Here is a 144,179-nt window from a genome sequence, read left to right on the forward strand (position 1 = left end):
CCAAAGAAATAATGACAGCGTGAGGCCTTGACTCATACACAGCATGTCGCCTCCACAAGTATGGCTGGCCTAATAGTACATCACAAACATCCGGAGGTGTAACATCACACAATACCTCATCTGTGAAGGGCTTGATGCTGTAGGGAAGGCGGCACTGCTGGTGAACTTTGAGATCTCGTCCTTCGTGAAGCCACCCGATACTATACGGTTGTGGGTGTGGCATAGTTGGTAGGCCCAACCGCTTCACGACCTCTGTTGAAATGAGGTTCTTTTGGCTGCCACTATTGACAATGAATTGCAGCGGCGAACCCTTCACCCACATCTGTGAGTGGAAAAGACGTTCCCCCTCCTCTGGCTCTTCGGGCTCATTCTTCTGGATCTTGGCAGTGGTAATAGTGGCACTAGGATCCGCATCAATGATTTGCTTCCCTTTGCCATCCCCCTTGTCGGGTTCTGGCTCAGAGTCAGAACATGCATCTGATTCGGAAGCCTTCAACTCGGCCACCAACGACTGCTTGGTCCGACACTCACTTGTGTTATGAGTGGGACTCTTGTGGAACTCACACCACTTTCCTGTGTCCTTCTTCGGCTTTGTGGTGTTGTTCTTTTCTTGCAGCTTAGAGGGGTTGTCTTGGGTCACCCTGCCTTGGCTTTGTCCTTTGGGCTTCGGATTTGCAGATCCAAAGTCTCGCTTCTTCTGTTTGAACTTTTGCTCGATTTTGACAACGTATCGGTATGCTGTGCCGAGTGAGGAGATGTTCAAGAACTCCATATCTTCCTCGATGTATCTGTGTAGGCAGCCACGGTATTTGAGTACCAGATGCAGCTCAGAATCTTTGATACCCAACTGTGTGCGAAAGGTATGAAAAATATTTGTGAACTCTGGTACATCTTGGTCTCATCCCTGCCGCAGTGTGGTCCATTTGATGTATTTGTCCTCATAGCTTTTGACAGGGTAGTACTGCTCCTTGATGGCATCCCGGAAGTCATTCCAAGTGGGGGCGGCTGAAAATAGTGAGCCTGTACTTTCATCCTTCTGCTCGCAGTATGTTTCCCACCAGTCCTTGACGTGGGGGGCTGCTTTGAGAAGAGCGAAAACAATCTTTTCCCGACTTGAAAATTCATGAACAGAAAAATACCCATCTAGCAGATTTAACCATTTATCTACGACATCTGCGTCTATTTGACCCTCGAAGATGGGGATTTCAAAATTAACTTGTACCTTAAACAGTGTGGTGTTTCCAGAGTAGCTGCTGGAAGCCGATGCGTCGCCTCTGGGTAGCCGCTGAAGGATCTGCGCAAAGCTATCTATCATCGCGTTCCTTTGCCGCTCAAGGGCTGCTTCGAGCAAGATTCTAATAGGATCTCCTGCCCCCTTGTCTTTCTTCTCATCCACCATGGGAGGTCGTCGAGATTTGCGAGGCTGGTCTTGCAAAGGTTCGACCAATTCAAGCCCTAACTCCTTATATCCCGACCTCGTTGGGGACATGCAAAGAAAAACAGAGAAAAAGCAGACCGCTCTGATACCACTGATCCGGATTTAAGCAGGAACGCAATAGATTACAGAGATAACCATAAATATAGAGATACTATAACCATAAAAACAGAGATGCAGCGGAAATAATACTTCATTTCATTAATGGAGAATACTGAAATATGCTTACAAATAGAAATAACCCAGCTAGGGCGATGGCAGCTTATCTCTGAGAAGAGATGTGTCGGCTACATACCTCTGAACTGTTTCGAACTGTGTTTACAATGAGGCTCAAAGGCCTATTTATTATTGAGAAACAATGGAAAACCTTTAACATTCCAAAACCTAACCCTAGAAGATGAAACGCCAAACTATGGGCCCCGTTTGGGTAAATTGGTACATCAACTTCCCGAGGTCATAACTTTGGCATACGATCTCCGTTTGACGCGCATGATAGCCTGTTGGAAAGATCTCTCCGAGGAATACGATAGAAAAGATGATTTTTTATCTAAAAAATTGCGGGGGTAGATTTCCCAAAAAACGTCGTTTACGGCCTCAAAACGGCTCCGGAAGTTTAGGACCCGAAAAACTGCTAAAAATAGTAAACTCCGCTATAATTAAGGAAACTGAAAAATTGAAAGAGATAGTTGTGGGGGTCCAAATGGGATAGGTGGGTGGCCACGAACATACACCTGGATCAACATAAGAGGTTGAATCCAATCATAGTAGCCTCTTATCACATGTTTGCCCCGGTTGGTCGGTTAATTGGGTAGATGTGGGAGGAGGGTGTTACAATGAACTACTTAAAATTATCATGAAATTTTAATGGGAGGGTGGTAAGTAGAGCCATAAACAATTTTATCTCATCATATGGGTTGTGGTAAAATCCCCAAAATCTCATTGTGGAATGGGGATTCGAGATCACTCCCTTATGAGTATTGCATTAGGCGCCAAGTTGTTGTGCATATACATTTCAAATCATTCTTCCTAGTGGAAAGAAGTTATGTAGTGCAAATGATTTCAACAAAGTTGTGATTTCAGCATCAAATCTGCCCTAGCTCCAAAAGGAGGCTTGTCCATTTGGAAGCTCTTCTATTCATCTATGGATCTAATTAAAGTGCATCTTTCCAGATATCTAGGGAATGGGAAGTCAACAAATCTATGGTTAGATTGAATCCTTAATAAGAAGTCTTTTGAAAGTCATGAAGAGCTAATCCCCTTGAGATATTCGTTGATCTCTAAAAGAAAATCCATGCTATTAGATATTTAAAAATGGGATAACTCTATCTCATGGATTTGTTATAACATAGGTTCTATTCCACACCATCTCTCAGCTTGAATTAGCTCGTTGATGTTATTGTTGGCTGTCTATGCCCCTAGGAATTAGTCCTTTATTTCTCTCTAGGTATGGTGGAAATTGGAATTAAAAGTTTTAGAAGGCTACTTTGCTTTATTGTTTCAAGAAGGACTTACACCAAAGTATCATGTTTGGTCACGTGTTTGGACTACCTACTATCCATTGAAAACTAACTCCTATTGGTTGTTAACGCGTGGTAAAATCTTGACAGCAGAGAATCTTTGGAAAAGAGGAACGATTGGTCCTTCACATTGTCCTTTATACATGAGAGAGGAAGAAAGAATTTCTCATTTATTTCTTCGTGTTTCCTTTGTTCATGAAGTTTGGGATTTCTCCCTTTCTCCTCTCTTCTTTAGAATTTAATGACCTAACCAACCTGCCTCCCTCTTCTCTTCTTGGGAAGGTTGCTACCTTGGAAAATTCAAAAGGAAAAATCTCTTTCAAGCAAATTTGGTCGATGCTCCCAAACTTTCTCTATTGGAAGGTTTGGATAGCTCAGAATGACAACATTTTCAATGAGAAGAGGTATCACCCTCACTTTGTAGCCTTAAGAGCTTTATTGATATGTGTTGAATATTGGAATAATTTTTCCCTCCCTAAAGATATGGGAAATGTAGATTCCCAAGAAAATGAATGGCTTTCTAACCCCCTTCTTAGTTTTCCAAGGAGTAAGAAAACTCACTCAAGACTAGATCAAGATGAAATGAAGAAATTGAGGAAATATTAGACATCATTTTTGCTATTTTTGATGGTGCTTCAAAGCATAATCCGAGGGTGGCAGAAGCGGGTGGAGTTATTCTCAACCAAAAAATTGAAATTGAGTATAATTGGGGGTTAGAAAATTGCACAAATAATGCTACAAAGGCATATAGATTACTTCAAGGGATGTTTCTAGCCAAAAAAGAAAACATCAAAGATTTAGTGGTGTTGGGAGATTCACAACTGTTTATTCATCACCTTGTTCATGGATCTGTTGATGATGTTGGATGTTGCCAACATTGTAAAGAGATCTCCCTGATGTGAAGTCCCAATTATACCTCACACCATTTTGGGTAGGAGTCCCATTCGGTCATAAGTCTAGCCACCATTGGAAATGTTTCAAAGGTGTGCCTTGGTTACGATTACACATAAGAGAATGCAACACATATTTGGGGCAACAAGTAGGTGGGCTTTGTGAGACACCTAATGTAAGGTGCACGAGGGAACATCCATGACTGATAAAAGGAAAATGATCCTTTGATTAGAAAAGTAGTAGTACTATCCTAAAGGGGGACTTGAGAAGGAAGAGAAAGACTTGTTGGTGACCTACAAATTAGTCCACATAATAACCAATAATCATTAAAGCATAACAACACCTATTCAGACACAACCATAACTAAGCAATGAATTAGTTCATTCACTTGGTATGTAATTAAAGCAACATATATCATAAACATAGCAAGAATAGTCCTACTTTATCTACGATACATGTATGAATAAGTGTCTGCTCATAGAGATTCTGATTAAGAGTGAAAGATCCCAAGTACACTGTTACATGAATGAAACACTATATCTAGTAGTGGAATGTGAAGCCACAACTTGCTTCTCCAAAGAATGATCTATCTCCTATGCACTATAAGAGAAACCAAGGCAAGAATCCAATAATCCAAGCCCTTCACTTGAATTATGATGAGCTATTTATAACAAATAACAATGACCTTTGAGCTTCCTCATGAATCTTTAACTCCTATGACTTATCATATTCTATACATGACTTATTACATTCCATGTGTGTTTATTCACATTCCGCATGTGTGTCTTGGACTTCATTACATATACTTTATTACAAAAGACAAATTACATATAAGACAATGGCTATATAAGACCAAATTGATAATGGGACAAAGTCTCATCAAATTGAAAAATCATTTGCTTCCTCATGGAGCTCATTTGTAATGTATGTGTGCCATGATATGAACTCCATTGAGATGGCTTTGACTCAAATTGGAAATTCCTCCACATAACACATATTCACCTCTAGTGCCTCCGTCAATATAGACTTGGAGCTTGACTGTACATTATTCCATAGCCATGAAAGTTTTATATGAGCCTTGACTGGTGTGATGGCATATTAAAGAATAATGTCTTTGGTGACCTCCAAGCATTCTTGTTTTGTTGCATTCTTGATCTGTTCAATGTATTTCTTGATCTCTGGGAAGATGATTTCTTTTCCTCTAATCACTTCAAGTGTTCCTATTGAAGGCATCCCATGTTTTTGTGCTAGAGACTTGAAACCATTATGTAGTCGATTATAAGTAGAAATAGTACTAATCGATTGTTCTCTAAGACACTATTGACAATGCTAGACCCACCAACATGTAAGGGGAGCTCCCCGATAAGAAGTCCCAACTAGACCTCAGATCGTTTAGAGTAGGAGTCCCAAGATATCCTTGTCAGAAGCAAGTGTGTGACCTTGCAGCAAGTCAAGGGAGATGCATGGGGAGGTTCTAACACACGATGGGGGAAAATAAGTGTATCCATTAGAAGCCTGAAATAGTACGCAACTTGAAAGGAACACACGAGATGAATGACATCACAAACTAGAAAGCAGAATAGTCGATAATCCAAAGTGATGAGTTAAACCAACAATACGCTTCAATAAGATTCACACATTCACATACGGAATAGTCCATACATCAATGTGTAAGTAAAACTACATACATTGCTAAAGTAACCATAATAGTCGAACTACAATAACAACATATTCATGAAATGTGTTGGCTCTATTATATTATATAAAGTGAAAGTTCCATCCATACGTACAACCATGACAACCACTAGCCCGAATAGTGGAACATTATAGTCAACACTGCCTGATCCTCCAAAGAAATGTGCTCACTTTGCACTTTGGAGAAGCCAAAGCTCGTCACAATACTCTCCAAACCCTCTCTAATAAATGCCTGTCAAAAGCTTAGCTCCAAAAAGCCTATTCTATGAGTTATGATGTTCTATTTATAACAAAGGGTGGGGTGACCCTTGGCATTCCCCTTTGTGACTCTTGGACTACCCTAATGACTCTTTACATCACATATGGTTGTTTGTATTCCACTAATGACACTTGGAATTTCACTTTACATCATGTTTACAAAAATGATACATTTTCCACATATACCCATGTGGGACAAAATTGGCTTGAGCCAGCCAGACAAGACAACACTAAGACTCAGATAGCGATAGAAACACCAGTTCATCAACCTTATCTTTGTGATCCTCGGTGAGGAACTGATGCCATGCTTGATAATGCGCAATGGTGTCTGTGTACTCTTTGATGAAGTCCTTTTGGAAACTAACTCTTGCCTCCATTTCTTTCGGGTATATTGATTTGGAACCTCAGTCCAACTCATCTTCTAACATCTGCAAATTAGTCCTGAGCAAGGCCGGACCGTTGAAGTACATTCACATGTTATCTGCACTGACTTGCAAATCTGCGCTGGTGGCCGTGAGCATCAACTGATCAAAGTACACTTTGAGCTCTAGTTTGACTTGGTTCTTCTCTTTGGCCTTGGTGAGCGTACCAATCGACATGGTGCCATACTTCCTCACCATGACATCCAAACTCCTGTACAACCATGCATACGAAGCCTAAATACTATTGATGAGCAATGGGAGTTCCTCATAGTTCTAGATCTGACTCTGTATATGTTCTTTGTCCAACTGCACCTGTGGCTTCATCATTTTGTGTAATTGTAGTGAGGCTTCCTTGTACCTCATTGTCTATGTATGTACATAATTGATTGCGGCATGTATGTCTATTAGTGTTAGTGCTATCTTGGTGTAGCACTACTCATGACCATGTAGGTGGACAAATTCCTTATGCATGATGATGAACTTGTCATAAAGTATCCACATGACTATCTCAAGAGCCAATACTTCAACAAATATGGCCATCTTCATCTATGCTTTGGCATATCTTGTTGATTGCTCCTCTCTCTTCTTGGCTGTTTGCAACTCCTCGGCCATGTGCTTGTTTTCTGCTATCAAGAACATAACACTCGACTTGGTGGCTTCAAAATAACCCTCTGTAGCTTCGGCCAAGGCGTCTAGATGTCTTCGTAAATATGACACAATCACGCATTCCTCCAAGTGTGCAGGTGATGCACGCTCTACGTGCTTGTACAACTCTATGATTTGAATCATCAAATGCTATGGTGTACATCTTTGTTCCTGGATGGTCCTCAAGGAGAATGGTATCCCCTTATTCACTCGACACTTTCTCTGCTGTCGGAGTTGGTGAAGCCTATGGAGTGACCTCAGTTTCTTTTGGCATGAGGTTAGTATCTTGATCCTGTTTTGGCTGCTCCATTTCCATGTCCATCTGTACTACTATCTGTTCATTCTACAGAGAAAGTTCCTATTCCTAGGGCTGCTCATCCCGTTCCTCATCTGCTGTGGGTTCAGAGTCTTCAACCTGTATTAGTGTGATTTGCACTATCAATGTGCCTTACACTTCCTCATGTTCCTGTTCCTGTTCATGCTCGTGCTGTACTTCCTTCTCTCTTCTGTGTAACTCTTGTTCTTCCCTGAGCTTCTGCTAGACTTCCTGCAACAACTTCTTAGTATCTTCCAGCGTTTACTTCTCTTCTTTATTTGTGATATCCCCCTATCATGTTGTTGCCTTTTGACATCTATCTCCAAAGCTACCTTTTCCACAAGTGGGTCTTCCTTAAACTTGTAGCTTTGCTCCATCTCTGTGCATTCAAAAATCTTCCTCTTACCTTTGTTTTACACAGGTTTGTTGCTTGCTATTGTTGTTGTTGCTTCTCCCTATGGTGTTGCTGCCTTGAGTGCTGCTAGCCACTCCAATGCAATGTTGATCAGTTGATTGACCCTAGAGGGGTTGTAACAATATCTCCATGCGTCTTCCTGTGGCCAATGACATGCCCCGTGGATCCAAGGATAGTACACTCTCGCACACTGGTCCCTTCATAAACCATGTGGGTCATACCCGTTGAAACTCCTGGTGCCAAACATAGACTTCTTGAACTCTTCCACTTCGGCATCTGCTTCTTTCAAACTCTCGATTGCGTACAACCCGATTCACACAGGAAGCGTGGGCCATGGTGCCTTCTTATTCATATGCAATCCAGCTGACAACCTTGTCGAGATGTTGTATGCAACCCCCTACATGACCAAATTCTCCATGGAGAACCTCAACAAAACATGCAGAGCTTTCTCCGCACTGTACATCTTGATGAAGGTTACCTCGGGTGAGGTGTACCAATCTACAATGTTCAACAATGCCTTCGTTGCTGCCTGGGACATACAGGGTGGATCTTGTACAAAGGGGCGATGAAATGGTCACATATTCTAGCCATGAACCCTCAGTAGATGCAATATGAGATAAAATTGCAATATACTTTCACAACACTCTTTGAAGGTGTCCATGCCCAACCCATGCCATAAAACTGTTGACAAGCACATATTGCATCGAAAAAGTATGCAGACATGAAGAACTTTGCTTGCTGATCCTTGGGCAGACTCTGAGCATTAGATAGATGCACTTTCAACTAGAGAGCCAACATGGTTGACCAGTTGAATGGTTTTCGTTCACTTGCCAGCTGATCCAACATAGCAACCCAACTCTTCGGGAAGGTTTATGTACTCCCTTAGCCATACAAGTGGCATGCGAAGATGACCAAGAACTGAGATGCATTCCTAAGTGTCTTCGTCCTGTATATCTGGTTGTGTGTCATCCAGAACTTTGATGTCTCCTTTACCCAATGCTTCAATATATCTCTTGTGTTCATGCTGTCATTGGGAGTGTAAAACAGTGCATCCATCCTGCTCACTGGGAATGGAAAATGATATATTTCTTGATAATCCTCTGTCCTAAAGGAATCAAGCCTTGCTCCACTAACATTGCTCATTATCGTTGTCTTAGGATCAATTTTTGAGACAATCCAGTGGATCACATATGCACAAGGGAACATGGGAAACCTGCATGCAACCTTGTATAATCCTGACTTATGGATGTTCACATAGACCTGTCGATCCTACAGATCTTCCTCAAATCTGCTTGAGAAGATGGTGTTGATGTCTTTCCATGTGATCTTTATGTCCTTCTTGATGAACAAGTGTGTGTCTATGTACATGGGCAAGCTCATTGACCCCTGTTCAACTACATCCCCGGTACTGCTTTCAACTATGTCCTTTGATCCATCTCTCTTAGAGGCCATGATATCTGTACTACTGAGAAGCTTCTCAAAAACCCGTTGTACCTCGAGACAGAGAAGACACTCATGGCAAGACAATGTCAGCTAAAAACATCAACCAACTTTGAGAAACATTTTGGCAACACACTGGTGATTATTGGGCAAGATTGTGTCACACTGACTTTGGGAAGCCGGGAGACTATCAACTAGAATTGTGCATTGGGCAACCCCAACTACCAGTGAGGCTGACTGTTGGTTAGATCTGGGCAATGTGCAATCCAGAGAGGTAGACTGCTGACTGAAACTACACAATGCACAAATCAGTTAGGTCGGGTTGTTGGCCGGAACTGTGCATTGAGTAGTTCTAGTGGGAAGGACTAGGCACTACCTCCCAGGATTGTGCAGAGCACGCAGCCTTTGTGCAATTCTCGGAGGCAAGGTAGAGTCTTGACAGTCAGGAATGCACAAAAATTGTTGGGAGACATAGGATCTAGACCAAGACAGCCCGAATTAGCCTAATGGCAACCTGAAAAAATGAAAGAGTGAATGTGTGTGTGAAGCTAGTGTAGATATGAGTGAAATTAACATGCATGTAATTCACGCGAGTGCAAAAATCACTCAAACGACAAAACCAAGAAGCTCATGAAGCGAGTCACCGAAATGACGACTGTGAGTGCAGAAACAATATTATGCGTGCGACACTAAGGAAAGGTAATGCAAAACTTGAAACAACACTTCTATAAGATAAAATACATTGAAGTGCCATCGGTAATTCAGTAAAACCAAGGAAACAACACTCATACAAGCTGAAAACTAAAAAGTGACAGAAAAAGCGGCAAGAGGCATGAAAAGAGAAACTTACCTAGAAAAGTTTCACCGATTATGTCGAAGGTTCTTTGATGCCATGGGAATGCCAGAGCTCCAATATCAAATGTGAAGAATGAGCTCTAAGGTGTCGTTTAAGTATATTTGGAAAAATTAGGGTTTATGATGTGCATGCCACAAATCTAGGAAAAAGTGACACTTGGCGGGAAGTTTCTAAAAATGGTTTTGTATGTAACTCTTGTTGTTAAAAATAGATCCCTAAAATCAAGGGATGATTTTTCTCTTTTTTTCTTTTCTATTTTTCGAGAAAAGCTGCCCGACATGCAAGGAAGGATTGTGCAATTCTGGAGGGAACCAAACAACCTGCTGGCACATGTGACGGATAGTCAGTGAGGGAAATCTTCTACGTTGTTTCTAGACTGAGGGGCCTTGATTGACTGGCTAGCTCTATGAAATTTTCCATAGCAATGATTCTAGGCTGCTCTGCGCATTTATGGATGGTAGTGCAGCTAGGCTAGTTTCTACGCAATTCTCGATGGTAGTACAACTGGCTGAAACTGTGCAATTTTCTAGAGCATTGCCGGCTGGCCTGCTCTGCGCAATTTCCAGAGCTAGGTTGCCTAGCCTGCTCTGTACAATTTCTGAGTGCAGGGAAATTGTTGGGCTGCTCTATGCATTTCTAGAGGGGAAGACAAGTTTCCCTCCATATTTGCACATTTTTTCTCGACAGCTGGTTGACTAGGTGTGAACCAAGTGCTGGGTGTGCTTGTGGTTGACAGATGGGACAAGTGAGTTGAACACAAGCTGTGAAACGACATATGATCTCCAATAAACATAAGTACCTAATCAATTCAGGATAACTACGATGATTTCGAGGAGGGAGGCTCTGAAACGAAGTGAAGGAAATTTTTTGGAGGGTGGTTGTAGAAGCTACAACATTGGCGACACACTGGTAGAACTCCAGTTCTCTGTATGGACCTTGTTCATGAAAAGTGAGTCTAACTCCTCCGGAATTATTATTCGATTCTTCAGTTATCATGGCTTCAACATTAAGCTTGAGTGAAAGATATAGTCCCTTACAATTATCTTGATCGGTTAGCACACATTCCAAGACAAGTCAAGTCAGTCGTTTTGATTGGGGATGAGGGGTATATTGGTACACAAGTAATAAAGATGTCAGAGTCTTATTTTCATCTCTGGTGTTGCTCCGCTACCAGCAGGCCTGGACAGCACCCTGGCAGAGTCACGTAGGAACACAGGCATCACTTCGCTGCCAACAGGCCTAGAAAATACCCAGACGAAGTTACTTGCATCACCTCTCGGCACATGAATCCTTTCTCTTCTTTCACCTTATTTATTTTTATTCTCAAAGAACTGTGCATAAGCACTTATTTATTTTAGAGGCGGAAGAGGGATCCCGACTTATTGAGAGCAGAAGAGGTTGTCCCTTTAGAGAAGTATTTTATGTATACCTCTGACACTACTTGTTAAGGTTTCCCCCCTCACCTTACTCTACTTGACTGAGTTGACAAGGGTTAACCCAAAAGAACTGATTAGAGTAGGTGGTACTAGTTAAAGTGCAAGCGTTGTGTTTTCACCAAGACTCACTCTAAACAGAACATATTTTCCATCAGGGTATCATCGATTGAAGACAACAAGTTCTTTCATAAAGGGGGAGGACAAAAAATAACCAAGTGTTGATAGCAGTACAAGTCCTCTTGTACTTTACCTTGCTTGTCTCGAGAGCCACACATGGTTTCATGCGAAACTAAACCTATGGGTGAAAAACAAGCAAACGAATAGAAAGAAAAGGGCAGAAGTAAATGAAAGCGAAGAAAGAAAACAAAGTAAGAAAACAAGAAACACAAACAAAGAAAACAAAGCAAGCATTCAAACCAACCAAAACAAGAAAGCAAACACTATTCCTACTCCTAAGCTAAACAGTTCATGGCCCAACCCACGTGAAGTGATATTTCCAATGCAACCATCGACACATTGGTTGACCCATGTTGGTGAAGGTGTGGTTTACGAGAACGATAAATGTGTAAACCAACAAACATGAAAGATATAATAGGGAAGACCAACATGCTTTGAGTTTAAAAATATCCACAAAAAAGAAAAGGATAAAAGCTCAAGACAAGCATTCTACGGATGTATCATGGTCATGCTTCACATTGTGTGCAGACGAAAAACATGTACACTCTTTTGATCGTGAAAAATGAGAAAACATGAGAAAGAAAGACAACTTGCACTTAGAAAGAGTGCTATTTTTGTATGATTCCTCCAATGCATGAGCGATGGGATAATGTGGTTCAGGTGGAGGATGTGAATTCTATAAAGTAGATTGATTTTCAATGCAAATAGGTGAGTGATGAGGAGCCTTGGTTGTTTCAACAGATTTTTGATCTGGAGTGGAACCAACCTCAAGATAGCGGGGACCTGACATAACCATTAGCTTGGGTAGAAGTGCCTCGACAACTTGTGGGGTTTCCACTTCATCAAAAGGTAGATCATCAAAGACGAGTGGCTTATAAATATCGAAAACGAATGCATCAACATCATGATTGAATGAAGCAGAAAATAGATCACGACAACCATGATCAGAAAATTTGATATGTTCATCGACGTCCTCATGATTTGATGAATCATACGAAGAATGTTCACCCTCTGCATTTTCGAAAAAGGTGTATGAAATATTGAGTGGATTTCCGAACACATATGTGTCCTCTCCGCTATGTAATGAAAGACTAACATCTGGTGTATTCTGTGAATGAGCAGAAGTAGATGCATCTGGGAATGTATTTTCACATGGGAAATCAACATGGCAGAATCACCAAAGATGTCAGGAAAAAGAAGATGAGGTGCAGTCAGAAGGAGGTCATCCTTCACCGCAGGTTCTTATTTAGATTCCCACACATACTCATCATAAATGACAGCACAGGTTGGCTGCTCAACACCAACTCTGTCGACAACTTGATCCTCATGAACAACAAGTGTGGAGTACAGAATGAGAGAACACAACACAGTTGAGTCCAAAGGATCAATAGAATGCGGGGATGGAGGTTGAGGAAATAAGTCCACGTGACAATCAACAATCTTGTTAGCCAAATCTACATAGAGATCAAGAGAAGGTGGGGTGGGAAGATGTGACAGTTCAACAGATAGATGCGCACCTTCTCCCACCTCACATTGTAGGTCCATAGCTATTTGATGAGATGCGGACAGACAATCACTTGTGACAGTGACCATGTCCGCCTTGGGTCCAACAACTCTAACACCGAGGTATGCTAGGGTCGGTTTGAATGATTCTAAGATATGCGGATTCTCAGATATGTGAAGAAGATACTAAAATATTTCATTGAGAAATTCCCAATCAATTTCATCCTCTGGGAATTGAAATGCGAGATTACGAAAGTGATACCAGAATTGCACCACGGATTCATCAGGAGCTTTCCGTAATTGGAGAATTTTTTTATTAAGTGCTTGATAGTCAAAGTTATGGAAAGCATGACATAACTCTAAAACAAGGTGACCAAATGAGTGAATATATTTTTTGGGTAGTGTGTTAAGCCATTGCAATGGGTGCCCACGAAGCGTGAATGCGAACAACGTGTAGATCACATAATCCTCACGGGATTCAATGTTTTCACATAGATTCAAAATGCAAGACTATGCCTCTCCCAAGCTGTTCAACCTTCACCTTCATATGTGTTACGTGAAAAGAGATTCTAGAACTCATCTCCATGATAGTCTTAGGATGAAGAGTAACATAAGACATGATAGATGCGTGAATATTCAAAACAGATTTCGAGGGCTTAGCTTGTCATCTGGCCCTCCTTCTAGTGCCATAAATGTTGATGGTGTTGGACCCACCAACATGTAAGGGGATCTCCTCGGTAAGAAGTCCCAACTAGACTTCAGACCATTTGGAGTAGGAGTCCCAGCAGTGGGTAGTAAAGCTATGCCTTGACTGCGATAGCGCATAGGGGTAAGCAAGATATTGTTGTCGGAAGCAAGTGTGTTACCTTACAACGAGTGAAGAGAGATGCATGGGGAGGTTCGAACACATGAAGGGGGAAAAGAAGTGTATCCCTTAGAAGCCTGTAATAGTATGCAACCTGAAAGGAACACACGAACTGAATGACATCACAAATTGGAAAGCATAATAGTCGAAAATCCAAAGTGATGAGCTAAACCAAAAACAAGCTTCATTAACATTCATATAAACACATACGAAATAGTCCATACATCAGTGCGTAAGTAAAAATACATACATTTCTAAAGTAACCAGAATAGTCGAACTACAATAACAACATATGCATGAAACACGTTGGCTCTGTTATATTATATAAAGTGAAAGTTCCATCCATACATATAACCATGATAGTCACTAGCCCCAATAGTGGAATGTTACAGTCATCATCTCCTGCTCCTCCAAAGAGATGTGCTTGCTCTACACTGTGGAGAAGCTAAGGTTCGTCACAATAGTCTCCAAGCCCTCTCTAAGCAATGCCTAGCAAAATCTTGGCTCCCAAAAGCCTCTTCTATGAGTTATGAGGTTCTGTTTATAACAAAGGGTGGGGTGACCCTTGACATTCCCCTTTGTGACACTTGGAATACCCTCATGATTGTTTACATTACATATGGCTGTTTGTATTCCACTAATGACACTTGGAATTTCACTTTACATCATATTTACAAAAATGATACATTTTCCACATATACCCATGTGGGACAAAATTGGCTTGAGTTAGCCAGACAAGACAACACTAAGACTCAGATGGCTGTGGAAATACCATCTCATCAACCTTCTCTCTATGATCCTCGATGATGAACTGATGCCATGTTTGATAATGTGTAATGGTGTCTGTGTACTCTTTGATGAATTCCTTCTAGAAATGAACTCTCTCCTCCATTACTTTTGGGTATACTAATTTGGAACCTCGGTCTAACTCATCCTGTAACATGCGCAGCTTAGTCCCAAGCAAGGCCAGATTGGCGATGTACATCCACATGTTATCTGCGTTGACTTGCAAATCTGCGCTAGTGGCCATGAGCATCAACTGATCAAAGTACCCATCTAGTTCCAGTCTGGCTTGGTTCTTCTCTTTGGCCTTGGTGCGCATACCAATCGATAGGGTTCCATACTTTCTCACCACGACATCTAAACTCATGTATAATCGTGCATACGAAGCTTCAATACTAGTGATTAGTGGTGGGAGTTTCTCATAGTTCTAGATCTGACTCTGGATACGTGCTTTGTCCAACTATACCTGTGGCTTCATCATCTTGTGTAAGTGAAGTGGAGCTCCCTTGTACCTCATTGACCATGTATGTACATGATCGACTGCGGCATGTATGTCTACGAGTGTTCATGCTATCTTGGTGCAGTGCTGCTGATGACCATGTAGGTGGACAACTGCCTTGTGCACGGTGACGAACCTATCATACAGTCTCTGCATGAATGTCTCAAGAGATGATACTTCAACAAATATGGCCATCTTCATCTTTGCTTTGGTGGATCCTATTGATTGTTCCTGTCTCTTCTTGGATTCCTGCAACTCCTTAGCCATGCACTCATTTTCTGTTATCAAGAACTTAAGACTCGAGATGGTGGCTTCAACATAAGCCTTTGTAGCATCGGCCAAGGCAGTTGGATGTCCTTGTACATCTGACACAATCACCCGTTCCTCCAAGTGTGCTAGTGATGCATGCTCATTTAGGGTGCATGCTCTACATGCTTGTACAACTCTATGCTGCGACTCATCAAAGGTTATGTTTTACATCTCTGTTCCTAGATGGTCCTCAAGGAGAATGGTATCCCCTTATTCACTCGGGAGTTTCTATGCTATTGGAGATAATGAATCCTGTGGAGTGGCCTCGATTGCTTTTGGCATGAGATCAATATCCTCATCCTGCTTTGGCTACTCCATTTCCATGTCCATCTGTTCTACTATCTTCTTATACTGTAGAGTAAGTTCCTGTTCCTGCGGCTGCTCACCCTGTTCCTCATCTGCTATGGGTTCAAAGTGTTCAACATGTATTGGTGCAATTCGTGCTATCTATATGACTTGCAATTCCTCATGTTCTTTTTCATGCTCATGCTACACTTCCTTCTCTCTTTTGCGCAACTCTTGTTCTTCCTTGAGCTTCTATTGGACTTCCTACAACATCTTCTCAGTATCTTCTAGCCTTTTCTTCTCTCTCTTTCTTTGTGCTATAATCCTGTCACGTTGTTGCCTTTTCACATCTATCTCCAAGGCCACCTTTTCCACAAGTGGGTATTCCTTAAACTTGTAGCTTTTCTCCATCTCCGTGTCTTCGACACTCTTCCACTTCCCTTTGTTTTGCATAGGTTTTTTTCTTGTTGCTGTTGTTGTTGCTGCTACATGTGGTGTTGCTTATAGCCACTCCATTGCAATGCTGACCGGTTCATTGATCCCAGAGGAGTTGTAACAATATATCCATGGGTCTTCCTCTGGCCAATGAAATGCCCCATGGATCCAAGGATAGTACACTCTGGAATAGTGGTCCTTGCATAAACCATGTGGGTCGTACGGGTTTAAACTCCTGGTGTCGAACTTAAACTTCTTGAAGTCTTCCATTTCGACATCTGCTTCTTTCAAACTCCTAATCGTGTACAAACCAATTTGCATAGGAAGCTTGGACTATGGTTCCTTCTTGTTCCTGTGCAATCTAGCTAAAAACCTTGTCGAGATGTGGTATGCAACCTCCTACATGACTGACTTGTCAGTGGTGAACATAGGAAACACATGCAGATATTTCTCCGCGTTGTACATCCTGGTGAAGATTCCCTCGAGTGAGGCGTACCATTATGCAATGTTCAACAATGCCTCCATTGTTGCCTAAGACATTTAGGGTGGATCTTGTTCAAATATCATCATGTATAGAGGGGCGATAAAATGGTTACATATTCTAGCCATGACTCCTTGATAGTTGCATTCTGAGAGAAACTTGCAATATATGTTCACATCACTCTCTGAAGGTGTCCATGCCCAACCCATGCCAGGAAACCATTGACGAACACATATTTATTTGAGCAAGTATGCATACATGAAGAAATTTTCTTATTGATCCTGAGAAGGACTCCGAGCATTAGATAGATGCACTTTCAACTGGAGAGACAACATGTTGGACTAGTTGAATGGTTTTCCTTCACTTGCCAGCTGATCCAACATAGCAACCCAACTTTGTGGGAAGGTTTCTATACTCCCTTGGCCATACAAGTGGCATGCGAAGATGACCAAGAATTGATATGCATTCCCAAGTGTCTTCGTCTTGTATATCTAGTTGGGTGTTGTCCTAAACTTTGCTGGCCCTTTTACCCAACACTTCAAGATATCTCTTCTGTTCATGCTGCCGTTGGGAGTGTAAAATGGTGCATCCATCTTGCTCACTGGGAATGGAAAATGATATATTTCCTGATAATCCTCCATCCTAAAGGAATAAAGCCTTGCTCCATTGACACTTTTCATTATCATTGTCTCAGGATCAATGTGTGAGACAATCCAGTGGATCACATCTACGCAAGGGAACACGGGAAACCTACATGCAACCTTGTATATTCCTGACTTATGGATGTTCACATAGACCTGTTGATCCTCCAGATCTTACTCAAGGCTACTTAATAGGATGGTGTTGATTTATTTCCATGTGATCTTAATGTCCTTCTCGATGAACATGTGTGTTATAGACATTTTTGTGCCTTACAGCTCCAAGCACGAAATGTCCATAAACCAAGGGCTCCTAAGTCCCTAAAAGTGTTGTTCTAACCCCTAAAGGAACAAGGTCAACAAATTACAGCTTCTCCCAGAAGTTCTCCACCAGAAACTACTCAGAATAAGTCAAAACAGGATCATTTCAACTGCTCCACTGGCTAAGTGCGTTGCATAGCACCTAAACACACTAGCTAGGTGCGTTGCAACACACCTAAATGCACTATGAGGGTGCGTTGGGGGAGAAATGACAAATGGCAGTGCCATTCCGCGAGGTGGAGAGACAATGGAAGCTTCCAGAATCTTCTCCTATGACACTTGCCTCACTGAATTCAACCAAGGATGAGTAAGAGGCCTTCAGTCTCCAAGTGGAAGCAAGAACTGACAGAGAGAAGACACTAATCAAATCACAAGCCGACTCATCCTCCTTGCATACATCTATATATGGATCCCTCATCCCAGAGATCCAGAGGCTGGAATTTTGCACATTGTAAGGAATTGCTGTTGGTTTTGAGACAAACATCAGAGTATTGGGTGATTTATGCTTTGTTGGAGGTGAAGAGGGGCTTATTTGCTGGGAGGTTGATGCTGGGTCAGGAACCATCGGTTGTAACTCCTCCTGGATCTTCTTGTTTATCAATAAAAACTATTTGAGTTTTTCCTCCATGCTTTTGTATCATTGATTCTTGTTACATTTGTATGGTTAACTTAAATCTGATCCTAAGTTGTTTATGAATATAGATCCATGTCTTTGTATAGTGTTCTTCTTCTGTTATCTTACAGGTGCTTGGTGAAGCTGGGCAAGTAAGGGAGCAGGTAGCTGGAAGCTGTCAAAGAAGAGAGGGATTGGATCAAAGGATTAGCGCAAGACACAGGTTGGTTCTTTCTATTCCTCTCTGTCTATAGTTCATAAAGGAAATACAAAAGTAGTTTTTCTCTGTTTGTTTCTAAGGCAGCTGTCACACCTTAGTGGGATAGAGCAGTTCTAAATAGACACTTTTCCCGGTAAAAAAATGGCGACTTCGCTGGGGAGATTGTCTAATTAGTTTGTTTGTGTATCTCTTTGTTGTTTGTTTCATAAACTTATAAGTAGCATTCGAACTGCATTTGCCATAACAAATGCAAAGTAGACATCTGCTGCTTCAATCCATTCACTGGATTTGTTTATGATTTGAACAGCTGATTCACAAATGATCTGATTGCCCTTGTGATAGCTCTTAGACCCTCCTTAGATCTACCCCTGATTGTGCATTACTGATTGCTTTTACTCGGGCCAAAAACCAAAGACTGAACTGCAAACCATGACCCAGAACCTGGACAGATTCTCGTTTATGGCCCAACGCAGGTACTGTTAAGAGTTCCTGCATTTCAGCGCACTTCTCGAAAGGGCAACCTGCGCTGCAATCCAGTTTCTCTGTGTTACAGGTGCGCTGATCAGACTAGCCCTGTGCAGCTGAGGTTCTTGTGCTTCATTCTTTCCAGTTTTGTCTCTGAATTTTGTAGCCTGTGATCAGTATATGTCTGTTTAAAACCCCTTTTCCTTGCTGTTATTTCGCCTCCTTTGTACAAAAGAACTGTAGATGTTTTTGTGTGTTTGTTGAGTCGTTTACAGTTTTCCATTGCAAAAGTAGAATAGTCGTACTGTCGTCCTTTGATTTAGATCTGTCGCAAGTGTCGATTTCGATCATAGGAGAAAGTTTGATTACTGTTGATAGTCGATTATACTTTTACTATTGCCTTTGGTCTAAATTTGTGACTTTCTAGTGTCAAAAACGAGTATTTATTTCAAAATCGTAAAGTGTCGTAATCGTCTTTATCTTTTGATTTCGAAAAGAAGCTTGTTTATGTTTGTCGCTTGAAAGCAAATTCAGATTTGTACATCAACTTTCTTTTTAGCATCAATACTAAGAAAGTCGAAAACAAATACATGCATGTGCATTTGCATATTGACAGTCTGTTTGGCTTGATTTAGGAAAGTGCATTTACAGTGTGCTCTTTGCTCTTTGTGAAAAGATTGTGTCTATCTTTTCCTCTAGTAGCTAGGATTTTCATTGCACAAAAGAGATAAAAGTTTGTTTATCATCTTTAGATTGCATTTTAGGAATTACATCTACATCTCGTGGTGAACCCAAAAGGAAAACTTCATAAGAAAGATCAACTTAAAATAAATTCAATGAATCTAACAACGCTTTGGAACTTAACGCACAACATTTAGAGGTCTAGGCTAGAGACGCATTCCGGCGTCGTAAAGCCTGGTAACTGTTGTCCTCACTGATGGTTGGGTGATTCCTCCACTTTGAGACGATAAGTGCCAGTACGGACTTGTGCTCCCACGTACCGTCGAGTATATTTTGGGAGACCCCTATAGGCTTAAATCCTTTATCCGTAGGAAGCCATGTCTGCCGCCCTATCGATTGCAATGCACTGAACACAGCATTCGGGAAGATTGACTGCCGTACCGTAAAAAGTATTCTGCAGTTTTGCGATTGGTTTGGTACTCCCTCTACCTAGATCTCCAGAGCAGTCCCTTTCGTTCCTTTTGAGACTCCTTAACGGAAAAGGTCCATCTGAGCACTTGTCACTTCAGGCTCATTAAAAATCGAAGGAGACTAGAGTTATCTTTTGTTTTTTCTCGACTCTTAAAAACTGAAAAAGCAAGTTGTGTCAAAGCGTATAAAAATTTATTTTAAACGGAATATTCATTACCCTTTCCTACGTTGATCTTGGGTTGAGAAAATGGAGTCTACCAACCAAGGAATTCCCCTTGGAGGAAATCCTAGTCCCTTCTCCTCTTGGGGAGATGTTGGTGCGCCCCATATGGCCACATTGTCGCTTCAAGGGCTGACAATTGGTTTGCCAGTATGGCTCTTCTCAACCTCTGTCGTTCAGAACACCACTATTCCTGAGCAATCGAATCAACAATTAGACGAGTCCAGAGTTGCCCACCAACTTTCTACTTCCTCTAATTCTTCCTCTCCTCCTTCCTCTTCGCTTGATGGGGCTAGTAAAGCCAAAAGTCAAGTTCCTAAGGAGAAGAAGGAAAAGAAGAAGAAAGAGAAGAAGAAGAAGGAGCCAAAGGCGAATGGGGGAAAATGAGTGTCGTCTAACGAAAATCCACACACTGCACCGACCAGGTCTAAATCTCCATGTGTCATTTGCAAAGGAGACCACTTTCACAGAGATTGTCCTTGCATCCCTCGGATATTAAGGGACTGGTCTCCTAGATTGCACAACTCGGTGTCGTCAACCTCTGATGATCATGTTGAAAGCACACCGTCGACTAGTGAAAGTGAAGCCCCAGGACAAAAAGGAAAATATAGATTTCCTTGTAAACTGTGTGAAGGCGATCATGCCGTTCACCGTTGTCCCTTCTTAGACGAAGCTAAAAGAGTTTTGGATGATCGTCCGGTTTCACCGTTACGACTTCCTCCTGGATCTTCTTGTTTATCAATAAAAACTATTTGAGTTTTTCCTCCATGCTTTTGTATCATTGATGCTTGTTACATTTGTATGGTTAACTTAAATCTGATCCTAAGTTGTTTATGAATATAGATCCATGTCTTTGTATAGTGTTCTTCTTCTGTGATCTTACAGGTGCTTGGTGAAGCTGGGCAAGTAAGGGAGCAGGTAGCTGGAAGCTATCAAAGAAGAGAGGGATTGGATCAAAGGATTAGCGCAAGACACAGGTTGGTTCTTTCTACTCCTCTCTGTCTATAGTTCATAAAGGAAATACAAAATTAGTTTTTCTCTGTTTGTTTCTAAGGCAGCTGTCACACCTTAGTGGGATAGAGCAGTTCTAAATAGACACTTTTCCCGGTAACAATGTGTGTGTCTGTGTACATGGGAAAGCTCATTAACCCCTATTCAACTACGTCCTCGGTACTGCTTTCAACTGTGTCCTTTGATCCAACTCTCTTGGAGGCCATGGTATCTATACTATTGAGAAGTTGCTCAAAAACCTTTGGTACCTGGAGACAGAGAAGACACTCATGGTGAGAAAATGTTAGCTAAGAACATCAAACAACTTTGAGAAACATTTAGGAAACAAACTGGTGACTGTTGGGCAAGATTTCACAACACTGACTTCTGGAAGCTAGGAGACTGTCAACTGGAATTGCGTAGTCCTAGCTACCAGTGAGGCTGGTTGCTCATTAGATTTGTGCAATGCACAGTCCTGAGAGGTAGAATACTGACTGAAACTGTGTAATGCGGAGATTAGTTAGGCCAGGTTGCTAGCCGGAACTGTGCATTTCGCAGTTCTAGTGGGCAGGACTGGGCCTACCTGCAAGGATTTCTTAGAGCACAGCCTGGGATAGTGTGGGAAGCCTCTACATAATTCCTGGAGGCAAGGTAGAGCCTTGACTACTAGGAATGCACAGAAATGCCTGGGAGACACAGGATCCGAACCAAGAAAGCCCAGATCTACCCAATGTCAACCTGAAAACATGAAGGAGTGGATGTGTTCACAAAGATGGTGCAGATATGAGTGCAATAAACATGCATGTGATTCAGGAGAGTGCAGAAATCAGTCAAATGACAAAACCAAGAAGATGATGAAGTGAGTTACTGAAATGACGAGTGTGAGTGCAGAAACAGTGTTATGCGTGCGACACTAAGGAAAGGTAATGCAAAACTTGAAACAACATTTCTACAAGCTAAAATACATTGAAAGGCCATCAGTCATTCAATAAAACCAAGTAAAAAACACTCATACAAGTCGAAAACTAAAAAGCGACAGAAAAAGCGGCAAAAGGCATGAAAAGCAAAACTTACCTGGAAAAGATACACCGATTGTGTCGAAGGTTCCTAGATGTCTTGGGAATGCCACAACTCCAAGATTGAATGTGAATAATGAGCTCTGATGCGTCGTTTAAATAGATCTAGAAAAATTAGGGTTTATGACGCGCATGCCACAAATCTAGGAAAAATCAACAATTGGCGGGAAGTTTCTAAAAACGACTTTGCATGTAATGCCTACTACTAAAAATAGATCCCTAAAATCTAGGGATGATTTTTCACTTTTTGCTTTTTTCTTTTTCAGGAAAATTTGCCCGACATGCAAGGAAGGATTGCATAGTTTTGGAGGCAACAAGACAACCTTCTGGCACATGGGAGGGACAATGAGTGAGGGAAAGAATTTGTGTTGTTTATGGACTGAGGGGCCTTGGATGATTGGCCAACTCTGCGCAATTTTCTAGAGAAATGATGTTGGGCTGCTCTGTGCATTTTTGGAGAGCAGTGAAACTGGCTAGTTCTAAGCTATTCTGGAGAACAGTGCCGCTGGCCTGGGCTGTTTTGCACATTTATGGATGTTAGTGCAACTAGGCTAGTTTCCGTACAATTCTGGATGGCAGTACAGCTGGCTAAAACTGTACAATTTTCTAGAGCAGTGCTCGCTGACCTACTCTACACAATTTCCAGAGATAGGCTACCTGGCCTGCTCTGTGCAATTTCTCAGTGCAGGGAAGCTGCTAGGCTACTCTGCACATTTATGGAGGGGAGGACAAGTTTCCCTCCATATTTGTGCAGTGTTTCATGACAACCTTTGACTGGGTGTTAACCAAGTATTGGGAGTGCTTGTGGTTAACCGACAGGACAAGTGAGTTGAACACAAGTTGTGAAACGAAAGATGAACTGTAATAAACACAAGTGCCTGATCAGTGCAGGATAGCTACGATGATTTAATGGAGGGTGGTTGTAGCTGCTACAACATACACATATAGTTCTGATGGTGGAGTCTCAACTAAACTCTATCTATCTCTACAACAATCTTATCTTTTCTTTCCAAATGTTGCGGAGCATCTGGATACTTGGCAGCCCAATTCTGAAGATGGTAGAATGTTCTGTTTGCTACTTTCATGAGCTATACTACTTCTTGTGCTTTCTTCTGAATGCCAATGAGAGGAGCCTCCACCTGTTTTGGAAATATCATCTCATCATATAACCATGACATGGTGTCCTCCATTGGCCTTAGTTCCTTCTGCTTGGCTGACTTCCATTCTGCGATGTTGAAACGCTGTGAAGATAACCATTGATTCTCTATCGCAAGTGCAACATGTTATTTCCTCAATCTCACATTCTCACTCAACAAATATTCAAAGTTATCCTACGATGTTGTGGAAAAAGAAACATTTGCTGCCATGCTTTCCCTGGGATTACTTTTGTTATTGGTATTTATCACCTTTTTTGTAGACACCAAGACTATATATTTGAGGATCCCTCGAGAAGTATGCATGCCTCTGCTGCACAATCCTCTTCTTAAGTTGATCAAACGTGACATTGCATACATCCATGACTTTGTCTGTTGGTGGAGGTGTGATTCCCATTTCTTTGAATGGAAGATGACCACCAGTGAGAGGAGGTTCTTCTAGAGAACATGGTTCATCATCCATGGGTTGGATGGTATCCTCTTCCTCCAACTCTTCCTCTTCTATCTCATGAGTCAACTATTCTTATTCTAGTATTTGTGTTGCTTCTTTCTCTTGAGACTTCCTTTATTGTTCCTCTTCTGTTATTCTCCTTTCTTCCTCTTATTCTCATTGATTCTCAAGCAACTCATCTTCCTCTTCTCCTATTATTTTGTTTCTATCCTCTCTTGTTATGCTTGGATAACTCTCGTGTTCAAAGGACCAGATTTCCATTTCCCTCTACTCTCACCTATCGAATCATACATGGTCCTCTTTCTTAGAGCTACTTTCCTTACTTGAGGGGTTTTCTATTCTACCTCTTGCACCTGCACGTATTGAGATGGTGAATCTTGGGGTGAACTGGACTCCATTGCTGGATGTGTCTTTCTGACTAGATTGTACTAGTTCTTCACCTTATCATCTTCTGTTGTTGACATTGATGAATACCCCGAGTTGAAACTAATCCTTTCACAATGTTGCCTGCACACTCTCCTAGGATCGTATCCATGAAATTATTTAGTTATGAAGTGTAAGTTATATAGGTCTATTATTTCTGTCATCATCTTCTTGTGGCTCTTCAACTCATATAGTTTGATACTCAAAGGGAAAGTGGGCCAAGGGGATTTATTTCTCCTATGAAGAACTCCTGACAATCCCTTGTCCAAATAATTTCTACTTCCTACATGACCACCTTATTGGTCACATATTGCGGCATGAGATGAGGGGATATCTGACAACCAAAAAATCTGATGTATGTACCCTTAGGCACTATAAACCAATTCATTATATCCCGTAGTGACTCCACTTTATCGGTAATGAAAGGAGGATCGATCTCGAATATAATATTGAAAATAATTGCAAAGAAGTGCTCATGCAATCTATCATATCCACCTCTGAAGCTCGATTCTGAAAACACTCTGTAGTGAAGGTAAATTGGGAACTTATATCGAGGGTTCCAGTTCTATTACATTCTTGGTAACCCATATTGTGCACATATTCCATCCAGTAGAAATGAAAAATATAGAATTCTAGGGCCTCATTTTCCCTCAAGGATGATTTTGCCTACCCCACATGACGTTGCAACTCAAATGACAATACAGATTCCCAAATGAAGACTCTTCCATGGGTTACCACCATATTGAGCATATATATCCAATTTTCCTCAAACACCTCATCATTCTTGTGCCCATGCAACCGACAACACATGGAAATCATATACTGATATATGTCTATGGGGATCTTAGTTAGATAAACTACAAATGGGTTTATGGTGAATATTAGCAGGCTCTCGATAGCATGATTTGATAATGTCACTCTTGTCAGGGTCATCCCATCTAATGTAGAAGTCATCATTAGCATATTCTATGGGCCTAAGAGTCTTGAAGCACGTCTACATGTCTTCTCCATAATAAGTGGCAAGCTGACTGCCACTCTCACTGCAAAGCACAAGATGAGATTCATTCATATGTGTAATGATTCACTCAATCACTTCTACGTAAGGGATGAACAGGAATCTACATGCAATCCTGTGCATCTTGGACTTCTTAATGTTGATGTACACTTCCAATTCCTCCAAGGTTTTAGAAAAAAATTCTGCATGGATGTGTTGTATATTCCGCTCCATGTGACCTTAGTAGACTTATCAATGAAGCACTATGTCTTTGCAAAAATGGGAATGGTTGGCTTGGTAACTTTGACATGTTCTTCAGTGCTTTCTTCTGATACTTCTTTGGAGGCCACTTTAAGGGGAGGCATGGCTCCAACAAATGATGAAAGGGAGACAATACTTGTAGTTTGAACACTTGTTTATGGCAACACACTCATAAAGACATGATTAGATTTATGCAACCTAACTAAACATAAATATCTTGTAAATAATGTACAAAAAACCACCAAATATATATGATCTTGAAAATATATCAACAACAGTACAAAATCACATGCATGTATAAGAAAATAAGCATTCAAACTACAAGGCCACACTTTCAAAGCATGAAGGAAGGTCAAGGGTCATTCACGAGATTTTGCAGTGTGTTTGTGCACTCAAGAAAGGGAAGGAAACCATCAAGGGAACATTGGTGCAATACGAAAGGTTGAAGGGGTGAATTTTCAGGCCTTAAGGTATTCATAGTGAGCACATGTGCTCAAGGAGACAGAGAAGGCACATTGGCGCACTCCAAAGGGACGAAGGAACATGTCTTCAAGCCTTTGGCCCTTCCGGGTGTGCTCATGCACTGAAAGGAAAGGAGTGCACGTTGGTGCATTCCAAAGGGATGAAGGAAGATCATTCGAGTCTTCTAGGTGAGCTCATGTGCTCAAGGGAGGGTGCAATTCTTTGTGATGAAGGAGTGCACTCAAGAGGGAAACTTAGTCATTATGGGTGAAATTTTCAAGATTGGTTGGGCTTAGAGTTCCATAAGTGCACGCTTCCTAAGGAAAGCTCAAGAGCAAGTTTGACAATAAGATTTCATGGTAGGAATGAGAAGAAGAAGGATCTGCAAGCTTCTATGGATCCTGTCGCAATCATGGTGGAATATGAAAAGTTGAGGAATGTATAGAGTCTCTACAGGCGATAGGAAAGTAACACTTGCAAAACTAATATTGAACAAAAATGCCAGTAAATAAACTAAAAAACAAAGAAACGCCACTGAGAAAAGAAAGACCGACAGTGAAATCATGAAAGGCAATGAATAGATTTGACATGTAAAACTTACTTGTAATGTAGGTTGATGAAGAGTTTCTTGATCCATAGGTGTTCACATCACTTATATGAGAATGATTATGAAAATGAATGATTAACTGGGTTAATTTAAAAGAGTTTACATGCAAAAATGTTTCATGCATGATCACCACTTGTCGACAAGTGAAAGGATTAGTTAAGGGAAGTTAAGTGGGCTCCTATTTTCTAGGAGTGTGCCCACATGCAAAAAAGAGGCACATGCATGCAACTAGGAAGATCACATGTCTTCAACATGAAGGAGTGCACTCAAGGAGGGTGCACTTTCTCAACATGAAGGAGTGTGCTCAAGGAGGGTGCACTTGCTCAACATGAAGGAGTGTGCTCAAGGAGGGTGCACTTCTTCAACCTGAAGGAGTGCACTCAACTCAAGTGCATGTCTTCACCAACTTGAAGTGTGCTTTTGCTTTAAAGAGAAAATTTCTTTCTTTTATTTTCTTTTTATGATTTTGTGTTCTTTTTTGCGTGTGTACATGGCGTAAAGACTAGCTTCTAAGTCAAGACAAGTATGAGTTCACCTAACCATGGATTAGATAACCTAAGCACTTCTAAGGGTTAGGTGATGACACTTATGAAACATTGAATTAGGAGGATGCGACACTAGGATAAAACACACAAATAACAAATCAAATAACATGATGACACTAGGGGGCTTAAAATAATGATTCATGTAGGCTCCAAAATTGACTTTGGTAAATATTTTGGAGGGTTTTTGCCGTAGCGACAATGCTTGGTGACATAATGGGAACCCCAACTTCTTTGAAATGGTTTCATTTAGGTGAAAAGTCTCAATTCTACAGGAAGTATTGATTCAATTAGTGAGTTACCTTAGCTCTCCACTCTTACCCAGTTAAAAATATAGTTTTCCCAGTTCCATTACTCGGTGTAACACAACATAAAACAAGCCATATCATTATCATGTCGATTTAAGTAAGGGTAATATAGTACAACAAGTTAAAATAATAAGAGTATGAATTTTACATCTTTGGCATTGCTCTGCTACCGGTAGGCCTCGACAATACCCTGACAGGGTTGCTTCAGGAACACAAATGGTTCTTCACTGCCAGCGAGTGTAGACAGTACCCCGGTGAAGTCACTTGCTTCACCTCTCTGCGCATGAAGCCTTTCTCTTCTTTGGAGTCCAATAAAACTGAAAAACAAAGGGAAGGTGAAACACAAAACATGAACGAAATGCATCTAACTATATGCAACCTATCCTACCCTAAACTAAATAGTACATGGTCAAGTCATGTGAAATGGAACTTCCAATGCAGCCATAGAAGATGCTCCTGACCTTTGTGTGGAAGGATGTTATCGTGTGAAATCAAAATAAAACGCAGTGCGGTGAAAAGGAAAAACCACACAAACATACGCACCGACACAAAGAAACATGAAGTACAATCACAACGGTGTAGCACACTCGACTGTTCTATCAAATGAAAGGCTCCAAAACAATAGTTATCACTAGGTCTGTGGCCATACAAGACTCGATGAAGCACATGTAAGTATAGTCCATGCAACATGGGTCCAAACTAAAAATATTCTTCTAAGGAATCTGCAATAGGATCATGTAAGCAACCTTTAGGGAAAATTTGACCAAAAAAAGGGACAAATCCATGAAATTAATAGGCTGACCAAAATCCATGTTGTCATGTGAGTAATATTATTTGATGGATGTTGTAAAAGATTCATTAATACCCTTATCTTTTTCCATATCACAAATTAAATATTTTCTCTAGGTTGGATGTAGTGATGGAAGTTTGATAGTAAAACACTTTCTTCCTTGAGGGTTGAAGAATTTTATATGAAGAAAATGAGCATCCCTCGGGAGAGAGTTAACATCTCAGGTTATGACATTAGTGACAAAACTGGGAAAAAGAATTATATAATTTAGAGAAAATAAAATCATCAGTGTCATGGTTGTTCAAGGGTTCATTTTGATTAACGGGTAAAAGATCGACTGGTGAGATATGAAGATTCAAATATGGTGGATTGATAATATTAGATGACCCACCATCACGGGAAAATGTGAAATAAAAATTAATTCTTCATCAACACATTGATCTTCCAGTTTAGTGACTAGTTAGGATGAAAACACGAAATATCAAAAGGAGGGGGACATGGGACAAAAGGCATATCTGATATTTCCTCAGGATGCTGAAATTCTTCTTGATAGGGAGGACATAATGAATCAGGTTTAAAATATTTTCTTGACATCTAGACTAATAAATGAAACTTATAATTGAAGAACTGTTAGCCCACATCCTCATTAGGAAATTCATAACAAATTTGAAGGAAACGATTAGAAAAATGTTTAAGGGATTAATTTGATCCCATTCTAAGTTAATCAATTTCATTATTAACACATTGATACTCATATTTTTCAGAGGCACAATGAAGCTCATCAACCAATTTCTTAAAATATAAGATAAAAGTAGTGGGTATATAATAGCACCATTGCTTCGTAGGGACATCCAATGTAAGGGTAAACAACCATGTGAGGATTTATTCATAATAAACACCACTTGAAAAAACAAAATTGAACAAACTCAATTATTAATCAAGGACTGTTGTTGTAGGCTTGCCATTGAATTTAAAATGTGACAAGTTATGTAAAAATTTCATGGAGATTAAAAGATCTAAAGCTTCATAAAAGCACACCAGGATTATGATATGGGATGAAACCATTAAACGTAGGAGATTAAAACAGAATTCACAGGCTCAACTTGTCATCTAGCCCTCCTTCTAGAGCCAAAAAGGTTTATAGTACTGGATGTCACCAACATTATAAGATATCTCCCCAATGTGAAGTAATAATTAGACCTCACACTGTTTGGTGTAGGAGTCCCATCCGGTCATATGGCCCGGCTACTATTGGAAAGGTTCAAAGGTATGCTTTGGTTATGATTACGCACAAGAGAATGCAACACCTCTTTGGGGTAGAAATTATGTGAGCTTTGTGATACACCCAATGTAAGGTGCATGAGGGAACATCCATGACTGGTAAAAGGAAAAGGAACCTCCAGTTAAAAAAGTAGTAGAACTATCCTAAAGGGGACCCAGGAAATAAGCAAAAGACTTGTTGATTAAATAAAAATTAATCCACATAATAAGCAACAATCATTAAAGCATAATAACACTTATCCAACCACAACCATAGCTAAAAAAAGAATTAGGTCATTCAATTAGTATGTAATTAAAGCAACATATATCATAAACATAACAAGAATAGTCCTACTATATTTACGATACATGTATGAAGAAATGCCGACTCATAAAGCTTCTGATTAAGAGTGAAATATCCCAAGTACACTATTACATGAATGAAACACTATATCTAATAGTGGAACCCGAAGCCACAACTTGCTTCTCCAAAGAATGATCTATCTCCTATGCACTACAAGAGAAGCCAAGGAAAGACTCCAAGAATCCAAGCCCTTCACATGAGTTATGAGGAGCTATTTATAAAAAAATAATAATGAACTTTGAGCTTCCTCATGACTCTTCAACTCCTATAACTTTTCATATTCTATACATGACTTATTACATTCCATATGTGGCTATTCACATTCCACATGTGTCTCTTGGACTTCATTACATATCATTTATTACAAAAGACAAATTACATATGAGATGGTGGCTATATAAGACAAAATTGATAATGGGACAAAGTCTCATCAAATTGACAAATCATTTGCTTCCTCATGGAGCTCATTTGTAATGTATGTGTGCCATGCTTTGAACTCTATTGAGATGGCTTTGACCTGAACTAGAAAGTCCCCGGCATAATGCATGTTCACCTCCAATGCCTCCATCAATATAGACTTAGAGATTGATTGTACATTATTCCATAGCCATGAAAGTTTCATATGAGACTTGACTGGTGCGATGGCGTATTGAAGAATAATGTCTTTGGTGACCTCCAAGCCTTCCTGTTATGTTGCTTGTGTTGGCATTATGACACAGGTTTGGCACTATGGAATAGGTGTTATCCTTGATGGCAACTCACTCGGCAACTCACTCAGATGACAGTTCAGGCTCACAGACTCACAGAATAAAGGAAAAGGAGGTATACACAGGTTGCCTTTGACCAAGCTGCGTATACACGTGGATTCACACACCAAAAGGTGCGTATGCGTATACACACACTTTCATGCACAGAAAAGCGCGTACAGTTTTGAAAACTTGGTTTTGGTCCTTGGTATTTGGACCTATGGTATTGGTCCATAGTATCTTGTTCGAAGTGTTGAACCCAGGTATTTGGACCCATGTATTGATTTTAAGTGGGTTTGGACCATAGTATTGAGTAAGGCCTAAGACTATAAAAGGGGAAGGAGATCATTAGGCAAAGGCACTCAAGTATTGAATATGTAATGAAGAGCAAGATCTAGAATACTCGTGATTGGGTTATGGTGCATAGCTAGATTTGAATCAAGGAGGAACCTGAGTGCTATAAGAAGGATAAGTTCTATTGATGGGTCAAGATCTTAAGGTTTGAAGATAAGTATCTTTGTGTGATTTTGATCTTTTATATTTGGCGCATGTATTGATCTGTAAATCTGATGATCTGGGTATAACTGATGTCTGAATAGTTGAAAAGGGTAAATTATCTTTTACAGATCTGTACGCAGGTTCAATATAGAAAAGGCGCGTATACATGCTGTTTCTGTAATTCAAAACAACGTATACACAGATTTGCCTGAATATAGCAGCATATGCATGCATGTTATTCATATTAAAGTAGCGTACGTCTCATAAAATATATTTTAGCTACTTTTGTTTATTGCTGTAGTGTTCTGGGTTCATGATTGGTTTCTGGTTACTATTACTGTATTCTGGTTACAAAATTCAGAGAAGTGATTGTTTGATTCAGTTTTTGGTTGGTGAAAAGGAGATTGGTTGATGCAGAAATATTTGATGGATCCAGTCTGAAAATTTATGAAATGTGGTCCCTAGAAGAAAAGAGAAGGTTGTAGCCTTCTGTAGGTCAGCACCTACGTACTAGTACATCAGCTAGTACAAGAGCTAAGGGGGTTGTAGCTCCCTTCCAGGAGAAGCTGGAGAACGAGAGAAGGTTGTAGCCTTCTGCAAGTAGAAGCCTGTGTACTAGTATAAGACTGCATCAGTACAAAATATTGTAAAAAGAAGTTTCTTATTAAAAGAAGATAGAGATGAATTGCAGCAGGTGGTTTTCACCCACATTAGGTTTCCACCTTATATCATATGTTCATGTGTGTGATTTCCTATACTGTTTACTGCACTTGATTACTGTTTTATGGTTCTGATACACAGATTAAGATCAACTAACTAAATTATAAGTCTGTAATATATACGCGGTTTCCTCTAAACACTGTTGCTTATATACGCAGGTTGAATTAACAGAAGTAGCATATATCAATATGTTTATGGAAATGAAAAATGTTAAATTTCTAATACTGATTCACCCCCCCTCTCAGTATTATTTCCAACAATTGGTATCAGAGCAGGTCCTTCAAAAGAAGCTTGATCACTTGAAGGAAGATCTATCATGATGAGCAACTACGAAAAAGAGGCATCCATCAGGCCACCAATCTTTGATGGGAGCAGCTTCGTCTATTGGAAGGTAAGAACCACAACCTATCTTCAATCTCTTGGAACAAAAGTTTGGGATATCGTGGAAGGAGGATACACATTTCCATCAACAAATCCTACATATATGATAGGTAAAAAGTAGTATGAAACAAATGAAAAGGTGGTCAATACTCTATTGGGGAGCCTATCACAATCAGAATTCATCAAGGTTATGTAGTTCAAAACCGCCAAAGAAATATGGGACAAGATAATTCTAATCTATGAAGGAAACAATTAGGTAAAATGTGCAAAACTACAATCTCTCAGAATTGAATATGAAACTCTCAGAATGCACAATGATGAAAGTGTAGCTAATTATTTCTTACGTATAGATGAGATTGTTAATCGCATGAAAAACTTGGGTGAAGAGATAAAAGAAGTTACTTTAGTTGAAAAGGTTCTAAGATCCTTGTCTTCTAAGTTTAAATCAAAAGTTTTTGCCATAGAAGAAAAGCAGGATCTTCAGAGTATTACTATGTCACAGCTACACGGAATCCTAACTGCTTTTGAAATGAGAAAAGGGGGTCCATCAGATATGAGAGAAGCCACATTCAAAGCTTCAAGAAAAGGAGAATACAATGAGTCAGGACATATGTCAGAAGGAGAGGAAGAATCAAATTTTGTCAAGAACCTTGAACGGGGTTCTGGAAGGTTCAGAGGTAAGTTACCTTTCAAATGCTTTGCTTGTGGAAGAGTCGGTCACTATGCAGCCAAAAGTCCTCATAAAGATAAGCTTGATAAAGGTAAGGAACTCGTTAAATGGAATATCAAACAGAGCGTAAGTAAGAAGAGCTATTATACACATGAAGACAGGGATGGATTTTCAAATAGTGATGAAGATGAACATGGTAATGATTATAGACTTTTGATGGCTTTTGAAGATGATGATTTCTTAGATGCTATAGATGAAGATGGTCTCTCTGAAGAAATTTCTAAACTTAAAATCTGTTCAGAAGAAAAGAGTATGATTACAGATACTCTGACATTCCAACTTGCTGAAAGGGAAAAACACAATGAAAAGTTAGAATGTGAAATTGTGGGACTTAGAAAAGATATTGTGAAAACAAAATCTCTTAATCTTAGATTTTCTAAAGGATCTGAAACTTTAGATGAGATTATCAAAGTGCAGCAGTCTCCTCTAATAAAGACAGGTCTTGGATATAATGAAGAAGCATCTCAAGCACAGAAGCCATCCACCTCCAAAAGTTATCTTGATGCAGCAAGGAGAAGTGAATAGGTTGACAATCGTCAGCAAAGGCATAAAGTGGATCACTAGGTAAATCGGGGTCAATTTGCTTCAAGAATGAATGTCAATGGAAACTACAATCACCTGATTAGTAGATTTGATAATCGCAGGGATTTCTTTAATGGCCAATGTTTCTTATGTCATAACTTTGGACACAAAGATGCTCAATGTGTTGCCTACAAGACCATCATGACTAGAGAAGCACAAAATCAGAGGAGTGTGATTGGGATCATGAAGAGGACCTACAATAACTTTTCCGCTCTTGAAAATGAAATAGAATTCTCTATTTGTAACAACTTCGGTCATGAAGATTCTGAATGCAGGAGTAAGTTTTGGCAAACATCTCAGAAGGAGAAAGCTTCATTGGGTCCCAAAACATGGAGAAAGAAATAACCGCAAACAGAAAGATGTGGTAGAGACTTATATGTGGAAGGATAGGAAAATCAATGGTACATCGACAGTGGATGCTCGAAACATATGACAGGTGATAAAGAAAAACTTCAGCCATATAGTGCCTTAGAAAAGGAAAGGAAGGTCTCATTTGGAAATGACACCCCTGCAGTCATAAATGGTAAAGGGTATGTTCTCTTAAAAGAAAAGGTCAAAGCTGAGAATGTTATGTATGTTGATGGCTTAAAGCATAATCTATTGAGTGTTAGTCAAATGTGTGATTAGGGAAATGAGGTAGTATTTTGATCAAATGGATGTATTTTTCATGAGCTTGATAGAGGAGAAATAGTAATCAAAGGCATAAGAACTCCAAATAATTTATACATACTCAAGGGAGGACAACAAAAATGCTATCTAATAAAAAATGATGAACACTGGCTATGGCACAGAAGATTGGGGCATCTAAGCTTCCCTCAGATAAGGAAAGCATGTAAATATCAGGGTGTTCGCGATCTTCCTAACATCAGAATTCCTGATAATACAATATGCAAATCATGTTAGTTTGGTAAGCAAACCAGACCACATTTCCCTGAGAAGGAAGGATCAGCTAGTAAGCCACTTGAACTTGTCCATACTGATTTATGTGGTCCATTAAGAAAAAGGTCACCTCATGGAGAAGAATACTTTATATTGTTCATTGATGACTTTTCCATAATGTGTTGGATAGGACTTCTGAAGCATAAAGATGAAGCTTTCGAAAAGTTCAAAGCCTTCAAATCCTTGGTTGAAAATGAATCAGATCGCAAAATCAAATGCGTCAGGTCTGGTTGAGGAGGAGAATTTACCTCGGATGAATTTTTTGACTTTCGTGAAGAACATGGAATAAGAAGGGAATTCTTTGTTGAACAGAACGGTACAACGGATGGCTCATGCTATGCTTGATGAGTCCGGAACTCCTGCAACCTTCCGGGGTGAAGCTACATTTGCGGCCATTACTATTCTCAACAAAACAAATGTCCAGGTAAACAACACTCAAACTCCTCATGAACTTTGGTATGGTAAGACTCCTACTGTAAAATAATTCAAAGTATTTGGAAGCAAATGTTACATCCAAAGGACTGATGAAAAGCTTGGCAAGTTTGAACCTAGAGCAGATGAAGGCATTCTCCTTGGTTACTCTTCCCGAAGCAAAGGATATAAGTGTTATAATAAAAGACTTGGAAAAATTGTTGAAAGTATTGATGTCGTGGTTGATGAAGCAGGGAACAATCCAAAGCAGGTAAAATCTAAAGATTTTGAAGATGATGAGTACTATCCTTCAACATCAAATCAAACTAATGCTAAAGAAGAAACCTATGAGGCACCAAAAGAACAGATAAGGGTAGAAGAAAAGACTCCATCCAGGTACGTCTAGAAGAATCATCCAGAGACTCAAATTTTGGGGCACAAAGAGGCAGGTGTACAAAAAAGAAGAACTATTACAGAAGCTTCAAGCTATCTAGCATTTCTCTCCTCCATCGAACCACAAAATATAAGTGAAGCATGCAAAGATGAATGCTGGGTCAAGGCCATGAATGAAGAACTTAAGCAGATTGAAAAGAAAAACACTTGGGAATTGGTTCCTAGACCTAATCATAAGAATGTCATAGGGACCAAATGGATATTCAAAAACAAGCTGAATGAAAATGGAGATGTTATTAGAAACAAGGCCAGACTTGTTTGTAAGGGGTATGCTCAACAAGAAGGTATAGACTTTGAAGAAACTTTTGCACCGATTGCTAGACTTGAAGCCATAAGAATGTTCCTTTCTCTTTCTAGCTTTCAGAAGTTCAAAGTATATCAAATGGATGTGAAATCTACCTTTCTAAATGGAGACTTAGAAGAAGAAGTGTATATTGAGCAACCAGATGGATTCATCCTTGGAAATGATCCAAAAATTGTATGCAGACTCAGAAAGGCTCTCTATGGTCTTAAACAGGGTCGAAGGGCTTGGTATTATCGTCTGGAGAAATACCTCCATCAACAAGGTTTTTCAAAAGGATCAGTAGATAGCAATCTATATATAAAAATTGACAATGATAAATTGCTAATACTTGTTGTGTATGTTGATGATATCATCTTTGGTAGCAATGAAAAAGACATGAGTCAAAAATTTACTTTGGTGATGCAGAAAGGAATTGAAATTTCCCTGCTTGGTGAGCTCACATATTTTCTTGGTTTACAAGTCCAACAAAACAAAGACGGTATCTCTCTATCACAAACCAAGTACCTCAAGCAGATCTTGAAGAAATATGGCATGGAAGATTCGAAACTAGTATGTACCCCTATGGTAACAGGATGCAGCCTCAACACAGATGATGAATCAATAGCAGTACATCAACCAACCTATAGATCCATGATTGGTAGTCTGCTCTATCTAATAGGTACCCGACAAGACATCATGCATGTAGTGGGAATAGTTGGAAGATTTTTGGAAAATCCAAAGGAAGCACACCTTCAGGCAGTTAAAAGGATTTTCAAATATCTTCAAGGAACTCAAAACTATGGCTTATGGTATCCTAGAGATACAGATCTCACATTTCATGCATATACAGATGCAGATTGGGCAAGAAGCGTGGATGACAAAAAAAGCACTAGTGGTGGTGCATTCTTTATGGGTTCCAGATTAGTGTCTTGGTTCAGCAAGAAAAAAAGTTCAATTACATTATCTACAGCTGAAGCAGAATATGTGGCTGCTGCATCTTGCTGCACACAACTCCTTTGGATGATGCAAACATTGCAAGACATTCAAATCACTTGTACTCCACCCATCTCCATTCTATGTGATAATACAAGTGCAATCAACATTTCAAAGAATCCTGTCATGCATTCCAAGACCAAGCACATACCTATCAAATATCATTTTCTTCGGGAACAAGTGCTTGAACAAAAAGTCAAATTGGAGTATGTTCCCTCCAAGGAATAGGTTGCTGATATATTCACCAAACCACTGCCTAGAGAGACATTTGAATACCTCAGATAGAAGCTAGGAGTAGTTGATGCATCATCTTGTTGTTGACACTTATCTGTTTCAGAGAACAATGGTTGTATGCGAGTTTCATGAAGTGTATCCCCATACATACGCCGGTTTTTGTGGATATAGTCGCATATATGTTAGTTTGAAGAATATCAGTGGGCCAGACTCAGGATGAAAAGAGTCTGATATGGGTATGATCTTCTGGCACAGGTTCAGGGGGAGCATATACTTCTAATAGTGCATTGTTGGCATTACCTTAGAAGATATTAGTACAATTTCACAGTTATTTTTGATTCAGGTGGAATAGGTGCAGAGGAAGATCATGGTTGTTGGTATGGATGGTGAATGATAGATGCTGCTGATGATAGTTGCTGATGACTATCATACTCTTGTCTTAGATATTTGGTCTCCATGTCATGTATTTATTTTATTATCAAGGTCATGTAACGACCTATTTTGTTTCCCCACTATGCCTGGGATGGATGAGGTAATATTCTTATTTTATCATGTATAAAGTTTTGGTATATCCCCACATGGTTGGGTGGATGAGTCAATTTTGGTATATCCCCACTTGGTTGGGAGATGGATGTATGTATGAGTCTTTGGTGATAGGAAGGTCATTTATGATGTATAGAGTCATGTTATTTCTTGTAGAACATCTTTTTGCAGACCTTGCCTATAGTCAGGGGGAGCATGGACAACACATCAGAGTAGAGATTTCAGCATATACTCAGGGGGAGCATAACCCTTTTACCCTTGATGACAAAGGGAGAGAATGACTTGGGGTTGCCATCAAGTCCAAAGGGGGAGATTGTTGGCATTATGACATAGGTTTGGCACTATGGCACAGTTGTTGTCCTTGATGGCAACTCACTCGGCAACTCACTCAGATGACAGTTCAGGCTCACAGACTCACAGAATAAAGGAAATGGAGGTATACGTAGGTTCCGTTTGACCAAGCCGCGTATACACGCAGATTCACGGACCAAAAGGTGCATATGCATATACACGCACTTTCACGCACAGAAAAGGGCGTAAAATTTTGAAAACTTGGTTTTGGTCCTTGGTATTTGGACCTATGGTATTGGTCCACGGTATCTTGTTCGAAGTGTTGAACCCAGGTATTTGGACCCATGTATTGATTCTAAGTGGTTTTGGACCATAGTATTGAGTAAGGCCTAAGAATATAAAAGGGGAAGGAGATCATTAGGCAAAGGCACTCAAGTATTGAATATCTAATGAAGAGCAAGATCTAGAATACTGGTGATTGGGTTATGGTGCATAGCTGGATCTGAATCAAGGAGGAACCTGAGCGTTAGAAGAAGGATAAGTTCTATTGATGGGTCAAGATCTTAAGGCTTGAAGAGAAGTATCTTTGTGTGATTTTGATCTTTTATATTTGGCGCATGTCTTGATCTGTAAACCTGATGATCTGGGTATAACTGATGTCTGAATAGTTGAAAAGGGTACATTATCTTTTACAGATATGTACACAGGTTCAATATAGAAAAGGCACATATACATGCTGTTTTTGTAACTCAAAACAGCGTATACGTAGGTTTGCCTTAATATAGCAGCGTATGCACGCAGGTTCTTCATATTGAAGTAGCGTACGTCTCATAAAATATGTTTTAGCTACTTCTGTTTATTGCTACAGTGTTCTGGGTTCAGGATTGGTTTCTGGTTACTGTTACTGTATTCTAGTTACAACATTCAGAGAAGTGATTGTTTGATTCAATTTTTGGTTGGTGCAAAGGAGATTGGTTGATGCAGAAATATTTGATGGATCCAGTTTGAAAATTTATGAAACTTGGTCCCTGGAAGAAAAGAGAAGGTTGTAGCTTTCTGTAGGTCAGCACCTACGTACTAGTACATCAGCTAGTAGAAGAGCTAAGGGGGTTGTAGCTCCTTCCAGGAGAAGCTGGAGAATGAGAGAAGGTTGTAGCCTTCTGCAGGTAGAAGCCTCCGTACTGGTATAAGACTGCACCAATACATAAATATTGTAAAAATAAGTTTCTTATTAAAAGAAGATAGAGACGAATTGTAGCAGGTGGTTTTCACCCACATTGGGTTTCCACCTTATATCTTGTGTTCATGTGTGTGATTGCCTGTACTGTTTACTGCACTTGATTACTATTTTATGGTTCTGATACACAGATTAAGATCAGCTAACTAAATTATAAGTCTATAAGATATACGCGGTTTTCTCTAAACACAGTTGCGTATATACGTAGGTTGAATTAATAGAAGTAGCGTATATCAATATGTTTATGGAAATGAAAAATTGTTAAATTTCTAATACTGATTCACCCCCCCCGTCTTAGTATTATTTCCAACAGTTGGTATCAGAGCAGGTCCTTCAGAAGAAGCTTGATCACTTGAAGGAAGATCTATCATCATGAGCAACTACGAAAAAGAGGCATCCATCAGGCCACCAATATTTGATGGGAGCAACTTCGTCTATTGGAAGGTAAGAACCAATGCCTGTGTTCAATCTCTTGGAACAGAAGTTTGGGATATCGTAGAAGGAGGATACACATTTCCATCAGCAACTCCTACAGATACAGTAGGTAAAAAGCAGTATGAAACAAATGCAAAGGCGATCAATAATCTATTGGGGAGCCTATCACAATCAAAATTTGTCAAGGTTATGTAGCTCAAAACCACCAAAGAAATATGGGACAAGATAATTCTAATCTATGAAGGAGACGATTAGGTAAAATGTGCAAAACTACAATCTCTCAGAATTGAATATGAAACTCTCAGAATGCACAATGATGAAAGTGTAGCTAATTATTTCTTACGTATAGATGAGATTGTTAATCGCATGAAAAACTTGGGTGAAGAGATAAAAGAAGTTACTTTGGTTGAAAAGGTTCTAAGATCCTTGTCTTCTAAGTTTCAATCAAAAGTTTTTGCCATAGAAGAAAAGTAGGATCTTCAGAGTATTACTATGTCACAGCTACACGGAATCCTAACTGCTTTTGAAATGAGAAAAGGGGGTCCATCAGATATGAGAGAAGCCACATTCAAAGCTTCAGGAAAAGGAGAATACAATGAATCAGGACATATGTCAGAAGGAGAGGAAGAATCAAATTTTGTCAAGAACCTTGAACGGGGTTCTGGAAGGTTCAGAGGTAAGTTACCTTTCAAATGCTTTGCTTGTGGAAGAGTCGGTCACTATGCAGCCAAAAGTCCTCATAAAGATAAGCTTGATAAAGGTAAGGAACTCGTTAAATGGAATATCAAATAGAGCGTAAGTAATAAGAGCTATTATACACATGAAGAGAGGGATGGATTTTCAAATAGTGATGAAGATGAACATGGTAATGATTATAGACTTTTGATGGCTTTTGAAGATGATGATTTCTTAGATGCTATAGATGAAGATGGTCTCTATGAATAAATTTCTAAACTTAAAATCTATTTAGAAGAAAAGAGTATGACTATAGATACTCTGACATTCCAACTTGCTGAAAGGGAAAAACACAATGAAAAGTTAGAATGTGAAATTGTGGGACTTAGAAAAGATATTGTGAAAACAAAATCTCTTAATCTTAGATTTTCTAAAGGATCTGAAACTTTAGATGAGATTATCAAAGTGCAGCATTCTCCTCTAATAAAGACATGTCTTGGATATACTAAAGAAGCATCTCAAGCACATAAGCCATCCACCTTCAAAAGTTATCTTGATGCAACAAGAAGAAGTGAATAGGTTGACAATCGTCAGAAAAGGCATAAAGCAGATCAATAGGTAAATCGGGGTCAATTTTCTTCAAGAATGAATGTCAATGGAAACTACAATCACCTGATTAGTAGATTTGATAATCGCAGGGATTTCTTTAATGGCCAATGTTTCTTATGTCATAACTTTGGACACAAAGATGCTCAATTTGTTGCCTACAAGACCATCATGACTAGAGAAGCACAAAATCAAAGGAGTGTGATTGGGATCATGAAGAGGACCTACAATAACTTTTCCGCTCTTGAAAATGAAATAGAATGCTCTATTTGTAACAACTTCGGTCATGAAGATTCTGAATGTAGGAGTAAGTTTCGACAAACATCTCAGAAGGAGCAAGCTTCATTGCGTCCCAAAACATGGAGAAAGAAAGAACCACAAACAGAAAAATATATGGAAGGACAGGAAAATCAGTGGTACATCAACAGTGGATGCTCGAAACATATGATAGGTGATAAATAAAAACTTCAGTCATATAGTGCCTTAGAAAAGGAAAGGAAGGTCTCATTTGGAAATGACACCCCTGCAGTCATAAAAGGTAAAGGGTATGTTCTCTTAAAAGAAAAGGTCAAAACTGAGAATGTTATGTATGTTGATGGATTAAAGCATAAGCTATTGAGTGTTAGTCAAATGTGTGATCAGGGAAATGAGGTAGTATTTCGATCAAATGGATGTATTGTTCGTGAGCTTGATAGAGGAGAAACAGTAATCAAAGGCATAAGAACTCCAAATAATTTATACATACTCAAGGGAGGACATCAACAATGCTATCTAAGAAAAAATGATGAACACTGGCTATGGCACAGAAGATTGAGGCATCTAAGCTTCCCTCATATAAGGAAAGCATGCAAATATAAGGCTATTCGTGATCTTCCTAACATCAGAATTCCAGATAATACAATATGAAAATCATGTCAGTTTGGTAAGCAAATCAGAACACATTTCTCTGAGAAGGAAGGATCAGCTAGTAAGCCACTTGAACTTGTCCATACTGATTTATGTGGTCCATCAAGAAAAAAATCACCTCATGGAGAAGAATACTTTATATTGTTCATTGACAACTTTTCCATAATTTGTTGAATAGGACTTCTAAAGCATAAAGACGAAGCTTTCGAAAATTTCAAAGCCTTCAAAGCCTTGGTTGAAAATGAATCATATCGCAAAATCAAATGCCTCATGTCTGATCGAGAAGGGGAATTTTCCTCGGATGAATTTTTCGACTTTTGTGAAGAACATGGAATAAGAAGGGAATTCTCTACTGCAAGGAATCCATAGAAAAATGGAGTGGTAGAAAGGATGAATAGAACGGTTCAATAGATGGCTCATGCTATGCTTGATGACTCTGGAACTCCTGCAACCTTCTGGGGTGAAGCTGCATTTGCGGCCGCTACTATTCTCAACAAAACAAACGTCCGAGTAAACAACACTCAAACTCCTCATGAACTTTGGTATGGTAAGACTCCTACTGTAAAATACTTCAAAGTCTTTGGAAGCAAATGTTACATCAAAAGGACTGATGAAAAGCTTGGAAAGTTTGAACCTAGAGCAGATGAAGGCATTCTCCTTGGTTACTCTTCCCGAAGTAAAGGATATAAGTGTTACAATAAAAGACTTGGAAAAATTGTTGAAAGTATTGATGTGGTGGTTGATGAAGCAGGCAACAATCCAAAGCAGGTAAAATCCGAAGATTTTGAAGATGATGAGGACTATCCTTCAACATCAAATCAGACTAATGCTGAAGAAGAAACCTATGAGGCACCAGAAGAACAGATAAGGGTAGAAGAAAAGACTCCATCCAGGTACGTCCAGAAGAATCATCTAGAGACTCAAATTTTGGGGCAGAAAGAGGCAGGTGTACAAACAAGAAGAACTATTATAGAAGCTTCAAGCTATCTAGCATTGCTCTCCTCTGTCGAACCACGAAATATAAGTGAAGCATGCAAGGATGAATTCTGGGTCATGGCCATGAATGAAGAACTTGAGCAGATTGAAAAGAATAACATTTGGGAATTGGTTCCTAGACGTAATGATAAGAATGTCATAGGGACCAAATGGATATTCAAAAACAAGCTAAATGAAAATGGAGATGTTGTTAGAAACAAGGCTAGAATTTTTTGTAAAGGGTATGCTCAACAAGAAGGTATAAACTTTGAAGAAACTTTTGAATCGGTTGCTAGACTTGAAGCCATAAGAATGTTCCTTGCTCTTTCTAGCTTTCAGAAGTTCAAAGTATATCAAATGGATGTGAAATGTGCCTTTTTAAATGGAGACTCAGAAGAAGAAGTGTATATTGAGCAACCAGATGGATTCATCCTTGGAAATGATCCAAAACTTGTATGCAGACTCAGAAAGGCTCTCTATGGTCTTAAATAGGATCTAAGGGCTTGGTATTATCATATGGACAAATACCTCCATCAACAAGGTTTTTCAAAAGGATCAACAAATAGCAATCTATATATAAAAATTGACAATGATAAATTGCTAATACTTGTTGTGTATGTTGATGTTATCATCTTTGGTAGCAATGAAGAAGCCATGAGTCAAAACTTTGCTTTGGTGATGTAGAAAGAATTTGAAATGTCCCTGCTTGGTAAGCTCACATATTTTCTTGGTTTACAAGTCCAACAAAACAAAGACGGTATCTTTCTATCACAAACCAAGTACCTCAAGCAGATCTTGAAGAAATATGGCATGGATGATTCGAAACCAATATGTACCCCTATGGTAACAGGATGTAGCCTCAGCGCAAATGATGAATCAGCAACAGTACATCAACCAACCTATAGATCCATGATTGGTAGTCTGCTCTCTCTAACAGGTACCCGACCAGACATCATGCATGCAGTGGGAATAGTTGGAAGATTTCAGGCAAATCCAAAGGAAGCACACCTTCAAGCAGTTAAAAGGATTTTAAAATATCTTCAAGGAACTCAAAACTATGGCTTATGGTATCCTAGAGATACATATCTCACACTTCATGCATATACAGATGCAAATTGGGCAGGAAGCGTGGATGACATAAAATGCACTAGTGGTGGTGCATTCTTTATGGGTTCCAGATTAGTGTCTTGGTTTAGCAAGAAAGAAAGTTCAATTACATTATCTACAACTGAAGCAGAATATGTCGCTGCTGCATCTTGCTGCACACAACTCCTTTGGATGATGCAAACGTTGCAAGACATTCAAATCACTTGTACTCCACCCATCTCCATTCTATGTGATAATACAAGTGCAATCAGCATTTCAAAGAATCCTGTCATGCATTCCAAGACCAAGCACATACCTATCAAATATCATTTTCTTCGGGAACAAGTGCTTGAACAAAAAGTCAAATTGGAGTATGTTCCCTCCAAGGAATAGGTTGCTGATATATTCACCAAACCACTGGCCAGAGATACATTTGAATACCTCAGATAGAAGCTGGGAGTAGTTGATGCATCATCTTGTTGTTGAAACTTATCTGTTTCAGAGAACAGTGGTTGTACATGAGTTTCATGAAGTGTATCCGCATACATATGCCGGTTTCTATGGATACAGTCACGTATACGTTAGTTTGAAGAATATCAGTGGGCTAGACTCAGGATGAAAAGAGTCTGATATGGGTCTAATCATCTGGCATAGGTTCAGGGGGAGCATATACTTCTAATAGTGCATTGTTGGCATTACCTTAGAAGATCTTAGTAGAATTTCATAATTGTTTTTGATTTAGGTGGAACAGGTGCAGAGGGAGATCATGGTTGCTGGTCTGGATGGTGATTGACAGATGCTGCTGATGATAGTTGCTGATGACTATCATAGTCTTGTCTTAGATATTTGGTCTCCATGTCATGTATTTCTTTTATTATCAAGGTCATGTAACGACCTATTTTGTTTCCCCACTATGCCTGGGATGGATGATGTAATATTCTTGTTTTATCATGTATAAATTTTTGGTATATCCCCACGTGGTTGGGTGGATGAGTCAATTTTGGTATATCCCCACTTGGTTGGGAGATGGATGTATGTATGAGTCTTTGGTGATAGGAAGGTCATTTATGATGTATAGAGTCATGTTATTTCTTGTAGAACATCTTTTTGCAGACCTTACCTACAGTCAGGGGGAGCATGGACAGCACAGCAGAGTAGAGATTTCAGCATGTACTCAGGGGGAGCATAACCCTTTTTCCCTTGCTGACAAAGGGGGAGAATGACTTGGGGTTGCCATCAAGTCCAAAGGGGGAGATTGTTGGCATTATGACACAAGTTTGGCACTATGGAATAGGTGTTGTCCTTGATGGAAACTCACTTGAAAACTCACTCAGATGACAGTTCAGGCTCACAGACTCACAAAATAAAGGAAAAGGAGGTATACACAGGTTCCCTTTGACCAAGCTGCGTATACATGCGGATTCACAGACCAAAAGGTGCGTATGCATATACACGCACTTTCATGCATAGAAAAGTGTGTACAGTTTTGAAAACTTGGTTTTGGTCCTTGGTATTTGGACCTATGGTATTGGTCCATGGTATCGTGTCCGAAGTGTTGAACCCAGGTATTTGGACCCAAGTATTGATTCTAAGTCGTTTTGGACCATAGTATTGAGTAAGGCCTAAGACTATAAAAGGGGAAGGAGATCGTTAGGCAAAGGAACTCAAGTATTGAATATCTAATGAAGAGCAAGATCTAGAAAACTGGTGATTGGGTAATGGTGCATAGCTGGATCTGAATCAAGGAGGAACCTGAGCACTAGAAGAAGGATAAGTTTTATTGATGAGTCAAGATCTTAAGGCTTGAAGAGAAGTATCTTTGTGTGATTTTGATCTTTTATATTTGGTGCATGTCTTGATCTGTAAATCTGATGATCTGGGTATAACTGATGTCTGAATAGTTGAAAAGGGTAAATTATCTTTTACAGATCTGTACGCAGGTTCAGTATAGAAAAGGCGCGTATACACGCTGTTTCTGTAATTAACAACAATGTATACGTAGGTTTGACTTAATATAGCAGCGTATGCATGCAGGTTCTTCATATTGAAGTAGCGCACGTCTCATAAAATATGTTTTAGCTACTTCTGTTTATTGCTGCAGTGTTCTAGGTTCAGGATTGGTTTCTGGTTACTGTTATTGTATTCTGGTTACAACATTCAAAGAAGTGATTGTTTGATTCAGTTTTTGGTTGGTGCAAAGGAGATTGGTTGATGTAGAAATATTTGATGGATCTAGTCTGAAAATTTATGAAACGTAGTCCCTGGAAGAAAAGAGATGGTTGTAGCCTTCTATAGGTTAGCACCTACGTACTAGTAAATTAGCTAATACAAGAGCTAAGGGGGTTGTAACTCCCTTCCAGGAGAAGCTGGAGAATGAGAGAAGGTTGTAGCCTTCTGCAGGTAGAAGCTTGTATACTAGTATAAGACTGCACCAGTACATAAATATTTTAAAATGAAGTTTCTTACTAAAAGAAGATAGAGACGAATTGCAGCAGGTGGTTTTCACCCACATTGGGTTTCCATCTTATATCTTGTGTTCATGTGTGTGATTTCCTGTACTGTTTATTGCACTTGATTACTGTTTTATGGTTCTGATACACAGATTAAGATCAGCTAACTAAATTATAATTTTGTAAGATATATGCGGTTTTCTCTAAACATAGTTGCGTATATACGCAGGTTGAATTAACAGAAGTAGCGTATATCAATCTGTTTATGGAAATGAAAAATTGTTAAATTTCTAATACTGATTCACACCCCCCCCCCCTCTCAATATTATTTCCAACAACTTGCTTGATCTATTCAATGTATTTCTTGATCTCTTGGAAGATGATTTCTCTTCCTCTGATTATTCAAGTGTTCATATTGAAGGTATTTCATGTTTCTATGCTACAAACTTGAAACCATCATATAGTCAATTATAAGCAACAATAATTCTCTAAGACACATATAGTTCTAGTGGTGATGTCTCAACTGAACTCTATTTATATCTGTGACACTCCTCTCTTTTATTTCCAAATGTTTTGAAGCATTTGAATACTTGGAAGCCCACTCCTGAATATGGTTGACTACTTTGTTTTCTACTTTCATGTGTTTTACCACTTCTTGTGCTTTCTTCTGAATGCCAACGAGAGGATCCACCTACTATTGTAGAAGTATCATCTCATCATATAACCATGCGATGGTTTCCTCCATTGGCCCCAATTCCTCATGCGTGGCTGACTGCCATTCTGTGGTGTTGAAAATATTTGAAGATAATTGTTGATTCTCCGCTGCAAGATGTTCTGCCTATTGCTTCACAGCAACAAGTTCCTTCCTCAATATAGCATGCTCACTCAATAGATATTCAGAGTTGTCCTACCCTGTTGTGGAAAAAGAAACATTTGTCGCTATGATTTCCTTGGGATTACTTATGGTGTTGACATTTATCACCTTTTTTGTAGACACCGAGACTGGATTCTCAGGATTCTTTGGGAAGTATCTATGCCTATGTTGCATTATCCTCTTCTTACGTTGATCAAATGTGAAACTGCATACATCCATGACTCTATCTACCGATGGAGGTGTGGTTCCCATTTCTTCTAATGGAATATGACCACCTGTGAGAGGAGGTTCTTATAGAGAACCGTGTTCATCATCCATGGGTTGGATGGTATCCTCTTCCTCCAACTCTTCCTCTTCTATCTTCGGATTCAACTGTTCTTCTTCTACTCTCTATGTTGCTACTTCCTCATGGGACTACCTTTGTTGTTCCTCTTCTATTCTTCTCCTTTCTTCCTCTTATTCTCGTTTCTTCTCAAGCAACTCATCTTGCTTCCTCTTCTCTTGTTCTTCTGCTTCTATCATCTCCTGTTATGCTTGGATATCTACCTTGTTATAGGGACCAATTTTCCATTTCTTGCTACTCTTGACTGTCGAATCATACTTGATCCTCTCTCTTGGAGCTAATTTCCTTAACTAAGGGGTTTTCTATTCTACCTCCTACACCTACATGTATTGAAATGGTGGATCTTAAGGTGAACTATTTTCCATTACTAGATGTGTCTTTTTGACTGCATTGTATCGGTTCTTCACCTTATCATCTTCTGTTGTGGACATTGATGAATACCCTGAATTGGAACTAATCCTTTCACAATGTTGCTTGCACACTCTCTTAGGATCATATCCATGAAAGTCTTTAGTTGTGAAGTGATAGCAAGCCAACTCTTGTATTTCTACCACCTCCATCTCGTGGCTCTTCAATTCATATAGTTTGACCCCCAGAAGGGAAGGTGGGCTAAGGGGATTTATTTCTCTTGTGAAGAACTCCTAGTAATCCCTTGTCTAACTGATTTTCTACTTCCTACACGACCACTTTATTAGTCACATATCCTGACATGAGATTAGGGGATATATAACAATGAAAACATATGATGTATGTACCCTCAAGCGCTGCAAACCAATCCATGATATCCCGTAGTGAATCCTGCACTTGATCAGTCATGCAAGGAGGATTGATATCAAATATCATATTGAAAATAACAACAAATAAGTGCTGAACCAATATTTCATATGTGCCTTTGAAGCTTGATTCTGACAACACTCTACAGTGAAACTAAACCGAGAATTTGTCCCGAGGGGCCCATTCTAGTACATTCCTGGGGACGCATATTGTGCATAGATTCTATCCAGTAGAAATGCAAACATATAGAATTATGGGGCCAAATTTCCCCTCAAGGATGATTTTTCTTGCCCCACATGATGCTGCAACTCAAATGACAATATACCTGCGCAATTGAAGCCTCTTCCATGGGTTACACTACAAGAAAAAAGGACATTGGTGAGGGGCAAAAAATGACACCATAAGCTCCTTGGTGATGGTAAAAAGAGCCTTCTTCACCAAAAACTGAATGTCACCAAAGGTGGCGTTGCCAAAAGTATAGGTGTTGTAGTGACATTCAAAGTCCGTCACCAATAATGATTTATAGTTACGGATAGCAACCATCACCATTTCATATGAGCAATGGTGATGGACCATAGCCTCCGTCACCAAAAACTGAATGTCACCAAAGGTGGCATCGCCAAAAGTATAGGTGTTGTAGTGACATTCAAAGTCTATCACCAATAATGATTTATAATGAAGGATAATGATCGTCACCATTTCATGAGCAATGGTGACAGACCATAATCTTCATCACCAAAACCTGAACGTCACCAAAGGTGGCGTCACTAAAAGTATAGGTGTTATGGTGACATTCAAGGTCCATCATGAATATTGATTATAATGACGGATAGTAACCGTCACCATTTCACATGAACAACAACGATTTATTGTGATGGATCTTTCATGACCGTCACTATTGGTGCATATATATGGTGATGTTTGTTGACCGTCACTAAAAGCCACATTGCCAGAAGTATAGGTGTTGTGGTGGCATTCAAGTTCCGTCGCGAATAATGATTATAATGACGGACATCAACTGTCACCATTTTATATCAACAACAATGATTTATGGTTACGGACCTTTGAGGGTCATCACTATTGATGTGTATATATGGTGGTGTTCACTGACCGTCACCATTTCATATTTTGGTGAGGGTCAAAAAATGTCACCAAAACTCTTTGGTGATGGTCAAAAGAATCCGTCACCAAAAATTGATCGTCGCCATTCCTTATGGATGTCAGGGCACGATGGAATCGAACCACCAACCTCCTGCTTGTAAAGTAGGTGCTCTTCCATTGAGCTAGCACCCTTTAAAGAATTAGACTTTTAAAAATTAAACCTTGAAACTTCATAAATTGTAAATTCTACAACTTTCAATAAATTAAAGTCTCAGCAATATTTTACTAAACAAGCAAAGCAACATCGACACTGCAGGTCCCTACCTAATGGTTATGGAAATTATGAAAAGTGGGTGGAGGGAAAAATAATTATGTATAAGAGAATCAATATGTTCAGTTGAATATTTGATTAGAAGTGAAACTCTGAAGACACTTATAATCTATAAATTACCTATAACTAGCAAATGCACCAAATATTGCAAAGGAAATGTCATAAGTGGATAGCATGTGGAAGAAGAACATTGATGAAGACATATGCAATATGTTATAGATTGAGTGAAAGAAAAATCCCAATGTTGTTGTTGTTTGGTGTTTAGATATCTGAATGATATCTAAACTGTAGGAATTTACAGGGTAAGTTCCTCAGAAAGAATACCAAAAGGACACCGCTCACAACCAGATCTCAAATCAATACACCAGTATTTTTGACGTGGTTAAAACCCTCAGAGTGCAAGGAGGGAAACAGTCCACGGCCTGTCCCAACGTGGGTACAGACAATTTATTAATCAAAGAATGAAAATTTACATAAGCTTCTCTCATGCACGGATTACCCTAACAATGACCCTCCATGCGCTTTAAATAGAACTCATGGACCAATCGGGTGTCAAGCCACGGATCAAGTGTCGGTAATACCGAGGTGAGAGTGAACCGTCGGATCATTACATATCGTGACCGTCGGATTGTAAGTTACAATATGTACAACGGTAAAGAAACACACTTTACCTAACTCTATACCTAACTCTAAACTAGACCAAGTTGAACTTAACTATATCCTATGTGTCGGAATATCCTAACATCCCCCCTTAAGAACAACTTGGGATAGGATTGAAGGATTTACAAATATGACACAATAGGAGAAGGAAGGAGGCACTAGAGCCTATCCCCCCTTAGTGACAACTTCCTGAACTCCAAGCATATATCGAAGTTTAGTGAACTTCGCCTCTGTGAGAGCCTTTGTGAAGATGTCTGCAACCTGATCATCTGTTGGACAATATTGCACTTCAAGAACATGGTCATGAATGAGCTTTCTGATGAAGTGCATGTGTAGTTCGATGTGTTTGCTGCGCTGATGCTGGACTGGATCTTTGCATAGCTGAATGGCACTTTGATTATCACACCAAAGTGTGGTTGGATGCTGCTGCTCAAAGCCAAACTCTGATAGGATCTGACGAAGCCACAAGGCTTCCTTACTAGCTTCCACGGCACCACGATACTCTGCTTCTGCTGACGAAAGAGAAATGGCAGCCTGTTTCTTACAAGCCCATGTAATAGGTCCTGAACCAAGAGTGAAGACATAACCGGCAGTAGACTTCCGATCATCAGGGTCACCAGCCCAATCAGAATCAGTGAAACCAACTAACAGAGGAGCTGCTTTGGCACTGTAATGAATCCCAAACTGTACTGTACCTCGAACATAACGAAGTATTCTTTTGGCTGCTTTCCAATGACTTTCACGGGGGTTTTGCATAAAACGAGCAACAAGGCCAACAGCAAAGGAAAGATCAGGACGAGTATGGGTTAAGTACAAGAGTTTTCCTACAAGTTGACGGTATAAGGTAGCATCAACTTCAGGAGAAGTACAAGAGACTGAAAGTTTGACTCCAGACTGAAAGGGAGAAGGGGCTGGCTTACAGTCTTCCATGTGAAAATGACGAAGAATATCACAAGCATACTTGGACTGGGAAAGGGAAATACCCTCCTTGGATTGCAAGACTTGAAGACCGAGAAAATAGTGTAAGTGTCCTAAGTCTGTCATTTCAAATTTCTTTTTAAGGATAGACTTCACATGGTTTATAAGGTTGGGATCACTACCAGTAAGGATAAGATCATCAACATAAAGAACAAGGATGATAAGAGAGTCACCCACTTTCTTGGTGTAGACAGTATTGTCAGAATGACACCTAGAAAAGCCAGATTCTAAAAGAAAGCTATCCATTTTGGCATACCAAGCCCGAGGAGCCTGCTTGAGACCATAAAGGGATTTCTTAAGTCAACACACAAGGCTTGAGTCTGTTTGTATGAAGCCAATGGGTTGTTCCATATAGATTTCTTCCTGCAAGTCCCCATGCAAGAAGGCAGATTTAACATCCATTTGATGGACTTCCCATTTTAAAGAGGCAGCAAGGGAAAGAACAAGGCGGATAGAGTTCATTTTGGCAACAGGGGCGAAGGTTTCAGTGTAGTCAATTCCTTCAACCTGTGAAAAGCCCTTAGCAACAAGACGAGCTTTATGTTTATCAATTTTGCCATCTGGTCCATACTTGGTTCTGTAAACCCATTTACATCTTACAAGTTTTCGTCCCGTTGGTAGAGGAACAAGATCCCATGTATCATTTGTCATCAATGACTGATATTCTTCATTCATAGCTGCTTCCCAATGTGGATGGCCTGAAGCTTCTGCAAAAGTGTCAGGATCATGATTTACTGGAGCTTGAGCCAGTAAAGAAGAGGCTCTTTCAAACTGAGAACGTGTACGTCGCTGATCTGTAGGATCACCGGCAAGATCACCTGCTGCATCTCGAGTAGCACGGACCCATCTTGGAAGTTGAGGATCCTGAGAAGGTGGGGGAGGATTGTCATCCTCACTTTCATCATCTGAAGAAGAAATGTTTTCAAAAGTAGAAGAGATAGGAAGAGGTGGCACATCCGCCGGACTAGGCTCGCAGGCCGATTTATGTTCATCAAATTTTACATCTCTTCTAATGATAACATTTTTGGACTTAAATGGAATAAGTCTGTAACCTTTTACATCTTCAGAATATCCAACAAAAGTGCATTTCTCACTCTTAGGTTCTAAAGCTTTATGCTTTTCATCTGGAATATGGGCCCATGCTTCACTTCCAAACACACGAAAGTGACTTACATCTGGTTTAATGGAACTCCAAGCTTCTTTTGGAGTGATATTCTCTAGAACCTTAGTAGGAGTGCGATTGATTATATAATTTGCACAATTAATTGCTTCGGCCCAAAAACTAAGACTGAGTCCTTTAGATTGCAGCATACAATTAGCCATTTCCTTTAAGGTGCGATTTTTTCTTTCAGCTACACCATTTTGTTGTGGAGTGTATGGAACAGTATGTTGCATTTGAATTCCATTTTCAGTGCAAAAGTTGATGAATGTGTTTTTAACATATTCTCCACCATTATCAGTTCGTAGCTTAAGAATTTGATGTCCAGATTGTTTTTCAACAAAGGCTTTGAAGGCCAAAAAAGTGTTAAATACTTCACTCTTGAGTTTTAAGAAGTATACCCAAGTGCGTCTGGAGAAATCATCAATGAAGGTTAAGAAGTACTTGCAACCAGAGAATGAAGCAACAGGAAGAGGACCACATAAATCACTGTGCACAAGCTGTAAAGGGGCTGAGGCGTGCCAAGAGGCACGTTTGTCAAAACTGTCCCGATGATGTTTTCCGAGTACACATCCGGAACAAACACCATCTCTGCAAGATATCATAGGAAGGTCTGTCACCATATTTTCTTTACATAGATGCTGAAGGGAGCGATAGTTTAAGAGACCAAATCGCTCATGCCAAAGTTTGCTCACTTCATCATTATGAGCAACAAATGCTGAGGGAAGATTTGATGACCCAAAGTTGTGAAACTTATACAACCTTGTGGAATCATCAGCAAGACCAGTAGCTAGAATCTGTTTAGGATCTTTTAGATCCTTGATTACAACATCATGAGGTGAAAATTCAACAATTTTGCCTTCACCTGAATGAGTTATCTGATAGACAGATAGAAGGTTGGAGGATAAGGTTGGAATACATAATACATCATTAAACTGACCATTGTCTAGATGAACAGTTCCAGTCCCTACAACACTAAGAGATCTATCATCACCAACATATATATTTTTGGTGTTACAATCTTTTAAAGAAGAAAACATGGCTTGGTTTTTGGCCATGTGATAAGAGGCTCCAGAATCAATGAGCCACTCATGAGAATGAGAAGAAGAAGAAGATACATTTAAAGCATAACCAGACTGAGATGATTGACAACGACATGCAGAAAGTGCCATTCCGGAAGTTGAAGTTGAAGTAGGCTCCACATGGATGTTATGTTTCTTCATTGCGGCTTCCAAGGCTTCCATCTTCTTAAAGCATTTAGATTCTAAGTGGCCATCTCGATTACAAAAGTTACAATGTCTGTCAGTCCTCTTCCATTTGTTTTTATTGGTCTTGTCATTTTGCTGAAATGATCTTTCATCTTGAGGCTGAGTTGGTTTAGGACCATTCCTTTGAGGATAAGACTTCTTAGGATTCTTTGAATTTGGTTGCTGCTGGGCGGCTAACGCTTTCGAGGAAGAGTTTCCAAGATTAAGAAGACCAAGGTGTAAGAGTTTTTCTTGTTCTCTTATTAAGGAATCACAAAAGGAGTCAAAGGAAGGGGGTTTGTAGTCTTTGCCTTGACAAATGAAAGCTTCCCTTGTAGAATGGAAAGTGGAAACAAATACAGAGTAGGCTGGTCCCAACTTAGTAAGGATGGAATAAATAAGGTTACCATCTTCTTTCTTAACTTTAACACCTTCCAAGAGATATCTAAGGGTCTTGAATTTGGACAAGAAATCTTCAATGCAAGAAAAATTATTAGGATCCAAAGTAAGCAACTCATTCTCAAGTTGATGGGCTCTAATTTCATTTTTAATCCCAAAAACTTTAGCAAGTTTTTCTAATTCTTCATGAGGAGTTTCAATTTCTGCAATGTGGAATCTAAGATCAGGAGAAACAGACATTCCTATCAAACCACGTGCTTGATCTTGTCTATTTTCCCATTTTTCGGCCTTGTCTTCATCTTTGGGTTTCTTCTCTTGGTCTGTGGCTATTCTGAAGAGACCTTTACTTCTAAGTAAATCTCCCATGTAGGCTACCCATTGGAAGTAGTTAGTGCTGTCAATAATGACTTGGCATGGACTTTCCATTTTTTGAAAAAAACCTGAAGCTGAAGATGCTGAAAGTAAGTGGTCCAATGGATAGATCTCGAAAAAATAGGCGGTTTTAAAAAAAACGGCTCTGAAAAAGGCTTCCGGATGAAGAAGTTATGGCTTTTTGAAAAAAAATTGTTGACGTTGCCGGCAAAGTGCGCGAATGTGCGGGAATGAAAAAAAAATCCGCCCCCACAAAATGGAGACTTGAACCCAAGACCTCTACTCTCTTAAAAAGTCTTTGAACCAATTGATCTATACAAAATATTTGAGAGAGAGAGAGAGAGAGAGAGAGAGAGAGAGGGGGGGGGGGGGCCTCGATTTGCGTGCTTGCCTTGGGAAGGCTCTTTTCCCCTACAAAACACAAAACACAAAACCCAACACGAATATGCAAAGAAAAACGAACCTTACGGCTCAAAGTTAGCTTTAGCCAAAAAACTAGAATTTTAAAAAAAATCTCAAAGTTAGCTTTTAACCGAAAAACTAAATATTTTTCTCAATGTTTCTGATTTTCCAAGATCACACTAAGGTGCAGGGAAAAGAGCATACGCATGAGAAAAATCCTTTCTTTCTGTTTCTGATTTGCCCAGATCGCACAGAGTCGCAGGGCAAAGAGCATACGCAGAAATGAAAGGTATAGATCCGGGAAAAAAAAAGGCTAAATAAACCGAAACCGAAATAAGCAGAGAGAAAATGACAGTAAACTGCAAAAAAAACACTGTATACCTCCCGATCTGAAAAATGACGCAGCTAGGGCTACCGGAAACCTTTTCGCGTGAAACGAAAGGGGTTCCTCACTGAAACAGATGCTCCGAACGCAACAGAGCAGTCCTCTCGGCCCGAAAGCAGTCAGAAACAGCAGATCTAGGAAACGACAGCCGCATGCAGTTCTACCGACTTCAGATTTGGATCACCAACGGACGCGGCCCTCAAATAGCTCTGATACCATGTAGGAATTTACAGGGTAAGTTCCTCAGAAAGAATACCAAAAGGACACCGCTCACAACCAGATCTCAAATCAATACACCAGTATTTTTGACGTGGTTAAAACCCTCAGAGTGCAAGGAGGGAAACAGTCCACGGCCTGTCCCAACGTGGGTACAGACAATTTATTAATCAAAGAATGAAAATTTACATAAGCTTCTCTCATGCACGGATTACCCTAACAATGACCCTCCATGCGCTTTAAATAGAACTCATGGACCAATCGGGTGTCAAGCCACGGATCAAGTGTCGGTAATACCGAGGTGAGAGTGAACCGTCGGATCACTACATATCGTGACCGTCGGATTGTAAGTTACAATATGTACAACGGTAAAGAAACACACTTTACCTAACTCTATACCTAACTCTAAACTAGACCAAGTTGAACTTAACTATATCCTATGTGTCGGAATATCCTAACATAAACTTTTGTGCAAATGTAACACGGATCTCCGGAAACCATGAACGATATATATATATATATATATGTTGGTTTATGTATATGTTGGTATATACATAAACCAACATATATATATATATACCTTTTCCATAAACCAACATATATATATATAGAGAGTATATATATATATATATATATATATATATATATATATATATATATACCTTTTCCATAAACCAACATGCAATTTGGAATTTCACAAGTCCGCACTCCAAACATGACAGCAACCAACAAATAAAAGAAATTGACTTGGACAGAAAGCAATAGCTTCACCTTCATTCTTGAATTGCTTCTGTTTATTTGAATTTGACTCGTGACATTCTTTATCTGACAAGGAATCAAAATCATCACTAGTATTAAATTCATCCAACACGGACTTTGGATATCCCACTGACATTTTCATTTTTGTTGCCATGCCTGAAAACCATGGAGTTTTCTGTCGATAGTAGAATAAGATGTGTGCCTGCTGCTCAAGAGCACATTCGTTATTAACCATTTTTCCCTGATAGAAACCAAAGAGACAACACAATATCAACGTACACAAAATCCCCTACCGAAATATAATCATAACTTAGCAAAGAAGTCTAAAAGATGTTCTTAATTAATAAACTTTGTATTTGGAAATATTGTTTCTTTAGATTTAGAAAAGACTGTTGTACAAGGCTTCTGTCTATTTATCAAGGAAATTATATCATAGCATATTTCACAGAGTAGTAATCTACAATACCTAAAGTAAAAAGACAAATTTGCTCAAGAAAATAGATTTAGAAAAGAGCTTTGAAAACTATAAGTTTGTCATCAAAGCTTTAATTAATTTAACAACAAACTAGTTGGAGTTTGAAAATCAAAATCATTCATAGGAAACAAATAGGACAATGGCCAAAGTCGCTATTCATACAAATAAAGCTAGAGTCACTATTGCCATTGTAGATCACTGAAATTTGGGCAATGGTTTAACAAATAGAGCTTATTTGCTGGGAAGACTCATCAATACCATCATTTTTTTCCACGGTCTATTGTGTCTCTAGATCCAGATCAGATAGCTTGCCATTCTCAAGTTCTACCTTTCAAGTACTAATTTTTGGCTCACCCTTTAAAACACAATTCTACCACTCCATTTTATTTTGTTTTTTCAAGAGAATTGTCAAGACCTTCCCATCCTCTGTTTTACATCATCAAATACCTTCCATCAATGATATAAATAATAACAGATACACAACAAAGGCCAAAGATGTGCTTGTTGTATACCTATGTTCTAGGACTCATCTGACCTGCAAAGAGATCACCCTGAAAAAATAACATCCATGTGGAATTTAAAAAACTTTTTAAAATCAAGCTCTAAGTAAAGCAATCAAAATATGAACATCCTTTTAATTAATAAAATCTTTGACTTAAGATAAAAGTGGCCTAGAATTGAATGTTATATCAACCATGTCAAGTAACTAACATCGGGTGAGAAATACAAGCTATGCATATTGGATTAGTGAAATAATTGATCTAGTAAAGCTCAAAAACAAATGACTTACAGCTAAGAAACGCAAATAAATGACTTAGAACTAAGACATAAGGTTTCCCTTTCAACCTTGTCGTTAAATAACTCTTCTTTATGTCACTTACCATTAAACTTTTTCTGATACTAGGTGGAAGTGGTATTGTAACATTAACCTCTGATAGCCTGTCTCCACTACTAATTCTCAAGATCTGCTCCATTACTAGTGTTTGGGGCTAGATAAGATACATGCAAAAACCGTCAACATGAAAATGAAATCTAGATCCACAAATTGAAATAGACTGTAGGATACCTGATTCCTGCAACATGATTATCTTACCATGAACAATAAAAAAATAAATAAGAAATGTAATTTTTGTCACATTTTGACAATGAAATCTTTTGCATATTCTATGAACAATTGATGAAAAAAGTCAGCTAAAGCTTGTCAGCATCAGTGTTATAGTAAAACATAAAAGAACCACTCCAACACATATATAATCCTAAACATAAGTATCTATACATATAAGTATTTATTGAGGATATTGTATTTTGTGAAAATATGGAAATCAAATCTTTGAAATAACACAATTTATGGTACCACTGCTTTACGAAGTGCATTTAGTAATTTCTTCAAAGTTCAAAGTTCAAACAATTAACATTTAGCCTAAAAAAGCTCAGATTTGAAAGGAGATAACCCAAAGATGTAGAGTATATATCTCACATTTATATATCCTAATTTCCAGACATTGAAATGACACTTTTTATCATACTATTGTGAATTCAGCCCAAAATGCTAGAAAAAAATATTGATGGTCATTTTGCCAATATAGAAGTTTTATACATGCATTTATTGAAACAGTTAGCTTGCAATCTCAAACATATCTAAGGATGCACACAATACGTTGCATATTTAGAGTTGGTGTGTGAACTCGAGACAACGAAGTCCAACATTTAACAGTTTGCCTACAATATGCACTAGCCGAATAGGTGAACAATAGTATTGTAGGTGTTAGAGTCGGTCTAGTAGCCCTCCATCAGCGATCAAAGCTCTTTACATTTGCATAAGTAGGTGTCTCATCAGTGCCATCTTATTGCATTCCATTAGGCATGCCATAACCCTGATGGAGGAGATGGTGTCTTTATTCCCCTCTTGGCATTGCTGGATCAAGTTGTTTCAGTCATTAAACTTTTTCAAGGTTACTTGTCTTGTCTTGAGGTCAAAATTTCTAGGTCTAGGGTTTAGGTCAAATTTGTCTTCAAGGTCATGTCTCTGAAGGTCAATAAGTGCCCAACAAGCCAGAGGGATGATTTTCAAAGTGTTTCTTCGAAAGATTCTATCTTGTGCAGCTAATTTTCACCTTGGATTTAAAAACCATGTTTTTAAAGCCAAGGTCATTTCTCAAAATTTTGTAAAAATTGTAAAAATTCAAAATGATTCAAAGGACAGCATGTAACCCTGGCTCCCTTGCCAAGATCCCTCAGAGCCTATCCCTGCAAAAAATTATCAAAGAAAAGCATCAAATCAATCAGTTTCAGGACAAAAGGAAACCAAAAAGTCAAGTTTATAAAGTGTCATGGAAAAACATTATAAAGTGGGTTATGATATGAAATTAATTCAAACAAGGCTATAAAAGCCCTAATCTCCCTCTATCAAGCCTCATTATGCATCCAAGTGATAGAACAACTGATTGCAAGAGAGTTTGAGCGAAGTTTGTGAGTTGGGAAGGCGCGCGACCCGTTGAACCAGGCGCGCGACCCGTCAGAGGCGCGCGACCCGTCAGGAGCCCTCCGCCAGTGTTAAGTTATAACGCGCGTGACCCGTCAGTGGCGCGCAACCCGTTGGGTGAGGCGCGCGACCCGTCAGCGCCCTCCTTATCAAACTGCCTGCAAATTCATCCAAGGAACCACCAAAATTGCCAAATTTTGCAAGGTAGGCCCTCCATCATGAAAAATTATTGCTTGCTACAGTTCAAGAAAGTCATGATTGTATTTGTAAAAGTCTCCATTTGCAAGTGAAAAACTCCATTGTGCTTTGGTTTGAAGTTGTAAAAATTGCTAGGGTTTATGATGCTGTTTTGAGGTATCCCATTGTTATCAGTTTTTCCCATCTCCCATTTCATATTCCTTATCATTCTATGTAAATTTCCCTTCCAAATTTGTGAAGAGCCCTAAACCCTACCCCTCTTCCCTAAGAAAGAAAAATCAAGCCCTAACCCTACCTCTCATAATACCCATGTAAACAAATTTATATAATGATGCATATGCAATGATTTTGCAATGATTTTTCCCAAAAATCCCTGTTTTATATATTTATTCCCATTTCCCCTTTAAAGTATCCCTCCGCTAACATTTCCCTCGTGCTCCTTTTCCCCTTGAAACAAAATTTTAATCAGCAGTTTACAAAGCAGAAACAGCAGTACATTTCAGCCACTTTGCTCTTAAAACAATGTCAGAAACCGAAACCAATTATGAGCAAAGTGATGACCATGCATCAGCTTCAGAGTTTGAGATACATAGGAGGCCTCACAAAGGTGGAAGGGGTCTCGCCTTCTTCATCAGCACCACGAGTGTTATCTCCACACCAGGTGGAAGGCGCCTCGTCTCCGACAACAGCACAGGTATCAGAGAGGGGCAAACAGCCCAGGATTGATGAGGGTCCATCAGGTGTTCCAGATATAGAGCTTGTTGATCTTGATGTCAGTTCTCCTAGCCTAGAGTCAAAGGAGATCATTCAGCACCTTAGAGCTGAAAATGATGCATTGCAGAAGAGATTACAAGGGGCACAATGGACAATCTCATATCTAGAACAGCGCAACAAGCAGTTGGAGGATGAGGAAACTCTTGATGAGTTGTGGAGGATTCGTAGTGACCGCAACTTGAATCGAAGAAGACCCGGTGATTTAGTACCCGTTGAGCAAGAGTCTATGCTTATCCGGCTCAATGCTCATTTGGAGAGGTTGTTGGCTAAGGCCAACCAAGATAAGAAATTGCTGAGAAACATGAAGAATCATTATTGGGCACAGATGCACGTGTGCAAGGCAAAGATGAAGGTGCTTCAAAGGCGGTTGGTCAAAGCACAAAAACGAAGAAAAAGGTCCGACCCCCTCCACATCTTGGCTGAGGCTTCCTTGAAGGAGCATGGCACTAAATAGCTCAGCCCCAGCACAAATTCCAAGAAATTTTGAGCATTTTGGGTGATTTTTGGTTTTTAAGGCAAAAAACAGGTTTTTCCGCTTGACGGGTCTCACCCCCCGCGCGACCCTTTCACTTGGCAACTCTATTTTCAAAAAACTCAGCATTTCTGGATTTGGCATGAAAAGTTACACGTGCTCACCCATTTCCAAGATATTTTATGAAGTTTTGGGTCTCCTGAAAGTCAAAAAACAAGCAAAAAATGACTTTCTGCCACATTTTTGACACACAGAATGCAATCTTGGGAGATTGCAATTTTGGAGGGGAAAATGACAACCAAATTCAGAAATTCCAGTTGGGTTGGAAAGTAGACTCATATACCTTTCCAACAAGCCTACTCTTGCCTCATTTGGACACCTGAAAGTGCCCCAAAAGTGCTCTCAAAGGCGCGCGACCCGTCAGGATTTGGCGCGCAACCCGTCAGGCAAATTGCTCAGAATTTCAGCCTACAGCTCAGCAAAACGTAGTTTTGACTGTGTTTGACTTTTTGGAGTTGATTTTTATCCTTATTGTTGTAAATGATGTAAATTTATGACACTTTTACACTTATGTATCTCTTCTGGAAGATTCATTCATGAGATAGGTGAAAATTAAATGAATGAATTGGTTTCCTAGTTTATAGAGGCAAGTTGTTTTGACTGCCTAGTTTTCAGTGCTTAGTTTAGAATTGGTTGAAACAGCTCCTAGGATAGTGAGCTCGACCCCTAGAGGCAGGGAAAGATGTTAGATGATCTATATTATGTACTCTCTTGCTCATTTTCATGGTTGGACTCTTGAGGGAGAAGCTCTTATTGTATTATTCACTGTATCTTTGCAATTTTTGGCAAAGGAAGACCAGGGTTTTGCAGTCCTTTTTGGGATTCTTGTGTTCACATGTATTGATGGTGTGTTTCTCTATGTATTTGTAAGTGTGTTATGTGAATCATTTCCTTACTTTTCCTTCTGTAAATTAGGCAAATGAAGTGTTAAAGTAGAACTCATGACTGTCATGCTCTGCTTTTAAGTTTGCTTAATATCAATGTTTTCAACTGTTTAAGGAGAATTCAAAGTTATTGTTTGCTCTCCTTAACTCCTCATCTGTCATTCTTAATCATCCACCTCAATAAAAGGCATAAATACTGTTTCCTACCTCGCCCCAAAGAACCCCCTGCGAAAACTGTGTCCAATCCCCACACCTAAAATTCCCATTTCCCCAATTTTCCACCAAAAACCCTAAAATCCCAAATCAACCCTTTTGATCAGTTTACTAGCCTAAAATCAGTATTACCCTATTGGTTATCTCACCCATTGAAGATCTTTATCGAGATAGACCGGAGAGAGCCCTCTCCTGCCCCGTAGGGCTAGCTACGAGGCTAAGTGGTTTGATGTTGCCTTGAGGTTTACCTTTCTCAGCCTGAGGTGAAATTTCAAGCGCTAACATATTGGCGACCATACTGGGGAGAACAAATTGTTTGTTGATTGATGTGTTGGTTTCATAAGTCTTAGACGGAGCCTAAAGTTATGCCAGGTAGCCTTCGAAATGCTTTTGCTTTGCATTAGTGGAAGTAGATAAACGCTGCTTCAGTCAATCTCCGTGAGCTTGATCACGTTCCAGGTTTTCCGAATAAAATTCCAAAGGTAGATTGGTCAAGGAATCTGCCTATATTTAATGATGATGGTAAGAAGGATGCTGCTTTACATCTGGTTAGATTTCACATGCATATTCGCAAGTTGAAGGTTGATTTTCCTGAAGATTGCTTGATGAAGATATTCTTGGCCACTCTGGAAGGTAAAGCCCAAACATGGTATGAAAGTTTGCCACCTGCTTGTATTTACTGTTTAAAGGATTTTCATGCCTTGTTCATTGAAAGATATAAGGACTCTTATCCACCATTAAATTTAGTTCAAGACTGTTGCAAGCATGCTTATAGTTTTATTGAAAGCCTTGAGAAATATTATGAAGATGATAATTTTATGGATGTTGAGATCATGGAGGCTCTGTATGAAAATCCGTTTCAGCAGCACACAGAAATCTTAGAGGATACTTGTCAAGATCAGCAGGCTGAAGATTTCCATATGGTTGAAAATGAGGAAAGAGAAAATGTTGTTTCAAATCTGTCCATAGAAGAAGACAGCATGCAGGTAACGCAGGAAAGTAATGTTCCAATCTCAGAAAGTGATGATGATAATTCAGATCGGGAGATAAATTGTGATGAGGCAAAACATGTTGTTCCGGATCTCATAAAAGAGAGTTGTATTGTCGCGGCTGCCTCAAATGAAGAAAATGGAGTAGCAGACCTAAATGCTCTCATCTCACCAACACTAGATCTCCATGAGGAGGTAGTTCATTGCCTCTGTGAAAAACAAGACAAGATCTTCGTTCAAGTAAGTGAAAAGGTTTCTCTGGATGAATCTATGGTAGTTGATAGAAATGTTAGTGTTGGGTTTTACGAAACATTTGAAAATTCTTTTCTCATGATTGATGAATGTAATGAGAATCTGGCTATCATATCATATGAGGATGACTTACCATATATTCAAACTACAAAAGATCAGAGCATTCAGGATTCCATTTCAGATTCTTCCTCATATGTCTCATGTTTTGAAATGTTATTTCAAGAGGAGATCTGCTCATCTACCTGTTCAGAATTTTTTGAGGACTAGGAACATACTCTTTCTGAAGCACATGATGAAGGCAGATCAGAATTTGAAACAAAGGATACCTTGTTCTTTCAGCAGGAAGTGGCAATGTCAAGTCTTCATGTTTTTCATGATCCTCTAGCAGATTTGTTACAGTCAGCAGTGATAGTGTTTATTGCAGTGTTCAGTGATGAAGGAGATCATGGTCAACTATGTTTTTGGATGCTCAGTTATAGGTTTGTACTATTGACCAGAAGATTTGATAATAAGAATCAATCAAGAAGGCATCTGCTTCATTGGTTGCATTGGCATTTTGAAATAGTTTGATGGTATATTGTTTTGTAAGAAACACAGGTGGTTGTCATCATGATTTCAAATCTTGATGGACTGCTGCCCTTCAATAAGCTTTGTAAGTTCTTGTTTTAGTTAAGTCAGTCATGAGTCATTTGTGTTTGGTTTGTTGAGTGAGTTTTTCAAGTTATTTCAGTTTGCCATCGAGTCGGTTTGTGTCAAAGTTAGTTCAAATTCAGTCAATTGTCAAAGTCAATAAAGTTGTCCAAATTTGGGTCACATGTGTAAATAATGACTCCATTGCCCAATGATGATAAAGCACTGGTCTGCTCTCCCAGATGTCTAAGGTTCTTGGTACCTCCAAGGAGCTACCATCCCCATTGGTGCCAATGTTAGAGTCGGTCTAGTAGACCTCCATCAGCGATCAAAGCTCTTTGCATTTGCATAAGTAGGTGTCTCATCGGTGTCATCTTATTGCATTCCATTAGGCATGCCATAACCCTGATGGAGGAGATGGTGTCTTTATTCCCCTCTTGGCACTGCTGGATCAAGTTGTTTCAGTCATTAAACTTTTTCAAGGTTACTTGTCTTGTCTTGAGGTCAAAATTTCTAGGTCTAGGGTTTAGGTCAAATTTGTCTTCAAGGTCATGTCTCTGAAGGTCAATAAGTGCCTAGCAAGCCAGAGGGATGATTTTCAAAGTGTTTCTTCGAAAGATTCTATCTTGTGCAGCTAATTTTCACCTTGGATTTAGAAACCCTGTTTTTAAAGCCAAGGTCATTTCTCAAAATTTTGTAAAAATTGTAAAAATTCAAAATGATTCAAAGGATAGCATGTAACCCTGGCTCCCTTGCCAAGATCCCTCAGAGCCTATCCCTGCAAAAAATTATCAAAGAAAAGCATCAAATCAATCAGTTTCAGGACAAAAGGAAACTAAAAGGTCAAGTTTATAAAGTGTCATGGAAAAACATTATAAAGTGGGTTATGATATGAAATTAATTCAAACAAGGCTATAAAAGCCCTAATCTCCCTCTATCAAGCCTCATTATGCATCCAAGTGATAGAACAACTGATTGCAAGAGAGTTTGAGTGAAGTTTGTGAGTTGGGAAGGCGCGCGACCCGTTGAACCAGGCGCGCGACCCGTCAGAGGCGCGCGACCCATCAGGAGCCCTCCGCCAGTGTTAAGTTATAACGCGCACGACCCGTCAGTGGCGCGCGACCCGTTGGGTGAGGCGCGCGACCCGTCAGCGCCCTCCTTATCAAACTGCCTGCAAATTCATCCAAGGAACCACCAAAATTGCCAAATTTTGCAAGGTAGGCCCTCCATCATGAAAAATTATTGCTTGCTACAGTTCAAGAAAGTCATGATTGTATTTGTAAAAGTCTCCATTTGCAAGTGAAAAACTCCATTGTGCTTTGGTTTGAAGTTGTAAAAATTGCTAGGGTTTATGATGCTGTTTTGAGGTATCCCATTGTTATCAATTTTTCCCATCTCCCATTTCATATTCCTTATCATTCTATGTAAATTTCCCTTCCAAATTTGTGAAGAGCCCTAAACCCTACCCCTCTTCCCTAAGAAAGAAAAATCAAGCCCTAACCCTACCTCTCATAATACCCATGTAAACAAATTTATATAATGATGCATATGCAATGATTTTTCCCAAAAATCCCTGTTTTATATATTTATTCCCATTTTCCCTTTAAAGTATCCCTCCCCTAACATTTCCCTCGTGCTCCTTGTCCCCTTGAAACAAAATTTTAATCAGCAGTTTACAAAGCAGAAACAACAGTACATTTCAGCCACTTTGCTCTTAAAACAATGTCAGAAACCGAAACCAATTATGAGCAAAGTGATGACCATGCATCAACTTCAGAGTTTGAGATACATAGGAGGCCTCACAAAGGTGGAAGGGGTCTCGCCTTCTTCATCAGCACCACGAGTGTTATCTCCACACCAGGTGGAAGGGGCCTCGTCTCCGACAGCAGCACAGGTATCAGAGAGGGGCAAACAGCCCAGGATTGATGAGGGGCCATCAGGTGTTCCAGATATAGAGCTTGTTGATCTTGATGTCAGTTCTCCTAGCCTAGAGTCAAAGGAGATCATTCAGCACCTTAGAGCTGAAAATGATGCATTGCAGAAGAGATTACAAGGGGCACAATGGACAATCTCATATCTAGAACAACGCAACAAGCAGTTGGAGGATGAGCAAACTCTTGATGAGTTGTGGAGGATTCGTAGTGACCGCAACTTGAATCGAAGAAGACCCGGTGATTTAGTACCCGTTGAGTGAGAGTCTATGCTTATCCGGCTCAATGCTCATTTGGAGAGGCTGTTGGCTAAGGCCAACCAAGATAAGAAATTGCTGAGAAACATGAAGAATCATTATTGGGCATAGATGCACGTGTGCAAGGCAAAGATGAAGGTGCTTCAAAGGCGGTTGGTCAAAGCACAAAAACGGAGAAAAAGGTCCGACCCCCTCCACATCTTGGCTGAGGCTTCCTTGAAGGAGAATGGAACTAAATAGCTCAGCCCCAGCACGAATTCCAAGAAATTTTGAGCATTTTGGGTGATTTTTGGTTTTTAAGGCAAAAAACAGGTTTTTCCGCTTGACGGGTCTCACCCCCCGCGCGACCCTTTCACTTGGCAACTCTATTTTCAAAAAACTCAGCATTTCTGGATTTGGCATGAAAATTTACACATGCTCACCCATTGCCAAGAGATTTTATGAAGTTTTGGGCCTCCTGAAAGTCAAAAAACAAGCAAAAAATGACTTTCTGCCACATTTTTGACACACAGAAAGCAGTCTTGGGAGATTGCAATTTTGGAGGGGCAAATGACAACCCAATTCAGAAATTCCAGTTGGGTTGGAAAGTAGACTCACATAGCTTTCCAACAAGACTACTCTTGCCTCATTTGGACACCTGAAAGTGCCCAAAAAGTGCTCTCAAAGGCGCGCGACCCGTCAGGCAAATTGCTCAGAATTTCAGCCTACAGCTCAGCAAAACGCAGTTTTGACTGTGTTTGACTTTTTGGAGTTGATTTTTATCCTTCTTGTTGTAAATGATGTAAATTTATGACACTTTTACACTTATGTATCTCTTCTGGAAGATTCATTCATGAGATAGGTGAAAATTAAATGAATGAATTGGTTTCCTAGTTTATAGAGGCAAGTTATTTTGACTGCCTAGTTTTCAGTGCTTAGTTTAGAATTGGTTGAAACAGCTCCTAGGATAGTGAGCTCGACACCTAGAGGCAGGGAAAGATGTTAGATGATCTATATTATGTACTCTCTTGCTCATTTTCATGGTTGGACTCTTGAGGGAGAAGCTCTTATTGTATTATTCACTGTATCTCTACAATTTTTGGTAAAGGAAGACCAGGGTTTTGCAGTCCTTTTTGGGATTCTTGTGGTCACATGTATTGATGGTGTGTTTCTCTATGTATTTGTAAGTGTGTTATGTGAATCATTTCCTTACTTTTCCTTATGCAAATTAGGCAAATGAAGTGTTAAAGTAGAACTCATGACTGTCATGCTTTGCTTTTAAGTTTGCTTAATATCAATGTTTTCAACTGTTTAAGGAGAATTCAAAGTTATTGTTTGCTCTCCTTAACTCCTCATCTGTCATTCTTAATCATCCACCTCAATCAAAGGCATCAATACTGTTTCCTACCTCGCCCCAAAGAACCCCCTGCGAAAACTGTGTCCAATCCCCGCACCTAAAATTGCCATTTTCCCAATTTTCCACCAAAAACCCTAAAATCCCAAATCAACCCTTTTGATCAGTTTACTAGCCTAAAATCAGTATTACCCTATTGTTTATCTTGCCCATTGAAGATCTTTATCGAGATAGACCGGAGAGAGCCCTCTCCTGCCCCGTAGGGCTAGCTACGAGGCTAAGTGGTTTGATGTTGCCTTGAGGTTTACCTTTCTCAGCCTGAGGTGAAATTTCAAGCGCTAACAGTAGGTATGTGTTATGAATATATGTATTGCAGGCCAATAAGAGTATGGTTGGAACAGTCAAGTCCAACCCTTCCAAGTTTGCCTATAATTTTCATTAGTCTAATAGGTGAACAATAGAACTGTAGGTGTGCATTCTACATCACTTACCTAAATCCAACACATCCAACATAGAAATTTCAAAGAATATGTCCAGAACTGGTAGGTAATTTGCAAAATGATAGAGTTGGCTTGATTGTTTATGGAGAAGACTAGATTCTTACATTGTTCAATGTAAATTCATGACACTTTTCCAAGCTTAGATGGAACAAAAAGGAACCAAGCTAGAAGGTTATTTAAAGAATCCTTACTTAGCCACAGTAAAATGCTAGCCCTTTTTTGTCTAAAAGCATAAATGTAAAAACTTTAAGAAATTCAGTGAAGAGATTGTAGAAATGTTCTTATCAAACCACTAACATAAACAGAGCTACGAAATATTGCTTTATAAAAGAGAAATTCATTGTCAAATTAACAAGAAAGTGATATTTTAGCATAGTTAATGCACTAGTGTTGCTGTTACCATATTTGGCCCAAACAATAAACAGAAAAAAAAAAAAAACCCATTTTTCAATTTAGTAGGAGTATGCTGGCAAATAATCTCACAATAATACCCATCCATTTGACCCACTAAATCACTTTTACACCATTTTGAAGTCCTTCAACAAAGTACTTAAAAGTTGTGAACAACATCATAACAATACTTCTAGCTATAGAACAAGAATTTCAAGCTTGCCTCTATTTTATGATATGGATATTTGTCCTTCAAACAGAGTTATGTGGCACAGAACCACTCCTTAAGAAAAAATGTGGTCGTAAATGCATGTTAAACTCCCTTAGTACAAATATTCTCTTAGTATGGTATAGGATTCTCAGACTAGTGCCAGGTTTAAGGGTGCCAAAGACTTTAGATTTTAACTATGATATGGTGCACGCTTGGATTCAAGACAAAATATTCTTTTGGAGTTTGATGTTGGGAAACCTCCAAATCTGTTCCCAGGAAAACTCAAGTTAAATGAATTTTTTTTTTTTTTTAATTGTGATTCATATGAGGAATCCTGGGGGCGTCACTCATAGCTAGACCCTCTCTCTGATTAGCTGAGCTCCCTCCTGGATCAATATGGGCTCATAGATGTTCCCATGAATAAGAAGAATTCAACTTGGCATAACAGACAGGCTGGAGAAGCTACCCTTGGTAGAAGGCTTGACAGATATCTCATTCAAGAAGACCTTCTCCATACCCTCTCCATCTATAGGCAATGGGTGGGCTCGAGGGGTATTTCAGATCACTCTCCCATCTACTTGGAAGTGGCTGGCTCTTCTAGAAAACCCAGGGCACCTTTCAAATTTAACTCTACTTGGTTAAAGGACCCTGAATATATTAAGCTGGTTACGGATTTCTGGTAAGCCCAGCCCCCTTTCAGGGACCAGAGGAAGGCTGCAGGTTTCTGCAGCAACCTGAAACAGCTTAAGAGATTAACTATTGAATGGAAAAAAAGGAAAAAAGCTAGGGATGACCAATCCCTTGCGGACATCGAAGCCCAGTTGGCCTCCTTAACGAATGATAGTGGGCTTGGTTACTTATCCACCGAAGCTAAGCTACATCTGGTTGATTTGGAGACTCAGAGATCTAAGATCCTCCTTAACTGGGAAGAATCATGGAGACTTAGAAGCAGAGAAATCTGGCTCCAAGCGGGGGATGGTAACACAAAATTCTTTCATAAATTCGCAAATGGAAGAAAAGCCAACAATACAATCTAGCAGATGCCCTCGGACTAGGACTAGATAGCCAACACTCACTCTCAGCTTGCCCTTCTTGGTATCTCTCACTTCAAGCAACTTTTCAAAGCCCCCCATGCCACTTCTATTACTGAAATCATTAACATTGTTGGCCATTTCCCTGGGTTTGTGGAACCGGATGGGATGGAGGACCTTACAAAACCTGTCTCCATGGGGGAATTAGAAAGCACTCTCAAGTGGTTCAAGAAGGACAAAAGTTCGGGACCGGATGGTTGGCCTGTGGAATTCTTTATTGCTTTCTTTGATATCATTGGACTAGACCTACTTGGAGTGGTGGAAGAAATCCAAACTCTATGCCGCATATATGCCCCCATAAACTCCACATTTATTTCCCTCATTCCCAAGACAGACTCCCCTACCTCCTTCAATGACTTTTTCCCTATATCCCTCTGCAACTGTCTCTACAAAATTATTGCAAAGATTATAGCAAATTGCATCAAGTTGATCCTATCTGAACACATATCTTAGGAGCAATTCGCCTTCCTCCAAAATAGACATATTCATGAAGCCATTGGTTCTGCCCAAGAGGCCCTCCACTCCATTAAGCTGAAGAATCTAAAAGGGGTGGTGCTCAAAATCGATCTCTCAAAGGCCTTTGAGAAGGTCAGCTGGTTATATTTAAGGATGATACTCACCCACCTGGGTTTCCCTCCAGAGTTTATCAGATGGATTATGGGATGTATTACATCAGTTTCTTTTGCAATCCTTATAAATGGGTTAGCCTCCCATTCCTTTCAAGCGGAGTGGGGAATCAAGAAGGGTTGCCCCTTATCCCCCTACTATTCCTTCTGGTTATGGAAGGCCTGAGCAGACTGATTACAACTGAGAAGTGAGCTGGGAGACTCCGGGGCCTCAAGATCACTGATCAATGCCTTTTAACTCATCTACTTTTTGTTGATGATATACTCATATTCCTTAATGGGGGAATTCAGGACATCATCACTCTCACAGAGATATTAAAACTTTTCAGTGCTGCTACAGGAATGGAAATAAATAGGGCAAAATCCACTATATCCTTCTCTGATTGCACTCAACAAGAATCTCAACTAGCTCTTCAAAATTTCCACTACCAAATCTTGGCTCTGAAGGATGGTATGAAGTACTTGGGATTCAGGATTAAAGCAGATAGTTACAAGATAGCAGATTGGACCTGGCTGATCTCAAAGGTGGAAAAAAGATTAAATATCTGGAGTCATCGCTTACTATCCAAAGCCAGAAGACTAGTGCTCATAAAAGCAGTGCTAGAAGCAACCCCAGTCTTTTGGATGTCCTTGGCCTGGATCTCCCTAGGGATTTTGCATAAGATCCAACGAGTCTACAACCATTTCCCGTGGAAGGGATAGAAAGAAGGAAAGCCTTTTGCTTGTGTCAAATGGAGTCGGATTACGACTCCCAAAAAATGGGGTGGTTGGGGTCTAAAGTACCTCCCGACTTTCACACAAGCTCTGGCTGCAAAACTAGGCTGGCTCCTCCTAAAGCACAAGAGCCTTTGGTCGGAGGTGGTCATCCACAAATACATTTGGCCTAGCACAGCACTGGACTGGCTAAGACGACCCACATGGAACAGGAAAGGTATATCAGTTATCTGGAGGGCAGTAATCAACACCCTTCCCATCATTAAAAGGGGCCTTATCTGGAGGATTGGGAATGGTGAGTCAGTCCGGATCAGGATTGATCCTTGGATTGGCAGCGGAAATGCCTACCAACTCCCACAAGAACTAATCACACTTCTAAACCACAATGGTGTCCATTTCATCTCACAACTCGGAGACCCTCGTAACTCTACCATCTTCCAGCAAGCATGGCACACAGGAGAGGCATGGAACATCCCAGATCAATGGAAAAGACAGTGGAGATTTTTTCTGCAGACTTTAACAGAATCCCATGTGCGCCTAAGAGAAGAGGAGGATGAATTGATCTAGGGATATACTAAGAATGGGCACTACTCCTCCAAGCAAGGGTATGATATCATACATGCTGAGCACAAGCTAGACAGACTGATGAGCTGGTGGAGCCATCTTTGGAAGTTAAAAGCCCCTCCGCGCACAAAATTACTGATGTGGAACATCATAATGGATAAAACACCTACAAGAGCAAACCTCAGAAAATGGACTTTCCCAGGCCCGACTTGGTGTGTTTTATGCCATGCTAAGGAGGAATCAAATCACCATTTATTCCTCACTTGCCCCACTTCCCAACTACTCTGGTCTCAAATCCGACACACACTAAGTATCAAGCATTCCTGGAGTGGGGTCGATATCCCAAACGCTTGGGAAAGATGGTGGGAAGCTACAACTGAGCTGAGATCTAGGAATCTGCCGCTTCTGGTTAATTGGCACATATGGATGTGCCACAATAACATTATTTTTAGGGACTGGAATATAATCTAGTCTCTGATTCCACCAAAAATTTGTTCGAGCTATGGGGATATCCCAGAAGATGAACAAGTTTTTAGAACTCAGAACATCACACAGGAACTGATTGACAAAGCACACCCCTGGGCATACTTTGATGGGGCCGCACAAGTACAGGGATGTGGAGGAGGCATTATACTTTATCTATCAGACACACATTACTTTCACATTTGCATGGGGTTGGGAGAGGGTACAAATAATTTTGTAGAGCTGCTTACTCTCCGACATCTTTTACATTTTACAATCCTCAAACGGTGCAGACACATACAAATTTTTGGAGATTCCAAAATAGTCATAAACTGGTTCAACAACACAACAACTTGCCATGCATATACTCTCAGAACTATTTTGGATGATATTGTTTTTCTCAAAACACATTTTGATCACATCTCATGCACTCATATTTACAGGGAGCGTAATGAAGGTGCGGACAAGCTATCGAAAGAGGCAACACATCGTCCTTGAGGAGAATGGATGATCACAGAGCACACACCTGAGCAGACCTATCAGTTCTTCCACAGACCATATATGGATCAGGAACTTCGAAGGGCAGACAGACCCTAATATCAAAAGTCTTTATCTGTTTTTTCACAGTTTTTCTATTATGTAATTATCACTTTTTCACAAAAGAACAATGATCACCATTGGTGAATTTATGAATATGTAATTATTTATATATGTACAGCAAACACTAGCACACCCAACAGGGTCTTTTTGTAGAACTTACAGTTCATAACTCCACACAACTGACTACGGTCACAGTACTTCCATATGCCTATGGCATTTACAACATGTAATTTTCAACAAATTAATGGAAATTACGATATTTTCTCCCCGGGAAAAAAAAATAGTTGTGGTTCATATGGATGCACATTAATATATATGTTTTTTTTTCCTAAATTTGAATAATTTATGTATTTTTTGGTGGCCTTTTAGCATAGTTAATGCACTAGTGCTATTGCTACAATATTTGGCCCAAATAATAAACAAAAAAAACCCATTTTCAATTTAGTAGGAGCATGTTGGGAAAATAATCTCACAATAATACCCACCATTGAACATTTTGACCCACTAAATCACTTTTACATCCTTTTGAAGTCCTTCAAGAAAGTACTTAAAAGTTGTGAACAATGTCATAACATACTTCTAGCTATAGAACAAGCATTTCAAGCTTGCCTCTGTTTTATGATATCGATATTTTTCCTTCAAACGGAATGATGTGGCACATAACTACTTTCACCCTTAATAAAAAATGTGGTTGTAAATGCGTTGAACTCTCTTAGCACAAACATTCTCTTAGTATGGTCTAGGATTCTTAGACTAGTGTCAGGTTTAAGGTTGCCAAAGACTTTAGATTTTAACTATGATACGGTGCACGCTTGGCTTCAAGACAACATATTCTTTAGGAATTTCATGTTAGGAAACCTCCAAATCTATTTTCAGGAAACCTCTAGTTAAATGGAATATTTTTTGTGTAATGGTTGTTATTCATATGGATGCAAATTAATGTATATGTTTTTTTCCTAAATTTGAATAATTTATGTATTTTTTGGTCAACCAGTTTTTTTATCTAGTTCCGATTTGATTTGACAGCAAAAAGAACTCAGGAACTTGAGTGGATAGATTAATATCCTCCCCAAGCAAGTTCAATTGTCGCTTGTGATGTGATTGTTGTTCATGAGACAATTGTTGATCCGTACAACATCATGTATATATTCTTGGAATATTATCTAACTATGAATATGGAAGTGTTCAGCTATCTTTTTTAGGACATTGTGTTTATGAAAATATGGAAGTCAAATATTTGAAATAACACAATTTATGGCAGTGGTAAGTTGGAAGTCAAATCTGAAATTTCATATTTTTGGACAGTGGAGAACTCCATATGTGTGTAGGAACTGAAATTCTTGAACACAGTCACAACTCATCATATAATGTTGAAAGTTCTCCAAAACCCTAGATAGAGAAAACCAATAGAAACCTTAGCTCCACCAAAGATATTTCAAAAAGAAAATATTGATTGTTGGAGTATCTTTGGTGGAGCGAGGGTTTCTCTTGGTTTTCCCTATCTAGGCTTTTTGGAAGCATGGAGAATTATATGATAGGTTGTGATTGTGTTCATGGGTTTCATTTCTTCTTTATGTATATGAAGTTTTCGGGTGAATGCTCCAAGAAACACTAGCATCTTAAGACAAATCACAAAGTACAAAGAAGATTGAATGAGAGAGAGAGAGAGAGAGAGAGAGAGAGAGAGAGAAAGTAGCACTATTATTACATCTCTAACCCAAGTATAAAAAGGAATATGCATAAGTGCATGATCAACTATATTAACAACTCACTCCTTCCTCTATTTATATGAGAGGTAAAGGGGCTTTACAATAACAAGTGGACCTAGTCCACTACAAGCAAACTTGCAAGACAAAAGTAGGTCCACCCATGTGAAGCACTCTACTCTAAGTGACATGTGTGAGGCTCAAAGGTGAGAATGATTAATTAGCATGGCCTCCATGGCATGAGAACTACTCCCCAAGGTCCAACAATTCTCCAAAGGTCCAAAGCTCCAATGCATCTCCATGGCCATGTGTCTCATTAAGGACAATGCATATCCAAGGTCATGTGTCACCTTAAGGACTCCCACACCTACATATCCACTCCCTCAACCCAAGAATCCACATGTCAAGTGTAAACCTCCATGCAAGCAACCAAGCAACCCCATGCTATCTAAGGCTCAATAACCTCCTCTGAAATACCCAACTCTACTCCAAGCACATAAACTGCCTTCATGCATCAACAACATGAAGTCACCAAGCTCCATACTTATCCAACACTTCGAGGAAGAATGTCTTTCAAACATCCAAACAAGGTCTAGCAGAAAATAGTAAACCACCTCCAATGTCCAAGTCCATCATGGAAGAGCATGGTCCAACCATACACCATGCACCCCACATCTCACGAAGCACCCCCAAGGCCCAAACATGGTGTAAACATTTTCAAAGTAACCCGAAAAGCTAAAAATTATGTCCCTCTCATCATAAAATCCTTTGTAACTCCATGCATATTCAGTTACAACTTTCACTCATAAGTGTCACTAATCAAAGTTTGCAGCTCCTCTTTTCTACAAAAAGTGGGAAGACTAACTATAAAATTACCATTAGACATTGGAGTAGAGGATTTTTATGAAGGTGGTCTGAAAGAGACCATTTGGGGCAAGGGCAGTATCCATACTGCCTTGGTCCTCAGTTGGCATCCATACCTTGACGAAGTTGTTTGTGATGTGTGCTATTGCATGGATTTTGGAAGAGACTATTTGGGGTAGGCAACATCCATACTGTTGTTGATTTGACCTGAGTTGGCATCCATACCTTCTCAGAAGATGATTCTCACAATTTGAACTCCAAACACAAACATGCTAACATTACAGGTGGATTTTAGTTGACAGAAACAAGGCTCTAACCCAAAGTGCTCCCTCTCATGAGTTAAACAAGCCCTCAAAGACATCATGTGCTGCATTCATCTCCCAAAGGAGACTTAAAAGACTCATGTGTACCTTAGTGATTATTGGATTTGCTTGGCCCACGACCCCTTATCCACAATCTCCTAGCTTTTACAATGCCTCAAATCCACTATAAGGGACATATTTGAGAATAATATACTTAATTTGACTACCAAATGGTAATTTACCTATAATAGTTTTAACTTTTACTTAATAATGAATGAAGGGTGGCCTTTATTGAGTAACTTCAAGCTAAATTTATAAATGACATTTATTTGTATTCTTTTATGAGGAATGTTTCTTCTGTCTTTAACATAGTTAGTTATTTTTCTGTAATCAAAGGGCCATTATATAATGCTATAAAATTTACCTTTGTACATAGCTGCACCAAGTTTGAAGTTACCTAAGTGGGTTTTGTCAATATGGTGGTATGCTAGGTCAGCCTAAGTGGTGCACTACATATGACCCCCACCATGATTCAAGTCTCAGCAATGGCACACACTTATGTTTGTGCTCATGCTTGTGGGTGTGCAACCACACATACCATGGTTCAAGTCTCAGCAATGGCACACACTTATGTTTGTGCTCATGCTTGTGGGTGTGCCACCACACATATTAGCAGTCAGGGCCAAGTGCATGTACTAGGTGTCTTTTGCGGAAAAGATACCCTCCACACACAACCTACTAGCCAAACAAATCCAACATGAATTTCATTGGTTGTAGTCTCTCCCAAGTAGGGCAAGGTGTAGTCAACATATCATGATAACAGGAAGCCAATAAACAAAAAATATGGGTTCACTAAAATAAGTGTAAGTTTTATCTAATTATTCAACAGATTTTCCTTAATAGAGTGGAAAGTTAGAATGCTTGCAATGATTATGAACATGGCACAAAGTCTAGGCTATGTCACAAGGTTCACTGAACTTCAACTGTAAAGTTTAAAATTCAGTGAATTCTACCAAATTAAAAGGGCCAAGTGCATGTACCAGGTGTCTTTTGCAGAAAAGATACCCTCCACACATAGCCTACTAGCCAAACAAATCCAACTTTAATGTCATGGGTTGTAGTCTCTCCCAAGTAGGGCAAGGTGCAGTGGACATATCATGATAACAGGAACCCAATCAACAAAAAATGTGGGTTCACTAAAATAAGTCTAAGTTTTATCAAATTATTCAACAGATTTTCCTAATAGGGTGGCAAATTAGAATGCTTGCAATGATTATGAACATGGCACAAAGTCTAGGCTATGTCACAAGGTTCATTGAACTTCAACCATAAAGTTTAAAATTCAGTGAATTCAACCAAATTCAAAGGGCCAAGTGCATGTACCAGGTGTCTTTTGTGGAAAAGATACCCTCCACACATAGCCTACTAGCCAAACAAATCCAACTTGAATGTCATTGGTTGTAGTCTCTCCCAAGTAGGGAAAGGTGCAGTGGACATATCATGATAACAGGAAGCCAATCAACAAAAAATGTGGGTTCACTAAAATAAGTGTAAGTTTTATCTAATTATTCAACAGATTTTCCTAACAGGGTGGCAAGTTAGAATGCTTGCAATGATTATGAACATGGCACAAAGTCTAGGCTATGTCACAAGGTTCACTGAACTTCAACCATAAAGTTTAAAATTCAGTGAATTCAACCAAATTCAAAGGGCCAAGTGCATGTACTTGGTGTCTTTTGCGGAAAAGATACCCTCCACACACAACCTACTAGACAAAAAAATCCAACTTGAATGCCATTGGTTGTAGTCTCTCCCAAGTAGGGCAAGGTGCAGCCAACATACCATGATAAAAGGAAGCCAATCAACAAAAAATGTGGGTTCACTAAAATAAGTGTAAGCTTTATCTAATTATTCTACAAATTTTCCTAACAGAGTGGCAAGTTAGAATGCTTGCAATGATTATGAACATGGCACAAAGTCTAGGCTATGTCACAAGGTTCATTGAACTTCAACCAAGAAGTTTAGAATTCAATGAATTCAACCAAATTCAAACGTTTGTCCCGTATTCATAGAGATTCATCCCTATATTTGTGCATATTTTTAAAAACCAGAACTAGGTTTTGAACCAGCCTAGCTATCTAATCAAGTTTTGAACCAGAATCGGGTCTAATCAGATTCAATGAACCAGATTTGAAAAAAATTTAGACACTATATTATATTTAAAAAATTGGGAATTATATACTTAATAATTATGAACTATATAATTAAAAATTTGACACATATATATTTAAATTTAATGATGAATTTTATTGGAGATTTTTAATATGACATATTTATATTGAATTTTGTTATTGCTAAATTCAAACATAAACACAAAGCAGGTAACTTGGATTGTGCCACAACTTGCTGATACACTGATATTCACCCTTATCTAGAGAGAAAAGTTTGCTAATACGCTGATATTCACCCTTATCTAGAGAGCAAAGTTTTATAGACAATAATTTCATCCTTTTTGTGTTGATGGAGTAGATTTTTGGATTTGCAATAGCGTGACCTTTTTCTCTTTCCTATGGCATAGGTCTCATTTCAATTAAACCTTGCACCATTTTCTTTTTTCATTGCTTCATTTGCAAAACTGTGAGGGGTTGAGAGTGCTAACAACAGCCATTGAAAAAAACACAAATGCTAAAATCTCCAATGCAAACCACGTGGCACAATCTTCCTTTTTAATTGATTCATTTGAAAAACTATGAGGGGTTGAGAGCACTAACAACAATAGGAATTGAATCTCCGGTGCAAACCCCATGACACCATTTTCTTTTTTCATTGATTCTTTTCGCTAATTTTGAGGGGTCGAGAGCACTAACAACAGTAGGCATTTGAAGAGTAGTAGCACATTGACATTAGCTTTTCAAGGGTAGTGGAATAGTTACAATGAAACAATGAGCATCTGAAAAATGGATTCGACATAGAAGCACTCCCATTTTTTAGTATATATTTAATAGAAACTAGCTTCCTCATATGATAATGAGGCTAACACACCTGGATTTAACTCAACAACATTTATTTCTGTGGAGGGTATCTGTTTTGACAAAGTCACCCAAGGCTTGCACCTACCTCGACCATTGTTGCATGCATTGGAACCTATCTACAAATGTGAGCACAAGCATGAGCATGTCACTTGGTAGGACTTGAAACCTGGTAGGGGCCATGTTAACTTACCTGCTTTCATCCTTACCATGTTAACTGACCCAATTTCATCAACCAGGCAAGCTACTATTGACAAATTTGGTGGTTTTTGTGTGCAAACTTTATTAAAATCTTCCATTTTAGGCCGAAAACCTTCCTTTTTCCTTTATTCTATTACCTATTATTTTTGTTTTTCTTCCACATTTTTGCAATGGCCTCATGTTTGTCAACTGGTGCTTGTATTCATTAGGGGAGAAGGGATGGTGATGAGAATCAACAAAAATGCCCTGTTGATTCCCCTGTATGGAAGAATGTGACAAAGATAGGGAAGGGAAAATTTTTGGTGAAAGTTGCATGTGGAATTGTAGCAAATGCAAGATGAATCATACTAGGTTTTCCATGGTTGTTAAGCCATAGTGATAAACAGGGAAAGTAGGAAACAATGAAAAGGCAGTCCAGATTAGTGCTACCATTGTTATGGGGTTTGCTGGGGAAAATTTGGGTTTATTCTTTCCATAATGGAGCCACTGGTTGATTTGCTAGATCTTGCGATACTAATCTTCCTATGTTGGGCAACATTTATGAGAGCACCGTTATGTTGGAAAGAATTCATTGAGTTCTTGAAGAGCATGACCCTGTTTTAAATGGGACTAAAGGGACATAATCATCAATAGATTGAACAAATGCAACAACTGTCAACATTCTATATCCTACACGTTGAACCAAAGTACAATGATGAAGCATCTTTGAATAAATTTCAAGGTAAGAGGAGGACCCCATAGGAAGAGAGCGAGGTGGCTGATTATTTTAGAATATAATTTTCTAAGGTATGTCCTCATTTGATGGTGCTGTTAGAGCAAAAGAACTTGTTTACTTCATAATAGGTGGTGGTCAACTTGGTAATGGAAATTTGCTCATTGATAGGAGCACTATGAAGTATTAAGCCTCTTTGCATGGTGGTCATGTTATGGTGCCCATACCCTCTATTTGCAAACCCTTGCATATAGGGTTCTTTCACAAGTTTTTAGCTTTCAACAGTAGAGAGAAATTGGAGCACTTATGGGTTTGTCACTTTATCCATTCAGTCTAGAGAAATAGAATTCATTAGCGAAGGCAGAAGATCTTGTGTATATTCACTTCTTGACCTCATCTCTTGATTGAAGGGAGATTGTAATTGAGGTCCTTCAAAGTTGTAGGATGTGAATCTGAAAGATGCAGACTTGGAGTCCCTTGAATGCTTGATGGCTAACCTCTCCTTGGGTTGTTCTTCCAGTGACCCCTTTCATGTTGGGGATGACACATCCATGCCTAGGACTGGGTTGGTTTTAGAAGGTTCTTCATCTTCTCCTGGCCACAGTGCTTGTGCTTCTTATCATTAGTCGGGGAAATTAGCATCTATTCTGTTACAGGATGTGGATGTTGAAGACTATCGGTTTGGTTATTCTTGATTCTCCAGATTTTTGTGCTTCCAGTCTTTCATTTTGGACTTTTGGAACTTTCCAAATAATAAGCTCAGTTTTGTAATTTTTCCATTTATAATTTGACATTGGCATTTTCATCTATTAGTGAATTAATTAGCTGCTTGAATCATGATGTACCTGAAATTCCCAGTTTTGATTTGAAATATCTGATATGTGAAATTAGCACTGATAACTCAGGGTTCCCTCGTGATACATAGAAATATTATGAACTTTTCAATTTTGATTCCACTGTTCAGATTTCACATTCATGATTCACATGGACACCGATACAATTATACAAAATTATTTTTCAAGTTCCGATTTGGATTGGGATTCATCATTCAGTGTTCTTATATCTATACTGATGTAAACAAGTTTTTGAACGGCTCATATTCATGCCTTTAGATGTGCTCAAAATTTTTAGTAAATATACTTAGGAGATTGAATTATCTATTTTGAAAATTCCGTTGTGTACATACTGATTTAAGAAGCCAAAGTTGTTTTTGTACTATCATGCAAAAGAAACCTGCTGGACATAGTTCTTATATTGGGCACAGAGTGTCTACTATCCGTCAATCTTCAGAATTTTGTTCTCCTGCAAAATGTAATTCTTTTTTTTTTTCCACTGGAAAAATCCGTAAATTTCATTAATATGAAAATTTACATATGTAGATGCATGAAGCATATGCCATAGTCAATCTGTTGTATCTGTTCTTTTCCAAAATTTATCAGTTTTGGATTGCTGTAAGTATTTACCTCGCAGGGTATTCAGTATGTTGCTATTTACAATGTGCCTTTTCGGCATCTATCTAGCTGGAAATAAACACAAAATTACAAAAATGGCTGTATATATACTGCTGTCATGTGCATGCACGTTCCTGTTATGCTGTATGGTGACCCGTGGTTGGATATTCCGGGTCTATGTAAGGACGATGGTAAAATTTTTGCTCCTGCTGGTCTTTGATCTCGGAGATCTCCCACATGCCTCTGTCCATCATCGCTGCCTCCTTGGATAATTTATCAGCGTCTTTGTTATGTTCCCTGTAGATGTGTGAAACAGTGATATTGTTAAATGCTGCTTTGAGTTCGAGAACTTCATTCAATATAATGCTGAGTGTGTGTATGTGACATGTGGATGTGCCATTGATCCAGTTAATGATGATCTGAGAATCCCCGAATATGTTGATACTATTGCATTGGTGGCTCAGAGAAAAATGGAGTAAATGACGCAGTGTGATGAGTTCTGCGAAGTTGTTGGTTCCGGCTCCCAGTCCGGCCTTGATTTTATAAAGGTGATGCTCGGATAGATGGATAATTATGCCGCCCCCACAGCTCTGCGAATTTGCAGCTCCGTCGAAAAAAGCCCAAGGGATGCTTTGATCGATGTGAGGAGGAGGGGTGGGATGTCGAGATTTTGGAGGGGGCGGGTCTGGTAGCTCACTCAGGGCGGTGATGATACCAGCCTCCATCAAGGGCCAGTGTATCGGCTTATCTTCAAATATTAACCGGTTTCTGGATTTCCATATAGACCAGTTAACGATGATGGGAAGATTAATATTTTTTGAACCTTTGTTTCTCTTATCCCATTCAGTCCATGCGTTAATGAGGTCTGTTCCATTCCATTCACCCGAGTATTGCGTGAAGTTCTTGAGGTTTTTCCATAGGTTCAACGTCGCCCGACATCTCAGAAAAATGTGTTCTGTAGACTCAGAGTCTTCTCTGCAAAGAAAATGTAATTCTTTTATTGGGTTATTGGTAGTTCTTAGTTTCAGATACATTACATAAGAATTTCCAACATTCCAAGTTCTATCAACTTACTTTCATACAACAAGGCCTGCTCTCTCTTCAGGGCACACAGAGGTGATTCTAGGCTTTTACCATTTTCCTGCTTCTAGAGGTGATTTGAAGCATGCCCTGGGTTCCCAGAATAGTGCCATGTTACAATCATGGATGGTGCAGGTCTTTTAAGCCAAGGCAAATATGGCACTATTAAAGTGTGAAGTCATGGCTGATATTTGAATCTCACTGAATCAAATTAAATGAAGAAAAGAAAAATCTTCATCATTTCAGTTCTATAATTAATCTATAATTAGACATCCTATGACAATTAATGGTACTATTAAAAATTTAAGTAAAAATACTTTAAGAATTTAACATTACCATTGATTGCTGGAATTGCTAGGGTTGAGTTAGGTTTTTTGTTTAGATTTAAGGTTTAGGAGGGGGGGTTGGTTTTATAGCCATGGGGGGTATCTTGGGAGGGAAACAACTTCTGGTTCAATCCATAACAACCTAAAAAACCGCCAGAGCGGATCCCAAACTCCCCCCGCACATGTGAGATATAACTTAGTCACCTAAAAAAGGTTGAGCCAACCATGGTATAGCAACAAATTTGAACACTAGCTAGAATGATGGCCTAGGTTACAAAACTAGAAGAAAATCACGCTAGGTTTAGGACCTGGGTTACTTTAACACAGTGGATACTCCTCTATGGCAGAATTTAGTCAAACATAACCTGTTTGTAGTGTGGATCTTCTTGGAACTTGTGTGCCCTAAAAATGCAAAGTATGCCTTGTCTGTTTCATGGATTGGGCTAATTAAAATAGATGAAATAGTTCTTTTAGTTATTTAAAAGAATTAACTATCAAAGTACCATCCAACTACTGTCTGGTCGCAAATTAGGACACAAGCAACAATAATAACTAGGATCCAAAAGCTGGAAGAAGATAAGGCCAGTTTCAAAACATGGTTTCCTCTGACAGAATAGATACTCCTAAATGGCACTTACTCAGGTAGGGGTAATGTATTTTGTTAGTATGGATCATATATGAAGTTTTAAATCATAGACAGATGTTGGGGCCTCCTCTATTCTATACACAAGGCTATATAAATGGATAAAACAATTATTTTCGTTTTAAAGACAATTCCATAACAAAAGTCCATCCAATCATGTTCTAGTGGCAAGGGTGAACATGCAAACAATGATGAACAAGTTCAAAAAATGGTGGACTTGGTGCATGTGCTAGTGCAATCTTCTATTCAGATTATGTTAAAATTAGCAACTAGGGCCAAACTCCATGGGAGGGAAACAACTTCTGGTTCAGTCCATAACCACCTTAAAAACCATTAGAGTGGATCCCAAACTCCCCCCACACATGTGAGATATAACTTAGTTGCCTAAAAAAGGTCCAGCCAACCATGGTATAGCAACAAATTTGAACACTAGCTACAATGATGGCCTAGGTTCAAATACTAGTAGAAAATCAAGCTAGGTTAAAGACCTAGGTTACTTTAACATAGTGGATACTCCTCTATGGCAGAATTTAGTCAAACGTAACCTGTTTGTAGTGTGGATCTTCTTGGAATTTGTGTGCCCTAAAAAGGCAAAGTATGCCTTGTCTGTTTCATGGATTGGGCTAATTAAAATAGATAAAATAGTTCTTTTAGTTATTTAAAAGAATTAGCTATCAAAGTACCACACAACTATTGTTTGGTTGCAAATTATGACATAAGAAAGAATAATAACTATGGTTCAAAACCTGGAAGAAGATAAAGCCAGTTTCAAAACATTGTTTCCCATGACAGAATAGATACTCCTAAATGGCACCTACTCAGGTAGGGGTAATGTATTTTGTTAGTATGGATCATATATGAAGTTTTAAATCATAGACAGATGTTTGGGCCTCCTCTGTTCTATAGACTGGGCGATATAAAATGGATAAAACAATTATTTTCATTTTAAAGAGAATTCCATAACAAAAGTCCATCCAAGCATGTTCTAGTGGAAAGTGTGAACATGGCAACAATGATGAACATGTTCAAAAACTGGTGGACTCCATGCATGTGCTAGTGCAGTCTTCTATTTGGATTATGTTAAAATTGACAACTAGGGCCAAACTCCATGGGACAGAAGCAGCTTCTGGTTCAATCCATAACCACCTAAAAAACCGCCAGAGCAGATCCCAAACTGCCCCCCACATGTGAGATATAACTTAGTCATCTAAAAAAGGTCCAGAAAACCATGGTATAGCAGCAAATTTGAACACTAGCTACAATGATGGCCTAGGTTCAAATACTAGTAGAAAATCAAGCTAGGTTCAAGACTTGGGTTACTTTAACACTGTGGATAATCCTCTATGGTAGAATTTAGTCAAACGTAACCTGTTTGTAGTGTGGATCTTCTTGGAAGTTGTGTGCCCTAAAATGGCAAAGTATGCCTTGTCTGTTTCATGGATTGGGCTAATTAAAATAGATAAAATAGTTCTTTTAGTTATTTAAAAGAATTAGCTATCAAAGTACCACACAATTATTGTCTGGTCGCAAATTAGGACACTAGGAACAATAGTAACTATGGTTAAAAACCTGGTAGAAGATAAAGCCAGTTTCAAAACATTGTTTCCTGTGACAGAATAGATACTCCTAAATAGCGCTTACTCAGGCAGGGGTAACATATTTTGTTAGTATGGATCATATATGAAGTTTTAAATCATAGACAGATGTTTGGGCCTCCTCTATTCTATAGACTGGGCTATATAAAATGGATAAAACAATTATTTTCATTTTAAAGAGAATTCCATAACAAAAGTCCATCCAAGCATGTTCTAGTGGCAAGTGTGAACATGGCAACAATGATGAACATGTTCAAAAACTGGTGGACTCAGTGCATGTGCTAGTGCAGTCTTTTATTCGGATTATGTTAAAATTGGCAACTAGGGCCAAACTCCATGGGCGGGAAACAATGTCTAGTTCAATCCATAACAACCTAAAAAACTGCCAAAGCAGATACCAAACTCCCCCAACACATGTGAGATATAGCTTAGTCGCCTAAAAAAGGTCCAGCCAACCATGGTATAGCAGCAAATTTGAACACTAGCTACAATGATGGCCTAGGTTCAAATATTAGTAGAAAATCAAGCTAGGTTCAAGACCCGCGTTACTTTAACACAGTGGATACTCCTCTATGGCAGAATTTAGTCAAACATAACCTGTTTGTAGTGTGGATCTTCTTGGAAGTTGCATGCCCTAAAAAGGCAAAGTATGCCTTGTCTGTTTCATGTATTGGGCTAATTAAAATAGATAAAATAGTTCTTTTAGTTATTTAAAATAATTAGCTAAGTACCATCCAACTATTGTCTGGTCGAAAATTAGGACACAAGCAACAATAATAAGTAGGGTTCGAAAGCTGGCAGAAGATAAGGCCAGTTACAAAACATGGTTTCCTGTGACAGAATAGATACTCCTAAATGGCACTTACTTAGGTAGGGGTAACGTATTTTGTTAGTATGGATCATATATGAAGTTTTAAATCATAGACAGATGATTGGGCCTCCTCTATTCTGTAGACTAGGCTATATAAAATGGATAAAACAATTATTTTCATTTTAAAGAGAATTCCATAACAAAAGTCCATCTAAGCATGTTCTAGTGGCAAGTGTGAACATGGCAACAATGATGAACAGGTTCAAAACCTAGTGGACTCATTGCATGTGCTAGTGCAGTCTTCTATTCGGATTATGTTAAAATTGGAAACTAGGGCCAAACTCCATGGGAGGGAAATAACTTCTAGTACAATCCATAACCACCTAAAAAACTGCCAAAGCAAATCCCAAACTTCCCCCACACATGTGAGATATAACTTAGTCACCTAAAAAAGGTCTAGCCAACCATGGTATAGTAGAAAATTTGAGCACTAGCTACAATGATGGCCTAGGTTCAAATACTAGTAGAAAATCAAGCTAGGTCCAAGAGCTGGGTTACTTTAATACAGTGGATACTCCTCTATGACAAAATATAGTCAAATGTAACCTGTTTGTAGTGTGGATCTTCTTGGAAGTTGTGTGCCCTAAAAAGGCAAAGTATGCCTTGTATGTTTCATGGATTGGGCTAATTAAAATAGATAAAATAGTTCTTTTAGTTATTTAAAAGAATTAGCTATCAAAGTACCACCCAACTATTGTCTGATAGCAAATTAGGACACAAGCAACAATAATAAATATGGTTCAAAAGTTGGCAGAAGATAAGGCCAATTTCAAAACATGGTTTACTGTGACAGAATAGATGCTCCTAAATGGCACTTACTCAGGTAGGGGTAATGTATTTTGTTAGTATGGATCATATATGAAGTTTTAAATCATAGACATATGTTTGGGCCTCCTCTATTCTGTACAATGGGATATATAAAATGGATAAAACAATTATTTTCATTTTAAAGAGAATTCAATAACAAAATTCCATCCAAGCATGTTCTAGTGGCAAGTGTGAACATGGCAACAAAGAAGAACGGGTTCAAAAACTGGTGGACTCAGTGCATGTGCTAGTGCAATCTTTTATTCAGATTATGTTAAAATTGGCAACTAGAGCCAAACTCCATGTGGGTCATCTTATTTATGGTAGCATATATTTTTCTTGGACTCCTCTCATCGAGAGGTGTAGGATTGATCTAAATATCATCCAATTCTGATAAGTATTCATGGAGATATGAATTTATTTGTGTTATGGGACAATTCGTCAAGGTCGGCCAGCAACTAAACTACCCCCACTTGTGCTCCACGTTTTGGTATAAATACAAGTGCTTTGCAAGTCATTTTACACACAACTCTCTTGAGATTTCTTCTTCTCCACTTGTTTTGGGTTTTAGTGGAAAGAAGAATCTCTAAGGGATAAACGCTGTCCTAGAGGATGCTCTAAACACCATCCTAGATGATGCCCTAGCAGCTCTATGCATGACCTAGATTTGGGACACAGTCAGCCCTAACCCAATATGCTATCAAGGAAGACGCAGTCATATTGTGAAGAAGACGTCCATAATCCTCTATGTTGTCAAGGAAGATAGCCCTAATCTAATATGCTGTCCTAAGGGTGACTCTAACCACAGTTATGGAGATGCCCTAAATACACAACCATGGAAATGAAGGCAGAAACCCTAGCCACAAGTCTAAGGAGAAGAGATGCCATAAACTTAGTTGCTATGCTGCCTAATGGAGATGGCACCTAAATGTTGTCTTAGAAGAAGTGCTCTACACATGGAATGCCCTTGCTGTCATGAAAGGAAAAGCCCTCATCCTATACGCAGTCATGAAAGGAATACCCTTGCTGTCATGGAAGGAATGCCCTCACACGTTGAGATAAAGAAGCCACACCTTCAACTATCCTTAACATTGCTTTAAATAATGATGCTCTATCTAATGTTTGGATTATGATAGATCCGAGTATTATGATGAATGTTATAACTTTATAGACAACAATGAGTACATGATGTATAGTGTAGCATAGTGCACATAGGAGAAGCAATGAGTACATGATGTACAGTGCAACATAGTGCACATAGGAGCAACAATGAGTACATATTGTATAGTGCAGAATAGTTCACATAGGTACATGATCTATAGTGCAACATAGTGCACATAGGAGCAACAACGGGTACATGGTGTACAGTGCAGCATAGTGCACATAGGAGTAGCAATGGGTACATGGTGTACATTGCAACATAGTGCACACAGTAGTAATGATGGTGCAGCATGGTGTAGTTCAGTGTTGTTGGACATTGGTGCAGAAATGGGACATCATGGTAATGATGGGCATATAGCAGCAGCGAGAATGCATACTGCAGCAGGATGATGAGGTATTGCAGCATGCATTTGGGTGCCGCATAGTGCAATGAAGAGTTCAACATAGTGCAACATGAGGAGATGCAGTACAGTGATGGGTATAGTCATGATTAGTGAAGCATGATGAAATGCAGCATAGTGATGATAGGTGCAGCACAATGAGGTGCAACATGATGATGAGGTGCAGCACAATGATAGGTGCAGCATGGCGATGGAGTCACCTTGGAGAATTAGTTGAAGCATCATGTCTTCAACTGAATTCAACTACCTCATGTATCATCTTCTTAGAAATGATCTATGCTCCTATTTAGATAAGTCAAAGTGTTGACTTTTGTTGTATATGTACTATCTCTCTCTCTCTTTGCTGAACTATTGAAGAACATATAAGAAGAATTGATCAAGGGTTTCCCCACATTGGGGTTTGTCCTTGGCTAGCGCCACATATTCTGTCCTCTTGTCTTGGCTTGTATTCTGCGATTTATGTTTATATTCTGTCTGCAATTTACTATTATGTTGATGTGATTGCTCATTTGGAAAAGATATTGAGCTAACTATGAAAATATAAATAAATTTCTCTAAGTATAGAACATACCTAAAATCAACATGGTATTGGAGTTGAAGTGAAGACAAAGCCCAAGCAAGAGTGAAAGAGAAATCACCAAAGACAGTTGGGAAAGGACAAAAGGATCAAATGGACTCCTCATCCCTCTTCAAATTCACCGAGGGTGAAGTCGAAGCAGAGAATATTAACAGAATGGCACAGTGAAAGCATCTGATGGGCTACCTAAAGATCACTTCAATGGGAAGTCTAGATCTAAGGGTGGAAGGAAAGGCAAATGCCTTGCTTACAATAAGTTCGGCCATTATACGAAGGAGTGTTCGAATGATAGGGACACATCACTTCATGATGGTAACAATCATTCCAAGGACATCTTTAATGATTAGAGGAATGATAGGTAATGTAGGTCATCAAGGAAATGGCCGACTCTTCAAGGAAAGAAAGGAACTCCAGGTATGATGAATCAAATGTTATTTTTGGTAAGATAAAGAAGTATTATCTTATATTGGCCCTCTCCTATAGAATCTTTGGAAATCTAGCTTATTGATTATAGTGCATCAAGACACTTCATCGAATAGAAAGATTCTCTCTCTAATTTGGTAGAGATGGAAACAATCGTGGGATTATACTTGGAGTCAATGCCACCTATCCCAAAAAGGGTGTAGGGAATGTTATCCCTCAATTGAATGAGGATAAATTGATTCATTTAAAAGAATCTCTTTTATGTACCTGATCGCAAGAAGAACCTGGTGTCCATTTCGGCAATGGAAGTCAAAGGTTTCAAAGTGGCATTCATCGATGGAAAGGTACATGCTTGAAAATGGAATTTTCAAATATGTTTTTTATTCAGGGTTGGAAATTTGTATCAAGTTGCAGGAAGTCCATTGGGGACCATGACAGTTGACACATATCATCTATAGCACCGAAGGTATGCTTATTATGGGGCCCTACCCGATGTGAGTCAGATGGTGACAGGGATGCCTAAATTCAAGAAAAGCATGAAGGTACATGTTCGAGATGTACTGAAGGAAAATCTTACAAGGGGACAATTCCCCTCATGTAGCAGGTCCACAGATTTGGAACAACCCGAGGGGTTTGAGATTCATGATTGGGAATCTCATGTATGTAGGTGGAAGAAAGCCCTCTATGGCTTGAAGCAAAACACCCTGGGCTTGAATGGAGAAGATTGATAGCTGTTTGATGAAGCTGAGATTCACTAGGAGTGAAGCTGATCCAAACCATTGCTTGAAGGTTATGGATGATAGACCTCTCATACTGGCACCTTCTAAGGACGACCTCTTTTTGACAGGTGCAGACCCTCTCATTTGCAAAAGTAAGAGGGAGTTGGATTCCGGATTTGGAATGGTGAACTGCAAGCCCATGACTACCTCAATGGATCTTAACTTTTAGAAGTTATGTGGTAAGGATGTCAGACCTGATTTGGGAAATGCCTCTGAGTTTCATAAACTCATTCTAGCATTGATGTTCTTGGTGAACTCCTGTCCGAATATATGTTTTGCAGTTAGCATGTTGAGCTCATATATGGTTGAGACTCACTAGATTGGTGACAAGAATCTTCTAAGATATCATCGGGGTACAATCTCTCATGGATTGAGATAAACTACCAAAAACGTGAAGCTACATGATTATTCGAATGCTGACTGGGCAGGTAGTGTGGAGGATCGTAAGAGCACTTCTGAGTGTTGGTTCTCTTTGGGTTCTGCTACGATATCCCAGATGGGCAGGAAGCAGAAGACGGCTGCTTTGAGCACCGCTGAGGCTGGATACATAGCTACGAGTATGACCTCATGTGAAGCTACCTAGTTTTGGAAGCAGTTTAGTGAATTGTTTGGATACATGTTGTATACCACCGTGATCTTCTGTGACATCTAGAGGGGGATTTGATTGTTGAAGAATCCTGTATTCTATGATCGCTCCAGGCATATAGACATTAGGTACCACTTTATCTAGGATATGGTGCATTGATGAGAAAGAAGGCTCGATTGATGTGCAGGTCACCGACATTCTATTGAAGCCCCTAGGAAAGGTTAAATTTGTGACTTTCCGAGAACGATTAGGAGTCATGGAGAGACTCTCTCCTAAGGGTTCTAAATGATATGGACATTGAGCTCTGGGAGCTCCTAAGGGCTTGGGGTACTTCTTAGAGTGACAAGTGACCATAGGGTGACTCACCCTCCCCTAGTGGTGTGCTGTGTATAGGGTGAATGGGTCATCCTTCCCCTGTCATACCCAGTGGCAACTTGTGGGTTGGATGAGTGGTTCTCCTACAGAGGCATCCTACCCATGCAGTTTGGGACTCATGGGAAGTACCTCTCATTTGGCCAATGAGCAGGGAAATGAGGATAGGGACCACATAGTAGTACTGATGGATGCATCGTGTATCTACCATACTCCCTATGCTAGGATGACCAACATTGATCTGGGATCAATTGGAACTAACTTCGGGTTAGTAAGAGTGATATAGCTCACTCTACCTTGGAACTGATCTGGGATCAATATAAGTGGTTTGAGACACTCTCTCTTGATATTGATCTAGGATCAATGAAACTGCCTTCAGGTCAGTATGAGTGGTTTGAGACACTTTCTTTTCATATTGATCTGGGATCAATGAAACTGACTTTGGGTCAGTAAGAGTGATATAACTCACTCTCTTTTGGAATTGATTTGGGATCAGTAAGATTCGTATGACACAATCTCTTCATATGGGACTGATTTCAGGTTAGTAGAGAATGGTATGAGACATTCTCAATCAATTCTTCTTCTTCATGGTTCAACAGAGCAGAGCAGTGCAGTGCAGGGCACTAATGGAAAAGATAGTACAGTCTAGAAGATGGACCAACGGATGGAGTTCTCCCTAGTTGAGAAGGAGTGTTAAAATTGGCAACTAGGGCCAAACTCCATGTGGGTCATCTTATTTATGGAAGCTGATATTTTTCTTGGATTCCTCTCATCAGGAGGTGAAGGATTGATCTAAAGATCATCTGATTCTGATAAGTATTCATGGAGATATGAATTTATTTGTGTTATGGGATAGTTTGTCAAGGTCGGCCAACAACTAAACTGCCCCCACTTGTGCTCCAAGATTTGGTATAAATACAAGTGCTTTGCAAGTCATTTGTACAAACAACTCTCTTGAGATTTCTTCTTCTCCACTTGTTTTTGGTTTTAGTGGAAAGAAGAATCTCTAAGGGATAAACAATGTCCTAGAGTATGCTCTAAAAGTAGTCCTAGATAATGCCCTAGTAGCTCTATGCATGACCTAGATCTAGGACGCAGTCAACCCTAACATAATACGATGTTAAGGAAGACACAGTCATATTGTGAAGAAGAAAGCCCTAATCCTCTATGCTGTCAAGGAAGACAACCCTCATCTAATACGTTGTCCTAAGGGTGACCCTAACCGCAGTTATGGAGATGCCCTAAATATGTAGCCATGGAAATGAAGGCAGAAACCCTAGCTGCAAGTCTAAGGAGAAGAGATGCCCTAACCTAGTTGCTACGTTGCCTAATGGAGATGGCACCTAAACATTGTCTTAGAAGAAGTGCTCTACACATGGAATACCTTTACTGTCATGAAAGGAAAAGCCCTTATTCTATACGCAGTCATGAAAGGAATACCCTTGCTGTCATGGAAGGAATGCTCTCACACGATGAGATAAATAAGCCACACCTTCAACTATCCTTAACATTGTTCTAAATAAGGATGCTCTATCTACTATTTGGATTATGATAGATCCAAGTCTTATGATGAATGCTGTAACATTATCGACAATAATGAGTACATTATGTACAGTGCAGCATAGTGCACATAGGAGCAACAATGAGTACATGTTGTATAGTGCAGCATAGTGCACAAATGTACATGATGTACAGTGAAGCATAGTACACATAGGAGCAGTAATGGGTACATGATGTATAGTGCAGCATGGTGCGCATAGTAGTAATGATGGTGCAGCATGGTGTAGATCAGTGTTGTTGGACATTGGTGCAACAATGGGACAACATGGTAATGATGGGCATATAGCAGCAGCGAGAATGCATACAACAATAGGATGATGAGGTATTGTAGTATGCATTTGGGTGCAGCATAGTGCAATGAAGAGCTCATCATAGTGCAGCATGAAGAGATGCAGTACAGTGATGGGTATAGTCATGATTAGTGAAGCATGAAGAAATGCAACATAGTGATGATAGGTGCAGCATGGTGTAGCACAGTGAGGTGCAACATGATGATGAGGTGCAACATGGTGATGGAGTCACCTTGGAGAATCAGTTGAAGCAACATTTCTTCAACTGGATTCAACTACCTCATGTATCATCTTCTTAGAGATGATCTATGCTCCTATTTAGATAAGTCAAAGTGTTGACTTCTGTTGTATATGTACTATCTCTCTCTATCTTTGTTGAACTATTGAAGAACATATAAGAAGAATTGATCAAGGTTTTCCCCACATTGGGGTTTGTCCCTTGCCGGCGCCACATCTTGTGTCCTCTTGTCTTGGCTTGTCTTATGTGATTTATGTTTATGTTCTGTCTACAATTTACTATTATGTTGATGTGATTGTTTATTTGAAAAGATATTGAGCTAACTATGAAAATTTATATAAATTGCTCTAATCATAGAACATACCTAAAATCAATAGAGTATTTTAGATTCAAGTACGTGGACTATTGGGTATTCAAGTCCCAGGTGACTTTAATAGAATAGATACACTCAAAAGCAGCCACACATCAAAACAATCATGTTTGATCAAAGAGGGATTGTTGTAGCGTGAAAAAGAAGGCACTGCTATTGCCCCCCACCAGGTTTCCCATTTGAATGTGGATGATTGTACTCTCTTCCAAATGGTAAGGCTAACTAACCACATCATAGAAAGTGACAACCACCCTCCAACATAAAGTGGGTTTAACATATGTTTTATCCAGTTACTTAATAATGCCACAATGGTTGCAATGATGATGAAGTTAAAAAGCCCGGGGGGCTCACTACCCATATTAACCGTCTTCTATGCACAGATAAGGCAAGGATTAGGTCTTGGGTTACTTTGACAGAATAGATACTACTTTATAGCAACCCTTAGCCAAAGGTGACCTCTTTGTAGTGTGGTTCATCTATGAAGTTTATCATCATCTAGTAGCATGTTTGAACACTTGCAAAAGCTTGTTGGCTCACTACCTGTGCTAGTGCAGTCTTCTATTCAGATAATTTTAGGTCCAAGTCCTGGGGTATTTGAGTCCTAAGTGACTTTAAAAGAACAAATAGAAGGAACTGCTACTCATAATTGGCTTGTTTCATCAATGGGGGATTTCTTGGATGGTAAAAGTGAGGCACTGTTACTACCCTAACAAATTGTCTAACACAGTACAAAGCCCAGGGGTTCATTACGCATGCCAACATGGCCTTTTGTGTAGATAAAGCATGGTTCAAGTCCTGGATTACTTTAACAAAATAGATACGCCTCAACAACGTCCCTTAATCAAATGTAACTTGTTTGTCATGTAAATAATCTATGTAATTTTGTGCACTAAACAGGTAAGCATGACTTCTCTATTTCATAAACTAAGTCTTAGTTATTTAACATAATTCCCTAACAAAGGGTCCATCCAACCATTGTCTAGTGGTACGTTTGAACACCAACAACAATGATTGGCTGGGATAAAAACTATTAGTCTCACTAACTGTGCTAGCACAATCTTTCATTCAAATGTTTTTAGGTTCAAAGCCCAGTGTGACTTTGATATAAGAGGTACCCTCAAGAGCAGCTGCTAGTTAAAGCAGCTTGTTGGGTCAGTGAAAACAGGGTATTTTTATTACCCCCACCGAGGCTCAAGTCATCCTGCAACATTTTTTCTCACTGACAGCCGTGTTTCTGGTTCGCTGCCTAGGATTGCTTCCGCTTCTCTATCTAAGTTTTTGTTGGGGGTTAGGTACAATTTTTTGGTAAAAATGTAGGAATAGATAGCCTCTCAGCTGAAGGATTGGAATACCTTAATCTGACAACATGAATTTGTACTCTCCTAGACTGGGGTAAATCGAAATAGTAAGATAAAACACTACCCAAAGAAATACCCCATTTGTAATACAGATCCCATATGAAATTTTATAGTCTAAACAATAATTTAGCCTCTTTTATATCAAATTGCATTGATTAAAATGCAAAGAATATTTTATGGTTATTTAACATTAGAATGGAATTGGGTAGAATACCTGATGTGGCGTTGTCCGATGAGAACAACTGCATGATGGATGGAGTTGGCCATGCCCAATTTGAAGATGAGTTTGAAGGCGGTGCTAGATGAAGTTCTCAGTGGTGAGATCTACGGCGTAATGGAGGTTGCTTTGAGTCTCGTCCAGAAGTCCATACCTATTCATACACCGTAGCAGGGCTTCTCCTTTGAATATCTAGAGAGGGGTTTTCTCGTCCAGTGTCAGAATCATACGTGCAACATTTCATATGCAGCTCAGCGTGTATTGAACCCTCTAGAGTTTTCTCTTGTTTCTCTACCCTTATTCTCCCACCAATTTCAGCTCTGTGTCCAGCTGATCCTTCTCGTAGGGCGCCAGAGCTTCTTGAACGTCTTCCCATCTGAAAACATTTGAACAACCATACAAAAAGTTAGTGTCCAGATTTACCTCAGGTTGAAAAGGTAGGATCCAGGGCCAACATCAAACCACGCTCAGCCTGGTAGCTAGCCCTACCAGGTTAGGAGACGGCTCTCTCCGGGTCAATCTCAGCAAATAATGATCGATGGGGGCTTGAGATGACTGATAGAAATACTGATCTTAGGCTAGGTATATGTGTAAGAGAATTTGATTTGATAAAATGGAGTTTTGTTGGCTCAGAGGGAAAGGCACATTTTGGGGTGCGGGGATTGAGGCTCAGTTCTGCAGAGATCTCAATGGGGCAAGGTAGGCAATCGTTTTGGCACTTAAATTTGAGTGAGATGGAAGGAATAGATAGGTGAGGTGTTGAAGAGGGCAAGGGAAATCATGAATCCTCCCCAAACAGCTGAAAACATCAAATAACTAAAGCAAACTTCAAGTATAGCACTGCACTTTCAATGACTTCTACTTACACTCTTGTTTGTTTAGTTCAAAAGAAATAAGATAGATAATGGCATGAAATCACATAAAAAAAATCACAATTACAAAGAGAAGCACTGTACCAAGACAAATTTCCACATGAATCCCAAAGAGTACTGCAAATCCTGGTCTCAATTCCTTAGCCAAAATGAAAATATGAGTGTACAATGAAGCTAAATGCTTTCTCAAGAGTCCAACCATGCTAATGATTGAAAAATAACATAATATAGACAAACATAGCTCATCCTTGCCTCTAGGGGTCGAGCTGACATGTTTAGGAGCTGATCCAACTGATTATAAACTAAGAACTAGAAACTAGGCAACATAACAACATGCCTCTAGAAACAAGGGAACTGATTCATTCAGTTTCAAACAACCTCTAAACTGATGAATCTACCTCTACAAGTGAAAATATAACATATTTACATCATAATCCATCAATTTTCATCAAATTACATCATAAATTTTCCATTAGGAAAGTGAAAAAGTCAAACTAGGCAAAGCTGGGCGAAAAACAGAGCAAAACTTGGTCAAATTTGCAATTTTTCCTCTATGCGCCGCCCCTGATTCTCTATGCGTAGCGTCTGTTTGGACCCACTTTTGGAGGCCTTCCCGATGTCCAAATGAGCTCCAGGTGTGCTTTTTGGAAGGGTCTGCCTATCTACTTTCTAACCCAAGTGGAATTTTTCAATTTGGCCTCCATTTTCCCCTCCATAGTCCATTCTCCCAACACTGCTTCTTGTGTGTCAAAATAGGGGCAGTGAGGTCATTTTTTGAGTGTTTTTGACCTTTTTGAGGGGTCAAAACTTGCCCAAATTTCTTGGCCATAGGTAGGCAAGTGTAATTTTTCATGAAAAATCTAAAAATGTTGAGTTTTTGTGATTTGGAGGCCCTTAGCAAAAGCGAGCGCCATGTGGTGCGACGCATAGGGCAGAAAAACCTGTTTTTGTGCCACAAAATTTCCAAAATGCAAAAATTGCTCCAGATTTCTTGAAATTTGGGCTGAATCTTCTCTATCAAGTGTTGTGATGGGCCAAGGAAGCCTTGGCCAAGATCTGAAGTCCTTCATCTCTTTTTGCCTCCTTGATGATCTCTTTAACTTTGCTTTCAAATTCCTAATTCTCGCTTGGCACACCAAGTTCCGGGACAAGTAACGATATGATAGGTTTCTAAGCATATTATTTTCATTGATTGCCTTCTCCAGCTTCCTCTCCAAGTGGACATTTACTCTTTCAATCCATGACTCCCTATCGGCATTGATCTCTTGCTCCAATGAAGTGAACTCCACCCTCCTCCTTTGGGCAGCTTGGCGATTTTGCCGAATGTTTTGCAACTCCATAACCACTTGTTGATCCTCAAGCTGCTTATTCCTATGCTCCAAGTACTGTATAGTCCATTGGGCTCTATCCATGTTGGTGGACAAGCCATCAATGTCCGCCTACTGCTCTTTAATGATCTCTCTAAGATTTGCGCTTTGCGGGCCCATATCGGTATCATCACCCTCAATGAGGATGAAATCAGTCTCCCACTCACTTGATGGTCCTTCCTCCTATAGTGGCCTCTTGCCTTGGTCCTAAACCTGCTGTGCTGATGATGGAAGCGAGGCCCCTTCCACCCCGGGTGGAGATAACACTCGCTTTACTGCTACAAACAATCGTCTAGTGCCCCTCTGATAGGTGATGAACACCGGCACACTAGCAGTCTCATGGCCCTCATGCTGATAAGAAGGTCCACTTGTCTCATGCCCAGCCTCTAAAGGTCCCTGTTGAGCTCTGGAAAACTCATGAGAGATGAAGTCATCCCAAGTGATGCCTTGTAATCCAAGCTGATGAACGACCACAATTTTGATGAGAGCAAAATGATAAATACTGTTGAACTGCTGCCTTGTAATCCAAGCTGATGAACGACCACAATTTTGATGAGAGAAAAATGATAAATACTATTGAACTGCTGTTGAGGGGTCTTGTGCTACACAAGAGTGGTCATCTTCTCTATGTTTCGACATATGAAGTAAGGAATTTTCATCATGCGTACCCAGGTAAAATCCATCAGTAGCCCGATGTGATAAGCATACAAGTGGGAGAACCAACCCTCACAGCTGAAATACTTCATGATGAGTTTCATTAAAGGAGCATATTCATCCTTGAGGTACCGAAAAGGAAATTCTCTCTTGAGCTGTCTCAAAAATCCGGGCTTGATATATGGTTCATAGTGCTACCGGTCAATTTTTCTGCCTCTTGTTCCATGGCTCTCCAATGTTAGGTATGCCGGTTGCTAATGAAATGGATTTTGGTGTTAATGTGAAAGTGACACCAGCAAGAGTGGCTTGATCATCATGCAAATGCAACACAAATAAGCAGCCCAACTCATGATGGAACTGAATAGTAGCAACCTTCTCACAAAACTCATAACATGACTGATGCTGGAAACAAAAGATGACAAGAGGGCAGGCCTATAACTCAGCAATAGTGGTTGGTTCTTCTCTAATGTGTTTGCCACCTCTATGAGGCCTCCTGGGTGCATGTCCCTCTGTGGGTGAGTCACTTTGGGTCTCCTTCATAATCATATGAGGGATCAGATGCCATGTCTGCTGGTAGATAAACTGCCTTGGAGAAGTAGGTGCTGATATGTCAAACTGTCTTGAACTACTTTTGGTGATGTGTTTAACCTCTGCCACCAAGGGAAAATAGTGAAATAAAGGAATGTAAGGGGGGGAAAATAGTGGAGAATTTAGGGACTGTTAGGGAAATATGGGATGTTTTAGGAGTTTTTGTATAGGATTAGGGTTTGGGGTTTCACATTTGAGAATTTGGAAAAGGGATCTTGGGATAGGGGATTAGTGGATTTAGGGGGTGGGGGAACTTAGGGAATAAAAGAATCAATGGAAAAAAGGGATAAGGGAGTGAACTTGGTGGCAAAACAATCATCAAAACCCTAGGCATCAATTTTTGTTTGAGGAATTTCAAATGGTAGGGTTTGATTTCTTTAAGAAATCACCATGAAACAAGCACCATGAAGCAAGCACCCAACTTGGATAGAAAATGGTAATGGAGGCTCTACGTAATAAATCCGTGCGTTTTTGGGCGATTTGAGCGAGTTCTGGAAATTTTCGGGCTCTTTGGCTTTGTGCGCCGTGCATCTAGGCCAATGCGCTGCGCCCGTGTTGTTTTACACTGCAAAATGAGGCCCAATGCGCCGCGCCTCCTGCGCAATGAACCGCGCTGGTTGATTTTCACCTAAAATTGTCACTTACTCACCCAAATCATTTGGCCTTGCTTCTCTTTGCTCTTGGAGTACAAATGAACTTAAAACACTTGGATAAATGATTTATACATGGAGCTTTTAAAATTTAATTTTGCCAAACCCACTTTCATAATGTTTTGCAAATGACTTTATTTCAAACTCTATTTTTTTGGACTTTTTCACTTCTTTTGGATTTGTGATGAAATAAATGACCTGAGCTTTTCTTGTTTTGAAGGTGTTGGAGCTTCTGGGCTAAGGAAAGAAACCAGGATTATAGATGAAGAAATTTTCAATGAGGAAAACAAAATTTTCATGATTTTGTACAATAAAAGCTAAATACTCTGTTTTTTCCTCAAAATAGAGTTTTGAGGAAAAACACATTTTCAAACACTTGGTGATGAAATTTATTGATGCTGAAACCTCCTCATGGCCTACTGGTAATTATTGGACACTTTGACACATTTTTTGATGAAACCCTAATGAAACCCTAGACCTAATTGACCATGAAACCCTAAAGACAACCTTTGCAATTTTCAAGATAAAAAGAAGACTGTATACACTTTTTTGATGAACAAACATGAGCCAGCAGGTAGATAACATGAGGGAAACTATAGGAATGCCACTACCGTCAGATGATCTATGTGCCTAATGGAATGCAAATGACTGGGCGGGACACCTAATATGAAATGCAACAAGAGGATTTGATCTCTGACGGAGGGATGAAAATACCGATTCTAACATTGGCTCCAATGGGGATGGTAGCTCCTTGGAGGTGCCAAGAAATACAGATCACTGGGAAAGTAGGTAGTGCCTTCATCCATTGGGCTATGGAGTCAATAAATTTGACAAAAAAAACTGGAATCTTGACTTAAAGACTCAATTTCAGGACTGAACTTGACTCAAATGGACTCATTTTCAAGACTGAAATTGTCTGAAAAACCTGACTCTAACGAACTAAACCAAAACTGAAATCAAACCTCAGCTTTATAGCCTTCACATCGGGCCCCAAACTGAAGAATTGAAACAACACATTCTTGCAATGGAATGTAAACAAACCGGTATATACAATGATGAATAGGACAACAGAAAACAATTCACATAATATACTATTTGAGGAGCCGACCATTGACCGGTCCACCAGGATAGTCTTCGCCATTCAGCTCTTGCAAAAGGAAAGCATTTTTTCCCCGATGTGTAGCAATCTTGTATGGTCCTTTCCAAAGATTTTCAAATTTTTCGTGCTTACCCTTCTCTTCATTCCTTGCATCCCATTTCAATACTATGTCTCCAATTTCAAACCCGTCCGCCTTTGCTTTCTGGTCATATATCCTCTTAATTATTTCCTGCAGCTTGGAAGTATGTTGAAATACCTCCTCTCTAGTTTACTGTAAATGTATCATTTGATTGATCCTCCGCTGCAAACTATCATCCTCACTGCTAGATTCTTGCAACAATTTTACCACCAGGTCTGCCAAATAGGGCGGGAAGATTGTGTCCACACCGTACACAAGTTCAAAAGGAGACATGCCAATAGATTTCTTTTGACTTACCCTGTTTGCCCAAAGTGCATTGACCAGCTTTTTGTGCCAACTCTTCTTGTTAGTTTCCAGTAGCTTTTTGATGATGTTGACGAGAGATTTGTTTGAGGATTCCACCAAACCATTACCTTGTGGGTAATAGGCAGTCGAATTCCCCAAAGTGATTTGATACTTATGACAAAATTCAATCATTCTTTTCGATTTAAAGGCTGCTGCATTGTCAGTGATCAACTTATTTGGACATCCGAAACGAGACAAAATATTTTTTTCAAGAAATGAGATAATTACCGAATCGGTGGCCTGCCTTGTAGGAATTGCCTCTATCCATTTGGTGAAATAATCCATTACTGTGAGGATCCATTTATGTTGTGCTAAAGAAGAAGGATGAATCTCACCAATAAAATCCAAGCCCCACTGCTGAAATGGAGTGCTTACTTCAATGGGCTTGAGTGGTAAAGGCTGCAACTTCCGCTTACCTTGAAAAATTTGACATTCGTGACAGCTGGCCACTGTTTTGTACACATCAGCAAATAGACTTGGCCAATAATACCCTGCTCTCAAGATTTTATTGGCTATTTTCTTCTAGAAAAGATGGCCTTCGCAATCTCCCTTGTGAAAATATTCCATCACTTGTTTTGCCTCTTCTTCTACTAAACAATTCAGCAGAACACCACTGGGATCTTTCCAATAAAGTGCACCATTCATGATACAAAATCTTGCAGCTTTCAATTTTAGTGTTCTACTTTTGTTCTTGGCCATTCCGGGAGGTGATGACAAATTTTGAAGTACATAAACAATGTCCGAATACCAAGGAGAAAGGAGGAAAATTTCTGATACCTGAGTGGGCAGATTTTCTTCATCTTCCTCGGACATAGCAAAAATTAGATTAATGTCCAAGGCGTTCATATTTGACTCAACCATTAGTTTTTCCAGCCCCTGTCCTTTAATGAGCTTCGTTGGTTTGATTTCTACATCATATTCTAGCAAGGCAACAATCCATTTTCCTCTTCTTCCCTTTGGATCTGTTTACACTAGAACATCCTTAACAACAACATTAGGGACATAAGCAAGGATGTGAGAATGCAAAATATAAACCAGAAAATATTTCAATGCTTTAACCAATGCAAGGGCCTGTTTTTCAATAATATTATACTTCAATGCCACATCCGTTATGGTTCTGCTAAAGAATGCAATTGGTTTCTCGAGCTGGTCTCTCTTCTGCATCAAGACTGCTGCCATAGTATGATTTGAGGCAAAGGAAAACAAAATAAAATCCTGAGTATAGTCCGGGCTTATCAAAACTGGAGCTGAAGAAAGAGCTAATTTCACCAAATTAAAAGACTTAACTGCTTCCTCGATCCACCTTACTGCACTATCCTTTTTCTGCATGCTTGTGATTTCTCTTAAGTGTTCTGCAAGGTTGGGCACAAAGCGACGTAAGAAATTGATCTTACCATTGAAGGATTGGATTTATTTCTTACTTCATGGGAAATCAATCTTTTGAATGGCCTCCACCCAAGCTGGATCGATGCGGATGCCCTCCTTTGAGATAATATGCCCGAGAAGCTTGCCTTCATCCATGGAAAACAAGCTTTTCTTTGGATTGAGCGAGATGCCATACTTCCTACACCGCTGAAAAACAATCCTTAAATGATAGAGGTGTTCTTCATATGTATTAGAGAAAACTGTTAAGTCATCAAGATGAACAACTAGAAAAACATCTTTTTCATTGGAAAATGCTATATCCATCGCCCGCTGAAAGGTTGCACCAGCATTTTTCAATCCAAACGGCATCTTTGCATAATGAAAAGTTCCCCACGGAGTGGTGAACGCTGTTTTGTCACGATCATCCTCATGGACCAAGATTTGGTTATAACCCGAATAACCATCGAGTAGTGACATCCGTGATTCTCCAACTACTCTCTGAAGTATGTGATCCATCTTAGGCAATGGATAATTGTCTTTCAAGGAAACTTTGTTCAGATTTCTAAAATCAATGCATAACTGGATCTCACCTGTTTTCTTGCAGACGGGCACCAAATTTGAAATTCAATCTAAAAATCTGATGGGGACTATGATACCAGATTTATACAACCTATTCACTTCCTTCTCAATTGAGGGCAACAACTTTGGATGTATTCTTCTTAGCTTTTGGCAAAAAGGCTTTTGATTTGGCTTGATCGGGATCACATGCTGAATTATGCTCATGTCATAAGCCTTCAAATCTGAATAATCCCAAGCGAATACATCAGTAAAAGAGGATAACAAACTGATATACTTTGCTTTTACCTGTGGGGGAAATTCTTTTGATAATTTCACCATCTTGGGATTTTCAGCTGATTCGATGTTCACGTCCTCAACTCCTTTTTCGGTTGGCAGCAAGGTCAGTTTTCTAGCCACATCGTCCTGATTGAAGAGCTCCTCTAAAGGTATTAGAACTTTAGGAATGATGTTGTCTTTGAGCTGCAAAACTTCCATCTGATTGAATTCCATATTCTCATCACCATCATCACAATCCATATCAATAGAAATGTCCTTGAATTTACCTTTATTTTGCAGAAATTCATCAATCTCATCATCATCTTGGAACACTTGCCAATACCTTTGATTGTCGGGGACAGCGGGGCGATGTTTCACGTGAATCTCAAACTTATTGTTTGAGTTCATAGGAATCTTCAAATTGCTTGCTGGTGTTGCAAGTGAATTTGCAATGAAATTCTGAGCACGGGGCACACAAGTTATAGTGTAATCAGAAAATACCTTCAAGATATCCAACACTGCATTGCGGTAGGCCCGCATTTGAGGATGCTTAGCTTGGTATTCGCCTTTCACTTGCTTGATAACTAACACAGAGTCGCCATACACTGAAATCCTCTTAGCATTTAATTTTCTAAGAACTTTCAAACCAGAAATCAAAGCTTCATATTCAGCCTCATTGTTTGAATAGTCAAAAGATAGTTTATAAGAGCAGACCCTTACATTGCTTGGCACTTTGTTTGGGGCAAAAACCAGGCTGCGTATCCAAATACCAATTCGAGCACCTTCCCTTCCTACCATGCCATCAAAGTCCATGCTCCATAGGCCTGTTTCATCCTCTTCCAAATTCTGAAATTCTTTTTCTTTTCCTTGCTGTCCATCATTATGTTTCTGCTGTCGAACTGCTGATTGCTCAGTGGTACCATCAAGTATTTTCCGTTCTTGTCTCAAGACTTATCTAAAATTTTCAGTAATCTCGGGAATATCTTTTACTTCCACTATTTCGCTATTTACATCATTAAAAATATCTAAATACAAAACAAATGACTCTAGATCAGTATGTACATAGTTGATTGGATGATTTACCAGTTTCTCCTTGCTAGTGATCATGTACTTCATTTTCTGTTCCCGGTATAGTTTCCTCATCTGACCGAACACGGGAATTGTAGCATAGGAGAAATCAAGTTGCATTGTCCCTTTAATCTTTGCTCCCCAAGATCTGGAAAGAAGCATGCCAAATCTAGGAGGTATATCCGCCACCACCACATCCATCAAAACATTTTTAGCCGAAATCTGATCCAAACTGACCACCAAATCTTTGATAAGCCCAATGCACCTTACTCTATCAGAATCGAAAGAGTAAAGGTCATGGTATTTCCTAGTGATGTCCAATCCCAATTTCTCCATGATGGCTTTCAGCATGAGATTATGAGAGGCTCTGGAATCAAACATAGCATTATGTAATACAAAATCATGCACCCTGAGACTGATATAGAAAGGAGCAACATCACTATCTTGGGACTGACCTTCGAAAGTTGGCCCAAAGATCAGCTCGGGACTGTCATCTTCCACATTTACCATGTTGGATGATGGATCTAAACTCAAAATTTTAGACACCTGACTTTTGTAATTGTTGTTCCTCGTCAACTCAGTCAAAGGAATGGATATTTTCAACTTAGCAATTTCATTTTCCAAATTAAAAACTGAAACTTTTTCTACCTCTTTTGCTGGAACATCTTTCTTTTCCGTTTTCTCCTTTGACACATTTGGTTGATTTGGTCTTTCACTTGCTGATGTCATTTTGCTTGTGCTAGGATCAGCTGTCTCTTTTCCCTTTTTCTACCCATTAGTAGGATCATTCTTTGACGCTGCTTCCTACTTCCTTTTTTGAATTGGATTTATAGGCACATCTCTATTTCAAAGTGAATATTGCCGCTGATGAGTTGACAAAGCATTCATGTATCCTATTTGGTAATCATCGGACTCTTCCTCAAGAACTGTCTCATTTTTCAAAATAAAATTTTCATCCCCTCGTTCAGTTGGATTATCGGAATACTCCTCATCTTCAGTGATGTAAATTGGCATTTCATCGGGCGTAAAGAAATGATTTTCTTCTCCAATCACATTCTCCTCTTCCTCTGATTCCAGACCAAGTACAACATTATGTTGTAGAGGTGTCTGCACTTGCTGCTGCATTGCTTGATCTTGGGCTCACTGCTCTCTTTGTTTAATCCTATATTGGGGCTGCTGTTGGCCAAGGAAGTTAGGATTTCTGATTTGTGGTTCAGACTTGTCAAGTTTCAGTCTATCAAGCATCTATTCTAGCTTTCGAAGCACTTGATCTGATGAGGAAGATTCTTCTTTTATTGTGACTTTCTTTTCAGCTCTTGCTCTCGCTCTCTTGGCCAGCAGATTTGCTTCAACGCTGACCATAATCTTCTACATGTCTTCCAAAGTAGCCGGATCTCTTTATCTTAATTGGTAAGCCATATTAGTGTCAAAACCATCTGGAAACTTAATCAAGGCTAGCCCCATGGATGGCTTTATATGATCTGGGATTTCATTGTAAACTGAATTGAATCTAATACAGTAATCTTGAACAGACTCACCAGCATTCCACTTGATGTGCTCATATTCGGAAAGGACTTGAAGGGTATTTTTCTTCACTTCCCAGCGGTCTAAGATTTGTCTTTGTAGATTGGCCAATGTAGTGATGCTTGCAGTTGGCAAGGACCTGAACCATTTCCTTACTTCACCACAAAATGTTTGTACAAAGAGTCTCATGGTTACATTTTCTGCATCAATCTCATGGAGATCGAAGAAATTCGTCATTCTGTCCACATGTTGCTGAGCTGTGACACCATGATGAGTGCCATCAAACAAAGGAATTTTGCTTTGATAATCGGCGGGCATATCATCCAAATTTTGAGGCAATACAAGAGGTGCAAAACGAGTAGCCATTGCTCTTGGTGGATTTGCAATCAGTCTAGGTGATGTTGGGGGAGTAGGTGGAGCTGATGTATGGGGGGTATGAGGAGGTGTATGCGGACGTGAAAAAACCTTAGCTATTTTAGGAGTAGAAGGAGTAGATGGAGGCGATACTACTCCAGATTTTTGATCTGAAACAGTAGGCTGCACAGGAATAATAGGAATGAAAGGAGGTTTGGTGGGAATTCTTGAACTAGATGCAATTGCGGATGACCCAAGGGTTGTAGAAGCAGTCTCTAAGAAATCAGCAATATTAGAAGCCAAAATTGTAGTTTGGAGTTGGTTCAAAATATAATCATCAATAGATTTATTGGCCCTTTCAATTTCAAGATTTCTAGAAAACTCAGGATTTAAGGCAGTTGAAGCAACAATGCTTTCAGACATGGTTTCAAACAATGACAACTCAAACTGCTCATCAAATTCTAGATCCTCAAGATACTCAAAACCAACAGGACACGATTGAGCTTTGAACATGGGAATAATAGAACTTCCTTGGCAAACGATTCTTGGAATAAGATAGGGATTTTCGTAAACAGGAGGGGGATCAGGATCCGGATTTGGTTTGGTATGTCTTCTGGAAGTGAGTGTGTTATTATTTCCAAGAAATCAAATGGACATTAACAACTTGTCCAGCCTGTCAAATCCTAAACTTATCATCCAAAAGCTTATAATTCTCAGATGTAGTGGGGTGATCTGTAAGTTAGATACTTCGTTTATAAGACTAGACTAGAGATTGACTGAAGTAGGGTTTATCTACTTGCGCTAAAGCAAAGCAAAAGCGTTTCGAAGGCTACCTGGCTAATCTTCAGGCTCCATCTGTAGTTTATAAAATGAAGAATACCAACAAACAAACAATTTAGCTCCCCAGTATGGTTGCCACTATGTTAGTGTCTAGATTTACCTCAGGTTGAAAAAGTAGGATCCAGGGCCAACATCAAACCACACTCAGCCTGGTAGCTAGCCCTACCAGGTCAGGAGAGGGCTCTCTCCGGGTCAATCTCAGCAAATAATGATTGATGGGGGCTTGAGATGACTGATAGAAATACTGATCTTAGGCTAGGTATAAGTGTAAGAGAATTTGATTTGATAAAATGGAGTTTTGTTGGCTCAGAGAGAAAGGCACATTTTGGGGTGTGGGGATTGAGGCTCAGTTCTGCAGAGATCTCAATGGGGCAAGGTAGGCAATCATTTTGGCACTTAAATTTGAGTGAGATGGAAGGAATAGATAGGTGAGGTGTTGAAGAGGGCAAGAGAAATCATGAATCCTCCCCAAACATCTGAAAACATCAAATAAATAAAGCAAACTTCAAGTAGAGCACTGCACTTTTAATGAATTCTACTTACACTCTTTTTTGTTTAGTTCAGAAAAAATAAGATAGATAATGGCATGCAATCACATAAACAAAATCACAATTACAAAGAGAAGCACTGTACCAAGACAAATTTCCACATGAATCCCAAAGAGTGCTGCAAATCCTGGTCTCAATTCCTTAGCCAAAATGAAAATATGAGTGTACAATGAAGCTCAATGCTTTCTCAAGAGTCCAACCATGCTAATGACTGAAAAATAACATAATATAGACAAACATAGTTCATCCTTGCCTCTAGGGGTCTAGCTCACATGTTTAGGAGCTGATCCAACTGATTCTAAACTGAGAACTAGAAACTATGCAACATAACAACATGCCTCTAGAAACAAGGGAACTGATTCATTCAGTTTCAAACAACCTCTAAACTGATGAATCTACCTCTACAAGTGAAAATCTAACATATTTACATCATAATCCATCAATTTTCCTCAAATTACATCATAAATTTGCCATTAGGAAAGTGAGAAAGTCAAACTAGGCGAAGCTCGACGAAAAACAGAGCAAAACTTGGTCAAACTGGCAATTTTTCCTCTATGCGCCGCGCCTGATTCTCTATGCATAGTGTCTGTTTGGACCCACTTTTGGAGGCCTTCTCGATGTCCAAATGAGCTCCAGGTGTGCTTTCTGGAAAGGTCTACCTGTCTACTTTCCAACCCAAGTGAAATTTTTCAATTTGGCCTCCATTTTCCACTCCAAAAGTCCATTCTCCCAACACTGCTTCCTATGTGTCAAAATAGGGGTAGCGAGGTCATTTTTTGAGTGTTTTTGACCTTTTTGAGGGCTCAAAACCTGCCAAAATTTCTTGGCCATAGGTAGGAAAGTGTAATTTTGCATGAAAAATCTAAAAATGCTGAGTTTTTGTTATTTGGAGGCCCTTAGCAAAAGCGAGCGCCACATGGCGCGATGCATAGGGCAGAAAAACCTGTTTTTTGTGCCAAAAAATTTCCAAAATGCAAAAATTGCTCCAAATTTCTTGAAATTTGGGTTGAATCTTCTCTATCAAGTGCTGTGATGGGCCAAGGAAGCCTCGGCCAAGATCTAAAGTCCTTCATCCTCTTTTTGCCTCCTTGATGCTCTCTTTAACTTTGCTTTCAAATTCCTGATTCTTGCTTGGCACACCAAGTTCCGGGACAAGTAATGATATGATAGGTTTCTAAGCATATTCTTTTCATTGATGGACTTCTCCAGCTTCCTCTCCAAGTGGATATTGACTCTTTCAAGCCATGACTCCCTATCAGCATTGATCTCTTGCTCCAATGAAGTGAACTCCACCCTCCTCCTTTGGGCAGCTTGGCGATTTCGCGAATGTTTTGCAACTCCATAACCACCTGCTGATCCTCAAGCTGCTTATTCCTCTGCTCCAAGTACTGTATAGTCCATTGGGATCTATCCAAGTTGGTAGAAAAGGCATCAATGTCCGCCTGCTACTCTTTAATGATCTCTCTAAGATTTTCACTTTGCGGGCCCATATCGGTATCATCACCCTCAATGAGAATGAAATCAGTCTCCCGCTCACCTGATGGTCCTTCCTCCTATAGTGGCCTCTTGCCTCGGTCCTGAACCTACGGTGCTAATGATGGAAGCGAGGCCCCTTCCACCCCGGGTGGAGATAACACTCACTTTGCTGCTGCAAACAACCGTCTAGTGCCCCTCTGATAGGTGATGAACACCGACACACTAGCGGTCTCATGGCCCTCATGCTGATAAGAAGGTCCACCTATCTCATGCCCAACCTCTAAAGGTCCCTGTTGAGCTCTGAAAAACTCACGAGAGATGAAGTCATCCCAAGTGATGCCCTGTAATCCAAGCTGATGAACGACCACAATTTTGATGAGAGCAAAATGATAAATACTGTTGAACTACTGCTGAGGGGTCTTGTGCTGCACAAGAGTGGTCATCTTCTCTATGTTTCGGCATATGAAGTAAGGAATGTTCATCATGCATACCCGGGTAAAATGCATTAGCAGCCTGATGTGATAAGCATACAAGTGGGAGAACCGATTCTCACAGCTGAAATACTTCATGATGAGTTTCATTAAAGGAGCATATTCATCCTTGAGATACCGAAAAGGAAATACTCCCTTGAGCTGTCTCAAAAAGCCGGGCTTGATATATGGTTCATAGTGCTGCCGGTCAATTTTTTGCCTCTTGTTCCATGGCTCTCCAATTTTAGGTATGCCGGTTGCTAATGAAATGGATTCTGGTGTTAATGTGAAAGTGACACTAGCAAGAGTGGCTTGATCACCATGCAAATGCAACACAAATAAGCGAGCCAACTCATGATGGAACTGAATAGTAGCAACCTTCTCACAAAACTCATAACATGATTGATGCTGGAAACAAAAGATGGCAAGAGGGTAGGCCTGTAACTCAGCAAGAGTGGTTGGTTCTTCTCTAATGTGTTTGCCACCTCTATGAGGCCTCCTGGATGCATGTCTGCTGGTAGATAAACTGCCTTGGAGAAGTAGGTGCTGATATGTCAAACTGTCTTGAACTACTTTTGGTGATGTGTTTAACCTCTGCCACCAAGGGAAAACAGTGAAATAAAGGACTGTAAGGGGGGGAAATAGTGGAGAATTTAGGGACCGTTAGGGAAATATGTGATGTTTTAGGAGTTTTTGTATAGGATTAGGGTTTGGGGTTTCATATTTGAGAATTTGGAAAAGGGATCTTGGGATAGGGGATTAGTGGATTTAGGGGGTGGGGGAACTTGTGAAATAAGAGAATCAATGGAAAAAAGGGATAAGGGAGTGAACTTGGTGGCAAAACAGTCATCAAAACCCTAGGCAACAATTTTTGTTTGAGGAATTTCAAATGGTAGGGTTTGATTTCTTTAAGAAATCACCATGAAACAAGCACCATGAAGCAAGCACCCAACTTGGATAGAAAACGGTAATGGAGGCTCTACCTGACAAATCCGTGTGTTTTTGGGCGAGTTCTGGAAATTTTCAGCCTCTTTGGCTTTGTGCGCCGCACATCCAACCCAATGCGCCCGCCCTCCATATGCGTCGTGCCCGTGTTGTTTTACATTGCAAAATGAGGCCCAATGTGCCGCGCCTGGTGAGTGCACCACACCTCCTGCCCAATGCGCCGCGTCGGTCGATTTTCACCCAAACTTGTCACTGAATCACCCAAATTGTTTGGCCTTGCTTCTCTTTGTTCTTGGAGTACAAATGAGCTTCAAACACTTGGATAAATGATTTATAAATGGAGCTTTTCAAATTTAATTTTGCCAAGCCCACTTTTATAATGTTTTGCAAATGACTTTATTTCAAACTCTGTTTTTTTGGACTTTTTCACTTCTTTTGGCTTTGTGGTGAACTAAATGACCTGAGCTTTGCTTGTTTTGCAGGTGTTGGAGCTTCTAGGCTAAGGAAAGAAACCAGGATTACAGATGAAGAAATTTACAATGAGGAAAACAAAACTTTCATGATTTTGTACAATAAAAGCTAAATACTCTGTTTTTTCCTCAAAATAGAGTTTTGAGGAAAAACACATTTTCGAACACTTGGTGATGAAATTTATTGATGCTGAAACCTCCTCATGGCCTGCTAGTAATTATCGGACACTTTGACACATTTTTTGATGAAACCCTAATGAAACCCTAGACCTAATTGACCATGAAACCCTAAAGACAACCTTTGCAATTTTCAAGATAAAAAGAAGATTGTATATGCTTTTTTAATGAACAAACATGAGCCAGCAGGTAGATAACATGAGGGAAACCATAGGAATGCCACTACCGTCAAATGATCTATGCACCTAATGGAATGCAAATGACTGGGCGGGACACCTAATATGAAATGCAACAAGAGGATTTGATCTCTGACGGAAGGATGAAAATACCAACTCTAACACAAAATTAAAAAAAAAAAACAAAATCTTATGAAAGGAAAGAAGAACGACGAATGAGGAACAAATATTGTTGAGTATTTACTAATTCTTTATTTCATGAATATGTGTGATTGTTAAGTTTATTCACCTTTTATTTCACGAGTATGTGTGATTGTTAAATTTATTCACTTTGTTTCCATCACTTGTATTCCTATTGTGTTATTACTTTCCAAAGAAAAACAAGCTCTCCTTGAAGGTTAAGGTTAATGATATAATGTGTTTTCTCATTTCATTGTAAGAACACTCTAACCATGAAAAGATTTTCATGTTGTGCACTATGTATTGTTAAATCCAATGATTGAATTATTACTTTGTGAAGGGTTGAATAATACATTATATTGATTGTATTTTCAATATTTACTTATATGTTTTCATTTGAAATATGGTATAACAAACTTACGAAAGTATAGGTAGTATAGGTATCATTGAAGAAAATGAAACAGAGATTTGGTTTATAGACAAATATATGAACATTTAGAAATATCACTAACCAATGAGCGAGATTTTTGTAACATCTTTAATTCTTTTGAGTTATCCTCTATTGCAATAGTGTGTCAAAGTTTTTGATTCTTTTCTCATAGATAAGATAGTTCATTCATGTCCTAGACCTTGCACATATAGTGTTAGTATCTCATGACCTTGACAACCAGCGACGCATATTCCATATCATCCCTCAATTTGAACCTATAACTTTGAAATATTTTCTCTTCCTTGGTGTTAAGACTTTCACAGAGTTTGTAACAAAGCACTATCTATTAAGATTTATGTAAGTGTTGACAATTTCCAGAACTCGATGTTCCCTTTTATAAATTATTTTGAGAAACACACTATGAGGTGGCAAGCTACACCACATAATAGAGTTCCTGCAGTTTATATGCCAAGTTTGAGATGTAAGTACATTGCAAATGCCACCCAATGTAAGAAATACACATTGTGAAAAATTATAAGACCATTAAATCTTCTTCAAATAAGAATGTCTAGCTAACTGTAAGGGAACTTATTGAACTTTATGAGGCTTGATCGAACGTCATTACACCTACAGAAAGCTAGCAGATAGAAATTTTCAAATCTACCCAGTCCCAGCCCTTACTGTATGCCACACCCCTCTTGATATCTAGATTAAGAGGGTCAATAGAGAACATTCAAATTCATATACCACGTCATTAATATAGATTGATTAGGGATGATAAGAAAATTTGTTGTGAAATTAAACTATCTTAAGAATCTAAAACAATAGAGTTGTATTCACAAAAGCCAAAGCAGGGGGAAACCAACCATTCAACAAGCACCAAACTCTAATTGCCATGGGAAAAAAATTAGCCTTGGGAAAAAATTAGCCCTGCGAAGACTACTAAACTTTGAGCTGATTGATGTCCTCTTTCTATAAGAAACCCTGGGTTAGGCTAGTGTTATCATACACCTACTCGAATCTTGGCTTCCTAGGTGGACTTTTCACTCTCTAGATGCAAATGGCCATTCTAGGGGATTGGCCCTGGGGATAAACTCCCGCTCCATTAGAATCTGTAACATCTGGGGGAGCACTGGGCACATCGGGGTAGACATCTACTCTCCCAAACTTGAATCAGAGATCAAGATCATTAACATTTATGGACCCTGCCATAGTCGGGAAGAATACTGGATCTGATTGCTAAACTCTAACATTCTACAATAGGACAATCTTATTCTGGGGGGAGACCTAAATTTTTCCATTGGTTTTGCAGAATCATGGGGTCACAATGCTCAAAGGGACACTCTCTTAGATTTCTTTGAGAACATTATGGAGGATAATAACCTTATCGATATCCCTTCATCCAAAATTCAACCTACTTGGAGGAACAACAGAACCAGAGAGGACAACCTTTCTAGAAGGCTTGATCGGTTCCTCATAAAGGAGTGTTTGTTGAACATGGGACATAGAATTAGATAGTGGGTTGGTTCTAGGGGCATATCTGATCATAGACTGATCTACCTGGAAATAAGTGGAGGAATGAACAGGCCTAGAGCCCCCTTCAAATTTAACTCTGCCTGGCTAAGAGATGCAGACTACACTAGGTTAGTCATTGAATTTTTGAAGGCCCATCCCCCAAAGGCCAGAGGGAACATTACAGAAGGATTCACTCATAACCTGAGGGAACTGAAGTGTCTATCCAAAATATGGGTGCACGAGAAGTGAATGCAAGAGGACCTTATCCTCAAGGCTACTGAAGAGGAGATAGAGGTCTTCGAGAATGAACATGGAGGGATCTACTCCTTCTTAGAACAAAAGGACAAGATTACATCCCTAGTTGCCAAGAGGAGTCAGATACTAAAGGATCAGGAAGAAAGTTGGCGTCTAAGAAGAAGAGCTATATGGCTTATGGAAGGGGACGATAATACAAAATTCTACCACAAATTTGCGAATGGGCACAAGGCCATCAATACCATATGGCAGCTAACAAATGAGCAGGGAGAAACAATGAATACCTTTCCGAGGTTAGTTGCCCTGGCTACATCTCACTTCAAGCATATTTATAAGGCCCCTCAAACTGCTACTCTAGTAGAAGTCATGCGCACAACTCAACTGTTTCCCAGGTTCGTCGATTAGGATGATGCTTTGGAACTAACAAAGGATGTCACACTGGGGGAACTCGAAGCCACTCTAAAATGGTTCAAACGAGACAAAAGCTCGAGCCCAGATGGATGGAATGTGGAATTCTACTTGGCTTTTTTTGATACTCTTGGAGAGGACCTCTTAAAATTTATAGAGGATTGTCGATCTAATGGAAAGATGTATGAGGCCTTCAACTCCACCTTCATAGCTCTCATCCCCAAAATTGACAACCCCACCACCTTCAATGACTTCCGTCCCATCTCCTTGTGCAATTGCATATACAAGATCATTTCCAAGATCATAGCCAATCACCTCCAGCCGATCCTGTCCACCCACATCTCAGCTGAACAATTCACCTTCTTGCAAGACAGACAAATCCATGAGGCTATTGGGACCGCACAAGAAATCCTGCACTCCATCCAGTCGAAGAAAATAAAAGGTATGATTTTAAAAGTAGATCTCTCGAAAGCTTTTGACAGAGTAAACTGGATCTACATTAGAATGCTACTAACTCATCTAGGCTTCCCCTATGAGTTTATAAAATGGATTATGTGTTGCATTACTAACGTAACATTCAGTGTCCTTGTTAATGGGGCGACATTGCCTTTCTTTCATTCCGAGAGAGGTCTCAGGCAAGGGTGCCCATTATCCCCGTTACTCTTTTTACTCATCATGGAGGGGCTCAGCAGACTCATAAAAGAGGAACATCGAAGGGGAAGGATTAGAGGTATCAAGATCACAGACAGGTGCACCCTGACACACTTACTCTTTGTAGACGATGTTCTGCTCTTCCTCAACGGGAGTATTGGTGACTTGACCTTGCTGCAGAATACTTTCTTTGTTTTTCTAGTGGCCACAGGCATGATTGTCAACGATGCAAAGTCCATCATAACGGCCACTGGGTGCTCTCCTCATGAGATACAATATGCCATGATCATATTCCCTTGTACACTTCTACAACTGGATGAGGGAATAAAATATCTGGGTTATAGGTTAAAGCCTCATGGTTACAAAATCACAGACTAGATTTGGCTTATTACCAAGATGGAAAAGTGGCTCAACATATGGTACCACAAATATTTGTCGTGAGTAGGCAGACTGATACTCATCAAAGCGGTTTTGGAGGCCACACCAGTGTATTGGATGTCGCTGGCATGGATACCAAGGGGTATCTTATCCAGAATAAAAAATCTTTGTTGTAGATTCTTGTGGAAAGGAAAGCAATCAGGGAAAATCTTTGCATGGGAAAAATGGGAATCTCTAGCTCTTCCAAAGAAATGGGGGGGATGGGGAATCAAAAGGCTGGAAAATTTCTCTACTGCCTTGGCAGCCAAACTCGGATGGCAGCTAATCACCTCTCATAGTTTTTGAACCAAGGTTACCACCTCTAAATATAATGCACCACTAAGTCTCATGGATTGGCTCCACCAACCACAGTGGAACTCAGTAATCATATCAATCATATGGAAGGTAGTTTTGCAATCAATGTCTCTTATTCGGGATGGACTCACCTGGAGAATACATTCGAGAGCATCAGTAAGAATAGGGGTAGATCCCTGGATCGGATGTGGAAATGCACACAGGCTTCCTGATGAGCTAAAGACCCACCTCAAAGCCATGGGAATCACTCATATCAGTCATATTGTGGACAGAGAACACTCCACATTTGCGCAACAAGCCTGGAGATCTTGGCATGCACTTTAGATTCCACAACCATGGTAGCAATATTGGAAGGAATACACAGATTCTCTCACTGAATCTCACATCAGAATTTTGGAAGGAGAGGATGAGCTAATATGGGCACCTGCAAAGCACGGGAGATATTCACCAAAAGAAGGTTATCTAGTATTAATGGACTCTAAAAAACCACCAATATGTGAATCCTGGTGGAGCAGTATATGGAAGTTAAAAGCGCCACCCAGGACGAGGCTCCTCATGTGGACAATTATGAAGAATAAGATACCCACTGGAGAAAACTTAATAAAAAGATCTTTTCATGGACCCTTTTGGTGTTGTCTATGCAAGATCAGTAGTGAGGATGTTGATCATCTATTCCTCAAGTGCCTGACTACCAAAGATCTATGGGTTACTATTCGATCACACTTGCCCTCTCTCATCCATTGGCGGGGTTCATCAATACTAGAAGCATGGGTCTCTTGGTGGTCTGCTGCCTCCCCGCCAAAGGCCAGAAATATACTTGTTCTCACTTGTTGGGCTATTTGGATTGCCTGCAACCGTTATATTTTTCAAAACTCAGCCCCCCATTGGCCTACTATCTCTGCCCACATCCTATCAGATTACCATATCATTCCCGAGGAAGAAACAATCTCCACTCCCAGACATATTACCCCTGAAAGCATAAATTACACACACCCATGGGCTTACTTTGATGGCTCAACATAGGATATTGGTTGTGGGGGTGGTGCCATTCTACACCTTTCTGAAACTCATTCTTTCAAAATACAAATGGGCCTGGGGAGGGGTACAAACAATTTTGCTGAACTTATCATGACTAAATATACCATACAATATGCTCTGGAAAAACAATGCAGGAACTTACAATTATTTGGGGACTCAAAAATTGTTTGCAATTGGATAAACAAAACTGCAAACTGCAATGAATATTCTCTGAGACACATTATGGATGAGATTCATCAACTCATCAATCTTTTTGAAACTTTTGTTTGTCATCATATATATAGGGAATGAAACTCAGCTACCGACCTCCTATCTAAGGAAGTAGCGCACAGGACTATTGGGACTTGGATGATCCAGGAGTAGAGGGATGGTACCTTCCATCAACACTACCATAGTCCTTATATAGACGTTACAGAATGACTGGCTTTGATGGATCCTGTCTATATTTTGTGTTGTTTATATAATTTTTTTTATGCTTAACGTTATCAGACATACATATGACAGTTAAAATACTCTCTGCATAGAGAATTTTTGAAACCTACAGTGACAGTTCAGTGTCTCCCTGCGTGGAGTACATCATGTTTTGATAATACATACTTGATAGGCTCTATGCCACACATACAACATATGCATTTACATCTACCAAATGTAATTTTATTTGCATAATGAAAATTATGACTTTTCCAAAGGGAAAAAAAAGAAAGATATACATCTTCTCTTTCCATTCATCATTTCTTCAATCGTTTTCTTTACAGTTTATAAACAAAATTCTTTGCATAAAGCTTTGTTTTGATGGAACAATAATTATGTGTTACTTTCTTTCTTGCTTAATGAATTCATGTTTCATGCTCATTAAGACCTTTTCCTTCTTCCAAACACTACACTACACCAAAAAACCCTAAGATCCATCACAAAAGTAATGCTACCTTGCCCCTTTATATCTTTGCTATTGTAACCCTTTGATCCTCTAACCTAGCTCCCTGGTTTTTCTCCCTTATCCAACAACAAAACCCTAAATTTTCCAAAACCCACCTGAGCCTAGCTATCTAGCCTAAAATCCTTTACATTCCAGCCATCTCTTGGTTGTGATTTCACAGAGAGAGCCTTCTCTAGTTTGGTAGGGCTAGTTACCAAACTAAAATCTTGGTTTGTGGTTACCTCTGTCAATCTCCTCATCAGCCTAGGACATTGTGGAGGATAAAAGAATGCATGACAACTAGGGAGTGCCAAGGTGTTCTAGTGAATGTAAGATTCCCAAGTCATGGAAAAGTGTAATGCTAGTTGTGAGGTCATGATTGCCAAGGCATGTTAGGGAATGATAGGGCATGCTAACATGTGCTAGATAGTACAAAGACATGTCAAACAAGCTAAGATGTGCCAAGTGCTGAGGCATGCCAAGATGTACAAGGGTGTAACAATGCATGCCAGGGAGTTTCAAGGCAACAAAATGGAGGAACAAGTTAAACTACAAGGAAATGAGCACATAATAGGGTTAATAAGTCATCAATTTACCTTTTCCATGAGGGACATGCTAGGCACACCAACACTAGGTGCCAATAGGTGCCAAGTGCCAAGTGTCAATGCATTCTAAGTGCTAAATCTTCCTCTGTTTCTTTTCATCTAGTTTCCAATAATTGATCTCAAATAAATTTAATATTAAACCATGCCAAAGCATACCAAGTCATCTCAACGCATGCCAAACATGATAAGACTTTCCAAGTGCCAACACGTGCCAAGTGCCAATGTGTGTTAGGGAGTGTGATGCATGTTATGAAGTGGTAGAGCATATCGAAGAGTGCTAAGGTGTGCTAGAGAGTGCCAATGCATGCTTAAGAGTGTTAGGGAGTACTAGGACAACACAAGGGAGGACTAAGTCAAAATGCATGGAAGTGAATGAATATGAGGGTGTGTCGGGAAGTGTCAATGAGTGCTAGCTTTCATGCCAAGGAGGGAGTGACAAGGTATGCTAAGCACAGGTAAGGCATGCCAGGGAATATTAAGGAATGTTGAGAAGTGCTAGAGTGTTTTAGGTAGTTTCGGGGTGTGCTAACATGTGCCAAATAATGCCAAGGCATGCTAGGTGCTAAGACATGTTAGGGTGTGCAGAGTGCCAAAGTATACCAATATGCATCAAGGAGTTTCAAGGCAACAAAAGGAATAACCAAGCTAAAATGCAAGGAAATGAACACATAAGAGGGTTAATAATTCAGGACTTTTCTTTTTCAAAAGGGGCATTCTAGGCACATTAATAATATGTTCCAATACATGCCAAGTGCCAATGTGTGCCAAGTGCTAATGTTTGTCAATGTAATATTATGCTAAGGTGTTCGAGGGCGTGCTAGGGACTACAGGGCATGCCAACACATGATAGGGGAGTTGATCTAGATTTAAACAGGAACACAACAAATTACAGAGATAACCATAAACATAGAGATGCAGCGGAAATAATACTTCATTTCATTAATGTAAAATACTGGAATATGCTTATAAATAGGAATGGAAATAAACCAGCTAGGGCGATGGTAGCTTATCTCTGAGAAGAAATGTGGCGGCTACATGCCTTTGAACTACCTTACAATGAGGCTCAAGGGCCTTTTTATTATTCAACAATAAGAGCAAACCCTAAACAACCAAAACCCTAACCTAAGGAGATGTAACACCAAGAGTTTATTGGCCCCGCTGGGGTGAGTTGGACAACCAACTTCATGGGGTCGCAACTTGGTCATATTATCTCAGTTTGACACGCATGATAACCCATTGGAAAGATATCTACAAGAAATACGACAGAAAAGATGATTTTTGACAAAAATCGTTGGCAGTGGTATATTTCCAAAAAAAACGTCGTTTAGGGCCTCAAAACGGCTCCGGAAGTTTAGGACCCGAAAAACAACTAAAAATAGTAAATTGTGCTACAATTAAGGAAACTGAAAAATTGAAAGAAGCAATGGTGGGGGTCCAAGTGGAATTGGCGGGTGGCCACCAATATCCATCTGGATCATTCCTCCCCCCTTAGGAAGCAATGGTCCACATTGTGTTGAGTTCCTCCATGAGATGAGGGGACCTCTACTGAACTTGGTCCCTAGTGAGCCACTTGCCCTGGTGAAGGAGTTGGCCTGCTTTGACAACTCGATACAATTGGATAATCTGCTGGCGAGTGTGCTTGATCTATGTGTCCATGATCCAATCAGTTGTAGCTTGTTCCATGCAATCTGGATTTAACTCTGTGGGTGTGAGCTTTTCTGCAATGTCGGATGTGTCTAGTAATGGTGGAAGGTATGGCTGAAGGCGATCCAAATTGAACACTGGGTGCAGGCCAAGGAATGTGGGAATGCTGAGCTCAAATGCATTGTCTCCCACAGCCTTGGTAATGGTGTAAGGACGATATCAGAGTGGTCTGAGTTTTCGATAGACTCCGGTAAGGCATTCCTTTTGCAAATGCAACCAGACTTTGTTGCCCAACTAAAACTTGTGTGGCACCCAATGTTGATCATGTCGCTGCTTGTACTTGGCATTTTATTTCTCCAAAATGTCATGGACCTGCTGGAAAATATGTTGGATGTGCTGTTTCAGACTGGACATGAGCCGAATCTATGTGAGTAGCTGCAAATGGCATGACCACATCAATGGGACATAGTGGCTGGAATCCCAAGCCCACCTTAAAAGGGTTGTGACTAGTCGAGCTGTGGAGAGCCCGGTTGTAGCTGTGATGAACATAGGGGAGGCTCTCTTCCCATGTGCATGGATGCTTTGAGTTGTACATGCACAAAATGTGTACGATCATCTTGTTGACAACCTCTGTCTGGCCATCAGTTTGAGGATGGAAGGCTGTGGACTTAGTGAGTTTGGTGTCCAACATCGACTAGAGACTGGACCAAAATGTACTGAGGAACCTATTGTCCCAATCTGAGATGATAGACTGTGGGATCCCAAAGTGTACCCACACTTGTTCAAAGAAGAGTTTAGCAGTGGCTTCTGCTGTGATATTCTTCTTGCAGGCTGCCATAATGGCCATCTTCGAGAACCTATTGACGACCACAAAAACACAGTCATTTCCATGCTTAGTGGAAGGAAGTCCTGACATGTAACCCATGGAGATGGATTCCTAAGGTCGACTAGGGGTAGGCAGCGGGGTATAGAGGCCTTGCTTCTTGATGGTCGGTTTGGCAATGGCACAGGCAGTGCATGATCTGATGTACTTCCCGACATCCTGTCGAAGATTCGGCCAATAGAAATACTTCTGCAGTACTGCCATTGTTTTCTCAACCCCGAAATTCCTAGCAACCCGATTGTAGTGTGCTTCCCAAATCATCTTGGCACGCTGGCTTGAAGGAACAGAAAGGTGACCCAGGTGGCATAATAGGTCATCCTGGAGGTGAAATGTTGACCCTCCAAGAGTGTCTGGTATGTGTGTCCGAATTCTAAGTTGCTTTTGTAGAGAAGTGGTTAATCAGAAGTCTTGTGACCACAAGAGTTGAGCACGGTGGTTAACGCCACGATCATTGGTCGACTGAGGCAATCTGAAACATTATTGGTGCTGCCCTTCTTATACTTGATATTCAAATGGAATTGTTGCATATATGTGGACCACTTCTGATGGCGATCATTATGCAATTTCCCTTGGGTCTGTATGAACTACAGGGGTTGATGGTTTGTGTGGATGACTGTTTCCTTCCCCAAAATGTAATGCTTCCATTGTCGGCAGGCCTGCAAAATGGAATGCATCTCTTTGTTATAAGTGGGATACTTCTGGACTGTGTCTGAAAGTGTCTCACTGTGATATGCCACTGGATGCCCGCGTTGAGTAAGGACTACCCCAATAGCATAGTCAGAGGCATTTTTCTCGACCTCAAATGGTTGTTGCAAGTCTGGTAATGCGAGCACTGGTGTCGACTAGAGATGATCTTTCAACTCTGTGAATGCCTTCTATTGAGATTCAGACCAAAAGAAATTTTCTTTCGCTCCTCCCTTGGTGACTTGACTCAAGGGCCAAGTGATATGAGAAAATCCCAACACGAACTTGCGATAGAAGTTGGCAAGACCTAGAAAGCTGCGAAAATTTTTCAGAGTGGTTGGAGATGGCCAATCCCAAATGACTTGGATCTTGGTTGGATCCACATGCACCGCCTATTCATTAATAATGTATCCCAGATACTAAACCTGGGTCATGCCAAAAGTACATTTCTCCAAATTGGCACATAACTTGTGTTGCCACAGTGTTTGGAGAACCTGTCGGATGTGGTGGAGGTGTTCTTCCCAACTCTAGCTGAAGATCAAGATGTCATCCAAGTATACCACTACAAATGAGTTGGTGAATGGCCGAAATATGTCATCCATTAGCCTCATGAAAGTTGCAGGAGCATTTGTCAATCCGAAAGGCATAAACAACCATTCAAAAACGCCCTCCTTGACTTTGAAGGCAGTCTTCCACACATCAGAGGATTCAATTGGTACCTGGTGATATCCTGACTTCAAATCGATCTTGCTGAAATATTTTCCCCCCTTCAATTGGTCTAGGAGGTCATCAATCCATGGGATCGGGTACCTATTACGGACAGTGATCTTGTTGAACACCCAATAGTCAATACAGAGTCTCCAAGTCCCATCTTTCTTCTGTACCAACACGATTGGGCTCCCACAGGGCGATGAACTTGGACAGACGTCACCTTTTTGCAGCATCTCCTGAATCTGCCTCTTGATTTCATCGTTCTCCAGAACAGAGCACTGATAGATTGGTCCATTGGGTAGTGGTGCACCTGGGGTCAGATCGATGGAGTGCTTGACCTCACAGTGTAGAGGAACCCCTGTGAGGGAGGTGAAGATGTCCTTTTATTCCTCCACGACCTTGTCCATCTATAGTTGTCGTGCGGAGGGGCCCTGTTTGGAGGTCGTGGCCACCGTCTTCTTCTTTCCTTGAGGGCGTATCATCAGGGAAACAAATTTCTCGATTTTGGAAATGAGCTTACAACATTTTTTTGTAGTAACCAAAGAGATGGCGGTAGGCAGTGCTACCTCTGGTATCCTGTACAACTTATTTCCCAAAGTAACAATAACAACACGGGGACTTGATTCATACATAGCATGTCGCTTCCACAAGTATGGTTGTACTAATAATAAATCACAGACTTCAAGGGAAGCAATGTCACACAATACCTCATCCGTGAAGGGCTTGATGTTTTATGGAAGGTGACACTGCTGGCTCACGTGAAGATCTCGTCCTTAGTGAAGCCACCCGATGGTGTATGGTTGTGGATGTGCTATGGTCGGTAAGCCCAACCGCTTCACGACCTCTGTCGAAATGAGGTTATTTTAGCTTCTATTGCCAGCAATGAATTGTAGTGGGGAGCCCTTTACCCACATATGGGAGTGGAAGAGATGCTCCTCCTCCTCTGGATATTTGGGTTCCTCCTTCTGGATCTTCGTGGTGGCAACGGTGGCATTAGGCTCCGCATCGATAATCTGATTCCCTTTGTCATTCCCCTTGTCGGGTTCTGACTCAGAGTCAGAACATACATATGATTATGAAACCTTTAGCTCGACCACCAGTGATTGCTTGGCCTAACACTCACTTGTGTTGTGAGTGGTGCTCTTATGGAACTCACACCACTTTCCCGTGTCCTTTTTCAGCTTTGAGGCGATGTTCTTTGCTTGCAGCTTTGGTGGGTTGTCTTGGGTTGCCCCGCCTTGGCTTTGTCCTTTGTTCTACAGTTTGGGGGCACCTTTCCCTCGCTTCGGATTCGTAGATCCAAAGTCTCGCTTATTCTGTTTAAACTTTTGCTCGACCTTGACGGCATGTCGGTATGTCGTGCCAAGCGAGGAGATGTTCAGGAATTCTATTTCTTCCTGGATGTACTTGTGTAGGTAGACGTGGTATTTGAGTACCAAATGCTGCTCCATATCCTTGATACCCAACTTTGTGCGAAGGGTATAGAAAATATTGGTAAACTCCATCGTGTCTTGGTCCCTTCCCTGCCGCAGCATGGTCCACTTTATGTATTGATCCTCATAGCTTTCGACAAGGTAGTACTGCACCTTGATGGCATCCCAGAATGAATTCCAAGTGGGTGCGGCTGAAAATAGTGAGCCTATACTTTCATTCTTCGCTCGTAGTAAGTTTCCCACCAATCCTTGACGTGGGGGGATACTTTAAGAAGAGTGAAAATAATCTTTTCTCGACTGGAAAAATCATGAAAAGAAAAATAACCCTCTAGCAAATTTAACCATTTATCGACGACATCTGCTTCTATCTGACCCTCAAATATGGGGATTTCAAAATTAACTTGTACCTTAAATAGTGTGGCGTTTCCAGAGTAGCTGTTAGAAGCCAATGCATTGCCCTTGGGTAGCTATTGAAGGATCTGGGCAAAGTTGTCCATCATCACGTTCCTTTGTCACTCGAAGGCTTCTTCGAGCAAGATTTTGATAGGATCTCCTACTCGCTCGTATTTCTTTTCATTCACCATGGGAGGCCGTTGGGATTTGTGAGGCTGGTCTTGCAAAGGTTCGACTAGTTCAAGCCCTAACTCCTTATATCCCGACTTCGTTGGGGACATGCAAAGAAAAACATAGAAAAAAAGCGGACCGCTCTGATACCACTGATATGGATTTAAACATGAACACAACAAATTACAGAGATAACCATAAACAGAGAGATGCAGGGGAAATAATACTTCATTTCATTAATGTAAAATACGGAAATATGCTTATAAACAGGAATGGAAATAAACCAGCTAGGGCAATGGTATCTTATCTCTGAGAAGAGATGTGGCGGCTACATGCCTTTGAAATTCATTACAAAGAGGCTCAAGGGAATTTTTATTATTGAATAATAAGAGAAAATCCTAAACAACCAAAACCCTAACCCGAGGATATGTAACACCAAGAGTTTATGGGCCCCGTTGGGGTGAGTTGGACAACCAACTTCCCGGGGTCGCAACTTAGTCATATTATCTCCGTTTGACACGCATGATAGCCCGTTGGAAAGATCCCTCCGAGGACTATGATGGAAAAGATGATTTCAGACAAAAAATCGCTAGTGGCGGTATATTTCCAAAAAAACGTTGTTTAGGGCCTCAAAACGGCTCTACAAGTTTAGGACCCGAAAAACTGCTAAAAATAGTAAATTGTGCTACAATTAAGGAAACTGAAAAACTAAAAGAAGCAATGGTGGGGGTGCAAGTGGAATTGGTGGGTGGCTACCAATATCCACCTGGATCGCGAGTGCTATGCTATGCTAGGGCATGCCAACATGTGCTTGGGCATCCTACTCATGGTAAGATGTTCTAGGTACAAATATGTTCCAGGTACAAAGATGTTTCAAGACATGTGAGGTGGAAAGGAATGTTAGTGTACTGTTCCAAAGCATGTTAAGGTGTGCCATGAGTGTTGATGAATGTTAGGTCTCTCTCATTAATATAATTGTCAAAGCTTGATTATGTATTAAATAATATAGTTCCTACACACATTAATGGAACTTTATTTAAAGGAATTTTTCTAGATAATAAACCTAATAGAGATGAATCATGTGTTCACTCATAGGAAAACTATATTCTTATGACTTGAGGGAAATGATACACACTAAATACTTCTTAACAAATTTACTGACTATTATAACCACTATGACTTTGGACACATAATGAAAATGACTCCACAACAATGGTCTTAAATCGTTATCTTTTGACAAAAAATATAGTAATAGGTACATAACATCATCAAAAACTCCTTGGAATGATCAATGATGATGAACATTTTTTTACCGTCACCAAAAGTAACAAAAACTAGCATTGTTGAGGGTCAATAAAAGATCGTCACTAGAAGTGTCACCAAAGAGAGAATTAATGATGGGTCTTTAACTCCCCTCACCAAAAGGGTCACCAAAGAGAGAATTAGCAACGGGCTCTTAACGAACCTCACCAAAAGTGTCATTAAAAATGGCTTTGGTGACAAACCTTAAAGGACCATCACTATATGCACTTACAACAATGATTTTTTTTAAGCCGTCACCATATGCGACATTGGTGACAGACCTCAAAGGTTCATCACATGCATGAAGCGTCATAAAAAACTCATTGGAATGATCAATGATGACAAACATTTATTGACCCTCACCAAAGGTAACCAAAAAGATCTTTGGTGACGGTTAATAAAAGACCGTCACTAGAAGTGTCACCAAAGAGAGAATTAGTGATGGACCTTTAACGACCCTCACCAAAAGTGTCATTGAAAATGGCTTTGGTGACAAACCTTAAAGGACCATCACTATATACATTTACAACAACGCTTTTTTAAATACCGTCACTATTTGTGACATTGGTGACAAACCTTAAAGGTTCGTCACAGGCATGACCCTCACCAATGACCTTTTTCTTGTAGTGTTACCACCATATTGAGCACATATATCTAGTTTTCCTCAAACACCTCAACATTCTTATGACCATGTAACCAAAAAGACATGGTAATCAGATACTGATATACATCTATGAGGATCTTAGTTGGATACACTGCGGATGGGCAATGTCGAATCTTAGTAGGCTCTCGAAACCATGATTTGATAATTCACTAGTGTTGAGGTTGGCCCATATTATATAAAAGTCATCATTAGCATATTATGTGGGCCTAAGCATATTGTAGCATGTTTGCATGTCTTCTCCATAATAAGTGGTGAGCTGATTGCTACTCTCACTGTGAAGCATAAGATGAGAGTCATCCATTTGTGTAATGATTCATTCAATCACTTCTGCGTAGGGTATGACTAGAAATATGTATGCGATCCTATGAATCTTGGACTTCTTAATGTTGATGTACACTTCCAGGTCCTCCAAATTCTCGGAAAAACTTTTCTGCATGAATGTGTTGTATATACCGCTCCATGTGACCTCAGTAGACTTATCAATGAAGCACTGTATGTCTTCATAAATGGGAATGGTTGGCTTGGTAACTTCAATGTGTTCTTTAGTGCTTGCTTATAATAATTCTTTGGAGGCCACTTTACGGGGAGGCATGGCTCCAACGGATGATGAAAGGGAGACAATACTTGTAGCTCAAACACCTATTTGTGGAAGCATACTCATAATGAAAATATTATCTTTATGGAACCTAACTAAGCAACAATATATCGTAAATCATGTAAAAAAATCCATCAAATGTAACTGATCGTGAAAATCTATCAATGACAGTACAAAATCACGTGCATGCATAAGAAAACAAACATGAAAACTAGGAGGGTGCACTTTTAAAGCACGATGGAAGGTCAAGGGTCATTAAGGGCTTTGCAGTGTGCTCGTGCACTCAAGCAAAGGAATGAAACCATCAAGGACGCACCAATGCACTTTGAAAGGTCAAAGGGGTGAATTTTTGGGCATTTAGGCCTTCACAGTGTGCACATGTGCTCAAGAAGACAGAGCAGGTACACTGGCACACTCCGAGGGGACAAAGGAACATGTCTTCAAGCCTTCAGTCCTTCAGGGTGCACTCATGTTCTCATAGGAAAGGAGGGTGCACTAGCGCATGCCAAAGGCACAAAGTAAAATCATTCAAATATTTGAGGTGCACTCATGTGCTCAAGGGAGGAAACATTTCTTCGTGATGAACAAGTGTGCTAAAGAGGGAAACTTGGTCATTTTGGGCGTACTTTTCAATATTGATCGAGCTTCGAGTTCCATAAGTGTGCTACCTAAGGATAGCTCAAGAACAAGTTTGATAACAAGATTTTATGGTAGGAATGAGAAGAAGAAGGATATGCAAGCTTATATGGATCCTGTCACAATCATTGTGGAATATGAAAAGTTGAGGAATGTGCAGATTCTATGCATGTGATAACAAAGTAACACTTGCGAAACCAAGATTGAACAAAAACACTAGTAAATAAACTAAAAAACAAAGAAACACCAGCAATAAAAGTAAGACTGACAATGAAATCATGAAAGGAAATGAATGGATTCGATGTGTGAAACATAATTGTAATGCAGATTGATGAGAGTTTCTTGATCCACAATTGTGCACCCAACTTAGATGAGAACGATTATGCAAATGAATGATTAATTGGGTTAATTTAAAAGAGTTTACATGCAAAACTATTTCTTGCATGATCGACACTTGTCGACGAGAGAAAGGATTAGTTAAGGGAAGTTAAGTGGACTCCTGTTTCTTAGGATTGTGTCCACATGCACCAAAAAGGCACATGCATGCAACTAGGAAGAGTGCATGTCTTCAGCATGAAGGAGTGTGCTCAAGGAGGGTGCATTTTCTTAGCATGAAGAAGTGCACTCAAGGATGGTGCACTTCTTTAGCCTGAAGGAGTGCACTCAAGGAGGGCACACTTCTTCAGCCCAAAGGAGTGCACTTAAGGAGGGAACACTTCTTCAGCCTGAAGGAGTGCGCTCAACTCAAGTGCATGTCTTCACCAACTTGAATTGCAATTTTGCCTTAAAGAGCACTTTTCCTTCTTTTATTTTCCTTTTATGCTTTTGTGTGCTTTTTTTGAGTGTGTGCATGGCATAAAGGCTAGTTTCTAAGTCAAGACAAGTCATGAGTTCACCTAACCATGGACTAGATAACCTAAGCGCTTCTAAGGGTTAGGTGATGACACTTAGGAAACATTGACTTAGGAGGATGTGACACTAGGAGAAAACACACAAATAAAAAATCAAACAACATGATGACACTAGGGGGCTTGAAATGATGGTTCATGTAGGCTCCAAAATTGACTTAGGAATTTTTTTTGGAGGGTTGTTGCCACAAAAATAACATGATATTTGTCTGAGGATTGTAAGTTGTGAAGCATTATTAATCAAATAAGGAATCTAAAACTAACCTTCTCTATTATTAGATTCTTTGATGTGTTGAGAATAAATAATTTTTTTGTGGATGATATTGTCATTAGGGGTGTAAACTTGGATGTCGGAGTCCTAATGAGAAATGGTATTCCTTCCCTCAAAACTATTCCTTAACAATGGATCTAATATGTAGTGTAAATTTTGTAAATATCTATAGGCCTTTTGAAGAATCTACACCTTCAAAGACCCTATGTCTTTTAAGATAGTAAAATGGCTAATAGATACTAAGAATAAAGATTGTATTAAGGTTGCAGGTATAGTTGGCCTTAAAGGATATTAATTGTACTGACCCATTGCACAAGTCATGATCTAGATGTGAAATTTGATTTAATACAATATTCTCAACACGGTTAAGATACATTATTATTCCCCCACATCTGGGTGTCAACAATGATGCATTGATTGATGGACCTTACCAAAGACCACATGAGAAGTCTCAAGTCAGGATTTAACAATTCGTCTAAATGGTGGTCATGAATTTACAATCACCATTGAGGGAGGCCAAATGTCATTACTCCAGCCCATCTAGAACATTCCTTCGGGATTAAACATTGTCTCCATGTCATGCTCTAGATTATTTGTTGTGTTATCCATTCTCTCCTCAATATTCTCCTATATGTTGCTAGATTTGACGAAGGCAACAACACTATAGTGTTAAGAATCACTATAGATGTTTTCACTAGGCATCATAGTTCGAGGTAAGTCAATATGGTTTGTGAATGTGGTATAATAATAATCTAGTGCTCAGAATCACTATAGACCTTTTCACCCGGCGTTATAGTTCCAAGTAAGTCAATATAGTTCATGAACATGGTAGAGCCTATTGTAGAGGTAGAGGGCACGATTGACCTCTTGTTTCTCCCTAGTATGACCAATAATCAAAGCTCTTTGCTTTAGACATCCCTCCCCACATTTGTATTCTTATTGTTGCAATGAGGTAGAGGAACATTTTCATTTAGGAGATAGGCACTAGGCCATAAGAAATATACTAGGACGCCATCTGAGGATTACAAAAAAATTTAGAGCTAAAGCCACTAGCTAAATGACAAAGATTAGCACTAATATCAATACTACTCAACTCTCCCTATGCAACCTCTCATGGGATATCAACATCAATTTCCCTCCCTTTCCTCTTTCTCCAACATCTACCAACGTTGAAGAAAGCTCTACTACAACTGATTCTTCCAGCCAGAAGGCCATTCCTCCCAGCCTTGACCCTTCAATGATGTTGGAAAAGGATAAAATCCTTGTTGAAATTGGTGGATCTTGTTTAAGCAAGAAGTAAGAGCAGAAAATTGACAATCAACCTTAATTCCCCACCAACGATGCCCAATCCACCAAAGGGGAATTCTCCCATCTTGGTGCACGTTCTTATGGCTATGTCATTGAATGGGAGAGACCTCCATGGATACATGAAGGTTATGATGATCCTTTTGCTTACCTAGACATACTGGAGTAGGAGAAAAAATCTAAAGATAAGCAGCATCAACCCCAAGGAACTCCAACACAAGGAAAACAACATGATCGAGTCTCTCATTAAGCTTCTTGGGTCTTTATTCTTTTTCTATTTGTGCAGTTATCTTAGTTTTTTTAGTCCAACGAGATACTACCATTTTTGTATTGAATATGCTCAAAACTATCTCAATTTATTTCATGTTTCCTCCAAGGGACCTTCTGATTTCTTTGTGAAGGGAAGAAAATCCCTCTTTAATGCTTCTCAGACTAGAATTAGCTCCTTGAAAACATCTCACTGTTTGAATACAAGTTCACATTGTTCTCACTAGCTTGTACTCTATATAAAATTACTATATATATATATATATATATATATATAATGCTTCATTATGTGGACACTACAACATATGTTCCATATTGATCCTACATTTAAATGCTTACACTCATTTACAACCACTACAACATCTCCCAAATATTGATGTGTGGAGCACCTCTCAACACAATAATTTTTATATTGATGGGATATCTACAAACTTTTTGACTCTCTTGTTCATATAATAATTTTTATTTTTATTTTTATTTTTAATGAGTAGAGGAATCAAAAACTAGGTTAATCTCAAAATCGTGTGGTAGTTATTTGATATTGGCCGCTACCATTATAGCTAGTAAGTGTAACCAACTCACCCTTGAGAATGGCACATAGGTTTCACAGTGGAGGATTGAACCTTGAACCTCATAATTTATATAACACTTCATGACAATTTTTACCAAATAAGCTACAGTCCTATAAGATCTTGTTAATATACTGATTGAATCATATATATATATCTATCTATATCTATATATCTATATCTATATCTATATCTATATCTATAGATATATAGATATAGATAAATTCCTTTTTTTTCTTTTTGTTATTTTTTTCAAAGGAAATATCCAAGCAGATCCACCCGAAGGGATCCCATCCCATTGACTTATTAGCAAAGCCTAACCCCAAGGGCATCAAGGAGAATTGACCCTGTGACCTCCCATTAGTGAGGTGTTTTAGCGACGGGAACTCGACTAATTGAGCTAACCATTGGGGCTTATAATATGAATATATCTACTTATGTAATATTTATTTTTACATTTTTTTACCACTAAATAAATAAAATATTATTTTACAATAATTCATTTTTTTTTCAAGTTATATAGATATTTAAAAAACAATATATTATATGTCATTGTATGTGAAGATTTAATACCTTTTTGAGATTTGGCTCAATTCACATGGAGGGAGGGCCCTTAATCATGTGATGTCAAGGATAGGCCTTACACTTCGTGAAGCATATTTGAATTCTTATATCAAAGTTATTTGCTTGTTTGACTAGATATTGTTGGGATGGAATTAGATTGATTTCCCACTTAGTTCTTCGATAAGTTGGGTTGCGTTGAGAAATTTTATGATTTACGTGTTAATTGATTTTAGTTGATTGATCATGCAGTGTAAAATTTATTAAATTATGTAAATGATGTTCTTTTACATTAATTACAATTCGCTATTATGATTAAATATGTGTAGTGAGTGGTTGCAGTAGGGGGAGGGATTCTCTTAAATCTTGATGGAAATAAGGAAATATTGTTTGCTTGGGGTCTGGGCCAAAAAAAAAATATTGATGAAATGTATGGGCTTCACTTTGGACTCTAGTTGGAAAAATAACAAGACATCTCTTCAATAGTCATATTATGGAACTCCCTCATCACAATTCAACACCTCCAAATGGGATCTCTTCCAAATAATAACCTCATATTGCTTCTCCTCTGAAGAATTAACGACATCCTCAAATAATTCCATCATAAATCCTATTTTCACATCTTCATAGCTAAAACAAAGAAGCAGATATTCAGGCAAACCTTTCTTGTTGACTAGATGAAAGACAATGTGATGTTAATGGATCTCTAAGCTAGAAGTGATCCCATGATCTCTCCATAGGATTTTCCTAGCCCCACCCCTCTTAATAGAACTGACAAATTAAACCAAAGTGCATGTTATGTTATGGAAAATGATATAGGCTATCCTTCCAAGACCCTATTGCTTCCTCTCTTGGAGAGAAATCTGAAGAACAAAAAGTGGAGATGCACGCAAGTCTTGTCATATGAGGTGGAAGCCTATGGGAAGGCATGTGGTGGGAGAATTTACTTAAGGAACATGATGCAAATAAACTCAATATTCCTTTGCTCCTCCTCATCTATCTTCATACCAGGATGGATGGTAAAAAAGTGGATTAATTTTATGAACTACAAGATGGCGCCACCCTTGAAAGTCTGGGATCCCCTTGATTTGAGAGTTGCATTCATTATGGATGATATCATGCTTATGAGGATGGAATTGGGTTAATATTATACTTATTTGAATCTATATGGTTATTTATCGATCTTGAGCATTCAGTCCTCCAATCCAGGCTGTTGGCTTGTTGGGGCCTGACCCAGGTTTAGAGTTAATTAACGAAACAAATCCCTGTACTACTAGACCTTTCGGCAATAGTCTGCAAAGCATGGACTGAGGTCTCACCCGATGTAGTATGGGAGGGTGCTAGAACCAGGTTTCCGCACCCTTGAGATGTCTGAGAGGTTTGACTGGTCCACTGTTTGTTCCTGCACGCAGGTCACTTCGCGCACTTCCCTGTTCCTCACGGCCTGATACATTGCCTTCACGTAGCCCTAACCAGGGGCTGTGGAGCTCCCGCACTTGCTAGAGCAGCACTCTGTGCTATTACCCGAGATCTTACTTATCTTCTTGTACCAGTTAACTACCTTCGTGTACTTGGATGTCTTACGTTATAATTAGTTATACAAAACATTCATATAATTTTGCACAGTAAATAAATAGTATACTAGAAAATTATATCTAATCATGCATTAAATTAGGAAAATATACACATAAATATAGTAAAATTTCTCTTTATTAATTCTCCCAAGGGTTACAGATTCGACCTGCCTTGCGCACTCAACTGCAGGGGTCCACGCACTCAGCTGCAGACTAATAGGCCTTTGCACACTCATATATAGAGCCTTCTCCTACTCTATGACCCACAGACACACTTTACACTTCGAATCAATTACTCAGACTTCTCTTACTTCTACTACTTCTCTTCTCTATTAGTTATCTTATACACTTAGAGCCTCACTTTATTTATATAATCCCCTGGTCCACGTACCATGGGTAGGTCTATTAAGCCGACATTACATTATAGAACGAGGGCGGACAACCCTGTGACTCTATCATAATTTCGCGCTCCACACCCACAATTCGTGGAGCTTTTACAAAAGACTTGGTCAAAAATTGGGCTTTAAGCCCCAAAACATGTCTTGGGGGGATTCCATGCCCGCAACTCCTACAACTGCGATCTGAGGGCTCCCAACACAATCTGGTTCTCCTGCATGAAATTTTGGAGGGCCTTAGAGGTGACATTACACACTGTCTCGCCAATGTCATGCAGATCACCCTTGGTTAGGGTGATCGGGTCAATAGACAACTTTGATGCCTTGACCTTCTTGCACGGTCTTGTCTGCTCAGTTGGGTGCTGGCACTTCAATTGTGTTGACGTGGTTTGTGGGTCTGTGCCTCCCTCTTCTTCCTCAACTTCCTACCCATGCGAAGGTGACATTTGTCCCTTGCGTGCCTTCGTGGTTGCCTCCTGCGCTGCTGCTACTACTGTGGCCTTTTGCTGTTCAGTTGCTGTCTGTGCAGCATCCTGTGCCACCTGTGCTTATGCTATTGCTGCCTCTTTCCTTCTCTTTCCTGCCAACTATGCAAGGCACAGTTTGGCCTCTTCTTTCTTTCTTTGTGCTGCCGACCTCTCTATCTCCGCAATGTCTGGGGCGCGCCACTCTGGCGGCCATGTCTCCAGGACGTTAAAGATGACATCGTCTGTGGCTACAAAGGGTAGCTTTCTCCATTGTTTGGTTGGGTCCTTACACGCTCTAATGTATATGCTATGGATGTCTGCTTTAAATTCCACAAAACTCTGCAGGTTGTTGTAGACAGTGGGCGACAACTACGGCTTGCGGTTGATCCCCATTCTGAGGTTCATCTCCATGAACACCTAGAATATTTTACTGTCACAAATCCTATTGGCATCCTTTGTGGCCCAGAGTGAAGCATACTATGTAGCCTCCGGTAGATCCCTGTCAATTGTGGGGAATTGACTATCTTCCGGCAATTCCCCTGCCACGAGCACTATGGACAGTAGAAGCCATGCATAGTGGAACGTTTTTCCCTGTTCCTGAGCTTCGCGACAATTCTCCAAAAATTCCTTGCAGAGGAACTTGGACTAGTTAAACTGAACCCCCTCCGCGCACTGGTCAACAAATGCTACCATTGTTGTGGGTACCTCGTCCACGCGGCACTTGTGCATAACCTTGCTAGCCAATATTTGGGTCACCACTCCCATTGCTTTATCATTGATGCTGGATATGGTGTAGCCCCTTTTCTTGTTTGCCAGCTTGTATTTCTTCTTCATGTCCTCTGCGATGGCCAAGTCACTGCTCTTCTCTTCCAAGATGTCTGCGGGGTCCTCTCCTTTACATGGAAGCTGGGAAATTCAGTGAATCAAGTCTGCCATGATGGGGATTCGCTCCTCCAGACACAAACACCCATCATGCACTAGGAAGAGCAACTACCTGACGACGAAAATTGTTATTGGGGCACGGTGGAAATGCATCATCTAGAGAAGGTTAAGTAGCCCGGACTTTTCCACTCCGTGAAACCACTTTTGCGGCTCTAATTTTGTAACCCCTACCACGGTGTTTTGCTTAGGCTTCATGAGGTGCGAGGCCTCATGGTGAGAGAATTTCTCGTGGTTAACAAGGTCCAAATCTTCAAATTTTAAGCTCGGCACTTGTTCGAGGTCTGTTCCCTAAAAAATAATGTTGTCTTGGAGGAGCGGGGTCTGGAGCGAGCTCTTGGTCTCGTCAAGGTCCTTGTGCACTTTAGCCTTCCCTTTCCATGGGGGGACAAAGGCGGGTAGCTTTGTCAGGGGGTGCGCAGGGTCAGTTTCCTCCTCCATGCCTTCATCCTCATCCTCTTTGATAATTAGGTCCTCCAGGTCCTCTTCTTCTTCATCAGTCTCTATGGTTACGACTTTCCCCTTGTCCTCCATTGACAATTTGGTGTGCAACGGGTTCCTTGGGGACACACGCATGGGAACCATCGCTTGTTTGTCCTTCTTGGGTCTTGGCATGCATGGTGATTTTGGGATTTCTGCCACAATCCTGGTGCCTTTCGGAGTATCTCCCACATTCAGGGTCTACGCGGCCTCTTCGGCTGTCATTTTTGTTATTCCATAACTTCCTCAGCTGCTGCCATTGTGTCCGTCCATTAATCTATCACTCATGAACTCAGGGGCTCAATCAACGCTTGACACAAAAAAAACAGGGCTCTGTTCAATAAATCGATTCGTAAATCACCAAATGTTGTTTGCTGGGCAGCCCCTTGTAGTTTATAGCACTTTTTGAATTTTAATTCGACTGTTCCCCCCAAATCCAGCTCATTAATTCTCTCTTGGCAGCATATTTTCCCAAATCTTTCCCATAAATTGCGTCTTAAATGACTGTCACCCACTCCATTTGGTCTCAAGTCGAGCATCCCATTGTGAATAGTGACTTCAATGGTCACTTTCTAGCCAACCCACGCGGTAGCGCAACCCCCCGTGCGTGGTTGCGAACCTGGTGACTCTTTCCTTCTGCGTGCAGCTTCAACATCATGCAGCTCTCGTGCAAAATAATTTATAGTCCCGCGCTTCCTTTCAACTGCCTGGAGTGCTAAGATTGTACTTCCCTCGGCTAGTCAAGTGGTCACACCACATGTGTGAAGTTTCATCCTATCATCCATCATGTTTCCTAAAAAATACCCACCTTTTATTGTTATAGGTGGCATCGCGCACTTTATCATCTGCAATGCGCTACCCTAGTCGATTCGCTTAGTAATGTGCGGTCCAAGCCAAGGCATCAGACTGATCAATTTGTGGCGATAGGCCTCAAACTTGTCATCATGATTGTGCACATCCTGCCTTATCACCCTAGTCTTTTTACCGAGAAAATATTCCTTTATCTCGTCCTCCAGCTTCTTGACTTTTGCATCCACCAGAGCGCTTTTCTTCCTTAATCGTATCCTTTCTTCTTCAAGTTCTTGGAGCCTAGAATTTCCCAGTTGGATTTCTTCTTCCAAGGTTCTGCGAACCATCGTATGTACCAGTGCTATCATGCGTGATCTAAGCTTTCCATGTACTATAGGGCTTATAGCGTTTGCTTTATACTCTAGCCTTAGTGGTGCCTGCGCAGTCAGGTTCTTGTACGCGGTCCTATAAGCCCATAGAACTGCTGGTATGCGCAGTTACCAGTTAGTCCGCTTTGCATTGTGGACCTTGTTCAGTGCTTCATGTACTTTGTTAAAGGCTTTGGCATGGATATCCTTCTGCGCACTTGGTCTTTCCATACTTCGTGGTCCCAACCGTAGGGGTCATTCGCACCATTGCCTTACCCACACCTGCTTATTGATTGTGTCTCCTATAGTGATGACTGTGTGCATTCGTGCAGGTTTTGCACCATATGCATGTATCCACCTAGAGAGGTGGGTGTGTGGGCCGTTTTGTCTGACAATATTGTCTGTTAATCGTATCGGAGGCTTCCCAAACCACATGTGCATCATCCTTCTACATTCACGCTAGTCCTCAAAAAATGCCCTAGGCTTATAATGCACACTTTAGATATAAAAATTTTGGGTTCCGAGACACCGCCTTCCCATAAGGAGGAGGCTGGGAGAGAAAACCTGGTTTCCACCTGAGGACCACTTGCTTTTAGGAGGACTAGTGGTACCCATAAGACATCAGGCAAGGTGGCCTTTCTCCCTAATCTCACCCCAAAAACTTCCGGCCATGGTGTTCTTGGGTTTGACGCCATCTCAGGAATGAAATTGGTTATACTCGTATGCGACTCACTCAATGCAGCTGCAATATTGAGCTTGAAGAAATAATGAGCGCTTAAGTCATTAGGGTGCAAATAATAGTACGCCACACCTTTAAAAAGTGCCTAAACACCCCTATGCCTGGTTTAAGTTTTTGGATTACATGAAAAGTTCATCATCATACTTGGTTTTCTAATTTAAATCCTGCACGTAAGAAGTCTAGGAAGATCCTCTTATGCATTGACTTCAGAAACTTAAACCCTTCTTGGATTAAAAACAACTACCTCATGCCATCATCCGAGCCCATGTTGCACATAGTACTTGAAACAATGGTGTTGTCTTCAATTGAAGGTCTTCTGGAATGCCACCAGGTTCTGGTAGCCCAGATCGATGGAACAACACTGGTCGATGAGAAACTTGGCTCACACACGTATCATTTGCAATCACTTGACGTGAGGATTGATAATCTTCCTGTCAACGGCCAAGTCCTCAAACATTAGTTTCAGTAGGTTGGGCCGCGCCCGTGCCATGTACATAGTCTGACTGCTGCTTGTTGTTTCATTTGGTTTGTTTTGCTTATTATATTTTATTTTGGTTTGTTTTATTCTTCTTACTATTTTTGTTCACGCTCATTTTGTTCATTTGATATATTACTATTCTTGTTTCCAGAAATAAGTCCTGCCAACTACTACGTTCTGGCTTTTGAATAGAGTATGTGGTTGAAACTTGAAGAGACTTGTGACACTGCAACACTTGGCCAGTCTTGTGTCCATTTTCTCTATGCTTGGTTACAACCTTCAGCCGATGAAGTCCTGACGGAAAATACGAACCGTCTATAAGGGAAACTTCGGTTCAAATGTGAACCTGTGTCCACACTAGGAAGCCCCACGCTTGTACTTAGCCTTCTACTCTGTGTGTTCAAGCTAATCCAACTAGTAGAAATAGATAAGGGGAAAATCTAAACGAGCAAACTTATGTCAGAAGTCTTACACATTTCTCTGAAGGAAAAAACTATTATGCTCTCAATAAGTTAGGCTCCCTCTTTTGCCCCAAAAATAAATAAGTGCCTATGCATAGTTCTCTTAAAAAAATACAAAGGCGAAAGAAGAGAAAGGCTTCTAGCATAGTGAGGTGAAGCATGCAACTCCACGGGGGTACTGACCAGGCTTGCTAGTAGTGGAGCAATGTGTGTGTTCCTGTGTGACTCTATCAAGGTACTGTCCAGGCCTGCTGGCAGCAGAGCAACGCCAGAGATGAAAAATTATACTCTGAAAATCTTCAGTTTGCGAACTAAACTACCCTTCCCAGATTTGAAACACTGAGATCTAAGCTGAACTTTGATTTTGTTTCACTGAGTTGGAAAAGGGTGAACATGTATGTCCATGGGGAAAATGGAGAAACTGAAGTAACCTTCACAACGATTCAATACTCTTCGAAAGACCAAGGCCCTATGCTAGCAATGAACTGAAACAAAGAAGCTGGAGTTCTACCAATGGGTCGCCAAGTGTTGTAGCAGCTACGACCACCCTCTAAAATTTTGGCTTGCACCAATTTCAGAGCCTCTCTTGAAGAGTTTCACTTGATGACTGCACACACTCAGGTTCACTCTGTAAGCTCGTGTGGGTATTTACATTCGCCTTGCTTGTTTATTGCATTAAAGTCTCTGCATGTTGATGTCTAAGTCATTATTGGACCGTGTTCTGGTTATGCTCAAACTCTTTGCTGGTATGTGTTTGTTGTGTTTGCCATGAAAGCATCTATCACACTCACACACATAGTCACATTAACTATCGTGCAAGTGTCGTCTTGATCATGAGTGATCAATGATGAGTTTCTCGCTTATCGCTTTCACCATCGGTGAGTCATGTTGAACATGTGTGTCTGGATGGTTTGGTTGTTTTGTCGTCAAGTCATGCGAGTGTGTGTTCGTATGATCACCTATGTATCTTTCGACTATTCACACACTTAGTTATTGTTGCTGAAGTTCTAACTACCAGACTCCTCACTGACAACTGGACCATCACCCTACTTTTGACTCAATCGACTGTCAACCAGAACAATGTAGAAGCACCAAGCTAGTTCTTTCAAGCTGTGCTACCCGCAAGCAACTCAATCAACACTCATGCTAGCCACCTAGACAGTCAGACCTGACAGTCACACCGGGATTGAATCCCCTCAAAAATTGCGCAGAGTCCTTTGACCTTATCCACTCAACTGACTGAGGAAATTATGTAGACAGGACGGAAAGACACCAAGTGCCCATCCTTGTCTCCTTCAGAAAATTGCGCAGTTTTCGTAGTCAGTCATCCGGACAGTCGATCCACTATTCATCTCAGAAATTGCGCAGTTCTCATGAGTAGGAATTCTGTTGCCAAACAATCATATCAGCTTAGAAATTGCGCAGAGATGATCAATAGGCCAACCTCCCGGCCTTAGTGCAGTTTCCCAGCCAACAGCTCCTAGCAGTAAACTGCCTGTTCCCTATAGGAAGTACACAGTTTCTGCTGCTAATGATTGAGCAGCTAACTACCAGTTCCCTATGGGAATTGCATAGTTTTGGATGCGAGTGACCCTAACAACCAATTGGCAGTTCCCTATGGGAATTGCAGAGTACTGGTTGCCAGTCTCCCAGGCAGTTCCCTAGAAAAACTACGCAATCCCTGCCTGTTGACCCTTCATGCAGCCTGACCCATTCCTTTGGAAAATTGCACAAATCTAGCTGTTTAGCCCCTGCTGACTGTTTATTCCAGAAAATGAACAGAGCATGCCTACCTTTCCCTCCTACAGCCCAGACTATCCTTCCCAAAATCTGCGCAATTTTGCCTCCCAGTCGAGCCAGACATTGCAGACAGTCACTGTCAACTCAGATTGTCTATCCCCATCTTCCTATGACTCTTGCATAGTTTTCATCAACAGTTTCCTAGAGCCTTCATCCCACATCACAGCCCTGCTGCCTCTCCCAACCACTTGCATCTAAATGATCATGTGTCATGGTATACTAGGAGGTTTTGAATTTGATGTCACCTCGTCATGAGTGATTATAGGTACAAGTACACCAACAAACATGTCAAGACGACGAACGAGATGAACGAAGCGGGCACATGCAGATGGAAAGTTTCACCAACAGACGAACAAATGAAGCATGCAAAGTGGATGAATGTGACAAACATGCACCTTTGCGAACAAGTGAGCCTGTCAAGCCTTCCAACATGAAAGAAAGGAGAAACCTGTTAAAGCTTCGTCAGGCAAACCAAGGACCATCAATGACTCCGCACACTTCATCATGTGGAGGTGAAGCTATGATACACCATGAAGACATCCATCACTCAACAACACTGTAGCTCGACATGCACTCTAGCAGCAACACGAATGTACCAACATTGTCTTGTCAAGTCATGTCGAGTCAAGTCATGAGTCATGTTGCCCACATATCCACTATGGGCTTGTTGTCAATCAATGTGATGTAACATGGAAGTACAAGAGACCCACTTGTTGAAGAGTCATGTAAGTCAGAAAGTCATGGAAGTCGAACGGTCATGAGGGTAGTCAAACAACCACAAGGGTCAGTTTCACCCTTGGCTATAAATACCCCCCTCATTTGTACATGAAAGGACTTTTCACCTCAGCTCCTCCCACATAGCCAAGAGAGTCTGTAATCTTTTCTTTGAGGAGTAAGTAGTGGCTCCAATGCCCCGCTGATGGGGTTAGTGATGTATGGTGTAACGATGTGTCTTGGAACTTTCACTTAATTCAGAAGCCTGTTAACAGGCCAACACGTTTTCACACATGTATTGTATTTGTTGTAAGACTGATCTTTAACACTTGTAATGCATGTTGCTTTAACCCTTGTTCTACATTTGAACTGATTAATTTGTTGTAATGCATAATCTACTAATGGAAATGTGTTGTATATGTTGTTAATGTTGTCTTGTCTTTGTTGATTGCTCTGTCGGACATTAGACAGACCTTTCTCATGAACCTTGCTGTAACGACCATTGCACTCATTCAGACTATTCCATGAGTGCTGTATGTGTTATCTTACCTTGTATGTTGTGACTGTCTCATCTGAGTGGACTGCTCCATTGGAAGCTGTGTATGTCCTTTTGTGTTGTGTGTTCCTAGCCGAGTTGGGACTAATCCCTTTCAACCTAGAACTAACCTTCACCTTCTTCCCCTCACAGTGAAAGAATCATTGACACAAGTACACTTACACTCACCAGGCACGCGAACCTCGCTTCTCGAAGTCGAAGCAAACCACTCTTCTGTGCTGACAAGCAAGAGTTGAGTCAAATCCTTAAGACAATGACAATCGGGCCATCATACTAGATGGACTCCCACACCAAATGGTGTGAGGTCTAGTTGGGAATTCATACCAAGGTGATGCCCTAAATGTTGGCGGGCCCAACACCATCAACACAGGGGAAAATAATTATCTCCAACCGTTGATATTTTTACTCAACCTAGAAATGAGGCTATTAAAGTGTTTTCAAACATTGAAGCTCTAGCAAAAATGGGTCATCCTTGCCCAACATTCCCAGGTGTGCTACAAATATTTCAATTATGTCCCTAAAGGCCCTATCCTCATAATACCAACTAAGTCTAGGTGCATGCTAGTTAACCTTAATAGACATTAAATCACCATATTTGATTTGATTTGGCACAATTTAAGAGAAAAAGAGAGTAATGGATTTTACCTAAACCATATTGACAAACATAATTACAGCAAATAATACCTTCATTATCTACTTGGGACAATAGGATACTAGTAATTATCTATTCACAATTGCATGCTTGTGGAGAGATGAAGCAAGCAAGCAGTGAGGAACTAGAAAAGAAAGAAAGGAAGCTTATTCTTACATACATGTTTATATTAGGAATTGATATGTTGTTATATTTTCAATATATTGCATGTCATTGGTTGGATTTAGCTTCAACCTTTGGATACATACACATTAAATAAAATATTAACCTCACCTCAAATAGTGGTAAAGCTACAAATATTAGAAATCTTAGTCATGCATCCCAAACCTATCACAATTATAGTTATTAACAACTGAATATTAAGCTTTTGAAACCCAAAATAAATCAAATCCCTTTGATTTCCCAACTGTATATTACTACACAGACACATGAAATCACACTTACATTCCCTCTCATATGATTTGGATTATCTGTAGTATTAAGTACTCCATTATCAATCTCATGGTTAGTTAACATGTCTTGTTAACAAGTTGGGATTGGCTACTTTATAAAAAATTCCTAGATTTCAAAAGAGAAGTGACATAAGAAGAATCAATATTTCATTACAAATATTGATCAAAACCTTAGTAATTGGATCAACCAACACATGAAAAATGAACCCTCCCTTATAATGTTTCATCCAAAAATTCTTTCATTCATTTGATGACATTACCTTAAACAAATTCGTTCAACAAAAAAAAAGAAAAAAAAGAAAACAGAACAAAACAAAACAAAACTAAAAAACTATTCAATTTTTAAGCGAGAATAAGACCAACCTTCTAGGAGGTGTCAATTATGAGTACAAATGTTAAATAATCAAGAATTAAATTCACTATATTTTCCTTTGTTGGAAAAGACTTAAATGATATTGAAAGAACCATGTTTTTATTAAAAGTGTTCATAAAAACCTTAGTAATTAGTTCAACCAACATGTAAAGGATGAGCCTTATATTAAAATGGTTTATCCCACAAATTAATTTTGTTTGTGTGTCTGTTATCCACAAATTATTTGTGTGTGTTGTTGTAACGTAATTTGGTTTTGATAAGTTAGTATATTAGTCAAAAGAAATAATTTTAAAATGATAAGCTTGCATATGGATGCAAAAGAAAGAAGAATAAAGATGTTAGGACAATTTGATATTTTATAGGCATCCATATTAATAAAATGATAGGTGTTCGCTGCCCTAAATAAAGAAGGAATAAGAAAAATAAAATGTTAGGGAATCAAAAAGAAAATAAAGGCTTCAATTTCATATTATTATAAATGCAAAGGCTGTTAGTCCAAATGCTCCACATCAGAAAATGACAAATTATGTTAATATATAATGAATTCCTTAATCAGGATTTATTCTTTGATTATAAACTTTGGAATTTCAATTATATTATAATGCACAAGTTTAATTTGACCCAAATCAATAAACGACAAAAAGTCTTGTTGGTTTTGAATAATGAAGGTGCATGATCTAACAGTTGATCTACTCCTCGCCCAAATCAACGACAAGAAGAGATTTGACACCACCCCCCCAACTCTTTCACATTAACACGACGGGGGGAGGGGGTCTGCAACGCGGTTTCCATGGCGGACTCCCCGACCTTACATGTCACCCTCACATCTCTCCGCACCCCCCCCGCCCCACCAACACCCCCCCCCCCCCCCCCCCCCCCCCCGACACCCCCCCCAAACCCCACCCCCCCCACACACACACAAAACCACAAACAACTCCCTACCCCCCCCGCAAATCACTCGTGGTTTTCTTCGCCAACGGCTCTTTCACCCTGCTAAAAAGCCGTTATCCCTCCACCAATCCTGAGATGACTCCCCACCTATCTGTTGCTTATTCCTCCCTTCCGTTACCTCTTTACATGCTTATCCCCCCGTTCGACATACCCATTGTATCCACCTACTACAGTCCCACTCTATTTTAGGCCGCTACGGTTATTAACAAAACTGGTATTGGCCTCTTATAAATAAAATGAAACTAGCCTCATTGTCACTTTCTTTTGATTATTATCCATTGTTTGCAAGTATACAATGATTGCAAAACTTCTGGTATTTTGTTTAGACTGTCACTTATAACCATATTTCTTCCTGTCTGCCACCATGGCCCCAAAATCAAAATCCAAGAAGCAAACCGTAGAGGAAAGTACTGTCACCTTGACCCAACTTGACTTGACCATATTCCGATTGTTGATTCACTATTCAAAGTTGTAGAGGCCAAGTGCGAGTTTTATTTTTATGAACTACACTTATAGCTTAAACAGAATTATTTGGATGAGCAAGATCCGATTAGGTTTTGGGAGTCCCTGTTACCTTTTTACAGTTTCACAAAGGCATATGAATTCCTAGATCTTATTACCTGGTGTCAAGCTAAGTATGACCCTATGGAAAGGGCATTCATGGCTCAGAATGGAGACATTATGATAACAATTTTTGCTCAAACTATAAATGAAATGCTCTTAGTTCCTTAAATTGACTCCTTGACTCAATTCTCACCAGCAACACTTATGGATCTATACTATAATTCAAATTTCCCACAGACAGCCCAGATATTCGAAATCTTTTTGCCTGAAGATGTAGAATTGCCCAAAAGAAATCCACCTTACTCATCTGCCATGTTTCCTGAAGCCTCTAGACATTACATTTCCCTGCTTTCCTATTTATTAGGATACCTTGATGACCAGTCTGTGGATGAAGTAATCCTTGGTTTATTATATATTTTCAATAAAGACCAACAACCAACATTCATGTATAATTACAACCAATTTTTGGCTGATAATATACATGAACAATTCATGAACTTCACTGTGCAGGGAGTGTTCAATTACAACTCTGTAATTGTCTACATGCTTCTTTTCCAATAGGGTGATCTGTTACCAATCAAAATCACCAAGCAAGATGAACAAGGAGTGAATCAATCAATGATTCACTGGACATAAATGGTCAGGGAAAATTCTACCACCTCATCATTTGCAGAATTTGTGGATGCATTTATACATCTAGTGGTACAACTCCTTAACAACTAGACAAAGCCCAAAATTGGGAATGAAATTAAAAGGATCCTACACCTAAGTGAACAAACCAAGACTGGTGACTAGTATTTATACCAGAACTACACTGAGATAAGAATATATGGTTGTGAGCTTGCACCATACAAGCTGCCTAAATATGTTCCTTTGAGAATATTTTCTCTAGAATATATCAGGCAGATGATTCACATGGATGAGCTACATTTTGTGTCAGGTAAAAGAAAGTCTCAGTTCAAGCTCAAAGCACAGATTGGGTCATTTATTTGCAACACCAGATCAACTAGTGTTGAGGTAGATGCATTATTGAAGAAGATGAATTTCCAGCCTAGTTTCACCTGGTCCTATGATCCTTTTGGCATCATTTCTGCCTTAAGGGTTAGTTTCAAGATGACTCCTTATAACCATACTCCAAGGCCAGAATTGAGAAATTTATGAATCAAGAAACATGGGTTGATGGGACTCTTCAAGAAGCAGATGAGAAGGTTGTGTCTACTCCCACTAACCAGACTCCAGTTGCTCAGAGTAAGCAACAAAAAAGGTTGAGAGAGGAAACTTCATCCACTAAAGATGTTCTGAAAGGATTCATTTTTAGAAAAAGAAACCTAAAGTCAGCTTGATCACATCAACAAAAGAGACTCCACCAGTGATCATTGATCTTGGAGATCCAGAAGTGTCTACATCAGCAGGAGTTAGTACTTCAACCACTCCTCCCACAGTTAGTGCTTCAACTACTCCTCCTACAACTTCACCTTCTAGAGAGCCTCTAGAAATTATTCAGTCAATAGGAACCAACACTTTGGATGATTCAAACATATTTTCAAGGTTCCTAGAAATTAAG

This window comes from Pinus tabuliformis, chromosome J, assembly GCF_031772625.1.
Source record: "Pinus tabuliformis cultivar Carrire ecotype Pingquan chromosome J, CPIR1, whole genome shotgun sequence".
NCBI classification, from domain to species: Eukaryota; Viridiplantae; Streptophyta; class Pinopsida; order Pinales; family Pinaceae; genus Pinus; species Pinus tabuliformis.